Raw genomic sequence first — 121,896 nt, forward strand, 5'->3', positions numbered from 1 at the left:
ATAAGCAGGGTGACAATATGCAGCCTTGTCGTACTCCTTTCCCAATTTGGAACCACTCGGTTGTTCCATGTCTGGTTCTTACTGTTGCTTCTTGACCCTCGTACAGGTTTCTCAGGAGACAGGTAAGGTGGTCTGGTACTCCCATCACTTTAAGAATTTGCCACAGTTTGTTGTGATCCACACAATCAAAGGCTTTAGCGTAGTCAATGAAGCAGAAATAGACGTTTTTCTGGAATTCTCTTGCTTTCTCCATGATGCAGCGAATGTTGGCGATTTGATCTCTAGTTCCTCTGCCTCTTTTAAACCCAGCTTGTACTTCCGGTAGTTCTCGGTTCACATACTGCTGAAGCCTAGCTTGTAGGATTTTGAGCATCACCTTGCTGGCATGTGAAATGAGCGCAATTGTGCGGTAGTTTGAACACTCTTTGGCGTTGCCCTTCTTTGGAATTGGAATGTAAACTGACCTTTTCCAGTCTTGCGGCCACTGTTGAGTGTTCCAGATTTGTTGGCATATTGAATGCAGCACTTCAACAGCATCATCTTTTAGGATTTTAAATAGCTCAGCTGGAATACTGTCATCTCCACTAGCTTTGTTGTTACTAATGCTTCCTAAGGCCCACTTGACTTCACTCTCCAGGATGTCCGGCTCAAGTTCAGTGACCGCACTATCATGGCTATCAGGGACATTCAGATCTTTCCTGTATAGTTCTTCTGTGTATTCTTGCCACCTCTTCTTAATCTCATCGGCTTCTGTTAGGTCCCTGCCTTCTTTGTCCTTTATCATGCCCGTCTTTGCACAAAACGTTCCCTTGAGATCTCCAATTTTCTTGAAGAGATCTCTAGTCTTTCCCATTCTGTTGTTTTCCTCGATTTCTTTGCACTGTTCATTTAAGAAGGCCTTCTTGTCTCTCCTTGCTATTCTCTGGAACTCTGCATTCAGTTGGGTATATCTTCCCCTTTCTCCCTTGCTTTTCGCTTCCCTTCTTTCGTGAGCTACTTGTAAAGCCTCATCAGACAGCCACTTTGCTTTCTTGCATTCAACTCAATCCATCCCAAAGAAAAAGAAATGCAAGAAAGCCAAGTGGCTGTCTGATGAGGCTTTACAAGTAGCTGAGGAAAGAAGGGAAGCGAAAAGCAAGGGAGAAAGGGGAAGATATACCCAACTGAATGCAGAGAATAGCAAGGAGAGACAAGAAGGCCTTCTTAAATGAACTATGCAAAGAAATCGAGGAAAACAACAGAATGGGCGAGACTAGAGATCTCTTCAAGAAAACTGGAGATATCAAGGGAACGTTTTGTGCAAAGACAGGCATGATAAAGGACAAAGAAGGCAGGGACCTAACAGAAGCAGATGAGATTAAGAAGAGGTGGCAAGAATACACAGAAGAACTATACAGGAAAGATTTTAATGTCCCTGATAGCCATGATAGTGTGGTCACTGAACTTGAGCCGGACATCCTTGAGAGTGAAGTTGAGTGGGCCTTAGGAAGCATTAGTAACAACAAAGCTAGCGGAGATGACAGTATTCCAGCTGAGCTATTTAAAATCCTAAAAGATGATGCTGTTAAAGTGCTGCACTCAATATGCCAACACATTTGGAACACTCAACAGTGGCCACAAGACTGGAAAAGGTCAGTTTACATTCCAATTCCAAAGAAGGGCAATGCCAAAGAGTGTTCAAACTACCACACAATTGCACTCATTTCACATGCCAGCAAGGTTATGCTCAAAATCCTACAAGCAAGGCTTCAGCAGTATGCGAACCGAGAACTACTGGAAGTACAAGCTGGGTTTCGAAGAGGCAGAGGAACTAGAGATCAAATCGCCAACTTTCGCTGGATCATGGAGAAAGCAAGAGAATTCCAGAAAAACGTCTATTTCTGCTTCATTGACTACGCTAAAGCCTTTGATTGTGTGGATCACAACAAACTGTGGCAAATTCTGAAAGAGATGGGGGTGCCAGACCACCTTACCTGTCTCCTGAGAAACCTGTACGAGGGTCAAGAAGCAACAGTAAGAATCAGACATGGAACAACCGAGTAGTTCCAAACTGGGAAAGGAGTACGACAAGGCTGCATATTGTCACCCTGCTTATTTAACTTATATGCAGAGTACATCATGAGAAACGCCGGGTTGGATGAATCACAGGTCAGAATTAAGATTGCTGGGAGAATTATCAACAACCTCAGATACGCAGAGGATACCACCCTAATGGCAAACAGCGAAGAGGATCTAAAGAGCCTCTTGTTGAGGGTGAAAGAGGAGAGTGCAAAAGCTGGTTTGAAACTCAACATTAAAAAAACGAAGATCATGGCATCTGGCCCCATCACTTCCTGGCATATGGAAGGGGAAGAAATGGAAGCAGTGACAGATTTTATTTTCTTGGGCTCCAAGATCACCGCAGACAGTGACTGTAGCCATGAAATTAAAAGACGCTTGCTCCTTGGGAGGAAAGCTATGGCCAACCTAGACAGCATAGTAAGAAGCAGAGACATCACCTTGCCGACAAAGGTCCGTCTAATCAAAGTGATGGTTTCCCAGTAGTAACATATGGCTGTGAGAGTTGGACTAGAAGGAAGGCTGAGCGCCAAAGAATTGATGCCTTCAAACTGTGGTGCTGGAGAAGACTCTTACGAGTCCCCTGGACTGCAAGGAGGTCAAATCAGTCCATCCTAAAGGAAATCAACCCTGAGTGCTCATTGGAAGGACAGATACTGAAGCTGAAGCTTAATATTTTGGCCACCTAATGTGAAGAGAAAACTCTCTGGAAAAGACCCTGATGCTGGGAAAGACTGAAGGCAAAAGGAGAAGGGAACGACAGAGGATGAGATGGCTAGATAGCATCACTGATGCAATGAATATGGACTTGAGCACGTTCCGGGAGAGAGCACAGGACAGGAAGGCCTGTCATGCTATGGTCCATGGGGTCACAAAGAGTCGGACACGACTGAACGACTGAACAACAACCAGCAAAGTGACTTAGAACAATAAATGAGTAAATAGCAGCAAAAAAATAAATAAACAGCAGCAGCAGCAGCAAATGATAAACTGCCATAACACCAAAGCTCCCCTGAAACAACAGGGTTCTTCTTACTCTCTACTAGAAGGCCAATAGGGAGGAAGACAGCATTTCCTGAAGGAGAGAGTTCCAGAGCCTTGGAGCAACTACTGAAAAGGGTCTTTCACATGTAAAGGGTGAGGGAACATGGAGAACGGCACTCTAAGTGTGCAAATTGAAAAAGGCAGTTCTTGAAATATCTTGGATCAAGGCCACTTTAAGGTTAATCCAACAACACAGGCTAATCCCAACCATCCATGTTTTGTATTCCTGCAGCTGCTGCTTTTAAAAAGGAAGACTGAACTTTCAGGGACCCCTTCAAAGGTTGGCTTCATTAGGTATCTGCTGAGGCCCACACCCCTGCAGGGTGTCCAGAGATGAACCATAGCCTCTTGGTTGTGCTCCTTCCTGGGTTTACTGCCTGTTCACCACCACTCTCCCAAGCCTGCAAGCAGTGAAGAGATGGAGCAGATTCCTTCACATAGCTTGGGCAGTTGTGTGGAGTAAGCTCAGGGAAAGAGGGCAACGAAATTGACAGCAGTGACAGTGGTGGTGACGAGACGGACCCGCCCAATGAGTGCATCTTGGCAAGAGCCCCCCAAAACATGGAGCCAGCACTGCCTACTTTGTTCCACAGTTCCATCAAAGTGAGGGGTAATACAATAGCCAATGAGCCCCTTTGTACCATGTCCAGTATACCGTGGTGTAATGGAGCCAGGGCTCACAGGGCAGTGCTGGCACTTTATTTTTATTAGAAGGGACACTGATATCACCTGCCACCCGCCTCAGACTTCCTCTGAGTTTAACTGCAGGCCTCTCAGTAGCTAGAAGAAATTAATTTTCCCAGCAACAATATGTCATACCCTGTTGTAATGCAAAGTACTTTGGGCTGGCTTGGTCTTGAATGGGCAGTTAAGACCCATTAGCTCTATAAAAGACCTGTTCCTGTTGGAGATGAAAAGTGCTAGAACTGGTTTGTTGATATGGATCAACTGAGCTGCCTGCATTTCTGGACTGTCCTTGGGGATGTGGCTATGGGGACAATCATGATGAGTGCCTGCACTTCAACATCTACCACTACACCACTGCCAGTACATTTAAAATTCTAGCATCACTGGCATTAATGTTACTTTCCTACTTTGATTCTTCATCTTGTACACAACCACCTGTCCGCTACATTTAAACTTTACATTTTAATGAAACAAAAATCTTAGTCATGGCCTCCTGCGAGGATAAGCTGTCAGCATTCCTTCAGAGGCAGGTTAGCATAAAGGTCAGATCCAGGCCCAGCTACAGCCTGTTCACTGCCTAGGGTAAACATTTAACTTGCAAACCTAAGCATAGGTACTTGGAGGTAAGTCCCGTTGAAACAGGTAGGAATTACTTCTGAAGAAAGATGCTTAGATCAAGGCAGTTAGTCACAGTTGTCTGGGTTACTCTTGCATCACTGTATGGTTGTTGTGAATTGTGCATGCCCAATGTTGCTTTTCTGAGGTAATTGCCAAGGAATTTTAATGTCAAGGGATACAAAGCAAAGGACCAGATCCTAGATTGTCCCAGAGGCCTTTTGTTCTCAGTTCACTTCAGCCATATATTTAAAACAAGGCCAAGGCTTAATTTAAGGACCTAACTATATGTTACTTTAATTGCATTGCTAGAAGGGACATCAAGATTACACACACACACACACACACACACACCAATTGTGTGTGTGTGACCCAGATTGGGACCACAGTTCATGGGGAGGGGAGGTTTAACACTTCCCTCCCCTGCCATGATCCTGAAAATATCGCCTCCAGATGTGTTGACCTACAACTCCAATCATACCCAGCCCAAAGCAGATCCTGCAAGCCTGAAGTCTGCCCACTCCTCTGGTACATCACCAGGGACCTCACAGGCAGCAGCCCATACCAGCCATATTTCTCACATTTTTTGCATGAAAAGGACATAAGCAGCTAAGTGAAGAACTGCATTCATATATGATTTGTATTAGTATGGATTAAGAGTGTCTTGTTATGACATTTGTGCATTTATAAACCTGAAGGTGCAATCCTATGCATGTTAGAAAGAAAAAGGATCTACAACTCCCAGTATGCCCCAGACAGCAGGACTGTCTGGGGCAAACTAGGAATTGTAGGACTTCTTTCTGTCTAAACATGTATAGGATTGTACCTTAAGAAACTCCACTGGCAGAGGCAAGAATGTCATGTTAGCTGACTCCTAACACTGTGTCCTTCACAGAAAAAGTTAATTCATTTTCTTCCTGGTTATCTCTCACCTTCCCGTAGGGAATGCATTCAAAGCATTTGCTTCTGCTGGAGATGGATGAACAAACTGTTCTCATATTCCATAAAGTTAATCTGGGGGACTAACTTTCCGTTCTGCTTCACAATAAGGGTTGTTCTATGTATCATCCTTGTCTCTACTGTTACACCCAAGGCTTTCCCAGAAAAACAGTACTTTTGTATCCTTTGATATACTAATTCTTGGAGACAGTCTCTCAGTTTTCATAGGGTAGCGGGCAGATATCCAGCTACCCATGTTGGCAAACTGAATCTCCATGAGTTTTCATTTCCTGAGGTGACCCTAATCCTGCCAGCATACTCTAAATGAGGATTTAATATACATGACAGTGGCACACCCATGTCTTATATGCAGGTTGTAGCTCAGTTCCTGAAAAGGGCATGAGAGGATAATTTAAACTAAGTATAGAAGCCACATGGGGGTATTGAACCCTTCCCCTGCTTCTCCCTAGACTTTTTCCACAGTGGGTCCCAAGACTGGAATTAACCCTTTTTGGGAGAGAATAATGTGTGAGAGGAAGACTTCATTTTACCATTTTTCTCCCACAATTGGCATCCTAGGCTGTTAACAACATATAAAGGCTCAGCACCCCTCCTGTCTGCAGCTTTTACACTTAACTTGCCTACTCTGTTCACTTTTTAGGAATTCAGCACAACCCATATTCTGAATGTGCCGGTCATGCCAAAGTCATGTATAGTTAGAAACTCAACCAGCCTCTCTTGCTTTCTGTGACTGTAATAATGTTACTGTTAGTCAAAACATTCCGAAAATGACTTGTCCTGTGTAAATTGTACCTTCTTCGCTTTTATATCAGCTTAGAACAATTAATTGCGATTATTATTATATCACTTTGTGCTTTTAGAGAGAAGAGTTCATTTTCTGCTCCATATTTTAAATAAAGGAACACAGGAAGCTGCCTTGTACTGAGCCATTGGTCCATCTAGTTCAGTGTTCTCTCTACAGTGGCTCCCTGTGGTTTCATACAACAGTCTTTCCCATCCATCCCTGGAGATACGATGGGTGAAACCTGGGACCTTTTGCATGCAAAGCATGTATTCTATCACCCAGGCCTGGTCTCTTTGGCTCTGGCATGATTTTTGCTTGGGGGTGAATTAATAATGCAACAAATGGTAGCCTCTAAAGCAAGGGTGGGAAACCTCAGACCTGGGGTCCCAATCCAGCCCACGGGGGTTCTCCAGATGGCCTCATTCCCTTTTCCCCAACCACCAATCATTTGATGTTTCCCAGTTTTTGTGCAGCCCCCCCCCCCAATTCTAAAAGGTTGAACTCCCTCTCCTAAGGCTTAGTGACTGGCAGTAAAAGCTTTTAAGTTAAAACATGTGGGTTGTGTGTGTATTGTTCCCACTGTCCCCTTTGCCTTCAGCCCCACCCACCACTGGAATGTAGCCCTCAAGACCTTCTCCAAAGCTGAATTTGGCCCTCAGGCTGAAAGGGGTTCCCCACCGCAAATCTAAGGTTTATAATATATAGTATCTCAAAATGCATAGCATGGTTCTGGTGCTATCTCCCCAAAATAACTAGACAAAAGCAATCATTGTTTCAGTCATTAACCCCATTAACCTTACCTGTTTAACATCATGTTGTGTAACAGATTACAAACCTCTGTTTGGAAACTCTGTAGGTACTTCGCAAAGGTGATGCAGGTGGTGAAACTAGCTAAGCTAGCCTTCCCCAACCAGGTGTTCTCCAGATGTTTTGGACTTCACCTCTCATCAGTCCCACGTAACATGGACTATGGTCAGGAATGCTGGGAACTGTAGTCCAAAACATTGGCGGGCACCAGGTTGGGGAAGGCTGAATTAAGCACTCTTGCAGAATTCGCATAAAGTACATGCATTTTGCATCTGAATAGGCCCTGAAAGACTGGAGCCTGATATTTTATTTAGACAGTCTGAACTGCTGCTTTGATGATATGGTTTCAACAGCAAATCATAGTCTTTAGGCTCCCACCAAACAAGCAATGCAACACTGATGAAATAAAGGTGTTGCACATTTCAAACACACATGGTCTGGTGACTGTTGTCCTTTTTGTTTTTTCTGTGATACTATTAAATAGGGAAACATGTGTGCTTGTGCATTTTCTGTTCATTTCAATGAGCAGGGGAAGCACCCTGTGTATTGTACCACAGTTAGATGTCAAAAGAATCCAAGGTCAGAAGGGCATCTACTATGACACCATGCATCTCACACATGGCAATTCTCACTCATTATTTGCAAATGATATTTCAACACTGAAGTTATAAGAATAAGAAACCCAGATAATAGGGCTGAGTAAAAAAGAAGTGGTGAGCCAAAATTAGAAAATCACATGATAGTAAGGTGCTAAGCTTGTAAGGAATTCCAACCATTAATTTTATTTATTCATTTATTTGTAACACAGTGTTTTAAACTGAAGGTAAAAGCCATAAGGAAATCCTGGGGATTTCCCCTTTCATCCCCTTACATTATTGTTTCCTGAATCTCTTACCTAGCACTTCAGAACATTTCATGCTGTTCTGTGACTCGCAGCCTGAGGATCTTAATTTAAAAGGAACAGTTCTCATACACAAACTACCTTCAAAAAATGACAGTAGCATTCAGTGTCCATGCTCAATTAAATTGTCAGGCCCTTTGCAATGTCTTGTCGCTCACTTGAGGGATGCATGTGTTTAATGTTCAGCGGGATTTACTTTAGAGCTATTTAAAAGGCTGCTCCTCTCTCTTTTTTAAAAAGTTACAATATCACTCAGATGTGACTTGCTTCTTAGCTTAACTCTTCCTTCTCATTTTCCTACACAAAGACAAAACGGATTTTAAAACCATTTTCTTTTATCATATAGTTAACCTCCCACCCCCCACATTTTGCCTGAATTCATAATTTTTTAAAATGAAGCTTTATAGACATATAGACAAAAATCTTTCCATTTTTCTCTTCTGTGCTCTAACAAAAGGGTAGACAGGATGAAAATGAAGAAGGGAGCAGGCTGTTTAGCTGCTGCAGCTTCTCTCTTCCCTTGCCCCTGAAAGTGAGCGCAGTAGGGGCTTGCACTTGGAGTCAGCACATTGATCCACACTAAACTGCCTTGCCAGAGTCACATTAAATCAGTTGGGAATAGGAGTGAAATAGATTCTTCCACTGTTGTCAGCTTTGTATGAAGCAAGAAGCATTGAGTATACTTCTTAGGAAATTATTAGACCGGGATAGATAGGGAAATAATATCCACAGCAAATCTGAAATAAAAGGCAGGAGATATATGAATCCTGGGTACAGCTAGACCCTAGCTTGCTGTTCTCATTGCAGCAATTCCCACTGCCAAAAGGACAAGTTGCTATTCAGCTTTTCAAGCAACTTGCCTCTGTGGCAGTGAGAACACCTATGGCAAAAGATCAGGCAAAGCTCCAGTGTTCTTTCCTGTGAATGCATGTCCCATCTTTGGAGCCCATTCATGTCTTACAATTCTCAAGTGATTTTAGAGAGATCTCTGTGACTTCCATAGAGTTTCCCAGGAGAGCATGGATTTGAGGATTACAATCAATGCTGTGAATCACTATGCTATCAGAATGGTCAGGAATGGGGATAGGATGCAATCATTCCTGTTCCAGCTGTAACTTGTAGCACTGTGAACCAGCCCAGGACTAAGGGCTGATTCATGTAACAATAAAATAATAAATCACCCCCGCCCCCACCACCACCCACACACACCTCACCCATGCATGTGAATATACACACACACTTGGAACTCAGGAAAACATTTCAAGCATCTGATGAAGTGGGTAGTAGTCCGTGAAAGCTGATGCCATAATAAATTTGCTAGCCTTGAAGGTGCCATAAGGCTCTCTGTTGTTTTTGCTGCAACATACAAACACAGCTACCCCTCTGCAGATGCATATGTAGACAGAAAGGCCTCCCTTCCAAAAAGGTCATCAGGCTGTTTTACATGGAAATAATTCAACTACATTTAATCTATAGGGAAGAGACCATAGCTCTGTGATACAGAATATGCTCTGCATGCAGATGTTCTCAGGTTCCTTTCCTGGCATCTTCAGTTAGAAGGATCAGGTAACAGGTGATGGGGAAGATGCTCTGCCCAAGAGCCTGAAGAATGCGGCCTGTCAGAGTAGACAATACTGGGCTAGGTGGAGAAATAATTTGACATCGTATAACGAATCTTTCTATACCCTTTCCTCAGTCTTTTTGGGGAATGGCCATAGCCCAGTGGTAGAGCCCTGTGCTTTGAATGCAAAAGGTCCCAGGTTCAATCCCTGACATGTACAGGCAGAACTAGGAAACACTCGTTTCCAAAACACTGGAGAACCACTGACAGTCAGAGTAGACAATACTCTGGTTGGATAAATAGTCTGAATTAGTCTCAGGCAGCTTCCTATGTTCATATTAAAAGGGGGGGGAAGGAAAGGAAAAAGTATTACTGAGCAGCTCAAGTGGGAAAGGAAAAAGTATTACTGAGCAGCACAAGCCTGTGCATGCTTACTTGGATAAATGGGATATGTTAAATGGGATAAGTGTGAATAGTGTATCTGGGAGAACTAGATGGTGTTTCTACTATGTGCTTGGTGACAACCTGTGACAACAATCCACAATAAATGTGGATTGCAAATGACAGGAGAGCAGAGCAGAACTGACACACTTCCCTTGTAAAGAATGCTGATTTAGCTAGGCAGGCCACTCTGCATGACCCATACCAATCGTAATCACAAATTGATTAAGTTGTAATTTTCTTCTATGTATTCCCTAACAACATCAGTTTTCTGTAGAATATATTGCCTAATCAAAAGTCCTTCTTGGATGTTAAGGCTGCAGTTAGGCTACTTAAGCCCTATTGATGTCTTTAACAGGATTTGAGCAGCTGAAGCGATCTTAATAACTTCAGGTTTTAAATTCTCCTTAACTTTAAATTAAGAAACAGTCTTCAAGGGGAAACAAATCTGCATAAGCAAAGAAAGTACATTTGTAGAATTACACTAAAAACTCTTAATGTTTAAATTATCCACGTGAATGAAAAGCACAGTGGCCAATCTGTTGACAAGTGGCTGAAATAAATGAAAAAGCGGGCAGCTTGTGACTATTTGACCTCAGTACACAGCCCTTCGTGTGCAGCAGTGTGCTTTGACTTTTGAATCAGCCCTAATAAAAGCACTTCACTGGAGGAAAATGTTACACTGAAATAATTCTTCCTATGTCTTGATCCATAAGGATCCAGGACTCCTGGAAACATTCCACTATTTCCACGTGTGACTGAACTCTTAGATCTGCTTTCCCAAACCTGGTGCCCTCCAGATGTTTTGGACCACAAGTCCCTACATTCCTGATCATTGGCTGTGCTGGCTGGGGTTGATGGGAGTTGAAGTCTGAAACATCTGGAGGGCACCTGGTTGGGGAAGGCTGTCTTAGATCATAACCACTGAAAAGATCTACCCATCTAGTACTCAAAATAGCAAGGGTTCACATTTGGAAGGACAACTTTACACATGAAAGGAAATAAAAATAATAAATACTACATCAGGTATTAGCTGATGACTGAAATAAACAGATGTTGTAGTATCATGATACTCGCATGAGTATCATGAATGTTCTGCCTTGCTCTATTACAGAAGTTTCTAACTGTGGTTTGTGGTATATTTGCAGGTAGTCCATGAAGCTCAGTTTATCCCAGCTGCAAAGCTAGAACTTTGGGGTTGGCATATTTCCTTCTTTCCACCATCAGCATAGTTACAGTAGATGTAACTAACAGCACATAGGCTATTTTATACATGTATTTCTTGTACGTGCATAATTACCACAGTGACTTTGGATTTTAGAAGGTGGCCCCACAAAACCTGTTCCGTTATTTAGTGGAATAATCAGAAGAACTGCATATTGTATGCAATCATCTTTAATAGTTTCTTAATTATTTCAAATGCATTGGAGTGCAATCCAGTGGAAGGTAGGTGCAGTCAAAGCCCTTTGAAATGGATGGAACCAAGTGCTCAGTTGGCTGCAATCCTGAGCACACTTACAGTATGAGCACAGGCTTGTTTACGCAGCAATGAGTCCCATCATGTTCATAAGAACAGAAGAAAAGCTATGCTGGATCAGACCAAGGCTTTCAACATCTTGTTTCCTACAGTGGTTAACTGGATGCTTCTGTGAACCTCACAAACAAGGCATGAAGGCAATTGCACTCTCCTGCTGTTGCTCCCCAACAACTGGTATTCAGCAGCATGCTGCCTTTGAACCACATACTTGGAAGTAAGTCCCACTGAACTCACAAGTAAACATGCATAGGACTGGGCTGTTAGAAGTCCCACTGATTTCACTGGGATGTTGGCACAACTACCTTTTTCTGATATTTGCACATACCCTTTTGTGCATTACCTGGCCAGTAATGTTGACTTGTTGTAAGTACATAGGAAGGAACATAGAAAGCTTCATTATATATCATCAAACCATTGGTCCATCTAGCTTGGTATTATCTGCACCAGCCTTCCCAACCTGTTGTGGGGCCCTCCAGATGTTGTGGATGACGACTCTCAGCATTCATGACCATTGGCCATCTTGGCTGGAGCTGATGGGACTTGAAGCCCAAGACATCTGGAAGGCACCAGGTTGGGGAAGACTGGTCTACACTAACTGGCAACAGGGTTTCAAACAAGGATCTTTCCCTTCCCTACTGGGACTAGATGCCAGGGATTGAACTTTGGACCTTTTGCATGCAAAGCAAGTGCTCTAGCACTGAACTATAGTGATATGTACCTAAAGGTAACCATCAGGATTCTGACCATGCTAATGCATTGCTATTTTATACAATGACACCATCAGTACTTTCACACAGATCAGCTTTAATGGAAAACCCAGATTTTAAAACTGCAACCGATTAACAAGGATGAATGTGGGGAAAGACCTGTATGGGGCATATTAAACATGTATATGATTTTATAAATTTCACAAGATTTCTGAAATTCTGCATAGCAGGGACTGAGTGATCCTGTAAAAGATTTGGCACAAGCTGGGATTTGCAAATCTTTACAGAGGAAAGGAGTTTTAGAGGCCTGGGTTATTAGGCAATGTTGGTTTATTTCCTTATTCCTGGATTTAATTCAGGTATCACAACAGTCATATACTGACTAATCTCTTAGTCATAATAAGCAAAACATCTCCCATGACCAGACAGTGGAAACTCTCAGGAGCATGAACATTGCACTTCTGAGGAATAGCCACAAAGTGTTAGGATTTTTCACCTGGCCTGGGTTTTAAAAAATGTCTTGTCACACAGCTCGCCATCCAGGTAATAAAAAGTGGGCAAAAGGAACTTTGCTTCCTTGAATTGTCAGTAGTCGTTGTACCTCTATTTATCCACAGTTCGCTCGCTAGAAACTTTCCAGAGCACTCCTCCCAAGATTCTAGTATTTGCGAAATAAGGATAATAGTAATAACTCAGTGCTACTTTTTCCAGCATGGACGTTTCGCTCCGGCGCTTCGCAGGCCTTCTGCACCCACCCAGCCCCATCAGCTATTTGAGAACTACAGGTCCCAGGATCCCTTCTGTAGGTTTCATTCCCTCCCTGTTCTTGTGGGAGAGGGAGAGAGAAAGAAACCCCTGGCCGACTTTGAGAGAGAACGTTTCGCTTCCTCCGCGTTGGACGGAGAGTGCACAAAACGCTGAGGAGGCCAACGCTGGGGCGGGCGAGGAAAAGGGAAAAGCAGGGTTCGGGGTGGGGGGAAGAGCGAAAACGGACCGTCGCAGAGACCGATGGGGTTTGCGGGAGAGCGGGCTGGAAGGAGCAGGACGCCTAACACACCGGATCGGGTCTCTCTTCCCCTTGCGAGAGCGAGCGCCTCGACAGCGCCTCTCTCGCCTGCGGCCGACGCTGGAGACTCTGTCCCCGCCTCCCCGGGCGCAATTCGACGGTCTCCGCCGCCCCCCAGCTTCCACGGGGGCGTCCCCCCCCCACTCGCTCGGCGTTCCAGCTGCGAGGTCTCGCCGCTCGTCAAGGCGGCACCAAAGGGAGCGAGCGAGAGCGCGCGCTAATTGCCCGGGTCCTCCCACTGTACCAGGAAGGGGGAAAGCCCAGGCAGGCAGAAAGTAGCTGCTATGGCATGGAGATTTGCAGCTCAGCTACAGCAGGCGACGGAGTAGAGCTGTGCGCTCCCGCCCGCATAAGGGGGAGGCTCTTGCTCTGAGGAAAACCGAGCGGGGGGGGGGGGCTTTCCCCGCTACTGTTGGCAACTGGGTCGGAGTAGCTGAAAGTTGTGGCGGTCCGGGCGGGGAACAGAATATTAGGGTGACGAGAGGGAGAAGAACCTCCGTTTTGGCCAGTCCAAGTCAGTCAGCCTGCCTCCGCTTTTAGCGCGCGCGCGCATATATATAGGCGCGCTCACTCACTCACTCTCTCTGTCTCTTGCACACGCACACACCCTCTTCGTCCCTCCCTTTCTCTCCCTTTCCCGGTCGTCTCCTCCCTCTCCTTCTCTTCCCCCTCCTCTTTCCCTTCCCCCAGAGTAGCCGCCGGAGCAGGCGGGCGGGCGCTGCGCTCCTGTTGTGTTTCTGGGTTGTCTCCTCGGCCCAGCCGCGCCGCAGCTGCCGAAGGAAGAATCCCCCCTCCTCTTTAGCAGCCATGAGCGGCGGGGAGGTGGTCTGTTCGGGCTGGCTCCGAAAGTCGCCGCCGGAGAAGAAGTTGAAACGCTACGTAAGTGTCTCTCCCCCCACCACCACCCCCGGCTCCGCTTGCAGCCGCTCTCCGTCCCGCCTTCCTGTGTTTTTCTTTATCATTCCTTCATCCCTCTTTTTTCCGTCTTGCCTCCGCTCTCTCTCTCCCCCACCCCCTGCTCTCACCCTTTCGATCCCAAGTTTAGCCTCCCCCCCACTCCACCCAGCCTGGGTTGCTGGAGTTCCTCACAGCTACCCTCTTCTCCCGAAGGTGTCTGTCTGGAAGTCACGGAGCCCCAGAGCGTCCCAAGTACTTTTCAAAAATGCCAAGTGCGCAGTTCTGGATTGTTTTTATAGCGTTTTGCAAAAGGCCCCGAGCGGACGCAACTTTTTATCTCCTGGTTTATTGCCGTTTGCGGAGGGAGGGGTGGGGGAACGGGCGAAGATTTCCATTAGTTTCTCCTAGGACACGTATATATTTTTTTTAAAAAAAGAAAACCTGTCTCAAAGTCACTGAAGACGAAACTGGGTGGTTCATTCTAGAGGACGGGAAAACCGCCTCCCCGCCCCTTTGCAAAGATTTAATAATAATAATAATAATAATAATAGAAGATCCTATGGAATCCGACGATATTTTTGTTCTTAGAACTCCTAATGGCTAACTGTACGTGATAGCTGTCTAATCTGATTTGCACCATGAAGAAGAGAAATCTGGCATGTATTTATTATTATTATTCCTCCGTGAAAAAAACTATTGTGTCAAAATTAATATGCAATCTATGTATAGATTGTCACGTGAGGATCACGCATACTTGCGTTTTGTTGAATCTATGTACAGTGTATGTGGAAGTAACCACCAATCACAACTTCTCAGTGTATTGTGCCCAAAGCATAACACACATTTATCTCTGATTTAAATGTGCAGTAGACTTTACCACTCCAATAACATCGATATGTTTATTATGGGGAATGCAGTGATTTGGGTTGCTGGGTGGGTGGGTGAAGAATCAATAATATATAGGTACTTTAGAGATAAGGTGAATCAAATCCAGATTCTTTCCCTAATACCCTTTTCTTAAGTGTACCAGTCCACTTGAATCACACACAAATCTGGCATATCTGAACTGTGCGGTCACACAAAAATAAAAGCTGTCTGTGACATTGATTCCTGTGTTTACTGGCAACGGCTTTGTAGACATCTGTAATATGTATGGCTTCTATAGAGATTATATATCTGTTCTAATTGCAATGGGGTGTAACTAATTTGGCCCACGGTGTTACTCCTAGTGCCATTCAAAGCTTTGAATATGAAGTACTTCTGGACACATTTGATCTATATACAAAAAAACCTCCGCAATACATGCTATTTCAGTCAACAACTATCATTTTACAGTCCCAGTGATTGGACTGGGTCCATCTCCATACTGGACTGGGTCCATTCTCTCAGCTAACTTCAGCCAAAACATCTCTCAAACTACACTGTCAGATTCAGGTCTCTTAAAAAAAGGGTGCTTGGACCTTTTGGTTCAAGTGCAAAAAAGAAAAGACCATCCACAACAACTTTTCACTTGCCTCTGTTTCCTTCTAAGTTTTGTCCAAAGGGTCTAGTTATGTAGTCCTGACTAATGGCTTGGTAGAGTTTGGTTTCTTGAATTAGGCAGGTCAGTCATGTTATGTCATAGAGGAATTGTGATATAGAGGAGTTCCTGTCAGAATATCTGTGCCATTGAAGTAGTTTATATGAGTATATATCCCAAAGTTAGCAATCTCTGAACTTCTTGATTAATCAATGACTCTTTCCTTGCCTGCGACCCCTGATTAAACAAAAAAATTGTCTTGTACTTGTTTGCTTGTCTTACAGTGTTTATACCTCTGTTAATTAGTTTTTCTAATTTTATGTACACCTCCCTGGAATAGCCCTTGGTGATGGAGTGGCATAGAAATTTTTAAACATATATAAATAAATAATTGTGCTATTTCTTACATTCTTATTTCTCCTTTGAAATTGGAATGAGGCACTCCCCACGAGCTCCTTGCTACAATCTTTGTTTAAGACCATGATCTTTTCTAACACTGAAATGGTAAAGGGGTTACTATGTAAACAAGTCACATTTTTTAACAGTACCAGAGGTGGTTTCTTGGGATGGGCGGAAATTGGACTCAAACAGTTCATAGCAAGCTTTGACAGTGACCTGAAATATTGACAAATAGGATTATGGGCATGTGTAGACAAATTCAAGGATGTGAAGTTGTCTGCAGTTCCAAATAATAAATCTTAGGAAGAACATATGAAGCACAGGCTAAAAATGGAGGAAATGCCATTCAGTGCATTCAACCCGTCAGTTTGGGGAAACATTTGGTTGGACCTAAAGGTTCCATTCCTCCAATAGAGGAAGCCCCGTACATTGCAGGAAGGGAACCTTTGGATCTAGCACATTGAGTCCTGCTGCTGAAGTATGTTAAGGATTTGCCTATTAGGAGCATCCCCCCCCCCCCAAACTAGCAAGTCTCTTATGGTGTTTCAACAGAAATATGTATAAAAATATCAATCACAGAATTCTTATAATTTGGGATCTGTCATTTTTGCATGTGTTCACCTATAAGTCTATCCTGTCCTATTTCCAGTTTTTAAAAACTGCACAGATTTGCATTTAAATATGTATTTAAATATGCATTTCTGGACATACTTTCTGTCTCTACATCTCTAAAGGTATGATCTCTCAAAATACGCATTTTAAATATTTATTTTCATGTTTTTTGGGTTGAGGATTGCTTTGGAGCATTTGGGAAGTGCAAAACCTTGTGGATAGCTCTGTTCCAATCCGCATATTAGTTTGGGAGCTGACAGTCAGATCAGTTCAACTGTTGCAATTCCCATATGAATTCCTCGAGTGTCCTTAATTATAATTAGTAAAGATTTTATTCCCTAGTTGTTAATCCTTCTATCAGGAAGTAATAGCTCACCAGTGGATTATATGGGGATGAGGCAGAAGGAAAGTAGTAAAACTTGTGTAATTGGGCAGAGAAAGATTCCTTCCATTGGATGAAATGGATGGTTGGATGCTTTGCTTTTAGTAGAAGAGAGTTTTGCTGGGGCCAGCACCTAGAAGCCATTGGTATAATGACAATTTATTTTATAGTTCTTTCATGCGTATATTTGTTCAACATACAGTACTTCCCTCCCCTGTTCTGTTATCACTCTACTGAAGCAATATATGAAGGGATAATCTGGATGACTACCTTCAACTTCATAGTTATTGTTATATTTCTTCCAGACTGGACAAAATAGGACAGGGTGGTCTGATGAATATGAATTTCACATGAGGTGTTGCTAGCACCTGTCTCAGACAGATTCATGCTTCGGTATTGCTGCTAGAAATGCTGGGTGGCTCCATACTTGTTTTCCTTACTGGTGCAATACTGTATTGTCTCATAGGCCTTTTGTGGTCCACTAAAAATCCCACTAAGTTAACCACTGCGTGCAAACTTTTGTCATCTTCTCTTCAAACCAGTCCTTTAAATGATTATATGGACGTCTATTTTGCTTGGCTTATAAGTAGCCATGGGTTGCTTGCCTCCTGTGACCTAGTTTAAGGTTCAAAGTTGGAGAGGGGGAAGTGAACTGAATTTGGGATAAGTATTATTGTTTTTGTATTTAACCTGAAGCTGCTGCTCTGCCCAATCTACTTTAAAGGAAGCCACTGCTTAAAGAATGCAGATGGCATGTTGCCACCCCTTCTCTTGAGTAAATTTGCTCAGGAAAAATAGATGCAAAACACCATTTGAATGTCGAAGGACTTCATTCACTATGCTGTTTGGGATTCAAGTGTTGTGCCGCCACTCTTCCCTTTGAGTAAATTTAGGGGAATGGTGGAAATGAATGACACCCTCTTGGTAGATTCAAAACATGTGTTTACTTTATCCTAGCAAAAGAGGCATAGCATTTTCAGATGACAGGCACAATGAGCATTCCTGGTTCCCCATCATCCATTGGTAAGTAAGACTACGGCACACTTCATGGTTTCCAACTCAGTGGTGTTTTCTCTGCCCCTATCCACTTAGAGTTTATTACAGATTTGTTTGGGATCAGCTGAATAAGGTGATTCTGCAAGGAGCACTCTTCAAACCTAAACGCCCTGCTGAAAATAAACTGCTGGAAATTGCAGTTAGCATCTGCATTCTTTTTCTTTAATGCAGACTGTTCCCTTATTATCACTATCATTAGGAACTTGCATAATAAAGGTTCCAAATATGGATTCCTAACCACAGTACTACCTCGATGAACTAGGGTAATGATACTTACCATGCTATCCAAGTTGCTAGATGTGGTTGGAGGTGGTAGTTGTCCAACATATCGCGGGGGGGAGGGGCGTTGGGGAAGGCTAATTTAGATGGGAAATTCTTGAGGGTCCTGGGCTTAAGCATAAGATGATCCCTGCTGGATCAGGCTAGTCCATCTAGTCCAGGATCCTGCTTCTCCCGGTGGGCAACCAGATGATTTTGGGAAACCCGCAAGCAGCACAAGAGGTAACAGCTCTCCTCTGTCATCCAGCAACTGGCAGCTGGAGGCATGCTGCCTCTGAAATATAGAGGCTGTGTTTCACAGCAGTGGCTGATAGCCATTGATAGGTCTGTCCTCATGTATTTGTCTAATCCTCTTTTAAAACCTTGTAAGCCAGTGGCCATTACTACATCTTGTGGCAGCAGATTCTGTCAGTTAATCCTGTGCTGTGTGTTGTCTACCCTGAATCTACTGCCAACGAATGTATTTGAACAGGTAAACTGAGATCTGAAGGGCCAGAAGCAAGGTTGAAGTCAGGCATGCGGGGTGTAAGCAGCGTCCTCACTCTCAAGGCAAATTTCTCAGATTGAGGAGCAAGCTCTGGTTGGGGCTTTATAGGGCTTGGTCAATACAGACTGGCCTGTGGGCACAGCTGGCAGTACTCAGGCAGGCTGGTACTGCAGCCTGCTTGGCACCACTATGCCACAGGGCTTAGTCTGCTAAGCTTGCTGATGAACTGGGATGCTGATGGTGCAAGAGATAAGCTTCTTAATTGAATCTGGCTGCTAGAAGCACTGGTACAATCCCCACCAGTTTACATAAAGTTTAATGGAGAAGGATTTCCCTTTTGTAGGAGGTCTGCATTAGCTTTCACCCAACTTGGCCCCCTGCAGATGTGTTGGACTGCAACTCCCATCACTATTCTGTGGATGATGGGAGTTATAGACCAACACATCTGAACGGATGCCGAGCTGGGGAAGGCTTTTCTACATGTTGTTTTGCCTTTCTACAAACATAGAAGGAACAACTGTTGGACTAATAGGCCTGTACTTTCCTGGATTTTTTCCCCTGTTCCCTCTTTATACTGGTGCTACACTTGCTACTCTAATCCTCTGGTAAGGAAGCTGGTTTTAGTGATGTTGCATATTTTGTTAGAAGATCATGAAGTTCATGTTGGAGTTCTTGACAGTGCAATCCAGTATGTGTCTACTTAGAATTAAGCCCCATTGTTGAAGGGTAGTGAGTGTAGAATTGCACCTTTAAGGATGGTTCTCCTAACATCTCTCATCACCTCTTACTACTTCAGCTCCCCTGTGGGTGGTGGGGGGAAGGGAAGGAAGAAGGTCTTGCATGAATATTTGTCCGTCTTCCACACTGAAGAGTGGTTTAAAGAATTCATTTTGCTTCTCTGAAATATCTGTAACTTTTATGGCTAGCTGCTTGGATGGCATCCTAAATATGACTTACAGTTCATAGACAAATCATTTCTTGCTTCTAGTATTGTATATGTAATTTTAATGTTTATAGCAATATGCATCTTTTTGTTGTGTTTGTTTGTTTTGTTAGTATATTTTTGTTTTGCTACTGTTAGTGCTCCGTTTAACTTTACACATTTGGGCAAGAGTTTCACTTTTTTACAGGAAATCTTTTTCATTTTGATATTTTCCTCAACTCTCCTCATTAACTTGCGCCTTCTTGGACTTAGTCATACCTTCCTTTATTTGTTGTATACATTCTATCTGGGCTTCTCTTCTCATTTTTTTAATAACCTCAGCGAGTCGTGGGGAGATTTGACCCTCTTGTCTCGCTATCTTTCAACTTCCTTCTAACTAATCCCCTTGTCTTTAGATGTTTCCTCTTTTGAAATTAAATATCACTTCGTTGGCATGTTCTGGGCAACTTTCCATTTACATATGTTGAACTTGATAGCACTGTGGACACTGTTCCCACATCTTGCACCAGATCACAGGCACGGCTTGGGATCAAGTCCACGGTCATCTCTCCTCTAGTCAGCTCCATTCTGAGGCACAGTCATTTTTTGTACCTAGAAATTTTGTCTCTTTGTTGCAACTTGATGTACATTGCTCCATTAACATAAATGTAGTTGAAGTCACTCAGTGACTTCACAGTTACTTCTTTAGGCTGCCTCCCTGATTTTTCTTAATCTTAAGATCATCTTTGAGGTTTCTGGTTAGATGGGTGGTAGTATGTCTCCAGTACATTTTGAGGGCTAGTGTTTCTACCCTCAATGATACTGTGTTTCTACCCTCAATGATAAGTTTTCTAGTGTATTAGACTCTATGACCTTTTTGACCGTTGTCCCTAAAGGAGGAGTCATCCCAAACTGGATGGTTCTCAGCTGTTATCTTCCTCCAAAGATAATTTAAAAGCTGCTCTGCAGCCTTTTTGATAAGCACCAACAGTCTGGAATCCAGTTCTTTTGTACAGGTCCAGCTTGTCCCAAAATGTTCCCCAGTGACTAATACAAGTAAACCATTCCCTCCCAACACCATTGTTACCCATGCATGATACCTTGCAGCTCTGCCCATATAGCTGGTCCGTCCTGTGTCTGAAATAAAGGAACATTTCTGAAAATGCCATCTTGGAGGCTCTAGACCTCAACATCCTGCAGAGCAACCTAAATTTTTCTTTCAGGACTGTATTTTCAATTGTCATTGGTGCCAACATATACCACAACCCTTATTCCTATCCTACACTATCTAAAACAGGAATGGACAGAAAGTAGATCTAGGTCTACTGGTAGATCTCTGGCAAGGATTTCTGACTCCCAATTATTTAACAATAGCAGCAACAAAATGACTCTCTTCCCCAGTTATACTGCTGAAATGAAGAAAGCTTGAGGTAACCAGGAGTGGATTTTATGTGAAAAGATAATGTGAGCTGCATACAGTTCTGAGCCCAGGAATTTGTTTCAAGTACCAGAATTCTTTTTTAATTAAGGGTTTGTTTTATATCTGTATCCTATTGTTAGCTTCCTTGAGCACCATTTTTGGCAGAAAGGTGGGAGACAAATAAAATAAATAAATAAATAAATCTAAGTGTATGTCTTCACCAGACTCTGGTAGGTGAATCTCTTGTGTAAAAAAAAAAAAAAAAAAAGCAAAGCAAAGTAGATTCTGTAAGCTCGAAGCTTGTCCACCGCTGGTCTAAAAAAATGATGAGACAGATTTTTGTCCCTCATAGTAGGTAGACAAATTGCCATGTGGTCAATACTGCCATTGTTTACCCCCCCCTCCTTCCCTAATGATCAAATATCCCACGACCAGCACTAAGCTCAAGCCTCCCCTTCATGTGAGAAGATATCCATTTGTAATTGGAATAAATTACTTCTTTAAGTGTTTGATTTTCTATTTCTCAATATGTCCCAGGACCATGTAGCAGCAGAGGAGCTATTGGCATGGGTGGGGAGTTCTCTATCATGCGTCTGGAGGTCTTGTCTACATACCGCTCTGTTTTTCTCAGCTTCTCCAGGTTGTCTATCTTTAGCCTAAAGGGAAAGAATGTGTCCCTTAAGAGCATGGAGCTTGGTGTATTGTGCATGCTCTACAATTTCCGCCCAACAGAAGTACAAAACATGGGATCCCCCCCCCCCCCCGGCCGCTTTCTAGCTTCATAACTGGGGAAGAGGGCCTAGTTTCAAAACGGTGTGTGTGGCGACGTTGCAGCCCCAAGACTATTCAACAGAATCAGCTGGTTCAGCTGCTATAGAATAAACACCTCAGCATGTGTGAACAAGACCAGAACAAGAAGTGATTAAAGGTCGTGTGAGTTCTCAGGGAGCACAGAAGTATGACCCACTTTAAGCTTTGCTAAATCTACACTTGTTTTTAAACCTTTACTATCCTTTTGGTCTCCTAGGCACTACACTACAGCTAAAACTTGTTCTACCGCTTAGTTAAATCGTCCCCTTTTGTCCTTTTTACTTACATAAATGCAGTACCTACTCCCACTGCAAAGGCAAGGGGGTGAGCAATCCGGTGTGCTCCAGATGTTTGGACTACAATGTTCATCAGCCCCAGCCAACACAGCCAGTGCCTGGGGATTATGGCAGTTATAACCCAAAATATTTGGAGGTCACCAGGACGCTGACAAAGGGAAGAAGGACCTCTGATGACTGTCTAGGCAGCCCTTTCTCTTAAGGGAGTCATTATGGGCTGGTATGATATTAGCTTTGGGTATGTAGTTTTTTGGGGGAGGGCTCTGCATTGCCATGGTGTGCTGTTTGTGTCTGTGTGTTTTTAACAGTCCGGCATGTGTGTAAATGGATGCAATATGCTTTGTGAGTTTTAGGTCTGAGAATTTTGAAAACTCAGGTTTATCTGGATTCATGTGATCGGATTTCTACCCTTTTCTAAACATAAGAGGAATTTTTGATGCCAGGTTGTTGCTTTTTTTTTTTTTATTGCAACAGGATTACTTGTTCCCTACCACTGATATTTGAGAGGGACACTTCTCTCTCTCTCTCTCTCTCTCTCTCTCTCTCTCTCCCCCCTCCCTCCCTCCCTCCCTCCCTGGCTGTATGCAGCTCATTGGAAAGAAGCTTTGCCCTTGGGATAGAAATGTTTAGATTACAAATTACAGTGGGGGCAAAACTAGAGACAAGAAAATGTTTTTCTTTTTATAGCACCCTACGGTTTCTCCTGTGTAAATATTTTAATAGGCTACAGTAGATCTGACATTTTAAGTTGCATGAAACTGTTTCTTGTTTGCTGAAAGGACAGATTTCTTAACATGGGAATAGCAATGGTGTTGTGTTTTAGCCGCTTCTCAGCCCTTTCTGAGGCACTGTCTAGCCATGTTGGGGCAAAGGGATGTTGTAGAAAGTGTTCCATCTGTAAACTCTTTATACCAAGGTGCACTAGGTGATGTCTGTATTGGTTAACAGATGTGTAGGCTTCCATGTGAATTGTTGCTCATGTGGAAATATGGGTCTGGTTCACACATACACTTGGTTACTCTACACTCCATGATTGGCAGCTGAAGATGTGAATTGACTCCACTGAAAAGCATTACGCTGGAGATGAAATTCAGGTTCAATTTGTGTTTTATCTGTGATGTTTTATCTGTGATGAAAAAGTAATTGTGTGATGTTGCATGAACATAGACACTGCTACAACCTCGGAAGGGGGATCCCAAAATCTGATCCCTCCCCTTGCTCCGTCGGAAAGAACTGCAGCATCTGCTTTCTTAGGTCTCAAAAGCAGCCTCAGAGGACCTCATAGAGGTCTGAAAGGGGGTGTTCTGGGGGGGGGCAGGGGAGCGTAGAGTCCAGGTTACAATTAATCTTATGGCCTGTCCAGCCCCAGCCCTTCTCCCACCAGCACACCTCCTCTGGATGGGCTCAGAGGCCTGACTAGAGGAAAAAGAAACAACAGGAGGATGGAGAAGTGAAAATCGCTTCCATTGCTCCTCCTGACATGCTGACAGAGTCCGGCAAGGCATGGATACTTGGAAGCCTCCAAGTTTGGAGGTTTATTTATTTATTTTTTATTTTATTTATTAAATTTATTAATCGCCCATCTGGCTGGTCACCCAGCCACTCTGGGCGATGTACAGCATATAATAAAACAGTTTAAAACAATAAAATTCTACAATAAAAACGTTTTCTAAAATATCCTAACCCACCCCAAATGCCTGCCTGAACAACCACGTTTTTAATGCACAGTGGAAGCTCATTTCCATTCCATAAAAAGGTTTCCATTTAATGGGGGTGCAAGCCCATTAATCATGACTACCATAAGTTCCATTTATTTAAATGGGCTTGCTCTAAGTAGGGCTTAGGTTGGATTTTGCCCATTAGCTTCTATGTATTGCTCTCTGTAGAATAATCTTGCAATAGGGAAAAAGAGTCATTCACACCAGTTATCTGAAGTGATGATGAACACCAGTTTATCTGTGAAGTGATGAGAAATGGTTTAAACAGGACTCACTGTTTTCTGTTATGTTTGCTCCAATCCTGTTCTTCCCAAGTGAAGCATAGATCTTTTGCATGCTTTTGTTGGGCCCTAAGTAATAGACTTCAAGCAAAAAAAATGTTTTATTTGACATTTGGTTTCTGTAGTTTTACTGATTCAGTCTAGATAACCATCTATTTATATGGAAAGATGTATTTACATGTCTACCTCTAAGGTCTCCCTACATTTGTTGGTAAAGGTATTATAAGTGTAGATGAGACACTTATAAATACCAGGTTTAAATTTCTGTTGGAAAAGTAAAAAATCAGGCTTATTATTTCATGATAGTTACAGATCCCAATGCTTGGAAAATCTACTTCTGTATAATAGTATGCATTTTCAGGCTCTATTGCTAAATGGTGATGCTAAAGAGTAGTGTGTGCTACCATGCAGGCTTTGTGGGTAAGGGCAGAAATTACAGCTGCAAAACCTCTTTCCAGCTTCTGTAGTAACTCCCTTCAAAGATAAATCATGAGTCATACTCAGCAACTGATTGGTCCCTACCCCTATAAAATGTCACTTCTTGCTATACTCCTTGATCAGAGGGACTACTTTATTGGCTGGCTTGCCCAGACTTCAAGATGTACTGATGTACCTGTAATTGTAGCTCCTTGGCTGTACTGCTTTTTCTTGCTATTATTTCAGTCTGTCCACAGCAGAGTTTGATAAACTCCCAGCATCCCCAGCCACGGTGCAACACATCTGACAGGCACCACGTTGGGAAGGGCTGACATTAACAATGCCTACATGTCTGTCTTCCCAGAATATAGAATTGTATGTATTATGTGGATTACAAATGTTTAGAAGGGTTTAACCTGATGTGCTGAAGCAGGACTGAAGTGATTGCTATTGAAATTAACAAGCATTTTTTAAAAAGTTTCCAACCACAGTTTCAAACAAACTCTGGGAAATGTAGTCATATCTTGAACTGAACCATGCAAAGATAATTAGAGACTAGTTATTTTCTTGGGAGAAGCTGGTGCTGTGCTCCACTTCAGGTTTGGTTGTGGGAAAGTGACCTTCCTCTTTAAACATTGGATCCCCTGCTGAAAGAGAGAACTGCTGATGACTGAGCACCTTATAGTGCAATCCTATACATGTCTATTCAGAACTAAGCCCCTCTTTAGTTCAGTGGGATTTACGCCCAGGTAAGTGTGCATACGATTGCATCCTGAGGATGCTTACAAATGAATAGATGGGAAAGAAATTGGTTCAGCTGTTGGAATGAAGCCCTTTCTAGTCTGCTGCACTGCACCCATGAAGGACACAGATAATCTTATGGAGAGGAGAGGGTTAGTATCAAACAAGCAGGTTGGAGCCTTCCTTGGCTGTACTGATGAGTAAGCACCCCAGCCTTGGATCCTTGCTCATTTATTTTGTTATTACATTCTTAGTTCATTTTCATTTCATTTATTACATTTCTATACTGCCCAATAGCCAAAAGCTCTCTGGGCAGTCTACAAGATTAAAAGCCTTAAAATACAGTATTATGCATAATATGAGAACAGTTTAGCTATATACAGAGCAGACACACATATTCAAACAATATCCCATGATGTGATTAAAAGCCTATCATATGCTTCCAAATGCCTGGGAGGAGAGGTGGGACTTAACCTGGTGCTGAAAAGACAACACTGTTGGTGCCAGGCGAGCCTCGCTGGGGAGTTCATTCTGTAATTGGGGACCCCCCACCGAGAGGGCCCTCTCCCTTGTTGCCACCTTCTGAGCCTCCCTTGGAGGAGGCACCTTGAGGAGGGCCTTAGATGACGAGTGTAGTGTACGGATAGGTTCATGCTGTGCGGTCCTGAGCCATGTAAGTCTTTATAGGTCAAAGCCAGCACCTTGAATCAGGCCTTATCCTGTCCTTCCTCAAGAAGCAAAGGGAGGTGTATCCCCATCCTCATTTTATTCTCGCAATCAGGTAGCTAAGGCCAAGAGAAAGTGATCTTAATGGCTGAGTAATGACTTCAGTCCAGGTCTCTCCAAATCTGTGAGTAAGACTGTTGCTGATCCTTATATTTACAAATGGTTGTCGTTCAGTCGTGTCCGACTCTTCGTGACCCCATGGACCATAGCACGCCAGGCCTTCCTGTCCCGTGCTCTCTCCCGGAGTGTGCTCAAGTTCATATTCATTGCATCGGTGATGCTATCTAGCCATCTCATCCTCTGTCGTCCCCTTCTCCTTTTGCTTCAGTCTTTCCCAGCATCAGGGTCTTTTCCAGAGAGTTTTCTCTTCACATTAGGTGGCCAGAATATTTGAGCTTCAGCTTCAGTATCTGTCCTTCCAATGAGCACTCAGGGTTGATTTCCTTTAGGATGGACTGATTTGATCTCCTTGCAGTCCAGGGGACTTGTAAGAGTCTTCTCCAGCACCACAGTTCGAAAGCCTCAATTCTTCGGCGCTCAGCCTTCCTTATAGTCCAGCTCTTACAGCCATAAATTACCACTGGGAAAACCATAGCTTTGATTAGATGGACCTTTGTCGGAAAGGTGACGTCTCTGCTTCTTACCATGCTGCCTAGGTTTGCCATAGCTTTCCTCCCAAGGAGCAAGCGTCTTTTAATTTCATGGCTACAGTCACTGTCTGCGGTGATCTTGAAGCCCAAGAAAGTAAAATCTGTCACTTCTTCCATTTCTTCCCCTTCTATATGCCAGGAAGTGATGGGGCCAGATGCCATAATCTTCGTTTTTTTAATGTTGAGTTTCAAACCAGCTTTTGCACTTTCCTCTTTCACCCTCAACAAGAGGCTGTTGAGATCCTCATCGCTTTCTGCCATTAGGGTGGTATCGTCTGCATATCGGAGGTTGTTGATAATTCTCCCGGCAATCTTAATTCCGACCTGTGATTCATCCAAGGGGTCCCTGAAAGTTCAGTCTTCCTTTTTAAAAGCAGCAGCTGCAGGAATACAAAACATGGATGGTTGGGATTAGCCTGTGTTGTTGGATTAACCTTAAAGTGGCCTTGATCCAAGATATTTCAAGAACTGCCTTTTTCAATTTGCACACTTAGAGTGCCGTTCTCCATGTTCCCTCACCCTTTACATATGAAAGACCCTTTTCAGTAGTTGCTCCAAGGCTCTGGAACTCTCTCCTTCAGGAAATGCTGTCTTCCTCCCTATTGGCCTTCTCGTAGAGAGTAAGAAGAACCCTGTTGTTTCAGGGGAGCTTTGGTGTTATGGCAATTTTTCATTTGCTGCTGCTGCTGCTGTTTATTTATTTTTTTGCTGCTATTTACTCATTTATTGTTCTAAGTCACTTTGCTGGTTGTTGTTCAGTCGTGTCTGACTCTTTGTGACCCCATGGACCATAGCATGACAGGCCTTCCTGTCCTGTGCTCTCTCCCGGAGCGTGCTCAAGTCCATATTCATTGCATCAGTGATGCTATCTAGCCATCTCATCCTCTGCCGTCCCCTTCTCCTTTTGCCTTCAGTCTTTCCCAGCATCAGGGTCTTTTCCAGAGAGTTTTCTCTTCGCATTAGGTGGCCAAAATATTTGAGCTTCAGCTTCAGTATCTGTCCTTCCAATGAGCACTCAGGGTTGATTTCCTTTAGGATGGACTGATTTGACCTCCTTGCAGTCCAGGGGACTCGTAAGAGTCTTCTCCAGCACCACAGTTTGAAGGCATCAATTCTTTGGCGCTCAGCCTTCCTTCTAGTCCAACTCTCACAGCCATATGTTACTACTGGGAAACCATCACTTTGATTAGACGGACCTTTGTCGGCAAGGTGATGTCTCTGCTTCTTACTATGCTGTCTAGGTTTGCCATAGCTTTCCTCCCAAGGAGCAAGCATCTTTTAATTTCATGGCTACAGTCACCGTCTGCGGTGATCTTGGAGCCCAAGAAAATAAAATCTGTCACTTCTTCCATTTCTTCCCCTTCCATATGCCAGGAAGTGATGGGGCCAGATGCCATGATCTTAGTTTTTTTAATGTTGAGTTTCAAACCAGCTTTTGCACTCTCCTCTTTCACCCTCAACAAGAGGCTCTTTAGATCCTCTTCGCTTTTTGCCATTAGGGTGGTATCCTCTGCATATCTGAGGTTGTTGATAATTCTCCCAGCAATCTTAATTCTGACCTGTGATTCATCCAACCCGGCGTTTCTCATGATGTACTCTGCATATAAGTTAAATAAGCAGGGTGACAATATGCAGCCTTGTCGTACTCCTTTCCCAATTTGGAACCACTCGGTTGTTCCATGTCTGGTTCTTACTGTTGCTTCTTGACCCTCGTACAGGTTTCTCAGGAGACAGGTAAGGTGGTCTGGGACCCCCATCTCTTTCAGAATTTGCCACAGTTTGTTGTGATCCACACAATCAAAAGCTTTAGCGTAGTCAATGAAGCAGAAATAGACGTTTTTCTGGAATTCTCTTGCTTTCTCCATGATCCAGTGAAAGTTGGCGATTTGATCTCTAGTTCCTCTGCCTCTTCGAAACCCAGCTTGTACTTCCAGTAGTTCTCGGTTCGCATACTGCTGAAGCCTTGCTTGTAGGATTTTGAGCATCACCTTGCTGGCATGTGAAATGTGCGCAATTGTACAGTAGTTTGAACACTCTTTGGCGTTGCCCTTCTTTGGAATTGGAATGTAAACTGACCTTTTCCAGTCTTGTGGCCACTGTTGAGTGTTCCAAATGTGTTGGCATATTGAGTGCAGCACTTTAACAGCATCATCTTTTAGGATTTTAAATAGCTCAGTTGGAATAATGTCATCTCCGCTAGCTTTGTTGTTACTAATGCTTCCTAAGGCCCACTTGACTTCACTCTCGAGGATGTCTGGCTCAAGTTCAGTGACCGCACTATCATGGCTATCAGGGACATTCAGATCTTTCCTGTATAGTTCTTCTGTGTATTCTTGCCACCTCTTCTTAATCTCATCTGCTTCTGTTAGGTCCCTGCCTTCTTTGTCCTTTATCATGCCTGTCTTTGCACAAAACGTTCCCTTGATATCTCCAATTTTCTTGAAGAGATCTCTAGTCTTTCCCATTCTGTTGTTGCCCTTGATTTCTTTGCATTGTTCATTTAAGAAGGCCTTCTTGTCTCTCCTTGCTATTCTCTGGAACTCTGCATTCAGTTGGCTATATCTTCCCCTTTCTCCCTTGCTTTTCGCTTCCCTTCTTTCCTCAGCTACTTGTAAAGCCTCCTCAGACAGCCACTTGGCTTTCTTGCATTTCTTTTACTTTGGGATGGATTGAGTTGCTGCCTCCTGAACAATGTTACGGACCTCTGTCCATAGTTCCTCAGGCACTCTGTCTATCAGGTCTAATCCCTGAAATCTATTCCTCACCTCCACTGTATATTCATAAGGGATACGATTTTGGTCATACCTGAATGGTTTAGTGGTTTTCCCTACGTTCTTCAATTTAAGCCGAAATTTTGCAACAAGAAGCTCATGATCTGAGCCACAGTCAGCTCCAGGTCTTGTTTTTACTGACTGTATAGAGCTTCTCCATCTTTGACTGCAAAGGACATAATCAATCTGATTTCGATGTTGACCATCTGGTGATGTCCATGTGTAGAGTCTCCTCTTGTGCTGTTGGAAATGCGTGTTTGCTATGATCAGTGTGTTCTCTTGGCAAAATTCTATTAGCTTTTGTCCTTCTTCATTTTGTACACCAAGGCCATCCTTGCCTGTTATCCTGGTGATTTCTTGACTTCCTACTTTAGCATTCCAATCCCCTATGATGAAGAGGACATCTTTTTTTGGTGTTAGTTCTAGAAGGTGTTGTAGGTCTTCATAGAACCGATCAACCTCAGCTTCTTCGGCCTCAGTGGTTGGGGCATAGACTTGAATTACTGTGATGTTGAATGGTTTGCCTTGGATTCGTACTGAGATCATTCTATCATTTTTAAGATGGTACCCCAGTACTGCTTTTGGTCACCTGAATTAAATTCGCCCATGCCTGTCCATTTTAGTTCGCTGATTCCCAAGATGTCGATGTTCAATCTTGCCATCTCATGTTTGACCACCTCCAGCTTACCTTGATTCATTGATCTGACATTCCAGGTTCCTAAACAATATTGTTCTTTACAGCATCAGATTTTCTTTTCACCACCAGGCACATCCACAGCTGAGTGTCCTTTTGGCTTTGGCCCAGCTGCTTCACCTTTTCTGGCGCTACTTGGAAATACCCTCTGCTCTTCCCCAGTAGTATATTGGACACCTTCCGACCTGAGGGGCTCATCTTCTGGCGTCATATCTTTTAGCCTTGTGATACGTTCCATGGGGTTTTCTTGGCAAGAATACTGGAGTGGGTTGCCATTTCCTTCTCCAGTGGACCACATTTTGTCAGAACTCTCTGCCATGACCTGTCCGTCTTGGGTGGCCCTGCACGGCATAGTTTATGGCTTCACTGAGTTACGCAAGCCCCTTCTCCACAACAAGGCAGTGATCCATGAAGGGGATATTTACAAATTACATACCCACAAAGAGTAGCAGCACCAGAATGATCTAGGTCACAGAAACCTGTGGCTCCCTACAAGTGATCAGTTCAGACCTCTGATGGGAATGATCTGTCTTTATCCTGGCTGTCTGCTGGGCAGTGATGAAGAGGGGCAGAACACAGTGGGTTGGAAAGACAGAGAAAAAAGGGATGGCAGAAAGAGAGAAAAAGTGGTAGCCCTCTTGTGTTTGGTCCTGTACACTACCTCAGAAAACTGAGAGGGAAGGTACTGTACGCAAAAAACATCAAAAAGGGGAAAAAATCCAAAAGCGCCTTTGAGTATGGCCTGTAATAATAATTTATTTATTGTGCGGATCTCTAAAATACTTGTGGACTATACAAATGTTTTTTATGCAGATTTCTAAAATGCTCAACGCGTTTCGAGACTAGGTCTCTTCTTCATGAGCAGTTGATCTCTTAGATGAGTCTATTTTTGTTGAAATTCGTCTGTTCTGTTGGCTGTCAATACTGCCACTGATAGTACAGATGAATTTCAACAGAAACAGAAGCAGGCTCGTCTAAGAGATCAATTGCTCCTGAGAAAGAGACCTAGTCTTGAAACGCATTGAGCATTTTAGAAATCTGCATAATAAACATTTTTATAGTCCACAGGTATTTTAGAGATTTGTGTAATAAATTATTACAGTCCATATTCAGAGGCGCTTTTGGATTTTTTCCATTTTGATGTTTTTAGCCTGTGCACTGCATGTATCCTCTGACTTCCAAGATAGAAAAAAGGTTGTCCACTCCTCTTCTAGGAGGAAAAACAAGGGGGTGGGGTAAAGTTTATATCTCTGTTTTTGTGTCCACGCACATCCTTAAATCTATAGCTAGGGGTTATGTGCTTCATTGTTCTCAAATGTGGCAGAATAGTAATGGAATGGTGAGGGCTTTTTTCCTGAAAAGTGTGTCTTCATTTACTGCGATAAATGCGCATTCTATTTTTGATATATAATTTGTCTCGCTCCATCTCAAATGTTTTGGCTAGGTAATAATACTTAAAATATCCAAATAATATAAAATAGTGTATATTATGATTTCCCCTTATTGATAAGTGCAGTCATGAAAATTCCACATCCCAACACAATTGCTATTGAAAAAATGCTCAAGAGAAGAGAATCTCATAGTTGTGGGACAGCCCCTGAGAATACCTCTCTGCTTATGTTCTGGCAGACTTGGTGTATTTCCAGATGAGATTTTTATGCTGCCATCACCCTTCCTCATTCATAGAATTTTACTGGGGTGGGGGGGGTCCAGATAATGTCTTCATCTCATAGCCCTCCTGTGTTTTCCTACGGTTTTTTCCATCGTCTCTCTCACCACAGAAAATCTGTCATAGGAAAAAAAAGATGGGACGAGCTGCACAATCCCTTCTGATAGGCAGCACTAGGAATTCTCCTTCTGGAAGCAGGCTTGATAAAACAGTGCTCAAGAGGGTTTGCATGGTGGATCCTTGTTGTAGACTGCAGTGGGATATCGGAGGCAGTATTGAAAGTAGGGAAGTCCCAATCTCTGTAAGACTTTGGGCACAATCCTATGCATGTTTAGAAAGAAAAAAAAGTCATGCAACTCCCAGCATTCCCCAACCAGTCACGCTGGCTGGGGAATGCTGGGAGTTGTAGGACTTTGCTCTCTATAAACATGCATAGGATCGCACTCTTCATGAATCAAAAACCCACATCTTGAAAAGTACTTGGAAAAACTATAGGGAATAAGCTCAGGTATAATCCCTTTGAAAAGATGCCTGATGCCCGGATGACACAAGAGCAAGACCCAGCTTCTGATGGTTTTGTGTGTGGATCGGTGTTTTGTCCTCTTTTTGAACTGTGGACCCCATATTGACATCATTTGTGCAAGACATGCATAGTTAATTTTCTGAAAGCCACTTGGGGAAAAGGTGGCACTCTTCAGAGGAAAAAGTGACGGGAAGTTATGTATCCTAAGCCTCACTTTTGTTCTGGGTTTTTTTTTTAGAAGAGGTGTACCTTTGATGTCTACATTCCTTTTTCAAATACAATCATGTGCACTTTGTACAAAGAACTTAAAAACAAACTGTGGCTGATACATGCGGCTACAGTAACTATAACTGCATCTCTGTGATAAGTGAGGAACTTGTTGAAAACCTAGCCCTATATTGGGGATTATTCAAAGGCCTCTCTTGGGGGAGTGAAAGGGAAGGGCTGCCTGCTACTGGAAATATTTCTTTCTGTGAAGCACATTGCCATGTATATCTGGAAAACTGCAACTTCACACCCTATTAGTTAATGCATAAAAGTGCTAGGAAAAATCCAGGATTCCATTTCAGCTGAAGAGGATAAGTCTGGAGTTGCACTTGTTACATGTGGTTTCAAGGAGTGGGAGAGAGAAACACTTTGAAGTTATTAGGCAGACATCTGGTCTGTTGTGCTTTTCAGGTTCTCCCTCAACCCCACCCCCCAAATCTGACACAGCATTCAAGTCAACTTCTAAGCATTTGAAGCTTTAACACGTCATAACTTCCATACAGTTGGAAAAGTTCGGTTGCCTGGATGTGTGTTAAAGAACTTTGGCATATATTGTGATATCTGTCCACTAAGCAATCAGCAAAAGCATTTTGTGTATAAACGATGATTCTTTAAAAGTCTCTTTTAATGCTGAAAATACTGGGAAGAACCACTAGCAACTTCTCTTGCTAGCAACAAGCCAACTGTTGGGCCTAGTATATTTGTCAGCTTGTTTTTTTAAGGTGCCAGTTGGTAAAGTAGTATGAAAACCACCTGGGAAGCAGTGTTGGCCTGGTATTTTTGCAGCTACCCTGACGCAATCTCATGAGATGGACATTTGTTAACCTACATGAAGAGCTAGCTATGTTAATTGGTCATACATAGCCATAAAATGTGGCTTTCTCAGTTGCTGTACTTAGAACTCTGTGCTGCAGGAGACCTACCCAGTCTGTGTCTTTTATGTTTTCCTAGTGAAAACCATTTTAATTAGGTGGTCCTTAGATTTAGAATAATCGTGCTCCCCCCCCTTAACCAGTTTGGGATTATTGTGTTTTTACTCTATTGCTTTTCTGATTTTATTTGATGGTGGGTTTTAAAAATTCTTATATTGTACTTTGATATTTTATTGTACGTTGCTTTGGGGGCTTTGCTGGAAAGTGGCTTTTATAAATAACGAAAATAAATAACCTGGTTTGTAGATTGTTGTAGCTTCCTCCCCCTCCCCCCATTGCCAGCTGTGCATTTGGAGTGGGCTGTGATTGTGCAGTAATGTCATTATTGGTGTTGGGAGAGTTTCAAGATAATTTAGGTTGTTCCAGTAAGGTGATGGAGGGGCAGGTCCTGTCCACATTTCGTACGAGAGAGCCCACTTAACCCTGGGGTGCCCCAGCAGCGTGTGGCCACAGGGAAAATTAAATGGGCATTTGATGTGGGAATTCAGGAAAGAGTAGATGACAGTGGAGGCTGGTGGTGCCGATGTCAGTGGGGCAGTGAATTCGTTCTGGGTGTCAGTCCGAACCAGTCAGAACTCTAAAGGAGCTATCCAAGCTGCTTCCCGGAGCAGATGCACCACCCCACTGAGATTGGAGCCACCAGCCAAGGAAATTACCCAAGGCAAACACACTGCAAGCAATCTGAATCAAGCTAAACAAAATGTAGCAGTGGCCCCGCTTTCATTGAGATTCTAAATCGGGGTCTGGGCTGCACCACCTCAAATGGCAAGTGGGAGCTCACTTGATGATTGCTCCTCCATTCTGAAAACAAAACTCCTTCACATAGATAACTAGTCTAGCCTTCTCCCTGATACCTTGTCTTATGGGTAGAGGGATTTGGAGCAGGTGGGTGGGTATAGAAAAGCCACCTCTGTGAGAATTAGGCCTTTAAGGTGTTCTGCTGTGCACACATAGCCTTTACCTTGGCTTTGTAGGAATGCATTGTCAGGAAACTCTTTGAAGCCATGTGAAGCTCTCATGTTGACCTTCTCCTTAAGAATGGAAAATGGTTTCTTCTAAGGAAAGTTTAACTCGGAAAAGCCAGGTGTAGCTCAGCAACCTTGCTTAGGTGCAGTTTCTTAAATGACAAGGTGCTTGCAAGAACCTGTATTCTTGTAAACAAGAAAGGCCTTGTAAGACATTTTCTGTTTTTTTTAAAAAAATGATTGTATGAGGTTTAATAGATTCCCCCCCCCATGAATTTACATATGAATAAATACTTCTGAAGGGGGGAAAAACTACTTTGTTTTTAAGCGATGTCCCCATATTTGGAGTTACTTCATATTTGGAGTTACTTCTTTTTGTGCAAGAGAGAAAAGTGAATGTCTTTTCTAAGATGGCAATCTTTATTTATGTAAGTACTTGTATTAGAATTACAATATTATCCACAGATGTATTGTACTAGGCATTGGCTTTGACAACTTCTAGGTAGAGTTTCTGTATATAATTTCTATTACAAAAATTATTACTTGTTAAAAAAAGCCTGATGTCTGGTTAATTGAAGTCATTTTATTAGTTTAAAATATTTTACATCCTGTAACTGATAACCTGATGAAATGTTGCAGCATTAGCCTTTAGTGTGTCTTGTGGTTTTCAAGCAAATATGGGAAAGGAGAATGAAGGAGAGCAGCTATGTTGCAATTGCCAGGTCCTGGGAGGTATGTGGGAACAGGAGGGAAGAGAGTATGTGGGAGCTGGTGGGGATAGGCCAAAATGGGAGGGGTTAGCTAGCAGTGGTCTAGTCCTCACTGAGGTGTTATGCCTGTGTTTGGACTGTGCCGCTTCAGATTACAGATAGAGGCCCACGTGACTGAATTCACCTCTGTTGGCAAAAAACCCCCATGTACCTAGAAAACTAGACATCAGGGAAAAGATCTAGTCTTTTGGTAGTGGGAGATGGTGGTATGGCAGCTCTGGCATGGTTACCAGCTTTTTTTTTTTTAACAAGAAGCTCCATGTCTCAACAGCTGCATGACAACTATTCTGTAGGTACAACTTTCCCTATCTCTGTATTACTGCGTCATACATAGTTCCTGCTGGTCATTCCAAAACTAATGGAATGTCGTGGGGCCTTCTCTGTAGCCGCACCCACCCTCTGGAAAACTCCCCCACACAGTTTGGGAGGTAGAAAGTGTGACATCTTTTAAACGCCTTCTGAAACTGCACCTTTCCACCCAGGCTTTCCCTGGACTATAACAGCTGCTGTATTTTACTTTGGTTTTATGTGATACTTTTAAAATTTCAAAAGTTTTATATGGTCTTTCGTCATGTAGTATTTTATTTTTTCAATTGTTGTGAACTGCCCAGAGACCCTCGGCTATTGGGTAGTATAGAAATGTAATAATAAAAAAAAATGCAGCACCTATTAAATTTTTGCCTGACACGCAGTATCAAAAGGCACAAGAGGGAGAAAAATCATGGTGGCATCCCTAAATGCTTAGTGTGAAATGTTCCATTAGCCAAAGGACTGAGTACCTGGAATCTAACTTAAGACTTTTGACTGTCAGCAAATAGCTGTGCAAACGGTTTTCAAAGAATTCGTGTCACAGAGAGACCTTGAGGCTTCATTGTCTTGGACAAGAGTCTTGTTCTGCCCATCTCTATTGACAAAATATATGTTTTAGAATGCGAAGAGAAAACTCCCTGGAAAAGACCCTGATGCTGGGAAAGATTGAAGGCAAAAGGAGAAGGGGACGGCAGAGGATGAGATGGCTAGATAGCATCACCGATGCAATGAATATGAATTTGAGCACACTCCGGGAGAGAGCGGAGAACAGGAAGGCCTGGCGTGCTGTGGCCCATGGGGACACGAAGAGTCGGACACGACTTAACGATTGAACAACAACAAAATGTTTTAGAAGCTGGTTTAAAAAGAGGAAATTAAATTGCATTGTGAAAAGAGTATTCAAAGCTGATGTTACTTACAGTTAAGCACTCCAGAATTGGGAAATACCCAGCTTGTCCCTTCGTGCATCTGGGTTATGAAAGTCTTAATTATATGATGACAAAACATATTTTGTAAAGGATAGGACAAAAATTGCTGTGCCAGTTTATTTTTTTTCATAAAGAGGGTTGCTTTTAAAATGGCAGGAGAAGAAATACTATTTCAGTACAGAAATTATTAGCTGAATTGCAATTTACAACAGTTTTCTCCAAGTGCTACAAGTTGGCTCTTGTTGCACTGCACATCATGGGCCGTTTCAAACATGTATTTCTTGTGTAGAAAGCACTTATATCTAGGAAATGTTGTAGTTTGTATGCAGGCTATTGTATGTAGTAGTCACTTAAATTTCTGGATTATCTGATGGACTATCCAGTGCTGAGATTTTGTATATAATGCTAGACTAGATGGTCTTTGATCTGATTTAGCAAGGCCCTACTTACATTCTCAAGTGAGGTTGCGTATTCAGAATCTCTTAATGCAGCGGATTCATACACTGTATGCTTCTTTTGTAGATATAAAACATATTGATTAACCTTGGGAATTCTAGTACATATGAAGCCATAAAACTAGACCACACTTGGTTCTAATGAGAGCCAACTAAGACATTAGACTGTATCTAATGTGCCTCCTTTAACTATATATGTAAACAATTCTCATTATTTGCATAATATTTGTTTGAATGTGGATAGTATGCATGGCACATGCTGGTATTACCTTTCCTGCGTTTTCCCCAGTGTGAATCTTCCATGTTGCTCTGCAGATGTTTGCACATGCTCAGTTAACTGGGATCTCAAGATATACCTGCTAAGAATTGGACACATCCCCTCTCCCCCATTGTACTCAATAAAAGAAGTAAGTTTTAGGTTATAGTTTCAGATCTGTAAGAGTGAAACCTCTGTCCTCTTAGCTACAGTGTCTTTCACAGGTTTCTAAGTGACAAAGAGCCTTTCAGTCATTGCTTAGTTATGGGATGGGAGATGAACTTAAGGTTCTTGTTTTTTTGACCTCATGGCAATGCTGCATTTTCAAAGTCTTAGTTCTTATGATTATGACAGCTGCTCCAGTCACTTTTTGTGTCTGTCTGTTTGTCTGTCTGTCTGTGAAAACTGAGATTCTAAAGGTTTTAAAATGTGGGGAGGGGAATATGGGTTGCATGTAAGCTCTTGGTAGCCACCTACTATTGCTGGGCCTTTTGTTAGCCCTGTTGGATTGATTCTGATGTAGCTCTAGAAAGGAAAGGAAAGGAAAGGAAAGAAAAGGTTCCTCCTGTGCAAGCACTGGGTCATTACTGACCCTTAGACTGACGCTGCTTTCGCTGGTGTTTTCATGGCAGACTATAGCAGGGTGGTTTGCCATTGCTTTCCCCAGTCGTGACTACCTTTCCCGCAGCAACCTGAGTTAAAAGTGCTTTTATTAGGGGTTAGTACTCCACCAATATGGGTTTTATAATTCATTTTTGAAAAATTGGTGTAAGTGGTGTGTTTTTTGTTTTGCTTTGTTCATTGTAAAGGTTCAGCTCAGTGTACTGAACTAGAGGTCTCATAGCTGGGACACACACCAAATTGGGGCCATTCTCTCTCTGCTGGTTCCCCAGAGGGCTTATTGGTCTACGTAGGTGTTGGCTTCTAGGAGAGCTAGCTGAGGGTCAGAATAATTAACAAGCCAGCCTTCCTAGGTCTGATCAAAGAAGCTTGCTAAGCTGAGGCAAATCACATGAGTTTACCTGCTCAGGCAGACTGTCACCCGAGACTCTATATCATGTGCCTTTACCATCTGAAGTGTGGCAGGTGGCCACAGAAGATAGGGGATTTTTGGTGGTGGCACATAACTCTAGAATTCTCTTCCATGGGAAGGCATCCATTTGGCTCCCTCACTGTTTCGCTTTAGGCACTCTGTGAAGACATTGCTTTTTCAGAGGGCATTTACTTGATTATGATGGAATATATCCTTTATTTTATTTTGATGGATGTTTTGATTGTGTCTGATGCATTCCCTTTGCCTTTTTTTCTAGTTTATTGTAATGAGTTTTAATTTTGTAGGGTTTAGAATTGTGTTTGATATTTTTGACTTGGGATTTCTTGAGGAACAAAAAGTTGGGATATGGAGAGAGAGAGAGAGAGAGAGATGGTTGCTCCAAATGGACAGCCTTGAGGCAAGCTTAGGGACAGAACGGGCAAGGAAGCAGGGAAGAGTTCAGGCTGCATGGTGCGGCAGGAAACAAGTGAAGGCTGATGCAAAGCAGTGACTGGATGCAACACATATAGAATATGCTCCACTGTACATGAAGAATCTGATGATAAGAAAAGGAAATAATATAGAGGCAAAAGCAAACTTTCCATAGAACAAGGTAGTCGAGGTAAGGGGGCTGCTGAGGTTGCATGGGCCTAGGAATTACACACGTTAAAGCAGAAATGGTGACTAAGTGAGCAGGGCTTCCCACCTTTTTCTCAGACACACCCAGGCTCCTGTCTCCTCACTTGTAGAGAGCCTAACAATCTGGCTGTGCACACATTGAATTTCTTTTCTGGAATCTAGCCCATGTACAAAAACAGATGTTCATAAAACATTGATGAAACTTAAGTTTTGATGTAGTGCGGTGCTGATTTCCCCCCTTGTGACTAGTAAAAGCCAGTGACCTATGCTAATGTAGGCCTGTGTTGCCTCTTCTGAAGTGTGGCAGCACCTCAGTGGACATGTTAAGAAGGCTGTAATTCAAGTGATGATAAAGCCATTTCTCAAAAGAAATTATTTCATAATTCCGGGTGTGTAAATTCTTATACGAAGAGCCCTTCTTAGATAGTCCAAAAGCCTACATAGTCCAGTCCAGCATTCTGTTTTCCACGTTGGCCAACCAGATGCCTATGGGAACCCCACAAGCAGGACATAGGCACAATTATAGCACTCTCCTGCTCGTGTGCCCTAGCAACTGGTATTCAGAACCATACTGCTTCTGATTCTAGAGGAAAATATTGCCATCATGACTGGTAGCCATTGATAGCATTATCCTTTATGAAGTTGTCTGGTCCCCTTTTAAAGCCTTCCAAGTTGACAGCTATCGGTACATTTCCTAGTAGCTAATTCTCTTATGCGCGATATGCATATTTCCTTTTGTCTATCCTGAATCTGCCACTACTTGGCTTCATTGGATGTCCTCAGCCCCCTATCTTTCCCCCTATTTTCCCTATCAACTTTATGCATACCATCAGTATTTTTAAAACCTCTGTCATGTGTGGCCTCCTCATGTGTGTCCTCCTCCTCCATCTTACTCTCCTCTTTTCTAACCTGAAAAGCCTGAAACGTCGTAACCGTTCATCATAGAGGAGTTGGTCCAGCCCCTTGATTGTGTTGGTTGCCCCTCTTTGGCCCTTTCTCAGCTTTACAATATCCCTTTTGAGATACAGTGACTAGAACTGTAGTCACTGTTCACACAATAGATTTGTAAAGGCATTATGATATTGGCAGTTCTGTTTTAGATTTCCTTTCCTTTGGGTGAGGTCATCTGGGGATTTGGGATGTGGAGTCATCAGTATGCAGATGATACCCAGCTCTATCTCTCATTTTCATATGATTGTAGGGAGGTGGCAGAAGTACAGAAGCCTGGCAGCAACGAGGGACTGGATGGGGCCAAACAAGTTGAAACGTAATCCAAATAAGTTGGAGGTACTGTTGATGGTGAATTACCTAACTCAGGATTAGGTATGCAACCTGTCTTGGATGGGGCTGCACTCCTTCTGGAAGTTCAGGTTCATGGCTTGATCTGGCACACTTGCTATAGATATGCAGGTGGTGTCAGTTGCGAGAAGCACCTTTTTCTGGCTTAGCCTGGCTCACTAGCTGTGACCATTTGGCTGGTTCACTAGCTATGAATAGCTCTGACAGACGTGGAGCTTGGCACAGTTATTCATGCCCTAGTTATCTCCAGGTTAGACTACTGTAATACGCTATATGTGGGGCTGCCCTTGAAAATGTTTCCGGAAACTGCCGGTGGTGCAAAATGCTAGGTTGCTAGTGGGAGCTAGGCATTTTGGCCATATTATATCTGTTTTGAGTTGCACTGACTACTGGTTTGTTTTGGGGCTTAGTTAAAGGTGCTGGTGTTAATCTTTAAAGCTCTAAAAGGCTTGAGATCTGTGTACCTTAAGGACTACCTTTTTCCATGTGTTCCTCCCCCACATGCTCCAGTTGGCATGCCTTCAAGATCCCCTGGCCTCTTGAAACTAGGCGGGCAGCCACAAGGTCTAGAGCCTTCTCAGTGGTTGCTTGCGCCTGCCTTGTGGAATTGTCTGCCAACGGATGTGTCAGGCCCTGATGCTTTACTGTTTTAGTCAGTACATTAAAACATGTCTCTTTAAGAAGGCATTTGTTTTAAAAGTTTTAATAGCCCTTGAGTGTTTTTAGCCCTTATGCTGAACTGGTGTTTTTATACCATTGTTTTTGCCGTTGTGTAATTATTTGTATTTTTAAAGATTATTTAATTTTTTTAATGCAATTTATAAACTGCCCTTCATCTACAAGAGATACAAAACATTTTCAGAAAAACAAATTTCATTTCATCCAATGAAAAACCCAAGGAACTCAGGGTGGCAAACACACCAAGATCAACTATATATTTAAGCCATTCCCATTCTATGTACTGATGTCATCCAGGCTGGCAGTTGAAACTTACTTCAGCACTGGTGACACGACACTGTCTTCCACCACAATTGAGGGAAGCAGGATAGCGTAGGGGGTTCACAACAGGCCATGTGGTGTACACACAGCTCTGTCCTCCAACATCTTGCCCATGCTTCCCATCCACCCCCACCCAGCATTTTGCTGCCTGCTGTAGGACAGGACCATGATAGTGGTTCCAGATGAGAATATCCATTCCCTCCCATATGAAGAAGGGAAAGAAGTAAGGTTTGGGAGAATTATTGATGAAGTTGTGGCTGGGCTTACTCTGTAAAACTTCATTTGGTATGGAGACGGTTGAAACTTCAGGGGTCCCTCCGCCTCCACCCCCTGCTTCTTTAAATGTATTGAATCAGTTGAACAAGGTGTTAGTAAATTGAACAAGGTGTTAGTGGAATTACCTCTAGGGACAGAGAGCAAATGGCTCAGAGGTCTCTTCAGGGAGATGTCTCCCTATAAACTGGAATGTGATTTTCATTTAGCTGATGGAAGGAGTTATATTTTGTACCTGCTGACACAGTGCCTTCAGAATTTTGGGATGGAATAAAATATGTTAAATTTCCAACCATTATAAATGTCTTTCTAAAAGAAGCTAGGAGTGGCTTTTTTTGTTTTGTTTTTAATCCTGTGGCTATCAAATTTAAGAGATTTTTCAGTGTGTGGATGGATGGGCTCTTTCAGAACCTAAATTTGAATAAATACATTAGTGGCTGTATTTTTTTTTGTAGGTCCTTTTTATTTCATTATTAAATGATGTGTGCTGACCATCTAATAAGAAACTGGCTCTGGATTTAGTACAATAAAGTTTGGTAAGGGTCAAACTTCTAATACCTTATCACTGAGTTATAAATTACCATCTGCCCTAATTATAATCTGCTGAAAGAAATTGCATTGTTGAATAATTTACTGTATTAGATGAAAGTCATTAACATTTAATGCATGTATCTCTTTACAACATGCTTTACAACATTTGTGTCTCCACGGAAGATTTTTAAAAGGCAGGGTAAAAGTGTAGAGAAGCAATTTCTCGATACTGGGAATGCTAGCTTCTTGGAACAGCTAGCTCTAGAGTGCAAAGGATGAGGGATGGCTAAGTACTAAATTGCATGCAGTAACTGTGTGTTGCTGTAAATGGAGGATGCATAAAGATCAGGATGGAAAACATATTTGGTGCCATCAAATCGGTGCCTCTATATTAGGGAATCCTGTGTTGGGAGGGTTCGCACGTCATGATAAGCCGAGGTTCCTCCAGCATGAATATGCTGCTTGTACCTGATAAAGCAGGATTCCAGAGGAACCGTGGCTTATTGTGATGTGTGAACCAGATCATTATTATAGAAAAGAAGTATGGTAAAATGCAACATGCATAAAGTGTGAAGCTTGGAAGAATATCAGGAAAAATATAAACCCATTATAAAATAAACCTACAAATGCAGAGGGACAAAATCCCCATTGGTCAGACCATGTCCAGTGGTCAAAAGACCCACAGAAATACACAGAGGTTCAAATGAGACAATATATGCTTCAAATGTGTCATCAGACAGGAATTGTCTTCAAGTCAAGAAGTTCCAGAGAGTGGCTAGCAGCCTAATGTTTTACCACCATATTATTTTGTTATGGTGGTGAAAACCAATGATTCGATGTATGGAAACAGAAGCATCTTGTGTTGAGTGGATGGAGGAGGATGGGAATGTTCCATTTGGCTCTGCTCATTTCAGGCTCTCTTAAATGCTTGCTTTTAGTTGGCTAGAGAGTGCCCTCTTCCCTCTATACCATATTTGTGGGAATTCTGGATCCACGCAGTAGTGTGAAGATCTTACGAGTGAAGGCTGGAAACGAAAGTATTGCATGATTGGGACCAGTACTGCACCCAGTCTTTGATGAACTTAAGTGTGATTTCTGGGCTATCTACTCTGATTCTTGACCAGAGTCTAGATGGCTGTGTGGTCTCTTAAGGTATGGACTTCAAGAAAGAATAAATCCCTGCTCAGTCAAAGCACTGGGACAGATCACTGAAGAATTTGTATTTCCTTGTCTCATGTCTCCTTAGCTATTCCACAACATGCCTTGAGAGCACTGTTGTTACAATAGTAGACAACAGCTTTTAATATTGTCTTGCTCATGATCTGATCTTTGGTTGTTGTTCTGGTTTGCTAACCAACATTAAGCCAGTGTTCCCCAGTTCAGACATAACCGGGGACTCCAGCTTAATCCATGCCAGGATTGAAGCCAGTGTGGGAGGACTGTGTGGCCATGATGCTCATCAGTGGCTGTATAAACTTTATGAAGATGCCAGCAAATGCCCAGACTCAGCCAACGGTTGCAATGTGGAATCTTGAAGGAATTTGAGAAGCAATATAGAGATAATGCTTGAGCTGTTTTTGTAGGATCTTGGTGGTGACTCCAAGAATGCTGTTCATCCTTAATTAAAGGAAACCTTTTAAGAAGACTGCCCTTTCCTTTAGTTGGTAACTTGCTGTAACCAGTAGAATTCAATAGAAGCTTGCTATAATTTAATAACTCTGATTTGAAGCAGAAAATTACATTTACATGCCAGTGGCTAGAATTGATTAAGTATTGCCATGGAATTGCCTAAAGTACATTTAAACATTGTACATTTTAAAATGTTAGAAACCAACCAAGAAAAACAGAACTTTGACAATCCAAATTCAAAGGTGTTCTTGAATCTGAAGGCAAACTTGTGTAAGTAGAAGGTGCTTCCCACTTGTGCAAAGGCAGGCTGGTTTTCATTGATCTCCCCCTTCTCCACATGCCCCCTATGTTTTTTCATCCAATGACTTCCTAGTTGCTATGCATCCCTGAGACAAATATCGCCACTGTGGCCACAATCCAGCACAGAGATAGGCATGCTTAAGTCCACAGAGGTTAGTCGGTATCAGCACACCTGACTCTGTCTTGGATTGTGGCAACTAACATATCTAGGATGTATCTGCTGTTGTTGATAACTCTGCTTCAGCTATGTCACAGCTATGTCAACATGGCTTTTTGCATTAGTACAGAACAATTAAGACTTCTTTGGCTCTTCTTGTATAAGCGATGATATTTGCTGATTGAAGAATAATACTTCGGTTTTAGACACTGCAGGTTAGTCATTGCTGACTAGTGGCAGTGCTTTGATAGCAAAGGTTCCTGCAATTCACTCATAGAAACGTATGCATTAATTGTTTCCAGTGGCATTAACATGACGTGCTTTTAAGGGGTTTATGTCATGCTGAGTAAGTAAATAATAATAGGTTGATGATCAGGTTGGACTTCATACTGTGATGCATGAATTGTTTTGATGGTGTTATAAATATCAAAATCCTGCAACATAATGAAACAAGGGCCAAGAACAGGGGTAGGGCCAGAATTCACATATTGGTTTGAACTAACCAGACAGTTATTAATCAGTATGTGAATTTTGGTCCACCTGTGTTCTTGAGCCTTCCTTGTCATATTACTTCAGAAACTGTAGAATTGACAATGGGCAGGATTCTCCCATCAGGACCTGATGCTGTTTCCTGCCTACCAGCTGAGCAGAGCAGAGGAAGCTGCTCCAGCTGGTCTAGGGACTACGAATAATGGGCTCAAGTTACAGGAAGCCAGATTCCGGCTGAACATCAGGAAAAACTTCCTGACTGTTAGAGCAATACGACAATGGAACCAATTACCTAGGGAGGTGGTGGGCTCTCCCACACTGGAGGCATTCAAGACGAGGCCGGACAGCCATCTGTCAGGGATGCTCTGACTTGGATTCCTGCACTGAGCAGGGGGTTGGACTCGATGGCCTTGTAGGCCCCTTCCAACCCTACTATTCTATGATTCTATGATTTGAACTCATTCAAAGTAATTAGGTGTTCCTTGATCCAGATCAAGATGGGGGATACGTGGCTCAACAATACTACAACTGAGAAAGATCTTGGAATTGTGGTAGATCACAAGCTGAATATGAACCAACAATATGATGTGGCTGCAAAAAAGGCCAATGCTATTTTGGGCTGCATTAATAGAAGCATAGCTTCCAAATCCCGGGAAGTACTAGTTCCCCTCTGCTCAGCACTGGTTAGGCCTCATCTGGAGTACTGTGTCCAGTTCTGGGCACCGCACGTTAAGAAGGATGCAGACAAGATGGAGGGGGTTCAGTTGAGGACAACAAAGACGATCAGGGGACTGGAAAGCCTTATGAGGAGAGACTGAAAGAACTGGGCATGTTTAGCCTTGAGAAGAGAAGACTGAGGGGAGATATGATAGCGCTGTTCAAGTACTTGAAAGGTTGTCACAGAGAGGAAGGCCAGGATCTCTTCTCGATCATCCCAGAATGCAGGACACGGAATAATGGGCTCAAGTTACAGAAAGCCAGATTCTGTCTGAACATCAGGAGAAACTTCCTGACTGTTGGAGCAATACGACAATGGAACCCATTACCTAGGGAGGTAGTGGGCTCTCCCACACTGGAGGCATTCAAGATGAGGCTGGACAGCCATCTGTCGGGGATGCTGTGACTTGGATTCCTGTACTGAGTAGGAGGTTGGACTCGATGGTCTTGTAGGCCCCTTCCAACCCTAGTATTCTATGATTCTATGACGTAGATTCGAGACTTAGCAGACCTATGTCCAGGGGCCCACAAATTTTGGCTGACCATAGTTGCCTGCCAAAACTTGTGGCCACTGTTCTTGTTTCTGACATCATGTTGGTCTTTAGAGGTGGTCATCAGGGATTCCTTCTCTCTCTTTTCTCACCCCGCCCCCCTTACCTCATGATCTCCAAGCTTGTGGGTGGGGCTGAAGCTTGTTCATGTCACACTGTGCATGCAAGGTATAGGGACGAAGGAAGCTGTCTTATCTGGCTGAGTCTTATCAACACCAGGGGTGGGCCATTTCTTCTTCACATCTATGGGCCTCTAGACTCAGTATTTGCATTCAAGGTAAGTCCTGGTTCACACAAACAAGAAGCTACCATTAGTGAATTTCCTGCCCGGGCCTCTCATTGTGGCAGTGCTGCCACTTTGAATGGGCTGTTTTAGAACCTTTGGGCTGTTTTAAGGTTCTGGGTGACTTGTCAACCACTCCAACGACCCATCCTTGCCAGGTTTTCACATAACAGAAAGCTATTGTGTGCTCCCTGCGTGACTTGAACATTCAAAATGGTGGCCGCCACCACAATGAGAAGCCCAGCAGGGAAATTCACCCACAGTGGCTTCTCGTTACATTTGAACTGCGTCAAAGTGTCTCATCCTGGAGAAACATATTGTCTGAACTAGCCCAACACAGATGTAGTTGGTCAAAGCTTCCACCACCACCGGCATGGGATTTTTCTAGCCACTTCATACCTGGAAACAGCTAATGCCCATATCCATTATAGCAGGGGTGGGCAACTTGTGGTCCTCCAGATGTTTTGGCCTACAGCTCTCCTAAGCCTTAGCCAGCATAGCCAAGGGTGAGAGATGATAGTTGCCAGCCAAAACATCTGGAGGGCCACAAGTTGCTCATCTCTGGTCTACACAGAGACTGGCAAGGCTTCCCTGTGTTTGTCCCAGCCCTAATTAGTATTTCTGAGAGGCCTCCCTACCATTTCTGAGTATCTCCAACCTAGCACTTTAGCTCCTAGCATCTCCATTTTGTCTGAGAAAGATATACAAAGCAAAAGCTTGTTGCATAGGGCAACAAACCAGGTGTACGTTGTGTGTCTTCCTTTAGCATGTACAACAGGAAGAGTTCCTGGCCTGTCTGCAATAGGCGTGGGACCTCTGGAAATATGCAAATGGTACCTCTGGAAACATGCAAATGCCTTGCCAGATTCATCATGCAATTAAGTCATCGAAGGCACACCCCATTTGAATGGGCCATTTTAGAGCCCTAGCCAGGAAAACTACATGCCAAGACACTGCTACACATATTAACACTCATTAATGTCCCTTAGGGTGAGAGACCTATACCCCAAATCCGCACACAGTACCCCCCCCACACACGCACCTTACCTCATCACTCATGGCACAAAAGGTTAGGTCCAGCTAACAACCTATATACTCTTCTACTCTTCTGTTCTTAGGAAAAATCCCCTCTCCAAAGCCAAGATCTTAAAGGATTATTTTGTTCTCAGCATTCTTCCTCTACCTAGCTTTGCTTCCCATCCTACCCTTCCTCCACTTCTCCTTCCCCACTTATGTCTTTATTATTTTGTATTCAATTTTATTTAGGATCTAAGAGGATTTTTCCCCAGGGTTCCCCAAGATTTCCAGTTTTTGCATTAGATTTTAAAGATTTTGGCATGGGATTCGGAATTAAAAAAAAATCCTCAAAAAAATCTCTAGTTTTTTTCCAGGCCAATGTCTATACTAGGAAGTAAGCCTCATTGAACACAGTGGGATTTACTTCTGAGTAAATAGGATTGGGTTGCACAGCCAGAATGGAAAAAAAATCCACAAACTCAAGGGTGTGCGTGTTACGTTTGTTTTTGTTTTTCACACAGTAGTCTCGCCATCTCATATGGCTCTATTGCATTTGACACTGAGGGGAAATTTAAAGCCGTTTATATCAGAAGGATCAACGGTGCAAAGTGGAGGGGGTGGGAAGCTAAAAATCCAACTGAGCCCAAGCACCGTTCATGAGTCTAAGTATGCAATCCTATACATGTTTAGACAGGAAACAGTCTTACAACTCCCACAATGCCTCAGCCAGCATTATGTTCTTTCTAAACATGCATGTACCTTAAGGCTCCTTTTCCCATTTTCTTGTGGCTATGACTTATTGAACTCAGTGGGGCTTACTTCTGAGTAGACATGTATGGGATTGTGGTGCAAGAATCTCTTTGGATTCTGGCTTAAGGTCTCCAGGATTTCCAGAGCAAAGCTGATAGCTTCTGAACAGTGTTTCCCTATGACTTAGAAAGTAAATGGTGTGAGTTTGGAAAAGTCATAACTACTCATAATTTGTTGCATTAATAAATATGAAACACAACCTGTTGTGCCACAGTTATAATGCTTGACTTCAGGACTTGCTCAAGTGGTTTTCTATATAACGCATTTATTGTGTGCTCATCATTGACTGCTCACAGTTGTTTACAGGTTCTTTACACGATGTCATGACCCTCCAGTTTGACTTCTCTTTTTAAACAGCACTTCTGGCAAGTTTTTTTTTTTTTAGAGCAGGGAAAATGCAGTATTATTTCTGAAAGTAAAAGATAAAACTTTTTTCACTTGTGTACTTGCGCTATTCTGCTATACCACAGCCCCACCTAGAAGTTATGTAGCAGAAAAGGAAACACTCTTTGGGTAGTGCTCAGATTTCAGTTCTGCAATGAAACTGAAAGTAGATGCAGCGGATTAACAGCTTCATGTAGAAAAGCCCCAAGTTCTGCATTTTCCCCATACTTTTTACATAAAAACAGGCTTTGAGCATCATGGACTAAGTTTTAACAGATTACACTTTGTATGAAATTCATTCCTCATTTTAAAACAGGTTGTTTTTATAAGTCAGTATACTTGAAATCTAAACAAATTTGTAAGTTTTCAGTTTTTAATTTTTTAAAAGTCATTTTTATCCACTCTCTTTTTGCTTTTCTGTTCCATGTCTTTTGCGCTAGTAGAGTTTATCCTCACTTATTCCACATTGCCACCCCTTTAATTTTTTTCACACTTGTTTTTTTCACATGATCAGTAGATAAGAAGTGAAAAGTGGGGAAAATAGATCTGGATGATCAGTATCTTTTCCACACCTCTGTACTCCTCGCTGAGTAATGGACTGTGGAGATAATAGTACTGCATTGAGGATAGGCAAAAGGAAGCAGAAGTGGCTTGTCTGTTTTCCCTATTGAGTTTACATGTGTAGTGAATTTCCTAAAAGTCATGGACAGTCACAGTGGGAATAGCATGTCAGTCACTGAATGGGTCAAGATGTTCTTGGCAGGCCATGGATTGGTTAACTTGAGGCGAAGGAAGAATAAGTTCAAGAACTCTGGGTCAGAGCACATATGATGGCTGCATGTGGTGATCCATATGTGTGCAGTATTTAACAAAAAATGCCCAATCCGTGTGGTGAACCATTTTACAAGAGCAGCTTACTATGCCATGACAGGAGCTACATCCATTAATTTAAAGCAGCCTCTGTGTAGTATCCATAAGATGTGCACCCAACCCTGTCCTTCGTTAAGAGCTTTCTATTCCTCTTTATATTTTACAGATGAAAGACTTAGAGTGCAATCCTCTGCATATTTAGACAGAAAAAAGCCAGGCTGGGGAATGCTGGGAGTTATAGGAATTTTTTCTGTCTTCACATGCATATGATTGCGCCCTTAGTTGCTATAGTCTTTGCTGTCTTCACTGCAACTGTTTTAGCGATGTCTTCTGAAATGTTTTGAGTATCCATGCTGTTGGCCAGTACTCATTTGCCATCTCTGTTGTTCTTGAAAGGCAGGTTTCTTTCAACGTGACATGGGCCTGGTTTGCACATAATGCTAACTCATGATTTTATTTAAGCCAGAGGTAGGCAGTTTGTGGCCTTCCAGATGTTTCAGCCCACAGCTCCCATGATCCCTCATGATTCTCTGTTCTGGCTAGGGCTGATGAGAGTTGTAGGCCACAAGTCGCTCACCCCTCATTTAACCCATAGTTTGTTGCCCTTCCCAGGGTTTGTATGACAGGCAATCGAACAAACTGTAGTTTGTATTCGGAATCCTTGGGTTGTTTGTTTCCCTCCTCCTTTGCCCACTCTCTTCCTGTAACTGAAATCCCTTTGTGGTGCTGTAGTACTGGCATGGAGAGCAGCTGGGGATTTTTATTTTTTTTTTACCTCTCTTCCCTATCACCTCTATAGCCTGGTGAAGCAACCTATGAACAACCCACAGTACTGGGTTCACATCTAACAACAACCCATGGTTTAAACAACTCAGACTTTACAACACAACAACAAACTATGGGTTCTTTTTCTGGATTGTTTATGGTTAATAAATCATGGTTTTGTTAGTGTATTCATACATCATGACAACCCAGAATTCAAGAACCCATACCATGGGTTAGTGTTATGTGTGAACCAGGCCAATGCGTGATGTGATCATCTTTCTGTTGCCACAACTCTCCAAGGTATTCCAGCAGTTCACGCACTCTTTCTGAGGCCCATACATTGTATGAATATGAAGTGCCAAGGCATAAGGCTAAAATAATGAATGGATGATAAAACAACAGCATAGGCAACAGGTCCATAGAAGGAATGGATTACATATCAAAACAGGTATCTAAAGTCATGCTTCAACAGCTCCATAAATTAGGTCTTAATATTTAATTATGTCTTCTATATTTTTCTCCTTGGTAGACCTTCAGGGAGGGGAAAGCTTTAATGGAAGAGGGGCATATAAGTTGAGATCTTAATAGGTTCTATCAAGCAGTGGCAATGCATTCAAATTGTGAAAGTACATTACTGAGGTCTAACTTAAGTGTTTCAACTTGTCCTGCTACATGTTTTCGCTGAGGCTTGTTTACCTATTGTACTATTCAGACTTGCCTATCTTGTTAGATAGGTACTGCTGTAGGTTCTACAACTACTAAGAGAATGATAGTAGCATTAGCACAATGTCTTCTCACAGTGTGCCACCTGTAGCTACTGTCATTTTTGTGCATGTGTGTGTACACATGCACAAAAATGCATGTGTACACTTCTGAGACAGTGTCACAATACCATTTGTCTTTCTCTGGCAAAGAGTAAGCAACTTGGTAAGAATGCTGACATGTAATGGTTAAGTGTTCTTTTAGTTTAGGAAATAGAAACTAATCACTATGCAGTGCGTTTTGGCAAAAAAAGTTGTGAATAAGAGTGGTATCTCTAGCAACACATATATGAACCCTATTGACTGTAGCATAAAAAGTATGAAGTTTAATAAATCAGTCTCATTAGTGTTAAGCTTTTTGTTTAAAGTGGCAATGATCAGTGCTACTGCAAGTGTTCAGAGTTATTACTGTATGACTCTCCTGTAGGCCTCATTAAAATTCTAGTGATATAGAAAGCACAGGTGTGTTTGGGTTGCTGGGTCTAGCAACCTCGGTGAATAAGGAACATATCTAGGGTGGAGTTTGCTAGACCCATTATCCAAACTGTCTTGTGACTGAGAGGTACATACATGAAGACAGTTGGGTTATTTTTTTGGAGGGTACTTACTGGCTGTACCATGATTATGACAGAAACCTTCTGAGAAGTGTGTGATGATATTTCCAGAGAAATGACATTGTGAATAGTGCCTGCATATATTTTATTATCATATCCATCTCATCTTTTAAAATGATCGAATATTGTGCACCCCCATGGAATGTCAAACATTTCAAACATCTGAAGTATTTGTGGGATTCTAAAGAATTTGTATTCACATACATATGACGCCATAGGGTGGAGTGCTTAACTTGTGGAGGGCTCCAAGATTGCAAGCAATTGCCCACAACCTTCTGTTGGCCCACTGTGTGGCCTTCTCTCCTTTTGCCCTCCACATGCTTCTTGAGGCCCAAGGTGGATAGAAGCATTACTATCAGTGTAGAGGCAGTATCCAAGATAGGCTAGACTCATCCTTACGCTTAGAACCAGACTGTATAAACAGGAATGTAAAGGAGTAAGCTAAATCAACTCTGAAATCAGTAGTAAATCTCTTCATTTTTGCTGCCATAGTTTTAAAATTAGTCACAGATCTGATGTTGTGCAGCTTGGAAGGACTCTCAGTTATCAGACCTCTTGTTGATCTTTTCCAATGTGTGTGTGTACATTTGTGATTGTGTGATTTCTCCCCAGGTTGTTTTGATAAAGCTAAAATTAGAAAGCATAATCTAATTATAATCATCTTCATGTATTTGTTGATTACACTTTATGTATGCTGTTTCATTTCAAAGAGCATTAAGCTTAACAAACTGGAATAACTTGTTTGAAATTTCAACTATGCTCTTTAATCTTCCCAACTCTCAGGCTCTTGCAATTTTCAGTGCTTAATCCAAAAGCTTGTGTAATATTATTAATCAGTCAGCTACTTTTGCACCAGATCTTTGGAAGTCTTTTTAAAGCAAATTCATATAAGTGTTTATAAATCAGCTCTGCTTCATCTCTGAGAAGGAATTGGCAAGGCTCCTTTGCAGCTGAATAGATAAACACCTCTTTATAATTATTAGAAAGCTCTCTTAAGTATGGTAGCTGGATGATCTTTTTTTTTTCTGTCCTGTAGCTGATACGTAATAGCTGTGAAGGTTGGTGATTGTGAATGGATTGGGTAATTTTCTATAAATTTAGGTCTTCATAACTTGTGACCCAAAAGCTGAACCCAGCCCATCAGCCAATTATGGGCGGGGGGACAAGTGGGAACTGTTCAGCCTGTGGCAAAATGCACGCACATCGTCTTGCATGCATTTACTAGCTGTTCTTTATAATTGTTTTTTAAAATCTCTGACTAAACCGAAGCTCTCGCTTATAAATTCTCTCATTTATAAGATCTTGCAGTTAAGTTATAAAAAATGTTGCATTGATTGCTGTTGCAGTCTTCAAAATAACATGTGTTGTAGCTGCATAAGCAAGAATGTAGCACTTTTATAAACTACAGCAGCCGGAATTTATAGTATCTGAAGAAGAAAAGCTAGGATTTTTAAATTTAAGAATTGTTTTTTCAATTCCATATCAGTAAAAGCATAAACAGTATTAAGAGGAAAAAACACCTATTTAATTCTGTTGTGGGTGAGGTTGGATGTTTCCTTCAATATTGTTTGGGCTCTATGCGTAAAAATTACACGGCTAATGAATTATGCAAAGAGATCATCTAAAAAGCTGATCTTTTATCATTTAAAAGTTCATCTAAAAGCTGGCAATGATTTTTCCCATTTTTGCTTTTATAATAAAAACTTCTTTTCTGTGATGTTCTTGTCTTGTGGCTATCTGACCTTTGCATGATTAGGGTTAAATATTTTCATCAAAAGAAAAAAAATGTAAACAGAAATTTTATAGAAATTATTTTTGTCTTTTACAGCCTGGGTGTGCATAAGCTGTTTTTGCTTGACATGAATAATTTCTATAGCATTTTAAATGTATTTTTAAACATAGATTTTGTTTGCAGTCCAGTGTTACTACTGTTCCCATTGTAAGGTTGGGGACTGAGGTGCGCATGTGCGCGCGCACACACACACACACAGAGAGAGAGAGAGAGAGAGAGATTTGGCTGGACTGTGTGCATGCTCTAAAAAGCACTGAAAGTAGTGTGAATTGTGTTTCCTTTTCTCTTGCATCTTGTATAACTTTTGAATTAGTAGCTCCCCCTCCATGGGGAAATGCATAAGCTCCCTTTGTCAAGCATTAGAGAAATATGAAAACAGGAAGCAGGGCTCACTTATTCTTCATGTTTGAGTATGAGTTAAAATGTGTGAAAGCATCTAGAGTCTTCTGCCACATAGATTAGTGCGGGTCCAAATTGAATGCTGCATGTGCCCCTACCACTGGTGGTACTTTGGTTTTAAATTACTCCTGGGATATCCAGCAATAACTTATGGCTGGGATGGCTGGAAAGAGTGAAGGTGACTGCAGATGAGCATTTACCAAGTGGCAATTTACCAAGTTACATGCAAACCACAATACTGGTGACTGGCTTACTACGGGCAGTGTCCAGTGCTGCTGCTGTGGTAGTGGGAATGTCCACTAGTGCAACAGGAGGCTAGCACTATCTAGTGCAACCAGAAACTAGCCAAAACTGCCACTTCTGGAATGGGACTTGTTAGTGGAGCTTACAGAACAGAGCTCCACTGACTAGTCCTGTTTCAGAAGTGGTAGTTTTGGCTTGTTTGCTGGGTTGCGTTAGCTAGTTTCCTCTAAACAGTGTGTTTAGAGCTAGCACATGGCCAGTATTGGATATCGCCGTGGTGGACAACTTGCCATAGTAAGTTATCCTTTGTTAAATCATTGCCCATATTAACCCATCATGTTAATTTTTGCGGAATGGTTGAGTGTAATGGTTGCTACCTTCTTGGACAGAAATAGTTGTGTAAAATGTTCTTTTCAAGGTCTGCATCCTCCATGCTCACTTAAAGTAGTAAAGGAACATGGGATAGCTACAATTTCTAATTGTAAGCATGGATGCAAAGCAGAGAGGAATAATAGCAGTTTGATCCTGACTGACTGAAACAGCTATGTAAACTATGAATGTTTTGAAAAAGTCAGGTGCAAACGTCCTTTTTAATACCTAATAGAAACCCACAAACTGGATTAATTATCTTGATCGAGATTAATTGCTCTGATGTAGAACATTTTCAGATGGTTTGGTGTTTGGTAAAGTTCTCACTGATGTCTGCATAGACAGATAGCAGCAGAGGTACATGGAAAGATCTAAAATCCTTGGCAGATGTGCAAAGTTCATAATGGCACTCTCCTCCACTTCTACCTCCAGGCATCAGTTTTGAATGAGTGGTGAGTGAGTGCAGTTGTACTGAGGATTGAGATGAGGTGCATTTCGTATAGTTACTCTTGCTGGAGCTAGTCTTGAGCCTTGTTCTGACATACAGTTTTGATGACTGGATGGAAATGATGTAGCAAAACTGTACACATGATGACTTTTGTAATGAAGGGAAAGATGAGGCCTGTGAAGGAGTATTTTTGCAATGCTTGAACAGCAAAGCCATTCTGAAGAACAATAACAAAATGTTAAGAGTCAGTACGTCTCTCCCACACCCTGTGCTGAATTTGTTGCTTGAATTATTCTGCTGGAAAGAGGCAAAGCTACTTTTAAAAACTGACTGAGAAGCCTTTTCTGTTGGAATTTGTTCTTAACTAGTTTTGTTTTATCTTGGTAGAGTCTCTGACTTTGGCGAAGAACAGACAACTTGATCATTCTCTGTTTTCTTTCATCTTGGGGAGAGTCTTCTGCAAAGGACATGCTGTTCTTCATGAAATTAATTTTATTCTTTCCCCCAAGTTCTTTTCTGTTCTGTCATTCTAGTATTCTAGTTCTGGTATCCACTGTCAACAAATTCCTGTGCTAATAAAATTTTGCTGGTAATAAGTGCTCTGCATAATCAGAATCAAGATATCCAAATCCTTATGAAATAATTTTGTCCACTTGTTTCTCCAGCACAAGTTATCTTCACACTTGGGACCTCCTCCCCAAAAAGCCCCCATCAGAAATTACTACTGTGATGGGTTCCTTTGCCTTGGAATGAAGTTCATTGCTATACAAAGAACAAATCATTTTTGTTGGATGATTGTGCAAATATTTTGTGTGCCAATATCTCCCGAGATTGATGTCTCTCTCTTCACTGGTATGATAGATGACAGACGCACATTCAAGCCATTACCTCTTTCTCTGTGTGTGAGAGAGGGAGAGAGAATGAAAATGAATATATAGCTTGAAAGTTAAGTGAATTAACAAATTAAGTGGTGTCTGCATATATTTTTATACCTTCATCCTTCCAGTGGTTCTTCAGACTGAGGTGGGAGTAGGATCCTGATAGATTCAGAAGAGAAGAGCACTGAGAAGGAGGTTTCTATGCGAACTCCGAGAATAGGCCTAGGTAATGTTTAGAAACCCATAGGTGTAGCTTAGTTTAAAGCTAACCAAACTTGTTTCTCTACGGAACCTGGATAGGAGATTGCCTAGGAGCCCCAAATATGTCATTCTGACTGCCTTTAGCAGAAGAGTGGGATACAATTGTAGTATAATAAATAAAATGTAGCCCCAGCTTCACGGGGTCAGAGTTTTATAATGCAAAGCACACTCAGGATGTATAGTTTGGCTCAGATAGGCTTACCCCCACAGCCTGTCCCAAATGCAAAAATGAGAGAACATATGATGTAACCACAACTAATTCTGTTTCTCCAGCAATAAATGTCCTGGTGAGAGGGCAAATCTTCTAGGCAGGCTTAATCCGCCGAACCTCTTATTATACATTGATCGCTACCAGCATAGTTGCTTATTTATTTCATTTTTATTTAAGAATTTAATCTCCCACCTCATTCCTAAGATTCCTGGAAGCTTACAAACGAATGAAAATCAATATTCATAAAGCATAATGGACAATAAAGTGCACCAATAGAAGCAAGTAAATCCTTTTGAACTAGCACCTTATTCATTAAAAGCCCATCTGAGTAAGGAACCTTCACCGTGCTTTCCGAAAGCCTGTAAATCGCAAACAGGTGGGAGCTCTATAGGCAGCTGATTTCAGAGAAGGGGGGGCTTTTATTGAGAAGTGCCTGCTTGGGTTATGGTGAGCAGAATTTGGAAAGTGTTCAGTTTTTTCCATAGTTGGCCTGCAATCCTTTCAATGGACTTTATCTTTCATTGCTGCTGAGTGTTCTGAATGAATCCTAAGAATGAAAAAAACAAAAAAAACCCACCCATCCCAAAAACCTTGCTTGGACAAGGGTCCATCTTGTCCAACATCCTGTGTCTGACAGGGATTCCCACAAACAGGCATGACAGCAATAGGACTGCAGTAATGCTTTCTGTGTAGGGCTGCCTTTGAAGATAGCCAGGGAAGTTCAGCTGGTACAAAATTCAGCCACCAGAATGCTTGTGGGGGCTAAGCTGGTTGATGACATCACACCAATATTGTAGCAGCAGCATTGGTTAGCCATTTGTTTAAATTAAAGTGCTGGTGTTAATCTTTAAAGCCCTGAGTGGCTTGGGCCCAGCTTATTTGACCAGCACCTATACGACCCTGCCCAGAAGAGAATTTAAAAATGTGGCCACGCCCTTGCACTCTAGAGTGGGGTAGTCCCATTTTATCACACCAGTGTTCTACTACTGTCTTCTTCTGCATGTGTAGACTAGGCATTGGAAGCTCCATGCCACATGGAAGAAAGCAAAGTGTGCACCTAAGGGAAGGGTCATGGCTCAGTGTGATAGAGGCCCTGCTTTGCATGCAGAAGGTCCCTGGTCCATCCCCTGCATCTCTAGATAGGGCTGGAAAAACTCGTGGCTGAAATTCTGGAGACCTGCTGCCAATCAGCGTCAACAGTACTGAGCTAGACAGACCAGTGGTCTTGACTCAATGTAAGGCAGTTTCCTGTGTTCCTGTTCCTGCTGCATTTGGGCAAAATAACCCCAGAGAACACCACAGAATACAGCATTTTTGTGTTGAAGGAGTATACATGCTACCTCAAGCAAACACGGCGGTGCAAATTTTGGGTTCTATCCAATGGTGTCATTCTTCCAGTGGAAAAGGAACCATTGTAGGAATGGATGTCCTCTCCCCCTGCAGCCCTCTGTGTACACCCAAATTTTATCTGGAGAGTTAGGGGACCTTTTGCAGCAAATTTGGATCTCACATGGGGGGAGGAGAGGATTTGGAACTCACATTGCATGAGGGTTGGATCCCACCCAGTAGGTTCTGTGGTCTTCCAGCCTGTTATTTTCTGGCCAACACTAGTGTGACTGAAATAAGTACAATATATGCAGCACTTGTGGAAAAATAATAATAGCGAATAGCCAAAGTTCAAAATTCTTTTCAAGTAAATGACAAAAATTACCTCTCTTTTAAAAAAAAAAAAAATCTCTTTTCCTTAATTCTTGTGCTGCAGCAGCAGCTTCTCTCTCTCTCTCTCTCTCTCTCTCTCTCTCTCTCTCTCTCTCTCTGTAAAAATGCAGACAGAGGCTTGACCAAACTGTCTAATCTACTCCATTTTCTGTCTCTGTCCCCTGTGTATTGCTTCTGTTACTTTATGAATATGGAGCAGTTGAAATCACTGACTTGGCTGTAGGCCACTTTGTGCTCTATACATAGCTTCTGTGAAGACCACTTTAATGAACAGTGTGGTGATGATGTGATTCAGAGATAAGCAGAGATTCAGCTTGGACGAAGGGTATGTTTTTTTTCTCCTTCTGTCTAGCTTTCTTGAGTCAAAACCCTGCCTAAATACTTGATATCTTCTATTTTTCCACTCTTTCTCCACCCCTTTGCATCGTGCCAGAATAATTTTGCTTTCTCTGTAGTTAGACAAACTGACGCTGTTTTGATAGCTAAAGGTCTGCATCCATTTAGTAACGTCCATTGTATGGAGAAAAGTCTTGCTCAACAGCCTTGTCAGTTAAGGTCAATAGAATATCATAAGTATAATATACATACAAGTAACTTGCTTTAAGGCTTAAACCATTTTGTGAGGCAAGATAATGGCAGCCAAAGAGGCCTTGCTGTAACTAATTATAGGTATAAAATATTGCACTGTAACTCAGCTGATGAGATTCATATAATATATTGCTTTTGTAGCACTAGATCTGAAAACAAATGATTATATGTGGATGTGTGTGTGTGTGATACTAACAAGACAAAAATTAAATGGCAAGGTCAGATTTTATGAATACATTTTATTTTAATACATTACAAAAATTTAAGATTGTCTACAGCATCAGATTTATAAATCCTTGAATTTTATGTGGCATGTGACAAACTTGCAGTGCAATGCTATGCTGGCTGATTCACAGCTGAGTCCCAATTATATCCAATGGTGTTTTCTCTGTAGTGAGTTGCTTAGGATTGCAGTCCCTGAACATTTGGTGTGTCATTATTAAATTGGATAACTCAGTATTCCCTAAGGAGTAAGAAACAAAAGTATTAACGGTGTTGAGAAGTTTTGGAATATTTAATTTTTTTTCATGTCATTGAAAAGTATTAGGAAAGTATCACATATCATAATCGTGTCACCATTCACCATGTCCTTGTTGGTTGCTTAGGAGTAGTCCTATTATGCTAGACCAGTGTGTCTGAAATCCCTGTGCTAAAGCATTAGAATTACATTGCAGTGGATTACCTCATTTGAACACAGGGCACAACATTTACACAATACTTTGTTTATTACGACAGCTGTTTAAGCTTCAGATAAAAACTGGTAACCATCTGCGTTGGATGATTATGATTAAAGCTAATGATTTGGCAGTGATTAAGGCAGTGACTCAAAGCACAGTTAACTTTGGAAGAAGGTCCTTGAATATCAGTGGAACTTTACGGGACATGTGCTTGTGATGAAAGTGTAAGACCACCCATTGTACTACAGCAATTATTTTTTCTATCTGTGGTTGATATTGGCTATATTCTTATTCAAATTCTTTAGCTTTTTTTTTTTAGTCCCCTCTTTTGGGACTGTAGCCTTCCTTCCTTTTTATGTTCCAGGAATAATCTGCAATGTCATTTTTGTCAGGTACTCTTTACAGATTTGTGAGAGTATATATCTGATTGGAAAATGGAGGGAAGTCCCTGCTTTATTTCTTTTTGACTTTTAGAAAAGGTGATGTTGGAAGTTATTCCATCCTCTGCAAGTGATGTGCAATCTTAGAACTGGGCTTTTGTAACCTCTGTTGCCGTCCCACTTGCAAATTCTGCGGCAGGAAAAGCTAAATTTGACGAGCTTTCTGATATATGAGATTTATGTGACTGTAACAGGCATATCAAGAGGCATGTGCATATTTCATTAAATGCTCAACATGACTTTCCCCTACTATGGAATTCAAATCAGTTTCTTCCTATCTCTTGGGTAATTGAGCTGCTGGTCTGATATGTTGGTAAAGTGAGAGGGAACAGAGAATTCTGATGCATAGACCTGTTGCCACATTCTGGCATTGGATCATCTGTCAATGTAGGCAGATGTTGCAAGGGTTCTATGAAAACTGCCATGGTGTGAAATTTTAGAATCTAACAGTTCCTACGTGCTGTGGTGAACATAGAAATGAACTGTATGGATGGATCCCTGACCTCTTTGCCCTACATCAGTTTGCCTGCATGACAATGTCTTCCTTTGTGCTGTACTTGGAGTTATGTAGTTAGCTGTCTGTGTCTGGACAATCTTTCTGTGGGGACTGTGAGTAGAACCCATTGCCAGAAGTAGCTACTTCAGCATTAGTGTTCTGGCTAGTCCAGTTACATATTAATAAAAATTGCTGGAGTAGGGGTTGAATCTGGGCCCGCCTGTCCTAAATTTGCTTATGCACATTTGCTTGGCAATATGTCTGTTTGATTTCCCTCCAACCATCTAATAAATGGGGTTTTGCTCAGAGGCTGACAGCCTCTGTTACTAAGCCTTGAGTGGGTTATGTTTTCTATACAATCGTTAAATGAACAAAGCACCTCGTAGATATGATTGCAGAACTAAATTGGTTTGTTTGTAGACCATATTGAGCAATGTGTGGAGGATGCTTGACAGCAGGAAGTCTAAAAATACTTTGCTTTGCACAGTGCCTTGGAATAGCTGGAAAATAAAACACATGTTTACAGTATTCAGGTACTCGAAATTTTGTCTGGCAAAAATGGACTTTGCATCTGCTTATGGAGAAAAATGATTTCCTGAAGTTGTCGATGTTAAGGTGTTTTGGAACTATGTCAAAAATGGCTTCATCTCCAGTGATGGTTTACTTGGCTTGAAGGCACTCTGGAATATGTATTGGAATGCAAAGCAAATAATGATTAGGACTTGAAATAATGGGTATCCTGCAAAGTGGAGCATGCTCTTATCAGATGGCTGCTTATTTGGAAACCACTGCAGAAACTTAACTTGTGTAAAACATACGTTTCTCTTCATTAGTTATCTGCTATAAAACACGATGGAATAATCCGTCAGCATTTGCTATGCTGGTTGCAATGGTAAATAAGCTGTAAATGCTATAATGTATTGCTTATGGCCTCAAATTAGTATAGTGATTGTTTATTTATTTCTATACCACCCAATAGTCGAAGCTCTCTGTGATAGTATGACTTAAGTAGAATATCTGTGTTTTTTGTGCTAAAATGACTGAAATCCATGAACTTCCCTTGTTTAGAAATGGCATGTAATCAATTGCCTCCATTTTCTTTGCTTCTAGATGTTGCAGGGCAGTGCTTCCATGCTCTGTTTAGAGGATAAGCTGATTAGCACTGTGCCAGGGGACTGGTATAATGGGTTGCCATTCAGACAGCATTGTGAAACCACACACACAAATGACCTCATCTCATTAGATGATCGAAATCTTGATTTGAACATTTCAAGATCATTTCATGTGCTCTGAAGTAGGGAAGTAGTACTAAAATCATGATGGTTTCACTTGCCTGGGATGAGCTCATGTTGTGTTTGGTTACAATGGATAGGACAGCTGAAGAAATGTAGTAACATGTAGAGAATGTTTCACGTTGGTGGTTCTTCGAAAAGTGAGAACTTGATCCTGAAAGGCCAAATTCCTGAAAGCGGTAAATGCTCTGTAAATCTAAGTTGTGCATCTATTCCATGTACTTAAAAATCCCCCCGCCATCAAGGAATATACAGTATATCACATCTACACACAATCCAGATTCAGTTGTGTTACAAGTATAACCAAGAATTAAAAGTGCCTAATTCAAGCAAGGGTTCCCAGCCACAGATTACACATCAAGACACATGTGTATAACATACCCAAACAGATGCAGCAGGAATCAAGTATTTGAAAGATATTATAGAAAACAATATACTTATTTTACATATTTTACATTTCAGGAAACACTGAACCTGAGACTTTCTAGTTTGAATCCATGTCAGTCTCTGGCAGATACTTCAAAGCCTATGCAAAGAAGGTCATTCAAGGAAGTGAATAAACTCAGCCACTATCTACAGGTCATTGTGATATGCATCCTTTCAAGGAATGAAACATGTAGAACAACCTTCCCAACCTAGTGTCCTTCAGGTTTTTGAATTTCAACTCCTTTCAGTCCCAGCGAGCCTGATCAATGGTCAGGAATGCTGGGAGTTGTAGTCCAAACCATATGGAGGGCACCAGGTTGGGAAGGCTGATCTAGAAAATACATTGACCCTTTGGTAAATGTAAAGGGCATGCAGACACCCTTTCGTGCAGGCACATAGAAACAAACACACTCTCACACCCTTCTGTACAGATACACAGACACACCCTTGTACCCAGTGCTATACAGACATCCAAATATGTGTTCCCTACACAGATATATGCTTGTCCTCTCTCCCAAATTCCACCTGGTGGTGGCGGCTGCCTCTCTTCTCTCTTGGTGGTTGCTGGCCTGGGATCACCAGCCTATATGGTTGGTGGAGTGAGCTTAGCAGACAAATATCAGGCTCCAAGCAAGCAGGCTGGGGCTGGAGCAATGCAGGACTGACTTCTCTTGAAGCCAGTGGGCTGTTGCTGGGCTTCTACTGCTGAGAAACCTTTCCTGCCATCTGCCTGGGCTGAGCTGAACCCAGGCCAAAATGAAACACATTCTGCCTGGTGCTACTGCTGCTTCTCCATTTTAGGTTGGGCTTATGTCAAAATCAAACATGGGGCTCCCTCCTGCTCTGCTATCCAGTATGGATGTGTGCATGGGGCAAATAAACATGGGAGAAAGTAGAGGGAAGGGAGAAATCCATTCCCTCCCTCTTTTAAATGCCTTTGTCCTGCAGGTATTTCTAAGCTTCAACATTTCTTTTCATCTTATTTTAAAGGAGAACTGGCATGTGTGTCCGTGCCCCTCCACCACCTCCCAGCCACACAGCCAAACGATGGCAGTAGCTTTGGTGGTGGGATAGTGGAGACCACAAAATTGGCCCAGAGAAACTATAGGCTGCATGTTTATTTTATTTATTTATTTATTTATTTCATTTCTATACCGCCCAATAGCCGAAGCTCTCTGGGCGGTTCACAAAAATTAAATCCAAACAACACACAATAAAACAATTTAAAATATACAGAACATTAAAACCACAATATAACAATACAACCACAATAAAACCTAGCAGCAGTGCAAGAGTTTAAAATACAGATTTAAAACAGCAAAGATAAAAATTTAAAAAGCTAAAATGCTAAAATGCCTGGGAAAATAAAAAGGTCTTCACCTGGTGCCGAAAGGAATACAATGTAGGCGCCAGGCGAACCTCACTAGGGAGCTCATTCCAGAGCCGGGGTGCCACAGCAGAAAAAGCCCTCCTCCTAGTAGCCACCCGCCTCACTTCCTTTGGCAGGGGCTCATGGAGAAGGGCCGCTGATGATGATCTTAAGGTCCGGGCAGGCACACATGGGAGGAGGCGATCCTTCAGGTAACCTGGCCCCAAGCTGTTAAGGGCTTTGAATGTTAACACCAGCACTTTGAATTGGGCCCGGAAATGGACTGGCAGCCAGTGCAGCTGGAAAAGTACTGGCGTAATATCAGCTCGCAGGCCAGTCCCTGTTAACAATCTTGCTGCCCTATTTTGGACCAGATGAAGTTTCCGGACCGTTTTCAAAGGCAGCCCCACGTATAACGCATTGCAGTAATCCAGACGAGAAGTTATCAGAGCATGGATAACTGTAGCAAGGCTATCTCTGTCCAGATAAGGGCGTAGTGGGTATACCAGCCTAAGCTGATAAAAAGTGCTCCGTGCCGCTGAGTTCACCTGTGCCTCAAGTGACAGTTCTGGATCCAAGAGCACCCCCAAACTACGAACCTGATCCTTTAGGGGGAGTGCAACCCCCTCCAGAACAGGTTGAATATCACCTAGCCGGGTAGACGAACCACCCACTAACAGTACCTCCGTCTTGTCTGGATTGAGTTTCAGTTTATTAGCCCTCATCCAGTCCATTACTGTGCCCAGGCACTGATTCAGAACAGTCACTGCCTCACCTGGTTTTGATGAGAAAGAGAGGTAGAGCTGGGTGCCATCTGCATATTGATGGCACCTCAGCCCACACCTCCGGATAACCTCCCCCAGCGGTTTCATGTAGATGTTAAACAGCATGGGGGATAAAATAGAGCCCTGTGGAACCCCATGGCACAATTGCCATGGCACAGAGCAGTAATCCCCCAGCACCACCTTCTTGAATCGGCCATCCAAGTAGGAGCGGAACCACTGCAGTGCAGCGCCTCCAACTCCCAACCCAGACAACCTATCCAGAAGGATACCATGGTCGATGGTATCGAAAGCCGCTGAGAGGTCCAGGAGAATCAACAGGGTCGCACTCCCCCTGTCCCTCTCCCGGCAGAGGTCATCCCACAGGGCGACCAAGGCAGTTTCCGTTCCAAAACCAGGCCTGAAGCCCGATTGAAATGGATCTAGATAATCCATTTCATTCAAGAGTGCCTGGAGCTGTCCTACAACCACCCGCTCAAGCACCTTGCCCAGGAAGGGGATGTTGGCCACTGGCCTATAATTGTTAACATCCTCTGGGTCCAGGTTAGGCTTTTTCAGGAGTGGTCTAATTACTGCCTCTTTTAAAGCAGCAGGCACCACTCCCTCTCTCAAGGAGGAATTTACAACCTCCTGGACCCAGCCGGACAACCCCTCCTTGTTTGATTTAATAAGCCATGAAGGGCAAGGGTCAAGCACACAAGTGGTCGATCGGACTTGGCCAAGCACCTTGTCCGCATCCTCAGGCCTCAGTAACTGAAACTCATCCAATAAAACTGGACCAGACGGTGCTCTGAACGCCTCTACCAGTGGAACTGCATTAATGGTGGTGTCCAATTCATGACGAATCTGAGCGACTTTATCCTCAAAGTGCCGTGCAAACTCATCACAGCGTGCTACTGAGGGTTCCACCGTCTCTCTCCCTGGCCCAGAATGTAACAGGCTGCGAACCACTCGGAAAAGCTCCGCTAGACGACACTGAGAAATGCAATGCTGGTGGAAAAGAACTGTCTCTTTGCCACCTTCACCGCCACAGAGTAGGCTCGATAGTGGACTCTTACCTGTGTTCGGTCAGACTCAGCACGAGTTTTCCTCCACCTGCGTTCTAGCCGTCTCCCCTCTTGCTTCATTGCCCTCAGCTCAGGTGTATACCAAGGAGCTGGCCAGGCTCTGCTCAGAGGGAGAGGGCGCTTGGGCGCGATCGTGTCAACCGCCCGAGTCATCTCTGCATTCCACAGAGCGACCTGGGCTTCAACAGGAGCACCAGCCATACCAGCAGGAAAATCCCCCAGAGCCCTCTGGAATCCATCGGAATCCATTAATCTCCGGGGGTGGACCATTTTAATAGGTCCCCCACCCTTGCAGAGGGGAAAGGCCGCCAGGCGTCTAAACCTCAGCAGTTTAATGTTGTTTTAAGGTACCACAAGAAACTTGGTGGTTTCCTTGTTTGCTTTTGCCAAATTGAACGTATGATTGGTGCATGTCTTGTGTTCTGTGGAAACATTCTGGAATTTGTGTTGGTGCAGTAAGAACCTGCATTGGAGCGCTTCAGATAGTACTGCTTTGAAGAGAAGCACACTTCCCAGTTACTACTTGCCTTAAGATGCAACATACGTAGGCAGGGATTCCACATGAACTCCAAGACCCAGCCATCGTGATGGTTGTTGGAGGGGTAAAGAGGGTTTTTGTGTTCTTGTGCTGCCTTGTCTTCCCTCCCCACTCCCCATTGCTTTTATCCATTTTCCTGGGCTCAAAAAAAGAGAAAAGAAGGGGTGGAAAGAGACACACATATTTAGGCAGGCCATTCTGCTTAGTTCATGCTGTAGGCATGTATTCCTTGTGCAACTGTGTATACTTGCAACCAGTTCATTGCAATTAACCTTTTTCTTTTAGCGTGACAGGAAGACATCATTGTATGTGTCTTCCTCTCCTCCTCATTTTTTCTTTTTTAAATAAAGAGATAATCTCAAAAAGGCAGATAGGCAAACAGACCTCAACCGTGCATACCTAGGCATGGGCCAGTTGCTTCAGCAATACGTAGTCATAGGAACATAGTCACCACAAAAAAATGAAATGTTGAGTTGGGTTCAGGAGCAGGGAAGAGACAACCAGAGGCCAAACATGTTATAAGAAACACAAGCCAAAAACTGCAACGCTATAATGGAGCAAGTGGCCCACGTTGCAGACAACAGATTAGTCGGCGCTTAGCGTGAAAGCTGTTGGAATGTTGGGGCACTGTCTTTTCACAGTTCTGTGGTTCGCACGTTGAAGGAAGCAGACCTTGTTAGTGGATTATTTGCATTTCTGCTCTTTAAGGCAAAAGGCGTCGGTGGCAGACTCGGCTTTAACAGCTCAAGGTAGGTTTCGTCAGAATAATAATGGATAAGTCACAACTGGCAAATTCATGCAAGCTAGCCGTACTATTGAGAGGTAGTGCAGCTGGCAGCAAGCAAGGACTTGTCTCACCAGGGTGGACTGCAAAGAATCTATTTTAACCTCTAAGCGGTTTTCTGTGGCTAAAGGGAGCTCAGGAATGCGGCTTGGAATCCAGCATTGAAATTTAAAAATGTGAGCTTGTTGCTATCTGGAATATCTCTGATCTTCTGAGGCCAGCCAAACCTGAAACTTCACTCTGGTATGAGAAGATGCAGCATCTCGGTGATTAGCTGGGAAAGGCAAGCTTGCAGAGCGGGGCAGCATCTGTTTCTTCTTTCAGAAAAGCAAAAGTATGCAGTTAAAGAAGTGTGAAGGAAAGGTGGGGTGGGGGTGTTCTTGCCAAAATTCACGAGAAGCAGAACTGAAACTGTCTGCCAAATGTTGTGAGCAGCACTATTTTGGGCAGCAGAATAAGGGATATGCAGTATTAGTAAATCTTTGGATTTGGTAAAAGTGTTGAGGCGAAACATATGTCTGTTTTGTTTGGGGTTGAAATCTGTGCTGTATAATGCTCACTCTGGCAAAAACTTCAGATATTTAGGGTCTCTCTCTCTCTCTCTCCCCCCTATATTTGTTTATATATCCATATACTAATAGCAAACGTGTTCTCCAAGTGCCAATCCTTAAGTAGCCAAATTTGCACCATTCACACATGCACAAGAGCAAACGTATTGGCAGGATTTGGGGAACCACATGGTTTGCAGACAACAAATCTTTAGGGGGGGGGAAACATAAAGTGCGGGGGGGGGACCCAGCATAAAGTCAGTGAGGACCCAGCATAAAGTTAGTGAGGACTGAACATTTGCAGTGCCAGAATGCTAACTGAGTGTTGGGAGGGGGGAAAGGGGCGGGGGGAAATGTAGTGGAGTATCCTTAAAAAGGGCATCGTTGGCTGGAACTCAGAACCAAGAACATGCTATCCCTGAAATGTGTTGTTGCAGTCCCCTCCCTCATATTTATTTAGCATATTTTTTATTGGCTTGAGGGCTCATTGAGCAGAGAGGCAATGTGCCAATAAAAAAATAAGGGTGCAATCCTACACATGTTTAGACATAAAGTCCTACAACTCCCAGCATGCCCCAGCCAATAAGTTTTTCTGTCAATACATCCATAGGACTGCGCCCTAAAATGCACAAACTATAGAAAGTTCAAAAAGACAACCTTGGAAAACTTGGAATACAATAAAATCAGAGTGGCATTAACTATTAAAAGCTCGACGGAACAATATTATTTTCACCAACCATCTAAAGGACAATAAAGAGGAGGGTAGCTTAACCGACCTAGGGAGAAAGTGCCACAATTGGGATGCTGCTACACAAAAGGCCCTGTTCTGAATACCCATCAACCCTGCCTTCCCAGCAGGTGGTATGCGCAACAAGGCTTTAGATGATGAATGCAAATTTTGGGCAGGCCCATACAGGAGGAGGTGGTGGTCTTTCAGATACCCTGGTCCCAACCCATTTAGGGAAATCTTTCCCAACCTGGACTACAATCTGCAGCCATCACAGCCATTAACCATGCTGGCTGGGGATAATGGGAGTTGTAGTCCAAAACGTACTGAGAGCATCAGACTGGGGAAATGTACAACGTTAAGGGCCTTTTAGACTGGAATGAATAACATGTGAATGTTGATAGGAGACTGAAAGTGACGAGAGTCCTTCCTTTCCACCACATTTATAGAAGCAGGAAATACAAAAATCATTTTAAAAGTCACTTATGGAAATGGCCTGACAGCAGAATTAGGGCTGCAGCTCCTTGTTCTTTGTTTTATGTAACACACACTTTTAAGATCACCTGAAGGCTGTGCAGGTGCGTCTTCCTCTGCCAAGATGCATGTGTAAGTAACTGAAATCTGTATGCGTCTAGATAGTGAAAGAGATGAGGATCAGGATCCACAGAACCATGCAACTAGTTCTGCGAGACCCACATTCATGAGATAAGCCCTAAGATGATTTGAAGGAAAGGAAAGGTTCCTCTTGTGCAAGCACTGAGTTATTACTGACCCCTAGAGGGACGCCGTTTTTCCTCAGCATTTTCCTGGCAGACCGTATAGTGGGGTGGTTTGCCATTGCCTTCCCCAGTCCTAACTACCTTTCCCCCAGCAAGCTGGGTACTCATTTTACCGACCTCGGAAGGATGGAGGGCTGAGTCGCCCTTAGCTGGCTACCTGAAAACCAGCTTCTGCTGGGGTCGAACTCAGGTCGTGGGGAAGAGTTTTGGTTGCATTACAGCCGCCTTACCACTCTGCGACACACGGGGTTCTAAGATGATTTGAAACAGCTCATTAATTTTTTGTTTGTCTACAGTGCACTCCTCAGCCAAAATAAGTTCTCAGAGTAGTTTACAAAAGGTTAGTATTGACACAGGCTTACAATCTAAAAGACATGACACAAAAGAAAAGGGATTGGGAGGGAGGAGGAAAAAAAGCAAAACTTAGGCTCTAGTTCTTAAGTTTCGAAGTTCTTATAGGTGTTCTTTCTGGCAGGGGAGGGTGAAACAAGTTTCCTGTAGCTGTTCTTTCTCTGGCTGATACATAGCACCAGGTTGGTCTCCCCCTTGCCATGATGTTCTTCCTAGGATGCAGGTGGTACAGCCTCCCAGTAGCCCTTGGTTCTTAATATTCAGGACAGCAAAGAATCTAAACCTAAACGTGATTGCTCTCTTTTGTTTCCACATTGCATCTGTCCTAAGAAGCCCAATCAACAAGCTCTGTGTATAACTGACAGTGTGTGAAAACATTTATCCTCAAGAAACCCCAAAGCAATCAAAGTTAGATTAAAAAATGGCCATGGGAGTTGTTTATAAGGAAAACATAGAGCAAATGAGCATAAACTGAAAGCAGCCAAACTGCCATCCCTCAAGTGGCAGAGCACTAATAATAGCAGAATAGGAAGGCACAACTCTTAGGCGGTTCATAAACAAATGGCAAGTGAATCTGTGATGCAGAGCTGCAGGAAGGGGATGGAAGAGAAATTTCTTTTTATATATGCACCACCAATGAACATCAAATGTGTTACATATACAGAAATAACATTACATCCAAGTATTAACAGGAGAACTACATAGCAACCTAATACATAGATATGTATTAGAAGGAGCAGTGTTTCAGTCACACTTGTTTTCAGTTATGAGTGGACATTCTGGTCACTCTCTTGTGTTGGAAATACCTGTTTTCATAGTAACTACTCGACTTACTTAGGAACTTGCCTTATGCAAGGTCAGGCTATATGTTAATCTCACCCAGTATTTTCTGTTCTGGGTGGCAACAGCTCCCCTGGGACCCAGGCACTGGCTTGTTATCTGCTACGTGCACCTTTGTTTAACCCTGAGCTGCAGAATCTCAGGCTTGGAGGCCAAATCTGGCCCTCTGGGCTTCTCCAGATGGCCACGTCCCCTTTCCTAGTCACGCCTTCTTCCCCATCCCCTTTCCTCTGCTACACCCTCTTTCACCCAACCATCAATCATTGGGTGTTTTCCAGGCTTTTGTGTAGTTTTTCCCCATTCTAAAAGGTTGAAATGCCTCTCTGAAGGCTTTGCTACTGGCAGTAAGAACTTTAAACTAAAATATGCTTGTATTTTTGTATTTTTGCTCCCATCTCTTTTGCCTTTGGGCCCACCACTTTTATCATTGGTCCCGTGCACCACCAGAATGAGGCCCCTGAGAGCTGAGACCAGTTTACTATGGCAGTTTACAGCAATTTCTGTTCACTGTACAAAATTATGTAGTGCCTAGCTGGCATTTCTATTACAGTTACATTTTTTTTAAGTTGGACCTACCAGAAGGTTGAGGAGAATTAGTGTGTCTTGGTTCTGGAGCTAACATAAATTTATGTAGGCATAGAGTGATGCCTACTCCTACGTGGTCACAAAATGCATGGTATGTGAAGAGAGGAACATAGAATGTTTGGAGAGAGGAATGGGACATTCCTAACATGGAATCCGGCCTTCAGGCCAAAAAAGGTTCTGCACCCCTGGTTTAACCAAAGCAGTGTTTCCCTTAGGAATTTAAATGCAAGGGGTGTGGGTTGAATTATCAGAGAATATTTAACATCATAGTGTTAAAAATAAAAAGGGTTTAACTGAAATTGGCTGCCTTTACCTTGCTTTCTTGTTGTAATTTTGCACAACTCTCTTAGTGAATTTATCGAATGCAGTGTGTCCATTTTCTGGTGCAGCTTGCGCTTCTAGTAGTATTTTGGTTGATGTATGTTTATGTTTATGATTGGGCAGAAGACGAGATCTCTCAGAACTTAAGATTCTGTTCAGAGAACACTGATCTGTAGTTGTTGTGTTTAGATGTAGCTGGGGTGGAATTCCTACTTTGTTCATTCCTGCAAACATAGCACCAAGATTGGGTTGAAATGAGGCTCCCCCCTTAGAAAATAACACTCTATCTGGTGTGTGTTTGTGTAGAGCAGCCTTCCCCAACTTGGTGCCCTCCATATATGTTGGACTACAACTCCCAGCTGGTGTAGGGAATTCCATTCTGTAGATGCCAGGATTGGACCCAGGGACCTTCTGCATGCAAAGCATGTGCTCTACCACTATGCAATTCTTCTCATTCTTGGCTTGTTCAAAGGTTGTATTTGGGTGGGAGGTGAAGCCTTACAGTTTGCGAACTGCAGGAAAAACTACAAGGTATAATACCCTACATTGACCTGTGCGTAGACTGGTGGCGTGGGACTCTTTAGCTGCATTAACATATATACAGGCATCCTCGTGTTATGCTTTTAGCATTGGAAATTATAGTACACTATTTCCTCTCCATTGGATTGACTGTTGCCTAATAAAAGAAATCACAGAATGTTGAAAGGCAGTTGAACAGAAGCCAAAGAATTGAGTTGGAGCCTTGGTCAGGAGGTCGGTATTTTTATCAAAGATAATTTTTATGTAATGCAACAAGTAGCTCTGGAGGAGCTAATTTCCATCTAATCAAAGCTATGGTTTTCCCAGTAGTAATGCATGGCTGTGAGAGCTGGACTATAAGGAAGGCTGAGCGCCGAAGAATTGTGGTGCTGGAGAAGACTCTTACGAGTCCCCTGGACTGCAAGGAGGCCAAATCAGTCAATCCTAAAGGAAATCAACCCTGAATGCTCATTGGAAGGACAGATACTGAAACTGAAGCTCAAATATTTTGGCCACCTAATGCGAAGAGAAAACTCTCTGGAAAAGACCCTGATGCTGGGAAAGACTGAAGGCAAAAGGAGAAGAGGACGGCAGAGGATAAGATGGCTAGATAGCATCACTGATGCAATGAATATGGACTTGAGCATGCTCCGGGAGAGAGTGCAGGACAGGAAGGCCTGGCGTGCTATGGTCCATGGGGTCACAAAGAGTCGGACACGACTGAACAACAACAGGATGTATAACCAGATTGTGGATTGCAGCTGTACAACTGTAGCCTCCTTCGTGTGTTGTTCATGTGAAGAGGGCTCCAAGACAGAAGAGGCTTGCTACCGGCCTCACTCCAACATCTTGCCTGATGAAGAGTTCTGGAGAACTCCAAAGCTTGCACAGGATTTTGTGACCTCTGAGTTGGCCTAATAAAGGTGTTATGGTAATACGGATTTTGGAAATGTTCTTTTGGAATTTTCTTTGGGCCAGCACAGCTACCTTCCCTTTTGGTGTAGCCTGGGGAATTCCAAATTTAGCCATTCAGCAGCAGGATCCTACACTGGAGCAAGATGACCTTATATCACCTGAAGCTGGGACTTTATTCTCTGAGGGTACATCTGCCCCAGCTACTAGCTAAAGTGACCCAATTTGGCTTTCATAGATTTATTTTTTTTACCTAGTACACCATCTTTGGGAAGGTCCCAGATGCAACTTGAAACTATCTCAGTACCTGATAAAGCCTAAGCTGAATGTGTGCAGCCCACCTCCACTTTCCATCTTAAGATTTTAACTAAATGCAGACTCTCTGGCTTTAACATCAGCCATCTTTTTCCTTCCCACCCCCTTTTTTTCTTCATCTTGCCTGATGAAGAGTTCTGGAGAACCCAAAAGCTTGCACAGTATTTTGTGACTTTTGAGTTGGTCTAATAAATATATCATAGTGATAATGGTTTTTGGAAATGTTCTTTTAGAATTCCTAGGGGAAGCTTTGAGAAGATACTCTTGTCTCTTTTTCTTTCAGGATGATTATTTCTTGGCCTGCCTTCCTAACCTTCAAAACACACTGTTCATTTTAACTCTATTTTGCTGGGTGCTAATCTAACACGGAAACCTTGTTTCCTTGCTAACGTTTATCAGTTAAAAGAACTACCTGATGTCTGTTTAAAAGAAGAAGGAAGAATCCTTTGGACTACTGGTTTTGTTGGTCTGTGTAAAGGCATGCATGATTATGGGGAAAGACTCAAGCAGGATATCCTTTTTCTGTTATTCCTTTGTGTTATGGCAGTAGGCCCCAGGATGAGGGGAAGTGAAAAGTGTGCTCTGAACTTCTCCAAATGCACTGCATGTCATAGAATTGAAGAGGCTCTTAGAACTGCTCTTTTGTCAATGTCAATTGAATTTGATACTGGGGCGGAAAAGGGGGAAAGATTCTGTGCAAAGAGGAGATAGACAAAATAAATGCATTGCATGATTCCACAGGCCTTCTCTCATGAGACTACATTAGTTGGGTAAGACCATGGAGGCCATCTAGTCCAACCCTCTGATCAATGTAAGATCTACAGTGCAGGAGACAACTACAACAGCCCCAAGAGATACCCATTTGGCCTCTGCTTACATCAGGAATGTGTTTTCCGGAAAATTTTGAACTGGAAAATTTTCTGGAAAACATTCCAATGCAAATTAGATTAATTTGCATAGGGTCATTAGCATAGGAAAAATCAGTTTGTATCAGAAAACATTGCCGATGCAAATTAGGTTAATTTGTGCAGGGTCATTTGCATTGGAAAATGTTCGGTTTGCATTCTGATGCCCTAGGGCAGGGGTGGGCAACTTGTGGCCCACCAGATGTTTTGGCCTACAACTCTCATTATTCATCATTATTGGCTATGCTGGCTAGAGCTGATGGAAGCTGTAGGCCAAAGCATCTGGTGGGCCACAAGTTGCCCACCTCTGCTCTAGAGGATCTAAATTATTTTATTTGTTATTTAGTAAACAACAAAGCTAAAAAAAAAAAAGTACCCCATATTAATTTTTTGCCCCAATACACTACAAGTATTTGACCTGAAATACTTGAAGAAAAATAATAAAGCACACAGTGTGATTTAAATGTTATATGACGCAGAAATCTTTATTGGAATACTTGCAAAAAAAATTAAAGACAATGGCATGTACTTCTCTTATATTGTTTAAATTTAAGACAGAAACAAAGATACTGAAAACTGTTGACACAATTATTAATTTTAGCAATCAAAGAACTGTACATGATATGCTGATAACCACTCATCTGTTTCAACAGAGTTCAGCTCTTTTCCACTAAGATTGAGGCACCTTCAGTTTTGTTGTCACTATTTATTAGTTCCATTTCACTCTGAGACATATGTATTTCATTGACATATATATATGCTAGGGGTACTAACCTGAAAAACGTTAATGAGAACTTTGAAACTGCCAGACATGCCTAATATTGTATTTGCAATTGACATACATTCATTTTTACTGATTAACTTATGAAATGGAAAAATTTCTTTGGAAAATAAAGCATTGGAAAAATTTCTAGAAAATGGTCTGTTTTGGAAAATTTCCCGCCCCACATCACTGACTTAAATACCACCAGTAGAGCAGAACCCACTACCTCCTGTTTAAACAGCTCTTACCATTAGGAAGTTTCGCCTAATATTTTGCTAACATCTGCTTCCCTACAATTTCCATCTGTGGGTTCTGGTCCTGCCTTCTGGAGGAACAGAGAACAACTCTGCTTCATCTTCTGCCTGACAGCCTCTCAGATATTTGAAGACCAGTATCATGCCTCCCCTTAATCTTCTCTTCTCCAGGCCAAACTTACACAGCTTTTGGTTCCAGACCCCTCACCATCCTGTTTGCATTCTCTGGATGCATTCTAGTAACATGCTTCTTAAGATATGGCACCGAGAACTGGACAGTATTCCCAAGTGCAGCCTGACTAATACAGAATAGAGCAAAATATTAATCCACATGATTGGGACAGTATTGCTTCTGTTATTGCAGCCTAAGGTTGCATTAGCTTTTTTAGCAGCTGCATTATACTGCTGGCTTATGTTCAGCTTGTGATCCGCTAAGATGCCTAGATCCTTTTCACTCTGCATGGAAAATAAGGAACAACAAATTTGCTTATTACACCACCACCACCCCTTTTTCTGGCAATTCAAAGTGGCTCACATATGGTTCCTTGGCGGTCTCTTTTCCAGTCAGGAGAGACCTGCTTCAGTAGTTGAATTGGTGTACAGTTGTTCATACTATTCTCTTCTTTCAGAAAGTAATTGTCAATATCTGTAAACACTTAAAACTTTTCTGCAAGGTTGTATAATTAAATACAGTGTACAAAGAATTGTGGAATTTTAAAAAGCAATACTGCTATTAGAAAATTCATAGAAAGACAGGAATTCACTGAATAAAAGCTTTGGCATTAAGTTTAATAGGTGAAATCTACATCAACATAACTTCATGTGTTATTGCTTTGTAACACCATGAACATACTGTTTGTAAAGATAAAAACAGTTTTAAGAAGTTTGCTCACCAATGAAATTAGTACCTCTTTCCTTTACATTAAATCATTTTGAATTCATACAATTGCTGTTATTTTCAGTCTATTGTGTCTACTTCCTGTTGGTCAAAGGTTATTAGAATAGGGTGGTGTATAGGGAGATGGAAAGCCGACAGGAAGACTAAATGCTGCACTTATTTTGGGGTAGACGCAACTGCTGAAATGGTCTGGAATTTGTGGCAATGCTGAAAACAAAAAGAGGTACTTTTTATTATCCATTTCAAAAAAATGTAAAATATGCATGGTCTTCGGTCTTTAGTCTGTTTCAATGCAAATAAAGGCACTTTTGAAGTTACTTAACTTAATAATGTCTTTTCTTTAAAAAGTTTAACTTTTCTTTTCCTCACAAACCATTCTGTTTGTTCTAGTGATATGTGTTAAATCTTTTTTTTTTTTAAGTTGCTACTCATATTCTAAGCAATCATTTTTTGATCATTTGTAGCACTGAGTAATCTTGGAACACTAAACATATTTTGAAAAACTGAAGCAGTCTTCAACTTAAAGTTAATTGTTGAAAGCGGTATTCAACTCTGTAGTCTTGATGGCATTTTTTAAAATAGTTGTTTGCATATGATGTTTTAAATATGGAAAACAGAGGAGGGAATTTTTGTAATTTTCCAAAAGGAAATCTTTATGTAGTAGTATTCATTGATCCAAAGAAGGTGGTTAACATCTCAGGGCTTGAGGTGATGAATTGTCTATTCTTAAGGTCTCTAATGACATGGTCATGAACTCGTACATAAGAGTTATGGCTATGTAACAAATGACTGTACTTTTAGAATAAAGTTTGATTCATTGTACTGAAAGAAGACATGAAGGAAAGAAAAAACAGCAGCAGAATAAGCTTAGAGAGTCTAACCTGTTCAGCTTTTAAGCTCCAGTACATTGTTCATTTGTTTGTTTGTGACATTTGTATACCGCTGAATATAATAAAATCAGTGGTTCACAATAAATATTAAAATACATTAAAAACACCACATTAAAAACACTTCCAACTGCAATAAAAATTCGAGGAGCAGTAAAATGGGGTGCCATAATAAATTTATTTAAAGCACAGGGAAAGCCCTAGAACGTAGAAGAAGAATGCTATGAAAGAGTTGTGAGGCCGATAAAAAATTGGCTTTGCTGGTGAAGCTAATTTACAGAGCAGTTCTACTCAAGGGTACTAAGAAAGAGTTGTGTAGTGAACAAAAGCATTTGAAAGAAGAAGCAGAAAGCATGGGCTTGATTTTTTGTAAAGAGAAGACCAAAATGAACAATGGGTGGTGGTGAGGGTAATGGTGGAAGGTTCATGAAATCAAAGCAGCTTTATAAATGATGGGCAAAGGAATTCCTTGAAAAACCCATTTTGCTAAAATTATCGTTAGGTGAACAGATACAGAAGAAGCGGGAAAAGTTGCTTGAATATATATTCTGTTTATCATGCAGCAGTGTAAAAAAGAAATTAAAAACATCACATGTAAGAGAGTGAAGCCCAATTTAGGTATTATCTAAAATGACTTATTTGAACATGTGAGTGGGAATGGGCTGCACTGAGTAGCCCCACCCCTGACATTGTGCACATCACGTAGCCCCCCCCCCACACACCCATGCGTACAGCATGAATATGTGTGGGGAGATGGCCTTTGCATGGACAGCTGCACAGGTGGAGGCGCCCACAAGAGCTGGAACCGTGCTAGTGCACAGTTCCAAATTGTGTGGAAACCTCTGCATGTGCAAAGCCCCCCCCCCCCCCGACACTATGTATAGATGTTGGGAAGGAACTACATGAACATAAGAGGAGCCATGCTGGATCAGACCAAGGGTCCATCCAGTCCAGCACTCTGTTTACACAGTGGCCAACCAGCTGTCAACCAGGAACCCACAAGCAGGACACAAGTGCAACAGCAGCACCCCCCCCCCCCCCCGCTCACGTTCCCCAGCAACTGGTGTACATGGGCATATTGCCTCTGGTACTGGAGGTACACATAGCCATCAGGACTAGTAGTCATTGATAGACTTCTCCAGGTATTTGTATAACCCCTTGGAAAGCCATGTAAATTGGTGGCCATCACTACATCTTGTAGCGAATTCCATAGTTTAACTACATGCTGTGTGAAGAAGGGCTTATCTTATCTTATTTATTTATTTCATTTCATTTCTATACCACCCAATAACTGAAGCTCCTTGGGCAGTTTGCAAAAATTAAAACCAAGGAGCACACAATAAAACAATATAAAATATATAAAACATTAAAACCACAGTATAACAATACAACCAGAATAAAACCTAGCAGCAGTGCAGTAATTTAAAATACAGATTTAAAACAGTAAAGCTAAAAGTCTAGAAAGCTAAAATGCTAAAAAGCCTGGGGAAATAAAAAAAGTCTTCCCCTGGTGCTAGAAAGAATACAATGTAGGTGCCAGGTGAACCTCACTAGGGTTCTTCCTTCTATCTGTCCAGAATCTCCCACCAATCAGCCTCATGGGATGACCCTAGGTTCTAGTATTATGAGAGAGGGAAAAAATATCTCCCTATCCACATTCTCCACACCATGCATAATTTTGTACACCTCTGTCATGTCTCCTTTCACTCGCCTTTTTTCCAAGATGAACAATCCTAGCTGTTGTAACTTTCCCTCATAGGGGAGATACTCCAGCCCCTTGATCATTGTAGTTGCTTGTTTCTACATGATGCATGTGATGTCAGGGAGCAGGGTTACTTGGTGCAGCGTGGCCCTGTTCACGTGAGGACTTTTACATAATGTCTGAATAGGGCTAGAGAGAGGACTGGTTTAGAAATAATGGGAAACCATGGCTTCCTGTTACATCTGAACTGGGCCAGAGGCTGAGTTGCCTATCCTTGGTTTTAGGATAATGGGATGGGATAACACAGGGCTGCTATCCATATTGAACTTTCAAAGTCCTATTCAGATGTTCTAATCTAGGGGTAGACAGAAAATAGATCTCAAGATGTTTTGGACTTCAACTCTCAGCTTTCCTGACCATTGGCCATGCTGGCAGGGGCTTCTGGGAGTTGAAGTCCAAAACATCTGGAGATCTACCTTCTGCCCACCCCTGCTCTAATCCCGCACACAATTAGGATCATGTAAGGGACAGCATGCTAGTTCTGCCTCCTCCGTTGCCATTCTTGTTACCCTCCAGCTCATGGAGAGTTCTGCAGTGGGGAGCTTTAGTCGTGTCCACTGCATCCGTTTGCTCTGAAAACTCTCAAAAAGGATGTATTTTGTGTGACTGTGTTGTTACAGGATGATGTACCTAGAGGATGGGACAACTTTTGTTTCATGGCTTCCAGAGGTTGAGATGGTCATTAGAATCATCCTTCGTTATGTGAACTAGAGCAGGAGTAGACAGCTTGGTGTCCTCCAAATATTTTGGACTATGCTCCAGACAGTATGGCCAATGGACAGGGACTATGGGAGTTGTAGTCCAAAACATCTGGGGAGTACCAGGATGCCTACTCCTGAACTAGAGTGTACACTGTAGTTCAGGAGTAGGCATACCTATACTGTAGGTAAATAAATAGCAGCATCCCAGGAATATTCTAATGTAGAAAGCCAGCATAAAGCAAAATACCCAACGGTTGGTATACCCTTAAGAATATGCATTCACAGCAGGATTTCTGATCCTTTTGCTTGCAACTAGAAGTAAACATAAAATAGTAATTAGTGTGAAACAACTAAGGAGCAGACCTTACAAAGCAAACGTTTCTGATTTGTTATGTTTTTGTTTTAACTTTTTGCCTTCCTGCCTATTTTTTCCCTCAGTGTAGGTGAACAAATTCCATTTCAAATGGCTAAGCGGTGCACAAAGCACTCCAGCCCTACTGTTCTGTTTTCAGTGTTTTCTTTGTTTGTATAAGCAAGCTAAAGTTAGAACTGACCAACACAAGACTAGCAAATGGTGACAGACTGAAAACAGGAAATTTTGGCCGTGTGTGTATTCTGAACAGATTATCAGGATGATAGCTGAAGTGGAAACTTCCACTGAAACTGTTTTTTCCTTATTTTTCTCTGAGAGAAAAGATGATGCTTCCTGCAAAACAAGTCTTAAGAGGTGTGAGCGCACTGGGGGGGGGTGTAACAGTACGTAAAGGTGCGCCTCATGTTTTCCAGACTTCATGCTTATTTCAGAAAGTTTTGTAAAGGGATTTTGCAATACCTTTTAATGAACAAATACCTCTTGGTGAAATATGCTTTGAGTTTTCCATTCTCTTGGGCAACCTTCCTCAACCTGGTGCCCTCCAGATGTGTTGGACTACAGCTCCCAGCATATACTAGACAACATGGCTGGGGATGCTGGGAGTTGTACTCCGACACATCTGGCGGGCACCAGGTTGGGGAAGGTTGCTCTAGGGCCATCCAGGCAACACCTTTCTCAAGCCCTAATTGCCAGAGAATGCCCAAATAACACTTGCATGGAGTAGGGTAGGGACCCCACCCTCATCCTTGCTGTCCATACATTGGTCAGAAGTGCTCTCCTGATGATGTGGAGCCCTGCATGATCAGGGTTCAGTGTCACAGGGGGGGACTACGTTCCAGCTCCCTCCCACAGTTGTGTATCCCAACATGTGAATGGGGGAAGATGGGGATGGGGGGGTGGGAGGACGCCGGTACACATTGCCCCTACTCTTCTGCACCACATGATTGAGTGTCCAACAATTAACAAATATATAATATATTTATATTATAAATATAATATATATTTGTTATATATATTTATGTAATATATTTATGGAGACATTTGGCACTGCTATCAGGTAGTGATATGACAAATGTAAAATATCATGGATAGTTAAAGAAAAATATGGAAATATTTTAATTCTATGATATCAAATAACTGTTCGAATTATGGGGAAAATAGGAAAAACATCACCAATTTGCTTGCGAAAAGACAACTTTGGTTAAATGAGAGATTGAAGCTGTAATCTTATATACCCACACACTCTTTGGGAGTAGGCCTCATTGAACTCATTGGGACTTATTTCTGAGTAAACATATATTAGATTGTACTGTAAGGTTGGAATCCTGTGCACACTTACCCGAGAGTAAGCCCTGTTTAATGTAGTTGGGCTTACTTCCAAGGAAGCATGCATAGGATTGTACTATGAATCTTTTAGGGCACACTAAATCTTTTAAGGCACACTTTGAAATAAAGATATAGGCTTGGATCCTAAGATAAGATAACCTAGGGTGCAATCCTATCCATGTTTAGACAGAAAACAGTTCCACAACTTTTTTTGTTGATTTTGTTGTTTTTTGTTGAATGCATATAATTGTATCCTTACAGTTGGAATTACAGCCCATTCCTTCTTAGACTTGAGCTAACTTGTTTTGGGTCTGATAGCGCAACATCCCCATAATACCAACATGAACCGTGGGTAGGATTAAACTGTTTACATGACTGTTTTGGCAAAAATTACTGAAAAGGCAACACTTGCTTACTGAGTAAAATTTCTATAGCAAAGTCAGCTTAACCTTTTAAGTAAGCTCTTGTAGGTTTCGACATCTGCTGTCCCAGCTGCAGTATATAATAAAAGTACCTCAGCATGGGTGAAGGAGAGAATAAATTTTGTATGAATTCTGTTCATATGCAAACCAAATGTTTTGGATACTGGAGCTGCACTCTTTATTTTGCCATGCAGTAAGTACAGTCTTCTGAAGCACTTCTTAGTAAGGCAATGTACAGTTTCCACCAGGCAGCCAATACTAAAACGTTAAAAATAGAACAAGCTTCAAGAATCTCAGATATTTTCAGATAACAAAGAGTGATTTATGTGGGCTCCCTTTTCAGTTTGACAAAACATAGAGGGGCCTTTGTACTATGATTAGTACGCGTGCTGATGTCAGTTCTCTTGTCTAGCTTCAAGCTTTTATTCTACTGCTAAATTGTGCTTTTGTACTAAGATCCAGAGAACCTTTGTGTCTGCCTTATTAGTGTGTAGTTTATGGAATTGCTTTTGTTTTTGAGGATAGTCTGTGCCAGTTTTAGTGAGAGTGACTCATTATGCAACTGAAATAAACATTCCCATTTTCACTTTGTGGGGGAAAAACTCTTCTGGGAAGATAAGGGGGGGTACAGCAGCAGGTGTTAGTAGTCTCAAGTCACTGTTTTTCAAATACTTGGTATTTTGTAACAAGCAAGGCTATAAACAACTTCTGTTTATATTATCAGTTTATGAAACTGGCTGCATTGAGAGCAGTATTTCACTTGGAGTGTTGAATAGGGTCTCTGTCAACTTTGAAATACAGAGATGATTTCCAGTCATGAATGCACAAGATTAGGATTAGCAAATTTCCAAGTCTGCATTTGGTGTGTCGCAACCACTTTGTTGCACAAAATCGTAGCACAATTTTGTTCTGAGTTCTCGTTTGCAGTGGTTCGTTTTTCCTGTCTTGTTCCCTGTCTGGGGTTTAATGTATTTGGAAACCTCTAATGTAGGGGTGAAGAAACTTTGGCCCTCCAAGTGTTGTTGGAGTACAACTCCGATCATCCCTGACCATTCGTCAAGCTGGCTGAGGCTAATAGGTGGTGTAGTCCAAAACATCTGGATGACATCTGGATAATACTGAGGCTGGCATAGATAATACTGAGCTAGATGGACCAGTGGTCTGACGCTGTATAAGGCAGCTTCCAATGTTCCTAGGAGACATATTAGTAAAGCTTTTGAGTACAGGAAACTAGAATGGGAATGATTCCCGCCTCACCCTGTTTCCTCCTCCATTTTGTACATTCTCATATCTAGCAAAAGACAATCTGATGTTGAAGAAAACAAATAGATACTTTTCATCAAGAGAAAATGTTGCGTATGATCCATTGTGGGGTTTTAAAAATCTGTTTTGGTTTAATTATTTTATTTGCTTTGGCAAATAAGGCTGTTGAAGGAAAAAAACAAACATATTTGCTAAAAACAAGCAAAATGCATAATATTAGAACAAGCTTCAGTTCAGTTTTTTAAAAATTATATTAAATGGGAAGCATAGCATAGGCAATGAGTATTGAAATACCCCTCTGCGCAGTTACTATCAAAAATGGTGTGATGAACTTGACTCCTATTTTCTGTGCAGGTGTCAAAAAGAGGGCCAAGTCTGCTAGTCACAAACTGATTTTTACCCTGCAATAAATAATTGGTTTTATGCTTAGTTTGTTTAGAACAGCCTTCCCAAATCTAGCACACTCCAGATGTGTTAGACTACAACTCCCATCATCTCCAGTCAGCCTGGTGAAGGCTGGCTTAGAAATAATGGTGAAGACAGATGTAGCAATCTTTTATTTATTTATTTATTTATTTATTTATTACATTTATATCCCACCTTTTTTCCTCCAAGAAACTCAAGGTGGCGTACATAATCCTCCTCCTCCTCCTCCATTTTATCCTCACAACAACAACCCTGTGAGGTGGGTTGGGCTGAGAGTATGTGACTGGCCCAAAGTCACCCAGTGAGCTTCCATGGCCAAATGGGGACTAGAACCCGGATCTCCCGACTCCCAGTCCAGCACTCTAGCCACTACACCATGCTTATATGTGGTAGATAGTGATGGAAAGAAGCCTAACCCTGCTTAATTATGAATTAGTTTTGGCAAACAGAACTATCTCTGCCAGCTTGGTTAATCAAAGTCCAATTCATGTCATGGGTTACACTTCTGATTACATGAGAAGTGCAGGAGGGCCAGAATCCAAGCTGCCAAACCCCCTTACCTGGCTGCGGAAACAGCAGGAGCAAGGGGGACACCCCTCTCCCTGATGCTTCAAACACTGTACAGCAGCATTCCTGGTACCAGGGACACTGCAGTTACATAATCTGTGATTATGTAAATTGTATTTTAGAAAGTGAATGAGATGCAATCCCTAACTTGCATTTCCAGTTCCAAACTAGATGCTAGTATGCCAGTTAGGACTGCACTTACCCGAGTTCCCACTGAACTCAGTAGGACTTACTTCAGAGTAGACATATATAGGATTGCACTGCAGGTCAACTATGTGTATGCTTTGCCTTCTTAACCATTGCACTCTATATAGGTTTAATGAACTGGATGATATATCATGATATTTACAATGTGAAGAACTTAAATCTAGAATATAATTTTACACCTTTGAATATTGACCATAACTATCTATTGTGGTCAGTGCTGATTCAGTAATGGACGAGTATAAAATATGTACTCCCTGAACCTTTTTTGCTTTCCCTTTTTTAGGCATGGAAGAGGAGATGGTTTGTGCTCCGCAGCGGTCGACTGACAGGGGATCCAGATGTTCTGGAGTACTACAAAAATGACCATGCCAAGAAACCAATTCGTATCATTGACTTGAACTTGTGTCAACAAGTGGATGCTGGATTGACATTTAACAAAAAAGAATTTGAAAACAGCTATATTTTTGACATCAACACGATAGATAGAGTCTTCTACTTAGTCGCCGACAGTGAAGAGGAGATGAATAAGTGGGTTCGATGTATTTGTGACATCTGTGGGTTCAATCCTACTGAAGATGGTAAGGTTCCTCCCTTCTTTAGTGTTTCATTTTTATTCTGATTCCCCAGGAACCCCAGACAGTTTTATGGAAATCAGAAGGCAGAACAGATTTCTCTGTTGCTTATATCTGATGTGCAGTTCCTAAAAAAGTACAGGTGTTAAACAACTGAAAAGTTCCATCTTGAATTGCCTAGGCTTTTTGTAAAGCCTTAGTTTTGGTATATTTCTGTAGAAAGGATGTATTTTGGAGGCAAAAGTGAAACAAACATTCTTTATTTTAATTGAACGGTTCTAAGATGGTATTTGCCTAGTTAAGATTTTTTTTTGTTTGATTTGTCTGGCTATGGACTTAAACATTTATTGCATATTTGACTAAAAGGTTAAAGCTTGATCACAGCTTGAGCAATGGGATTGACATGCCAGCCTGTGATTAATACAACCTCAGCCGGTGGTTAATAGAACTTCTGTCACAGAAGAGTAGAACTTTAAGTATCTAGCAATAAAAACTTAGTTAATAGGATCTGGCTTAATACTTGCTAGCTCACCTTGCTAAATTCCCCTAGGATCTGAACATCTCTCCTCTGCCAAGATTTCATCAAGATGAGATCGAATTTGTTTATTGACTATTCTGACTTTTGGTCAAGACTCTCTGGAATATTCCCAGCATCTCCTGACACATCCAATGTGAAGAATGCTTGGCAGTTTAACTTGTATTAATTTACCACAACCTTGTGCAAGATGTTAATATTGCCTCTATTTTACCAGTAAGACATGGAAGCTGAGATAGTAAATTTCCCAAGGCTTTGCAATGATACTGTGGCTAAGGTGAGATTTGAGCCCTACTCTCTTCATCTCAAAGTGCACTGATTTATTACACAGTGATAGGCACCAACTTGGGCAGTTTCAAAAGGCGATTAGACTGATTCATGGAGGAGAAGGCTATCAGTGGCTACTGGTCCGGAAGGCTATATGCTACCTCCAGTATCATAGGCACTACGCCTATGTACACCCAGTTGCTGGAGAACATGGGCAGGAGGGTGCTGTTGTACTTGTGTCCTGCTTGTAGGTTTCTTGGCATCTGGTTGGCCACTGTCGGAACAGCATGCGGGACTAGATGGACCTTTGGCCTGAACCAGCAGAGCTCTTCTGAGAAATGTCTCTTGATGCTAAAAACTCATTGCAAATAAAACACTAGAACATCTGTCAAAGGGCTGGGCAAGAACGTATTAGCAGGGACTAGAGATGTGAAGCCTCAGAAAGAAACATTCTTTCCCTGAGGGCAAAAATAGAAATTTTGGGGAAGACTGGGGAAAAAATGGCTTTGAGATATTAACTTTTAGAGTGAATAAAATGCTTTTTAAGACAAGATTCTATTCACTCAGAATATGTAGGATGAAGATTGTTTTATTTGAAAATCTCTACAGCATTAGAGAATGATAAGTCCCTTGTATACTGTAGAGTTCAATGTTTTCAATGTTGTTATAAAATTGAACTTAATATCCAAATGTGCTGCTAGTCCTTAGTACTGTGACTGTATGAGTGTTTTTCTGTCTAAATAATACACTTTCTTTTGTTTACAACAAGATGTGTGGGTTTTATTTTCAACCTTCGTGTTTTCCTACTTCTCAGATGGCAATTGAGTTAAGATTAAGAAAAAAAGTTAAGATTGGGAAAGGAGTACGGCAGGGTTGTATACTCTCACCCTACGTATTCAACCTGTACGCAGAACACATCATGCGACATGCTGGGCTTGATGAAGCCAAGGCTGGAGTTAAAATCGTTGGAAGAAACATTAACAATCTCCGATATGCAGATGATACCACTTTGATGGCTGAAAGCGAGGAGGAGCTGAGGAACCTCATGACGAAGGTGAAAGAAGAAAGTGCAAAAGCTGGGTTGCAGTTAAACCTCAAAAAAACCAAGATTATGGCAACCAGCTTGATTGATAACTGGCAAATAGAGGGAGAAAATGTGGAGGCAGTGACAGACTTGGTCTTTCTAGGCGCAAAGATTACTGCAGACGCTGACTTTAGCCAGGAAATCAGAAGACGTTTACTTCTTGGGAAGAGAGAAATGACATATCTTGATAAAATAGTGAAGAGCAGAGACATCACACTGACAATAAAGGTCCGCATAGTTCAAGCAATGCTATTCCCCGTAGTAACCTATGGCTGTGAGAGCTGGACCATAAGGAAGGCTGAGCGAAGGAAGATAGATGCTTTTGAACTGTTGTGCTGGAGGAAAATTCTGAGAGTGCCTTGGACTGCAAGAAGATCAAACCAGTCCATCCTCCAGGAAAGAAAGCCAGACTGCTCACTTGAGGGAATGATATGAAAGGCAAAACGGAAGTACTTTGGCCACATCATGAGAAGACAGGATACCCTGGAGAAGATGCTGATGCTAGGGAAAGTGGAAGGCAAAAGGAAGAGGGGCCGACCAAGGGCAAGATGGATGGATGATATTCTGGAGGTGACGGACTCGACCTTGGAGGAGCTGGGGGTGGCGACGGCCGACAGGAACTCTGGCGTGGGCTGGTCCATGAAGTCACAAAGAGTCAGAAGCGACTGACCGAATAAACAACAACAACGGATGGCAATAACTAAGGCTGCAATCTTGTACCCACTTACCTGGGAGTAAGCCGCATTGAACTCACTGGGACTTACTTCTAGGACTTACTTCTGAGTGGATATGTCTAGGATTGCACTGCAAGGCACTTATACTTTTGAGGCTGCATCCCTATGTGCATATACCTGGAACTAGGCTCCATTAAACATAGTGGGTCTTCTGAATATATGCCTAAGGTTATTTTATGTGAGCTACCTTGGGAGGGTTTTTACCCTAAAAAGTGGCCTAGGAAAATATTTTGATTAATTAATTAAAATTGCTCTGTAAATTTCATAAATATTCCAAATAGTACAATTATATATGCCAAGTTATACATTATATATTCTGTTTTATTAAAGCAGTAAAATAAGTTTAAATTTGATTAGAAAGTATATATTGCATTAAAAAAAAAACCACCGCCAAATTTCCATTTTTTTCCTGGGGGGTGGGGATGGGACAAACTTTTTTCCCATGGCTTCAAAATTTCCAGAAATAGCAGAGTGGGGTTACGAGTTTTTAATATGGAGGAACATTCAAAAGTGGCATTGCCCACATCTGTGCTGAGGTGGCACAGTCCATTCTCCTACCTCAGTCCCACCTCATTTTGCTGTGTGTGTACCCAGTTTATCTTTATTCTCTTGTGTCATTCCCCAACATTCTGGAAGATCATAATGGTGTTTTTTGTTTTAGTTTTAAATCATGGAGTCTTTGCTTTTCATGTCTACACTTCTGTTTCTGTAAGAACACTTCTTTGGGACTAAGGAGGTTCAGAGACTGAGCGCACACGTCAGTTGCAAGGCTACAACTGTGCCACTAAAAATTGGTGTGGAAGCAAGTCCAGTGATGACTATAAAAGTTTACTGATGCATGGGGAGAAAGGGGATATCCCAGGCCTGGACAAAGGGAGCCCCATTTACAAGGATCCAGGATGGAGTAAGAGATCTCAGAGGTGGGACTTGCCACCTTGTCTGCCCTTTTATAAACATGAGAGAGAGAGAGAGAGAGATTGGTCTGATCTCTTGGCCCCACCTTTGGCTTCAGGGGCTAGTTCCCCCTCTCCTTGATCTTAGTTGGTCTTTCTAACTTTGGTTCTTTTAATCATGCTACCCTTGGGATACAGCAGAGAGGACTCCACCTATACCTGAATGGCCTGTGTGCTGTTTCCTATGCTTCTCAGTAAATAAAGTGTTCTGTAAATAAAGTGCTGTGTGGGCAACTGTCATATAAACAAGTATCAACTAGTAAGTTTGATGGAAACAACTAGTACAGTATTTTGAGAACGTGTCCTAGTAAGTCTTGAATATTTGTTTTGCATTTTTATACTTGGGAAAGATACGTGAATCTAAAAAACAAGGCCTCTGTAATATGGTAGCTTGTATGTATAATATGGTTTGTGCAAGAAGTGGTGAAGAAGCTGAAGGGCAAGTAGGTGATATTGCTTGTTAATCTTACACTTGTTAATTTGGTCTTGTTTAACTTCAGAACCTATACCAATTGGGTTCTAGACACCCTGGTTGGTAACCAAGCCAAGTCCAAACAGGCAAAAATCACCTCAGACTAAAGAGTACATTGAAATCCATTAAATGGTTTATTTAAGAAAATTACAACAATTAAGAAAAGTAGCATGGTAGTTCTATGAGTGTTAGAAACTTTCCCTCTGATTACATTATCGGCAGTGAAAGAGTATGCAACATAAAAATAAGATTAACTAAAAGAGTGGCATGTGGCAAAGCTTACACTACAAATGTAGCAAGCAAGATAACAAATTGAGTTTCTAACATTGTTCGAATAATATGACTTCTTCTCAGCACCCTCTTGCATTCTACTTGCAGTTTAAAGCTAAACTAAAACATGCTGAGAAGGCTAACTCTCCCTTTTACTTCCTCCTGCATATTACTTGAATGCAAAAAGCTTAGCATTATTAATTTTCTCTAGGCATGTGAAGAATTGAACAATACAACCACCTTCCAATCAAAAATGGGGATAGACCACCCGTTCACCAATTACAAATGAGGTGTCTGTCCATCCCCCAACAATCTCATGTTTTATGCCCACATGTTTTTAGAACATCTCCGACATCACTACTGGGTTAATCTGAAACTTCCTAAAAAGTATCTAAAGGCCTACCTTCTTGGCATCTTATTGTGATTGACATGTTTGTCCCTGGTATGTCTTCCTTGAACTTACAGTCATCTTCAGTCATCTTTGGTCACATCTGCCTTAACACTCCCCCCCACCCCACCGCCCCACTGCCGCATCATGGCTCATGCTTATTGTTACAGTTCCCCTGCCCAACAAGCGTGGAGAAAGGACATTCTCTTATCTCTGCAGGTGCACAACACAAGATTAACAGTGATTCTTTCCTCCTAGTTGCATCTGAGCATGCTCAGTTCTTCTGTTCTTTCCATTCCTATCAGCATCTATCTTTGCCAGCACAGTTAGTCATGACCTTGCGATTGCTCTGCAAAAAATGTTTGCAAAAGGCAGGTGCATTTTTCTTATTTCAAAGCCCGCCCTGCAAAGTCTCAGTTAGAGATATTATAATGCTATAACATTAATTAGCATAGAATCACAATTTTAGTGTCTTCTTGCCCATGGGATCAGAAATATGGTATGTAAGTATGAGGTCTTCTTAAATATGAGTCTGTGTTCATTTGGGGGGACTCCTTGTAGGTCCTCCCAAAAACCCATTGGGACCATTCAACCATTCTAGATCAAATTAGCCATCTTCAGTTTGAAGTAGCCTCTTCAGTCTGTTGTTAGCAAAAGAGTTAACCCTTTCAGTGCCAGATTAACATTCCCCTACTTGATACTCTGATTATACAGATATTTTAATATCTGATAAGCATCAATATCACATCCAGTTTAAACCAGATTAGCCACTGAAGTTCCACCATTGACCAGAACAAGAAACAAAAGCTATTCTACACTGTTCATATTACTGTTGATGCTTCTGTAATTCTGTTTGAGCCTGAATACCTGCAAGAATTCTGGTAATTTTTTCAGTTACCAGCTGACAAAGTTGATTCACCCTTTCGATTACCCAGTACAAGTCACTTATGGCAATAAATATAAACAAGATTTGCAAGAAAAGTGTAATCGTGTTTGCTTAAAGTTTGAAATTGTCCATTGTTATGCCAAATCTTGATTTGTCCTGATTGAAGTCTGGATTCCAGCTCTTGGATTGCATTAGTGATCATTCTCGCCATTTTAATTAAAATGGACTAAATTAACAACACTGTCCTTGCTTTCATGCAATTAATACAAACAATGGAATATAAAGTGACATTGAACATGGGATAGAAGAGAAATAGGACTTTGGCTATAGGAGTGTTCGCAACACTGTTTACTACTACATGATGTGTGGGTTTTTAATTAAAATCAGTGTATATGATTCATATGTATACTCTATGTTTGATTATTTGCTCACCGTTTGTACCGCTTGCAGACAAAATGCCTTCTGGGAATTGCTTCCCATATTCCTTTGTAGGCTAAGTACTCAATGTCCATTGTGATCATATCTGTAAGTTTTCTTCCTGGTATCAACCTGAAGTGTAGCCAGCCTGTGTGCTTCTGTACAGCTGTCTTAAGTGACTCATCCCTAAAAATAAGTTGCAGAACCACACAATCACTTTTGTTTGTGGCTGATTCATCCCTTTTCATGATCTCTTCCCACATTCTGTAAAGTATGCATCCTTATGTCTGAATCTGACTGTCAGGATTCCTGATCCCTCAAGCACACATGCTCAGGCAATCTGACACCAGACATCCAAATCAGTGAGACTTCTTTATTGTAGGAAATCCCACGGCCAAAGCTTAATGGTTACATTCTTCTGAAATCATATAGCTGATGGTCAGTAGCTATAAGCTCTAAGTAATTGCAGAACAGTCAAAAGCTAAACACTACCACCGTGACTGAGATCTTCATTAACGTGGTTTCCCTGTTGCCATCTCCACAGCTCTGAACAAAAGGGAAGGGACTTGGGATTCCTGGTGTATCCAACCCAGGCAATCTATACATGGGGTTCCAGTCCCCAGACAAGGAATGGGAATGATTCCTGGAACAATCTCTCCCAGGCAATCAAAGGGGTGGATTCTAAACAAAACCACACCCACAAAGAGTTACTCCAACGTTGAACCTTCGTTGGAAACTCCAGGCTACTGGTCAAGGCCTATCAAATCCAAGGGTAAACCCACACAAGCAAAGAGTTCCACACCTTTGTAACTCTACGCTGCATGAATCCAGACAGAGAAAAGTCTAAGAGTCAAGATCAAATGCAACCTGACACCACTTTACACAAGGAAGACAGACAATCCACAGCAAACAAGAGTTCAAAGTTTGTGAAAAGCATCACGGTACTTCTCATGCCAAGTCCTTAGCAATTCAAAGTTCCAATTCAAAAGAGAGTCCATGTGCAGAGTACCTCCAGAGGCTCAGATGACACTGAATCCAACCAGAGAGGGTTTCAAGCAATGAAGATGGGATGTTCCTAGCAAAGGCTCCTTGCCTTTGCATCAGCTTAAAAGAGGAAAGCGTGACTGCAGGACAAGACATCTCTGGACCCCTTGACAGACAAGGGCTTTTGGCCTTTCAGCAAGGCCCCTGTCTAAACAGGGTGTCACTGCTCAGCCCTCCAGCACTGACTCTTCAACCTGTGTGACCCTTCTGCAAACCCCACCCCACCTTTGCTTTGTCAGGTTCTCATGTACAGCTTCCAGCCTCCCTGCCTGCCAAGGCCGGACTAGCAGGTGGACATGGAGTCGGGTGACTCCTCCTGGCTGTGCTCTGAGATCACTGACAGAGATAAGCTCACACAGATTCTGACAAAGGCTAAATAGGCCCAAGCCCTTCCAAGCTACTTCTAATCAAATCTTAGCTATAAACTACAAGGCTCACTGCAGTGCTGAAGCTGGCTAAGGTCTTCTTGCTGGGGTAGGTGTGGGGGGGAATAGAAGGTTCCCACCTATTTTCATTTTATATAAAATGGATTTATGAAAACATGATTTATCGAAAAGGCTGGATGTGAGGAAAAGGTGTGGTTTGTGTGTATACTACATCCACATAGGGGTTGTCTTGGTAGCATACATGTTGTTGTTGTTGTTGTTGTTGACTAAATTCAGGGAAATAAATGAATATTTGCTATCGCAAAATGTCTTTTTTGGAGCGACTCTGCTTGTAAAACTTTGCAGGCAGATTAACGAAGTGACACATTTGAAGCAGAAAGAAATCTCTAGGCCCTGATTCAGAGATGGTCATGCGCAGCATAGTGTCATACACAACTGTTGACCCAAGATGGTGTTGAGTCTGAGCATTCCTATCAGTGCTGCAAGACGGATAAGAATGTGCATTACCATCCATATAGCACAAGGTAGATGAGGATTGCTTGGGATTACTCTCCTCTGGTTGATTATTGAGTAATAGAGTTCCCAGTCCTGCACTGACTGCATTTGGACCTTCCTTGCTGGAGCAGGGCACTGTTGTCCAGGGGTCAACAAATTTTGCCTGGCCTTGCTGACCAGCATAAAATGGACAGTCACCAAGATACTCCTTCCTTCCCGCAGGGTCAGAGCTGGAGGGTGGGGAGAGGCTTGCTTTGACTTTGTGCCTGCCAGGTGCTTGGAGTGCCCATTGGGCACAGAGACAAATCCTCTAACCTTTGTGTCCCAGCTTGGGCAAAGACCAAAGTAGGCCGAGACTTCTTATGGCCCTGCACTTGCACCTGGCTTGGAGCCCTCCATCTGGAGGCACCATTAGTCATACTTAGAGTAGACCCATTGAAATCAATGGCACTTAAATTTAAACTAACTGAAGTCTCATTGATTTCAAAGGATCTTCTAAGGATGACTACATCCAGCTCCATCCCAATATCTATTAATTGGAGGAATGTGATTGAGTTCCCTGAGTGTTAAGTTTGATACATTAGTCCCAACTGTTTCATAACTACTTAGGTTTCACCCAGTTATTGCTCCTTTCTTCTAACCTATTGCCAGGACAACTGCAAGCTAGAGAGACCTCTATAAGATTCACTGAGGGTCCTTTTATTTAGAATGGCCTGTCTTAGCAACCTTTTCTTACAGTCTCAGGGCTGGTTTGCATGTTCAGAAAAAGGCCCTGGGGCTGCACCCCAGGTAGGGATATTGCATATAGGTAGGGATTCTGCAGGAATGAATTACTCCCCCAGGGTTCAAAGCCTACTGGTGGAAAGTTAGCACATCAGGATCAAAAGCTCCAGCCAGGCTTTGTTCTTGATGCACTTGTTGACTGTTCAGGAAGAGAACAAGCACCCAGCTGTGGTGCTTGTGTGGGAACCTTCCATTAGGTCTCGGCAGTCCCACCTGATTATTGGATTTAGACATAATTTTATGTATGCATGCATGTATATATGTATATATGTATGTATTTATTATAATTGCTGCAGCATGGGATATAACCACAGGGAATCAACTACCGGAACACTTTTTCAAATTGGGGTAGAACAGGATGTACATGTAAAAACAAACATCCTTATAATAGAACAATAAATACAATCTTACATGCAGCTTTTTCATGTTCTGTAACATCCACAGATTTTAAAGAAAGGCTGCAAAATTAATTGATTAACTGATCTGACTGGTTGATGAAAAATTGGGGGATGTGATTAAAATTAGTGCCCCGATTCATTGGCCACTCTCCCTGCCCCATGAACCTGTCCAGGTCCCTATCCAGTTGTTGCTAACCTCTGGAGGCCCTTGGGTCCTGCCCTCTTCCAGAGTACCAAGAAATTGGGGAAATTTCCCCAACTTAATGTTAGTAATTGCTGTGACAAATGCCTCGGACCTAGCAGGAGGAGTGGATGATGCAGTTGCCTGGTGAAGCTGGCAAGACGAGGAGTGGGGCCAGCACACCTTTCCCAAGTGACCTGGGTTTTTGTAAGGAGGTGAGCACTTAGGAGTGGGGCACTTACCTTGCTTTCTTCAAAGGCTGAGAAGCAGTAGCTCAGCTCTTCTGGTAGAATGGGTGGGGTATCTCTTTCAGCTTGACAGCCGAAATCAATTTTGAAGAAGCTTGAGGGGTTGCATTCCAGTGGGTGGGGCCAAGGGCAAAAAGTGGTGGGGCAAAAAATGCAAAACATCAGCATATGTTAACTTAAAGCACTTACTGCCAGTAACTAAGCTTTAGGAGAAGCATTTCAACCTTTCAGAATCGGGGAAACTGCACAAGAGGTGGGAAACTTGGTGGTTGAGGGGAACCCCGATCAGGACTCCCAGAGTGCCGCATTTGTCCCCCGGACCTGAGGTTTCCCACCCCTGCAATAGAAGCTGAGCCAAGGCAGGAGGAGCAGAGCAACAGATGAATTCAACTCCCTCTTCTCCAGTGCTCATGCAACCTTGACGTGCAAGTGACAAGGGGCTGTCAGAGTGTGGTGGAGGAATCTTCCATTCGCCCATTGTCAGGACCGTGGTGGAAGTTTCTGCTTCCACTGTGGTTCCTGCTCTGCCCTGTTGCCCCTCAGTGCCTCTCTTGCAGGTGCAAAGCCACATTGGCAAATGCTCACAATCCTCAAAGAGGGATGGGGACTAGGGAGGGAGAGAGGCAGCCTTGTTCCCTCCTACTTTATATCTGAGGGCAGAAGCCATTTGGCAAATTGCCTCTGACCTGTAGCTAGCAGGGTTGGCAAGCTGTTTCAAGGAACAGGCAACAATCCTCCAACAATTGAGGATGGTTGTGACCACCACCCCCAGTTTTCAATACAGGGTATTAACAGTGGACTAAATTACAGGGTTGTGTTGTCATTTGTTTCCCTCATTAGAAATGCCACACTTATTCATATTCAAACTTCACCAACAGATTAATTGACTAAAATCTCATTATTCCATTGATTTAAAATTTATTTTATCAGGTTTGGGCCTTAATTTTAAGAGATTAAAGATGTTACATGTAGACTGACTCTGCTGCACACTTCTGCATTTGTAGATACTGTGAAGCCACCTGGCAGTTCTCTACAGGCACCTGCTGAATTACCCTTAGCTGTCAACACTTCTCTACCATCTGTACAAGCTGAACCATCCCTACCTCCTCCATATCAGCTAATTAACATCCCACCATTAGAGCCTCCCTCTAGTCAAGAAGATCCACAAGACTACCTGTTACTAGTCAACTGTCAGAGCAAGAAGCCTGAACCAGCAAGGTAAAAGTTAACTTATTTTATGGAAGTGCTTTTAGTAACAAGTCTGACAAGGATTGATGATGCAAGGGGGTTTCAGTTTGAACAGTGTTTAAACCGTTCTCCCTCACACCCCTGTAATGGTATTTGACACTCATCGGTGCTGGACAGCCATAATGTTGTGTTGTGTTACTATGTTAATTTTTCCTTATTCATATATATATATATATATATATATATATATATATATATATATATTTTAAGAACCATGCCACAGTCAAATAAATAGTTGCATGTATAAACCTATTCATCTCAATGGGCTTAACTGCATGTAACTCTCTATGGATTGTGACCCATACTATGGTCAGGATGTTGGTGTGACATGACAGTTCAAATTATTTACTGATCTTAACACTAGAACACTATTTTAAAAACATTTTTAATCAATGGTTTTGTCAAGAGGGGACTAGGCTTTCTGTGGAAAAACGTTGAGTTCACAGAAAAATAATTTGTATTACTAATTTCTCTCAATTTTTATCATGTACTTTTAAACCAGTTCTTTCATGATCAGAGAAGAAGGGGAGGAGTATTTACTGCTGGAGGATTTTGAAAGTAAAAAAGTTCCATTGCAGTGAGTGTAATGAGAATGGTTTTGGATCTGTGTTTAGATTTTAACCACAAAGCTCTAACTTGCTTGAAACTGTGTGTATGTGTGTTTGTGTGTGTGTGTGTGATGTGTGTGTGTGTGTGTGGCATGTTGTGCTGTGGGTTTTAATAAGCAACACAAATAATTACTACTTGAAGTATCCAAATGTACAAAGAACCAGTGGCTTGAATCATGGAACAATTTTTGGGCAGGAGGTAGGTGTATTTTGTGATTTCAAATGAATCAAAGAAAAGATTGGGTATTTTATACAGCTGAAGGATGCAAGTGCCTGTCCTATATTCTTTCTGTTCTCCACTCTCCCCTGCTCCGCCCCCCGATCAAACAGTTGTGCATCAAACAATAATATCATGCTATTCATACTATGTTAAAAGATTAGGATTTCACTCTTCAAACTCCATTAAATATAGAGGCATCTTAACATTTCATTGGATTTGCATGAGGCAGATAGGGTTGCTGTTTAGAAAATAAACACATTTTCTCCATCTAGGATATAGTAGTTTTACAGATAATCAGTCTCCCTAATTCAAATTAATACGCATGTAGCAAAGTGCTACGTGGAGAGGAATTTGGAGAAAATCCCAGTTCCTGTCTCCTATTAATGGGGGTTTCCCTTTTATAGCATCATGAAATACTGTTTTTAAACTTAATACTTAAACACAAAAAGAATGGATGCAAATCACAATTGAATTGGCTAATGAGTGTATTATTTCAAAATTGATCCATAGCATGGTTGCTTATTTCAGATGTGTTTTGTAAAAAGAAAGAAAGAGAGAGAGAGAGAAAGAAAGAAAGAAAGAAAGAAAGAGTTTTTATAAAAGTTTAGCCATAATCAGCATGTTTCAAATTGTAGCCAGCTGCCTATTATTATTATTATTATTATTATTATTATTATTATTATTATTATTACATTTATAGAAGCAGGAGTTAACTTAGATTTCACATTTTCACTATTTACCAGCAATACAAATACTAATTCAGGAGGTGGTCACCTGGTCCATCTTCCATGTGGCTGATTTCAGACCTCCAACCCCACTGCCCTTGTGGAACCTTCCCTACCTTGAAATCCACAAAAGTGGGAGCTGAAACCTTGGCAGTGCAGTGTGGAAATATAGCACATCATTTATTCCCCATTTCTAGGTTAAGAGTCCATTTCATATGTTACAGCTTCATGACAGTAATTCACATAAAACCAGAACCATTATAGCACACTGTTTTGATTCACCATTTTCAGCTTCTTATTTTGCAAAGTATTTGTTTCTGTAATAACCAGGACATGCCAGTAAATACTTTTTCTTTTTAAATCTTGCATTTAGGTCACAGGCTGATACAGCAAAAACGACCTCTTCTGACACAGACTGCAATGATAACGTGCCTTCCCATAAAACTTCTGTGCAATCGCTGAACAAGCATGCGGTAAATGGATTTTTTCAACAGCAAAGCTTGTATGACTCTCCCCCACCAAGGGCTGTCTCAGTGTCAGTAGATGGCAGCCTTTATAATCTGCCAAGGAGTTATTCACAGGATGTTTTACCGAAGGCGTCTCCTTCTGGGATGGATGCGGATGGAGAGCAACACGTTTTCAGTGCCCCATCTGCAACATCTCTGGATGCACAGATGAGGCATTTATCAATTAGTTACGACATTCCCCCAACACCTGGAAGTACGTACCAGATTCCACGAACTTTTCCAGAAGGACCATTGGCTCAGAGTTCGAAACTAGAGACGATCCCAGATGTTCCTCCACCTCGGCCACCAAAACCTCATCATCCTTCAGACCGCTCCCCTGTGGAGGTGTGTAGTATCTCCCGTACTGCCTCAGACACTGATAATAGCTACTGCATCCCTACGGGGGGCATGCCCCCATCACGCAGCAACACGATTTCCACCATGGATTTGAATCTATTTCGTAAAGGTTGGTGGTTTTTTTGTCTTGACACAGGCTTTGTTTGGGCTTCATTACGGTAGGGGTGGGTAATCTGGTGCCCTGCAGATGTTTTGGAAGACAGTCGTAATCGCTGACCACTGGCCATGCTGGGTGTGGCTGGTGGGAGTTGTAGTCCAAAACATCTGGAGGGTGCCAGGTTGTCCACCCCTGCATTAAGGTATTCTGAAGATTTGCATCAGAGAAGGGGCAGGAAGTGTGTAACCCTTCCCCCTCCTCGTTGCTTTCTCTGTGAAACTCCTCTCCCTTCTGCTGTTTCTACTCCGTGTGTCTACTTGAAAACATGGGGTTTGAACTCTGTAGGAATAAAAGCAGCTGTAAGCAGGAAAGTTCTAGGGGAAAAACAACTAACACCGCTTGGCACTCCCTTCCTCTTTCCACTGCAAATTGCCCTCTCCCAAGGTAGCTTTGCAATAGGAAAGGGCTGTTGAATCAGGGCTGCTTTTTCTGGTGGCTGATGGTCAAGACGGCTCATGAGGTTCCTATTTTGGCTTCCAGTCACTGAATTAGAATCGTAAGAAACTCACTCAGTTGTTTCTTAAAAGGAGATGTCAAGACTTCATAGTTCAAGGGAAAGGTTCTTTCAAATGGGCCATGAATTTTCCTTCATTGTCAACTAGAGAAGACCATTCATACAGGAGACAGGTTGAGGATGATTAAGCAGGAAGCTGTGCATGGAAATGTCATTGCACAAGGAACTCTGCATTTTTATTACAAATCAGTTAATGGACAATGTGGTAACTGCTAAGATACGTTCAGAGAAATTCAAGATTTAGACTTTCCTATAGCTCCCTCTGCTTGATTTTTAAAAAATTGTTTAAAGTTCTTTAGTGGTACATGATACCATCTTTGAAAACTCTGAGCTGCATTTGTTTTGCCCAAATAGGTTTTTTTAAAAAATCCCTATTGAATTTGCCAAAATCATTGGTCATTTGCCTTGATTTGGTAGGTTATCTTGTGCACTTAGTGTGCGGAAGCCTTCTCCCTTGAAGCATATTATTTGTTAGAGGTTTTTTAAGCAGAGGTCACATGGCCACCTATCAGATGCTTTAGTAGTGCATGTGTGGCGGGGAGGCTGTTCTTTGCTGCACACCTACAGAGCTGCGCAACTGTGAATCCAAGAAAAACAACCTGAAATGGCAGCATGGCCTCCCCACCTTCTTCCCCATTTCCACGTGTGTCTTCTCCTTTGTTGCATGGATTTTGAGGAGATTTGCATGCAGGAAATCTGTGTTTTTTAAAGACTGCGCACATACAGAGTTGGGCAGCTGTGAATAACAAGCATTTTTAAAAAACCCAGCTGCCTTCCTTCAAAGATGCACATTAGTGGACTTAAAAAGCAGCCTGAAATGGCAGCATGAGCTCCTGATTCTCCCACAGTTGGAGCACTGTTCTGTGGCTTGTGGCATGTGCTGTTGCTATAAACACAAATGATAAAACACACATGATCTTTCATACCCCTTTCGTACACAATTGCAGCACTATGCATTTGTGTGTGGTGCTTGATCGTGTTTAAACACAGCAGATGCTGTGCTGTGTTCATTAACATGTGCCCTCAGAGCAGCAATTGCATTTTAAAAAAATACAAGCACAGCGGTGCCCCACAAACAATAGGCGCTCCAGTGTAGATCCTACCTCCGTGCAACTTCGTAAAGTTTGAACTCTGGATGAATATTGAGACAGCACTTGGACCCAAACTGTGAGAGTAGTATGAGACTATAGATGCCAGGGGAAAGAACAGGAGCCTAAAGGTCAAAGATAATTAGCGAGTGGAAGCCAGAAGGCAGCACAGAGAACAATGGTTAGGGATGGAAAGGTGAGGGTGGCAGGGAGGATAAGCATAGTGGCCTGTGAAAAGGGACAGGAAGAAAGAGGGGGAAAGGAGAAGAAGGAGAGATTTGCATTTGTTGTACAATAAGACAGGTCTTAACTAGTCACTAGATGGCATGATATGTCACACTGAGGATGTTACATTTTTGTATCACTTAACATTTGTGTTTCACATTGGGAAGAGTTATGTATTCCAGAATATTGGTGGCTGAAATGTTTCTATTCCTGATTTTTGTTAGTCATTTTACATTTAGACTGCTTTAGGTTTTTGAAATACTATTGTGAGATCTCTATTTCTCCTCATTCTTTCCTCGTAATCTGGTTTCTGTATTTAATGCTTTACTTATTCATTTATTATTAACATTTATATATTGCCTTACCTGCAAAGAAGTTATCAAGGTAATGTACAACAATTTAAAACAATCAATCCTTGCAACAGTAAAAACAAGAGAATTAAAAAAATTAAAAACTACACATTTCAAAAGGCTAAATTGAAAACCTGTATCTTCACCCCTTTTCTTACGGCCAAGGGAGTGGGAGCCAATTGTACTTCTTGAGGGAGTACATTCCATAGTTTGTGGGCAACACAGGAGAAAGCCCTCTCACATGTGCCTGACAAACAGGTCTCTGTGGGTAATGGTGCCCTCAAAAGGGCCTTCTTAGTGCTCAGGCACTAAGATTCTTGCCAATCTTAGTGCTTGAGCAGGTTCATAGGGAGGCAGGCAGTCCCTTCAATAACTTTATAACTTTAAGGCTCAGGAGTGGCTGCTGATGTACATTCAGACAGCAAAGCAAACATAGACAGTAGAAGGTTAGCATGGAGGAAATTTTCCCCCTTTAGCTAGTTGCACATAATTGTGTATTCTTATGCCATTGGCATAGATGGAAGTTGGGAAAACAATGCTTTCTTTCTTCCCCCTTTCTTTAGATATTGGTTCTCAAGACTGCTATTTTGTTCCACGAACATTTCTGAATGACAGATCAAGCTCACTGGAAGGCTTTCATAACCACTTTGTAAGTATGATTTCGGTTTTCAACATTAGCATCATAATGACGCAAAACATTTGTTCTTTCGTTATCTATCTATCTATCTATCTATCTGATATGGAACAAAGACAAAGACTATGAAATAGATTTGCACAGAATGCTTTGCTCTAATGTAGCCTTCTCCAACCTGGCGCCCACCAGATATATTGGACTACAACTCCCATCATCTCCAGGCAACATGTCTATGGCTATGCTGGCTGGGGATTATGGGAATTGTAGTCCAACATATCCAGTGGGCGCCAGGTTGGGGAAGGCTGCTGCACTATAACCAGTGGGCTAGTTCGTTGTTTCTCATAATGGGATGTCAAACTGGGGGTGAGTATAGTGATCGGGATAGGTTTGAGGACATAGGAGGTTGCCAAGTTCCCATCCCATCACAACCTGGCTAAAATATGTATATGTGGGGCAGTAAGTTTCAAAATAGAGGGGGGAAAGGAGGGGGCCCAAGGCTATTCTGGCTGTTTGGGCATAGTGCCCAATGGGATAGGGGAATTCCATCCCACAGAGATAGGATAGCCCTGGATCTCTAAAAAAGGGGAAAGACGCAGAAATATGTTGGAGCTGATCAGATGCCTTGTTAAAAGAAATACATGCTAAGTGTTTGGGTTGGATCCAGTGCTGCCCTTGCACAGGCGGCCAGGGCCCATTGGCAGCTGCGTATGTGAGGCCACTACTGCTGGTGGCTGTGATGTGGTGCTTCTGGGGCCAGCGCTGAAATGAGCGGAAATGCACATTTCTGGAAGGGGCGCGACCTGCCCCTTTCAGAAATGAGCATTTCCGCTTGCTTCTTGCTTGCTCCTGGAAGCTACACTGCAGCCACTGCGGGTGCGCCTGGGCCAGCTGCACAAGAGCTGCACTGGGCCTAATCCTATTTGGGGAGGGGGGCAGTGGTGGTCTTCCATTTGGAATGTCATTTCATTTCTTCCTGCTAAAACTTTTTTGTTGTTTCTAGAAAAACAAAAGCCTACTGACTGTGGGAAGTGTTTCAAGTGAGGAATTAGATGAAAATTATGTCCCCATGAACCCAAACTCTCCCCCACGGCAGCATTCTAGCAGTTTTACTGAACCTATCCAAGAAATGAACTATGTGCCAATGACTCCTGGTACCTTTGACTTTTCGCTGTTTGGAATGCAAGTCCCTCCACCAGCACACATGGGCTTTAGGTCTAGTCCAAAGACTCCTCCCAGACGGCCAGTCCCTGTCGCAGAATGTGAACCACCGCCTGTGGATAGGAACCTCAAACCAGACAGGAAAGGTAAGGCGGGAGCATACGCTGCCAGTTGGTGAGTGCTTGGTGATATCTATCAAGCTTGTTTTCCTGCTTCACAGAATAAAATCCTCTTAGAAATTATCTACAGTTAGCAAGTATAAACAACCTTTTGGCAGTTGACTGTCGGGTCCTCCAGGTGTTGTTCTCCAACTCTCACCTTCCCCAGCCAGTAGTATGACCATGTTGGCTGGGGCCATGGAAGTTCTCATCCAACACACTTGGGGGAACCAGGCTGGGGAAAGCTTGTCTAGGTGTCTGCACCGTGTATTTAAATGTAGACATTTGTATGCACATGTTTCTTTTGGGGGCCAAATAGTTTACTGTTACAATGTGTTTGCTATCATGCACCTTCCTCTCCCAGCTATTAGTTACATCAATGTGGGAGAGCATCTGTAATTTTTAAAAAAGTTTTGGAAGGAAGACTGTTTGCACACACCAACAGCATGGGCCAGCATAATGCATTGTTGAATTATTGGGTTGGATCCAGGCTTGCACTCAGTGGAGTTCTGCTGGGCTGGAGAAAGGAGGCAGGACAGCAGTTTTCTCTGATTCCCCCTGCAGTCCCTGAAAAGAAGCTCTAGAGGGTTGGGGAGGACTCCCCAGAACAGTGTGGGAGGAGGCACTGGGGGTTGCTTGGGAAAGGGACAATTAGAGGAGATTGCTGACCTACCCCCTTCCTCCAGCAGTAAGTCTCTGCTGGATTTTGGCTTCCTTTGTGAATGGAAGGAGCCCTTCTGTTCATGGAGAGACAACTCTGGATCCAACCCATTGTTTATAAATACAGGGACAGGTAAGCTTTTTTCATTCAGAAAAGACACCAAATCATTGAGCATGTTCTGTATACATATCAGAAATAAATGTAATTTCAGTCATGTTTTTGACAGCCCTGTGCAATGAATTATGTGTTGGTAGCAATTATGCTTTTTGCTGCTCTACTCTTTTCAAAGCTTGCATGTGTTGGTGATGGTACATTGGAAGCAGCATTGCTAGCAAACTGGGGTTCAACTTGGGAAAATGCCTGTCTTCTTTTAGTGCCACTGGGTCATGTTCGTATAAATCAAAAGAGCTTTGATCCATTGAAACTGTCATATAAATCCTGCTAGTTAAGTGACCCTAAAAATTCTTCCTATTGGCTTGTGATTTGGTAATAAAGAACAAGTGCTCACAGGTAGAGTGTAGTCTCAGAAAGATAATGTTTGAAGTGAAGATTTCCTATATTGCTGAGCACCATTGCAATCTATCAGCCTTCTCCAACCTGGTGCTCTCCAGATGTGTTGGACTACAACTCCCATCAAATCATGGTCTTTGGGCATGCTGACTAGGGATGATTGGAGTTGTAGTTTAATGGATCTGGAGGGCACCAGTTTGGGGAAGGCTCTTCCATGTTGTTGTTGTTGCCCTTTTTCTTCGGTAGAGCTTTGTTGAGAGGATGCGTAACCAACATTAAGGTTTAGGCCAGCAGTACAGAAAACGTAACGCATGGCAAAAATACAATTTCAAAGCCATGTGTAGAAATGGGAATATATTCCAAATTGGAATTGAAATTCCTGCGCGTCCTGAGTTTTCTAGCACACAGGAAATGATTATGCATGTGTGTGATAGAGCTCTGCACTTATGAAAGGAAACAGTGAAGAAAAGACAGCTAGTTGTGTGCCATATAAATTTACCCTACTTTACCTAAAGAGCCAGTGAAAAGAAATACTTTCAAAGTTGTTGGCTGGGCTTGTCTTGTGCTCCTCTCTTTGGGGCTGTGTTAGAACAAGGATGCAACACTGTTTTTTGTTAATATGCCTGTTCTTATCAAGATAATAGCATGGCATTTCATGTGCAGTGATAAATAATAAGTGTCACTGTGAAACTTTTAACTTGCTTAATTCATAATAGCTGTCTGATATTATAACTTAGAAGAGCCTCCCCCGATCTGGTGCTCTCCAGATGTTTTGAATGACAACTCCCACCATCCCAGGCTACATCAGCTGTTGGCTGTGACTGGTGGGGATCGCAGTCCAAAACATCTGGAGGGCCTATGTTGGGAAGGCTGCCCTAGAGTTATAGAACAAATCTTCAAACATCTATGGCTTGAATCCTAAGATAAGTTAACTTAAGAAAATTAATGGAAGGAAAGTTTCCTGTGCTTCCTCCAGCCACCTGTGCCCCCCCCCAAAGCCCCTCACGAAGGTCAGGGAGCCCTCCTTAACCATGTGGGATGGGGTAGAAAGGCTGTTAGGGCAGGCGGAATTGCCCCAAATGGAGAAGAACTTTTCTTCTGTGAACTTCCTTAAAGGTGCAATTCTATGCAGGTTGAGACTGAAAAAAGTCCTACAACTCCTAGCATACCCCATCCAGCTTGAATTTTTCTTAGATCCAAGCCTATATCTTTATTTAAATACACGAAGCTGTAAAATTATATAATTCTATAGATTTGGGAAGGACCTGTTGTAAACAGTACAGTGGCTAAACAGTAGTTTACTATATATATAAATATTTATTTATTTATTTATTTATTCACAGTTAATCATGTGTATCTACTCAGATGTAAGTCCCACTGAGTTCAATGGGATTACTCCCAGGTGTGTGTAGGATTGCAGCCTTATAGGAACCAAGGTTTCCATGAGGCTGGTAAAGAATGCTGTTTCTTGTAAAAGTAGCCAACAGTCCGTAATCAATAAGATGTTATTTAATTTATTTAACATTTATATTCTGCTCTCTAGCCCACACTGGGCCCTCAGGTGGCTCACAAATTTTAGACTATTGTAATGAATAGATTAGCAGTTCTAATCTGGTTAAACCCTCAGATAGCAGTTCTACAAACTGGTTAAACCCTCAGAGTTTGGATATTAGCAAGGAAATGCCAGTTCAGTAAGACTAACTGAGCTTAAATTTGTCTGCTTCCCACTTGAATGACTAGAGCCCTCAGGACAGAAGTAATGGTAGTGATACAAAGAAAATCTTATAGTTAACTTTAAGAAGAAAAAGAAAGTCATCAGTTCCCCTATGTTTATTTTGTTTTATTTATTTGTTTGTTTATTTAAATACCATGCTACATAATTAATCAGCAATAAAATAAGACAATACATAAAAAGTTACATCACTATAAATTAAGACTGACAAAGAGAAATGTGTCATTGAACTTTCTGGCTTAGGATTAAAACCAATTTTGATGTAATAAAACTAACAAATGGTTTGTTCCTGAAAATATCTTCAAGACATTGTGTTTAAAGGTACACAATGGCATGTCTATAATAAAGTCTAGGGCAGGATGTCCTCTGTAAACCAATGCTGAATCTTCTAGATTAGAAGTTAGATCTGTTTTGGAGTTTTTTTGGTCAGTGTTCCATAGCTATTTAAAGAAAGTTGAATGGCACAGTTGATTTTGCATTCCAAAATAACTTGCAGGTAAATGAAATTGAATGTACATACTAAAAGGCACCATACTTCTTGCAATCCTGAACGCATTAGCTTGGGAATAAGTCCCATTGAATTCAATAGGGCCTGCTTCTGAGTAGGCATGTGCAGGGTAGGACTGTAAAACAAGTCATTGGTCCCCAGATTTTAAACATTTGTACCCTAATATCTTCTTGCAGTGCTGTTGCCATTACACCAGCATTGAATGATATTTTGTGATATGTTAGTACCCAAGCCTTTTGGGAGGATGCCTTTTTTTTTTTTACTATTGTTAAATAGTTGTGAGTCAGAAATTAGTATTGATCTTTTGCCAGTGATCCAGAGATCTAACAGTAGATCCCAGTCTACCTTCTGCCTGCCCCTACAATAGACCATTAACAGTAATAAACAGCTATTACTGATTAAATTCAGTTAAGGCACTGCAAATTAAAAATGTTTCCAACCATTCATTATGTATCTGAAAACAGTTTTGTTTTGAGCATATTAATGTCAGATGTTTCTGGGGTCAGCAGAGATAGGGGGCAGGTTTACCCACACCAGGGGTCTCCCAGAATTCACCTATTTACTTTTTCACCTATCATTCAATTTTGGTGTAATGGCAACAGCACTGCAAGAAGATATTAGGATACAAATGTTTAAAATCTGGGGACCAATGACATGTTTTACAGTCCTACCCTGCACATGCCTACTCAGTTAGTGGCAGCCATCCATTGCTTTGGGGCAAAATCAACTGATGCCCACTGTTGCTCCTAACACTGGACAGGGGACACTCTGTTAGGGATCCCACAGAGGGACAATACGTGTCTGTGCTCAAAGCATGCAGATTTGCATTACATCAACGGGGGACTTCCACCACCATCCATTCAGCATGTGTCTTTCGCTGCATGTACGTGCAGCGAAAGACACATGCTGAATGGATGGTGGTGGAAGCCCCCCGTTGATGTAATCTAGTAGTAATGCATGCTTGATCATCACACACAAGGACCTATATATTATATTTGTGCTGTTTTCGCCAAGGAGGTGTTTTTCATAATGTGGTCCTAAGCTTAGCATGCTAAGGAATGCTTAGCCTGCATTCTAGAAGACCAGAAACATGTTGGCTGATAGGAGGGAACAGCTTCTGTTGCACTTGGGGATTGACTTTGCTGGAAAGTGACCATAGCCTTTTTGAATATATTCATGTAACCATCTTTCTTGTATAGAACAGTGGATAGGTCTACATGGTACTACAACCAGTATACTTTATTTATTAAAAGTATTTATAGGCCATCCTGTAATGGAGTTCTCAGGGCAGCTCACAAGAAATAAAATAAAACAATTTAAAATGCAATAGCAATGAATACAGCAATAAAAGTATGAAACAGTGTTAAAGGTATAGAGTAAAAACTGCTTAAAGCTAAAACAGATTAAAAGGCCTGGGTAAAGAAGAGGTCTTCACCTGGCACTGAAATCACGTCAAAGTAGGTGCTGGGTGAGCTTCTTTGGGGAGGGCATTCCATAGGTACCACTACAGAAAAGGCCCTCTCCTGTAGCCACCCACTGCTCCTCCCTTGGGGGGACACTTGGAGAAGGGCTGCCAAAGAGATCTCAAGGTCCATTTAGGTACATATGGAGAGAAGCAGTCCTAAGCCGTGAAGGACATTAAAGGTAAAAACCAGCATCTTGAATATAGGTTTAGCTCCCCAAATGCAAATGATAGCTACAAAGATATGAGGCTTACTATTCTGACAGAACTCTTCACAATTCCACATGGATCTCAATCTCCAGAATGTAATGATATAAATTCAGTCTCTACCTCTGAATGTGGGAGGGAAAGACGCTTTACCTCAAATAGATGAAAGAAGAGGATTTCCAAAGGAAGAAAAATAAGCATAATCCATAGATGTTTTTAAAAGTGACAGTATTTAAATAGATTTTTATGTAAGTGTTATGTAAACAAGCTTTTACATAGCCTAAATGTGAAGATCTTATGTCCATTCTTTTCATTCAGTAGTCTATTATTCCCCCCCACACACACACACTTTTAATACCTGGAGCACATATTTTTCTGGATTAAAATTGCAAGCATTCACAGAAAGAATTTTCACAATCAGCTCCTGGAACAGTGGGCAAGCATTCATCTTGCAGCCAGAGGATAAATGTAATATTGCCAGTTTGTATTGCCTCTTTGTGTCCCACCCTCCCCTTTGCCCAATCAGTGAGGGGTGGGACCAAGTTTTTGAGTAATGGTGATGCTTCTGGGGTCCCTCTACAGTTGTCAGTTATAATGCAGGCTCCATTGGGGAATCCTGGTGCATCCATTCTCTCTTTCAGCATGATGTTGCTGCCCTCATATTAGCAGAGAAAGGAAACGGTGCTGCATGAAGACTCCTCTGTTCTGGTGGACATAAGGGTGGTGGATGCATCCAAAACTGTGGCTTAATTTTTCAGGGCACACTTCAACTCCTCTCACGGCACACTAGTTTAACCACTATGGAAATCACTGTAGTATTCCTCTTGTCAATATTGTAATGAATGAGTCTGTATTAAGAAATAACGGGTAGCAGCCAACAGTGTCCCAGCACTAGCACTAATAAAGTTGTGCTAGTGTAAACCATCGCTTGTACGGTGCAACTTTTGCAACGGGAAAAAGTGGTGATTTGCCACTTTCCCCGTTGTGCTAGTTACATTGCACAAGTGTTGCTTTACGCTAGTGCAACGTCATTAGTGCTGGCACTGGGATGCTGTTGAATACTACCCCACATGTAATTTGTTGATGGCAATCTCTCCGTTATACGTGTGTTGCTTCCTTCAAGCCAGGTTCCTGCATGCCTTCTGAGTACTGTGCTTACGTCTGAGCATGAGCTTTAACTACACTGCAGAACTCTTTTCGCTGGTCGCTTGCTTTTGCTTCTAAAAATGCCATCTTTCTGCAAGGGGCTCAGCAACTGGCTTAAAAGGTTCCATTTTTTCCAGTTATAATTTTTTAAAACCCTATATTAAGCAAGACTCTTCTTTTTACCAATCAGGTCAGAGCCCTAAAATTTTAAGACCTAAGCCACATGGTTTAGAGCGAACAGATTCACAAACCATAGGTGACTTTACTACAAGAAGAAAGGGTATGTACTAAGCACTGCATGTTCTGTGAGGGTCTATGTGAAAACGTTTCTAAAAGTGAAATTCTTGTAAAACATCGTCATTGCTACTGTTATCATTTCGGTTCATGTTACTTGCTAGCCGCAATATTTCCTGCTCAAGGAACTGCACCCTTAGTATAGAAAAAACTTGCTGAAACATCATGTACCCAGCCAGCGATGAGCTCCTCTTATTACATAATTACATGTATAATTGTTTGTTTTCAAATGTATTTTACCTGCCTGTAGATTATTTTAACTAATATCCTCATGTAAAATGCTTGAAAATTTAGGTAATTGGTCCTGTGATACTGGGATGTAGCAAGAGAGACTGACCTTTATAGGAAAATTTAAATTTTAGGTCTTGGAAAAAAACAAGTCTATACAATAAGCATTGTAGAGTTGACCCAAGCTGGTGAATCCTCCATTGTCACATGAGATAGGGGTTTTAATAATGTCAGAAGCAGTAACACATTACCATTAAAAAATTGCCACATCACAATATAGCATATAACTTATCTGTTGATTTCAATGGCATTTGGATGAAACACTTTTTTGCATTCCTAGTAAACATCTGCTAAACTTCTTCAGTTGTCAAATGTGGCTATCAGCAACCAGTGAATTGCTGTTTTGTTTTGTTTTAAAGCACAGGTGCCCTTTGGGGCATTACACGTATGTGGAGCGTAACTGGAGATAGGCCGATATTATAGTTCTGCCTGCTCCAAAATATGGAATATGTGGGATGGCAATGAAGAATAGTGTCCTTAAACACATGCCGAATATATATAATCAGCCCCCAGGCATTGAGGGGCAGAGGAAAGAGCTTCCAGTGCAGAGGTGGTGACTTCTTCGAATTGCACCTATGCCTAACGATAAGCAAAAGTAGAATATTGTGAATTATAACAGGCATTCCATGATCTTACAGTAAAGATGCATGTAGAGCAAAACTTGGGAAAGTTCTCCAGAGGCTGTTGGCTTTTTTAACGAAAGACAGAACCATGGCTCATTACACCCAGGTGCAAGTCCCAAGAGTGCACCTGTATCTTTAAACAGTATGTTGAGAAGAACCCTCCCTTTGTGCTTGCAAAGCAGGGAAACTATACATCTTCTAGGGTCTTAGCTTATATTTCTACCCTGCCTCCCATTGTATAGCAATAATGGTAAAGTCTTGTAATAACCTAAGTGGTTAAACCTGGTTAAACTTGACTGTTTTTATGATTCCACTGAAGAATTTTGGAACTCTGCGACCAGCAGCCCGAACATGTGTCAGAGTTCAGTCCGTATAAAATCATTACTGGTGTACCTTAAGTTAGAAATAACTTACTTCTACAAACTTAAATTAAGTTTTAAAAAATTTAAGACCAGGAAAAGGCAGCCTTTAAGGATTTTTTTCTCTTTGAGATGTCCCACTACCATCTTAGGGTTCCATCTTAATAGAGATGTATGTTCTATTAACTTTCATTTAAAATAAATGATTGTTTAGAATTTCTGTGAAGTTCATCTACATTTAAAACAAATTCCGCACATAAAGAATACATTTACACATTTATACTCACAAGTGATTCACTGGCCTTCTTAGCCATTTTTAACGTGCTTCAAATTAATTTTTAAATATTTTTATTCTATATCATCAACTGATCTAGAATTACTGTGAATGATTTAAAATGCTTTTAAATAGGCATCCTTGGAAGACATGCCTCTCCAGACTGCTTTGAACGCAAAGTGCCTTGAGACAATGAAAGCATAGTGCAGTCCCTGAGACAGCTATTATTTGGACATTTGCAGAAGAGGCTCCTGTATTCCACATGACTAATCTCTTCAGTCTTGAAAGCAGTTTTTAAAAAAGTACTTAAGGCTGCCATCCTATCCAGCTTTCTGCATTCTGGTGGCCTCCAAATGTTATAGCTTCCATTAGCCAGCATGGCTAGTGATCAGGGATGATGGGAGTTGTAGTCCAAAATGTCTGGAAGGGCCCGAGTTAGGGAAGGCTGCTATGTACATGGGGAAGGATTGCGCCCATACAGAAATACTGGGTTGTATCCAGTGTTAGTTCTAATTAGAGTAAAGCCATTGAAATGAAGGCAGACTAACTTTGGATACAACCCAGTACATGTGACCAACTTAGTTCTTAAATTGCTCCAATTTGATCTTTATATGGAAGTCAGCTGCCTGCAGATTCACTGCCACAAGTCCTGGTTTGGTGGGTGTCAACGTTTTGGTGGATTTATTTACTTTTTAATTAATGTTAGGATATAGCATTTGCTCAGTTCTTTTTTAAACACACACACACAGCAGATATGCCATTAATTTTAATGTGGACTGTTACAAGGCTTTCCTAAATCTAATCAAATAGTACTGAGACCTAGTTAGCATTATAATGATGTTATGTTACTGTTAGGTTTATTAATTATACATCAGATTCCCATTTGCTTAATAACCTAACTCTGAAATTAAGGTATTGTAACTGGAAACCACTTTCGATGTAGAGACATTTCCTAAGCAACAGATTTAGCTCAAGAATCAGAGATTTGGCAGAAAGTTGCTTCATAGAAACAGAATAGTAGGGTTGGAAGGGGCTTAAAAGACCATCGAGTCCAACCCCCTGCTCAGTGCAGGAATCCAAATCAGAGCATCCCTGACAAGTGGCTGTCCAGATTCGTCTTGAAAGCCTCCAGTGTCTTCCAAAGTATTAGCTATCCTGCCCAATTTTGTGTCATCTGCAAATTTGATCAGCATTCCCTGCACCTCCTCACCCAAGTCATTAATAAAAATGTTGAAGAGCACTGGGCCCAGAACTGAGCCCTGCGGTACTCCGCTCATTACCTCTCCCCAGTTTGAGAAGATCCCATTGATAAGCACTCTTTGAGTCCGATTCTGTAGCCAACTGTGGATCCACCTGATAGTTGTTTCCTCTAGCCCACTTCTAGCTAGTTTGCCGATCAGGATATAATGGGGCACTTGGTTGGAAGCTTTGCTGAAGTTGAGGTATATTATGTCCACAGCATTCCCACAGTCCACAAGGGAGGTGACCTGATCAAAAAATGATATCAAATTAGTCTGGCAGGATTTGTTCTTGACAAATCCATGTTGGCTTCAAGTAATCACTACATTGTTTTCAAGGTGCTTACAGATGGATTGCTTTATAATCTGCTCCAGAATTTTCCCAGGGAAATACCTTTTCCTCAGGAGAGGTGCCCCTAAAACCAGCACAACTTCTTAGGGCAGAAAAGACTTGTTACGCATGCTTCATGAAGACATTTGACAAAATTTCACCTGCAACATAACACTCTGCTCTGACTTTAACAAATGTGGAAAGACACTGAAAACTTTTGGACTCTGCATTTGTAACAGAAGACAAAGAGCTAGTATGGATCTGAAGAGCTAGTATTGATGTAAATCCCACCCTTTTTCTTCCTCTTAAGTCAGTCTTCACTATCCCAGCATCCTCAATATATGTTGGACCACAAATCCCATCATCTCCCACTGGCAGTGCTGTGTGGGGATTATGAGAGTTGTAGTCCAGCACATCTGGAGGGTGTCAGGTTGGATGTCAGACAGCTGTCCTATGTCCTAGACAGAAAGCAGTTTGATTTTATGTGTAAACCTGAATCGGTTGAGCTTGATACTGGTACGTTAGGGTGACAAGAACCTAAAAAGTGACATTTAGAGACCGTTTCTAGAACAAACATGTATTTAACCATCTTTTAGAAACAATTGGTTGTTAGGACTTTCAAATAGCTATAGCTATCCATAACTAAGGGCGCAGTCCTATGGCCGCTAGATCTGGCTAGACGGCTATAGGATAGGTCGGTTCCCTGAGAACCGATCTCCACCCCCTCCTGCACTGCCTTGTAGGCAGCGCAGAATGGCCTCATTCTCTGTGCTCAGAAGAGGAGTGTGGAGCAGGAAAAACAGGGCATTCCTGGGGGCACGCCGGGGCGGGAAAGTTGGCAATGCTGGCACGACACATCCTATGTGTTGTCCAGCTGCTACTTCCCACACTCCGAGGTCCCACAGTTAGGCAGCCGAAATCAGCTGTCTAGCCACAAACGTCAGGTGGGGGGAGCGAGGAGGAGATCCCCTCCTCACCACTCCTCCTGCCCTGCACTGGATAGGCGGTCGCCCCTGGGCTCAGAGGCGACTGTCGACCCAGATAGGTTTGCTCCCTAAGTGCTGTTTAATTTTAAATGAGACGTCGATATAATAGCTCAAGTACTTTGACAGAGAAAAACGTGGGGTAGATTCCATACTTAGGAGTGGATCCACTGAAGTCAATGGGACTTCAATTATGACTAACTGCTCCAAGTCTAGCTAATAGCACAATCCTATACATGACTACTCGGGTAAGCTCTATGGTGTTGAGGAGACTTATTCCTTGTTAAGCATGTATAGGATTGCAGCCTAAATCTGGAACCAACCCATGGTCTTAATTGAGTTATCTAATTTTAAAAAATATTTTTCCTTTGTGAAATTATTTCTTCACTTGGCAACCTAAAATAAACAGAATGATGGTACTGTTATAAGAGTTTCTGTTGAATAACAACAGTCCCCCATGCCTCTAAGACATCACTTTTCAATCTTGTTTCCTTCTTTATATAGTAAAACCAGCACCACTAGAAATAAAACCTTTACCTGAATGGGAAGAACTTCCAGCTCCAGTTAGATCTCCCATCACCAGAAGTTTTACACGAGAGTAAGTCTTTACTTCTTCTGTACTCTTCTGTACTGAATTTCCATTTCAATATTGGCTATTGTGAATAGGTAAGAGTGCAATCGTATACATGTCTGCTTGGAAGTAAGTCCCACTGAATTCAATGGGGCTCCTCCCAGGTAACTGTGTATAAGATTGCAGCCTAAGGCTGCAATCCTATATTCACTTACCTGGGAGTAAGCCCCACTGAACTCAGTTAGGCTTACTTCTGAGTAGACATTGGTAGGAGTACAATGTTAGTTGCTTTATTTATACCAGTCTTTAAACGCGAACAGTGGCATTTCATCCCAATCCGATCTGTACCCCAATCATTACTCAGAAGTAAGTTCCACCATGTTGAGATCAGTGAGGGTTACTCTCAAGAAGCTGTGCTTAAGGGTTGTTGTTTGTGCAGCATAATCCTATACAGTTTACTCAAAAGTTGGTTCAACTATGTTTATTGGGGCTTATTCCCTCGTAAGTGTATTTAGGATTGAAGCCCTACCGTGTAATCCTATACCTGTTTTCTCAGGAGTAAGACTTGAGTAAGTAGGTATAGGATTGGAGCCTTAATGTATTATCCTACAGTTTTAGCTATAGCAAAAATTGGTTCGTTATACTAAATATTTGAGAGAGCCTTTTCTATTGCTGCACCACAGGGAGATCCGCAATGGCCCCTTCTTATTGTCCTTCTACTTTGGTGTTAAAATCTTTCTACAAGCATCCCTCCCCCCTCCAAGTTTCAAAGACCTGCATTTACCATCAGGCCTACATTGCTCTCTCAGGGCATTTTATGCTATTTTATTGCTGCTGTCTTTACTGTTCTTTATCCCTTGGTCTTCTGGTCTGTTTGGTTATTGTGTGTTTTTTTATTTTATTGTATTTTATGGTTCCAGTTTGTGAGTCGCTTTGAACTTTTATAAGGAAAGGTGGGGTAGAAATATTTTAACTAAACTTATTCAGCATTGCTCCAGCTTCACGTTTTAAAAAGAATTTCTCTTAATTTAGTTCCTCCAGGTTTCCTTTGTCTCCCCGGCCAGATTCAGTTCATAGCACAACTTCAAGCAGTGACTCACATGACAGTGAAGAGAATTATGTACCCATGAATCCAAATCAGTCCAGTGATGATGCAGTATGTTGTTTTGCATCTTAAATACTCTTTCCTGTGCAATTCTTCTTAAAATCATGTCACTGAGTTTTCTAGGTGTAAGACAATTACCTGATTTGCACATAACACTAACGATGTTGAATTCTAGGTTGTCATGATGTGTGAACCCAGCCTTGTTAACAAACCATGGGTTGTTTAAACCATGGAGTGTCATTATGCATGAACTGTGGATTATGTATAGGTTGTTCTGCCATGCTACAGAGGCAGAGGACAAGAATGGTAAAGAAACAACAACACCCTAGCTGCTCTGCATGCCAGTACTACAGCATCACAAACGCATTTGGGATCCAGGGAGGGAGCGGGTGAAGAAAGAAGGAAACAAACAACCCAGGGACTAAGGAAAACAACATAAGTTATTTGATTGTCTGCCAGACAAACCCTGAGTAGGGCAACAAACCATGGGTTAAATAAGCCATGTGTGTTAGTGTTACGTGTGAACCAGGTCAATGATGGCCATAATGATTTGTTATCACATTTTAAATCCTGTTTCTACAATCGTGAAGCGTCGTCAAGTAAAATGCACCACTACTACAGTGGGAAACTAGAAGATCCTTAAGCAAATGTAAATGAGCTAATATGCTGATTTCTGGAAACTGGGCAGGTCAGCAGAGCTTTCAGAAGGGAGCTTCACTGCCCTGTCCTGTTCCAGAAACAAGTGTTTCCACTCATTTCCAGGGTTGCTTTCAGAGGCGCTAGATTCCTATTGTGCTAGCAGTGAGTCCCACTGGAACAACAGAAATAGTGGGACCACAGTGACAGTCTGCCCTTGGAAATAATGTTTGTTGCATGCTACTGGTGTATCTATGTTGCTCTCTTTATATTTTCTTTATTTAAACATAAAGCCAGCTGTGGTTTATCAGACCAAAGGCCTATGTACTCCAGCATTGTGTTCACCATAGCTAGCTACCCAGATGTGTATGGCAGGGGTGGAAAACCTGTGGCCCTCCAGATATTGTTGGACTACAGCTCTCATCACCTGTGATCATTGGTCATGCTGGCTGGAGCTGATGGAATTGGTAGTCCAACATTTGGAGAACCACAGTTTCCTTGCCCATGGCCTATGGGAAGCCCTCAGGCAGGACATGAGGGTAATAGCCTTCTACCACTGTTGTTCCCCAACAACTGTTGTACATAAGCATAGTGCCTCTGATTCTGGACATAGCATATTGCTATCATGACTAGTAACCATTGATAGCCTTATCCTCCATTAATTTATCTGCTCCCCTTTTAAAGCTTTCCCCACTGGTAGCCATCACCACATCTTGAGGCAGTGAATCCCTTGGTTTAACTCTGTAGTGTACGAAGAAGTACTTATTTTTGTGTGTCCTGAATTTCCCACCAATCAGCTTCATTGAATGATCCTGGGTTAATCTCATAGTATTATGAGAGAGGGAGAAAAACTTCTCCCAATTCACTTTCTCCACACCATGCATATTTTTATAAACATCTATCACATCCCCACCATATGCACCTTTTTTTGTTGTTTGTTTATCCAGGGAAATCCTCATGAAAACAGATACCAAATTTGATGCTGATCTTCGTGTCCTCTCCTGCAATGTTATTGTTAATTACCTTGTTAATTAAAGGCAATGTTGGTTTTAAAATATTGTTGGCTCTTTAAAGGCATGTTACAAAATTAGATCTCTGTCTAAATCAATTTCTAATGCAATGTTGAGAACTTCATTACATTTAAAGCTGTTATTGCTGACTTTTAACTATTCCTATTATAATTTTAGGTTATGTTTGGCAGCAGCAGTCTTGATGGAGGAAACAGCCCGATGGTAAAACCGAAAGGCGATAAACAAGTGGAGTATTTAGATCTGGATTTAGATTCTGGGAAATCTACTCCACCTCGCAAGGTAAACAAAACCGAGTAGCTTGAACCCGTAGTGCAGCTTTGGATACCCACGGTGGCAAAATGCTGGAGGAGATAATCCTAAATAGCTAGCAGCTGAGAGGCCTTTGCCTTTGGGAATCTGGATTGCAGCCAGTTTTGTTTATGTGTTCAGGAAACTGACACTTAATAAAACACACGTAACTTAGGTGAATATTTGTGTGTGTGTTTGTAAAAATAAATAAATATTGGGTGGCTGGTTTGGCCTCTTTTCACAGTTGTTAATTGGAATGAGAATTCCACGACTATATTCACATGTGTTGTAAAATATGAGGGTTCAATCCAGACTCACGTGTGTAGATAGCCCACCCATGGAGGAATCCCCATATGGGTGGGGAACCTGTGGCCCTCTGACTCTCATCATCACTAACCATTGGCCCTGCTGGCTTGGGGCTGTTGGGAGTTGGAGTCCAACAATGTCTGGAGGGCCACAGGTTGCAAACCTTTCCATCTGGCATAACAGGGCCCTGTTCTCCTGCCTCTTTCCAGCACATGCTCATGGGCACTCCGCATACCAGGGTGTTTTGGGGAATAGGAAGCCTGTGCACATCTCCCATATATCCCTTTCACCTCACCTCGGTCAAGGAACATGTTCCTGACCCAGCACAGGGGAAGAGGACTAAACAGGGATATAGGAGGTGCACACAGACCTCCCATTTCTTGTAATGACCTGGTATAGTGATTGTGCTGTGTTATGCCCTCTGAGGATCCATCCGTACATAGGCTGTTGCACTCATGTCCTCCGTGTGGGCTTCCCACGGGCATCTGGTTGGCTACTGTGCAAACAGAATGCTGGACTAGATAGGCCTTTGGTCTGGTACAACATGGCCCTTCTTAAATTACTCTCCTTGCAATGGAATGGACCAGGCCCTGACTGTTGTTATTATTAGCCTCAACATATGAGCCTTTTTGACATTGCAATTTGCCTTAATAAACTTACAGTGTAATACAGAAAGGTTACCACTCCTTAGGGAAATGTCTACCTTTAATATTTTCTTTTTCATTCCTCACTATTACAACACATCATAACTAAAATAGCCTTAAGAGTGAAATGTCTTTCCATTACACACAAACTTCAAATTCCATTCTACTTAAAAATTATACCTATAACATTGGCAATATTACAATTCAATACAGCAGAAGTAATCAACCTTACATTTCAATATCATATCATCAGTCTTATAGCAAGGAAGCAGGCCTACAATACATTTCCAGTAACCATATATTGCCCTTCAGTTAACATGTAATAGTAAAGCTTAACAATTTAACCAGCCAAAATCTTACTAACAGTCTCATAGTGATGATGATGATGATAATAATAAGGAAGGAGATTAAAAAGGATAGATAATAATAATAACAGATCACTAATAAATTTTATAATGTTATATAATAATAAAGCTTAAAAGCAACCTTACAACAATCACTAATGTATTTTGTACTAGATATATAAATGAGTGTGCACATTTCTATACACCCTCAAACAGTAGATTTAAATACAGTATATCATATCCATTTTAAAAAGAAAGGATTTAAAGAAAAGAGAGACAGAAAAAAAATGAGAAAAGAAAAGAAAGGAAAAAAAAGGATGGATATCTATATAAGCAATTATCTCTGGCCTAGCCTGAATCTTACAGACTAAACATAGCCAGTTAACAAAACATGTTTGTAGATTCCAGTTCATGGGGCTGGAACAGAAATCTCACGCGATTTTCCATTTAGCCACGCCTCTGCCATTTCGTGATTTAGAAACTTCTTCATCTGACCTTCAGAAAAAATGCAAAATGTAGCAGGATATTTTAAGTGATATTGTAAGTTCATTTGTTTTGCCATATTTTTCGCCTTGCCGAATTGCCTTCTTTTATCAGCAACTTCTTTGGTGTAATCCAGAAATAACATAACTTTATCTTGTTTCCAAAAAAGATTTCCGCCCTCTCTTGCCAAACGCAGGATATAATTTTTTGTGGAGATTCTTGCAAATTGGACTATAATCGTATAACTGGTCACTTTGGCATTTGACACACGGAATGCCTACTCAATATCAAGTGAATAATCAGATGGCACAGGGAGTATCTCATGCAAAAGCTTATCTACAAAAGTAGACAAATTTACATCAGTAGGTAAATCTTTAATACCAATGATACTTACATTTGCCCTGCACGCAAAAGCCTCCAGTCGAGAGATTCTGACAGAAAAATCGTTGAAAAAAGCTTGTGACGCAGTCTCATTCAGTGCCACCCGATCCTACAGCTCGTTAACCTTCGCCTCCATTTTTTGCCAAGAAGTGTTGATTAAATCCACAGCCCCTTGCAGGGCGGTGATGGAATTTTGAATTGTATCCAACCTCTTAGCCTGTTCAGCAAATTGTGAAGACAAGGTTTTTATCAGAGCAAGTAACTCCCCTGTATCTTCGGTTCTCGGAGCCTTTGCCAAGGGAGGTATTTGGGGGGGTGGGGTAGGCAGAGATCCTTTTTTTCTCCTTGATGTAGCCATCCTTCTCTTCAAACAGATCTTGCAGGTCCTCAAATATTGTTGATATTTCTTAATCCATTCCTCAGATATTGTTGGTATTTCTTAACCCATAAACTACAATGGAGCACGTCATCCCTGATTTCTCCTAATTAGATAGGAGGTTCAAAACAAATTTGAGCGATGATTAAGCTCTGGCAGGCTAGTCTCGGAGCCCAGCCCCCCTGCTAATTTGCACAGCGGACTAATCTTCCAAAATTTCATCCAGATGCTGCTCTTGCCTCTGCGCTTTTAATTCCAGGGGAGAAATGAAAAGGTTTTTCAACCTTTTAAAAAGCTGCTTGAGATAGCGTCCCACGGAGACTCCGCGGAACGCTGCCAGGGCGACATTGGCTACAAACAGAATTTAATCCTTTTAAATAACTTCTTTATATTTTTTTTCTTCATGCTTTCTTCTTCCTTCCCCTTCTTCTGTTTTCTTCTTTCTTTCCCCCCCTCGTTATTGCTGTGTCCTCCTAAGAATACTGTATTGCTGGGAAACTGTAGTTATTGATTAGGTTGTTGGTACTGTTTATTTCATTTATAAAGATAAAAATAGAATAAAAAGTATTTTCAAAGAGCGAAATGTCTTTCACTCTCAGCCTCACTGATTAGATTTGGCTCCTGCCAATGAATCAGTTAAAGCATTATCTCAATAATCTACCATTTAAATCTTGCAGCCGATATTCTATGGTATCAACAAAATAGAGAACCATGGAATCTTAAATGTCACCTGCCTTCTTCCAGTGTACTTTCCATCTTGTATGTATGGATTATCCCATCTTTCTACTGCAGATAGTGCTCAAGGCAGCCAACAACAATAAAATACAAGATAAATAAAAATTATAATTAAAACAAAAGCAAAACAATTACAAGCACACCACTAAAAACAGAAATGAATAGCACCCAGTGGTTAAAGCAGGACTCAGCAAATAAAACAGTTTAAAAGCCATAAAAAAGTCACATCGCTTGATTATGCATAGTTTAGGCCATAATCCTATACTCACATATCTGGAAATACATCCCATTGAACCCATAAGCTTGTACTCGCCTACCTTATTTTTACTCTTTTCTTCATTTCTTTTACAGAAAAAGAGCAGTGGTTCTGGCAGCAGTGTGGCTGATGAAAGAGTTGATTATGTTGTGGTTGACCAACAAAAAACACTAGCACTGAAGAGTACACGAGAAGCTTGGACTGATGGGAGACAATCTACAGAATCTGAAACGCCAACAAAAAGTGTAAAATGAAAAAAAGAATCCACTCGTCATCCTGTTTAAATGTTTATAAAAAGAGCTGCAGTTACGTCATTAGTTGACCGAAGAGTACTGGACAATTCTTCAGTGATCCCCCACCCACCCTCAAATATATAAAAATCAAAATGATGACAACATGAGATAAAACAGTAATCTGTGGCATCTGGGTGATTCATACCATGTAAAATAATGTGTACATAACATTGCTTAGGTTCCAGAAAACATTTTGGCCTGAAGTTAATACATCTGTAGTATTACAATCTTTTATGCACTTTTTTCCTGTTAAGATGTTGGTTCAGCTCTCCTCAGCTAATGTACCCTTTAACACCTTCCTCTCTCCCCCCCCCCCCCGACACTGCTATATAACATTCTAGGAAGTAAGCTACGTGTATGATATTAAAATTAAGGTTTGAAGTGCATTTTACTAGCTCAAAAATGAATTAGTAAGAAATGTTAATCTACTTGAAATGGCAAGAGATGATTTGTTAAATACTTATGTTTTATATTTAATACATGCAAAAGAATATTTGGAAATCTACAGGTTACTTTCCTAACATAAATGGCTGTGAGTTAGTAATAATAGACATTATTGGTTTTAGGATCTACCCTTCTGTCTTATGCAATAGCACACTAATAGAGGAGGCTCCTATTGTATTTTCATTGATGATTGTGTTTGTTGTTCAGTGAGCGAAGATTCTGCAGGGAGGGATCTTTGCACTGAAGAATGAAACACCATGTAATTCTGCACACCACTGTTGGTATGCAGTAATGAGTGATCTTACACTTTATTTGCAAACCGTAAATTTTACATTATTTACAGAAGGTAGAATCTTTAACATCAGGTACGTACCCTAGCACTGTGGTGCTAACACACTTATCAGGTTTAAACAATGAGTTTTTAGTTTTCTACTGCTACCAAACTTTAGTATTGGTTTTTAGTATGAAAATTAATGAGACGGTTTGACAGTCACTGTTTGTAGTACTAGAAGATACTGTGATGTTTTTTTTAATTAGATTGCAATTCAGATGGAAATACTATGTCTTGATGCCATAGTGCTCTTTTAATGACTCTTATTATGCCTAGTTTCCTGCTTGGCCTTATATTTAAATTCCTATGCAACTGATACCTTTTAACATCTTGGGTTTTTTTAAAAAAGAAAAAGAAAAAAAGAAAGATGCTTTATCGAAGAGATCCTGTTTTGTTTTTTTTAAGTCCTTCCCCCAGGTACAGAATTCATATCGAGTACTTTGATTTATTGATTCAGTATCCCTATTCCAAATAATAGCTTCTCCTAAATTAAAAAATAAATTTAGTAGGAAGGAAAAAATGTAGTTTTCTTTAAAGTACAGCTTAATAAATGCATTAATCATGTAATGATGGGAAAATCTACTAATTCATTCTTACATGGTTACATTAAAGTAAACTTGCTATTCTCCATACCTCCTAAATATTGAATGAATTTAGAAATGCTGGCCTTAATATTGCGCCTTATTTACCATTTTCCCATTCCCTCCCAACTCAACAGTATGTAAATTGTCTTTATTCCTAACATGGTTTCTTTTTAAATTAGAAATATTTTGATGTTTTGAATGTGTGTTTTTTTAAAAAAACACTAAACACATTGCATTTTGAGAAGAATTTTAAATAAATTCAAGTTCTGTTTTTGATGTGTGCAAGTTGTTGTCGATTGAAACCAACAAAACAGCAATGAATTTGCAAAGCTCTTAGATTGCCAGTCTCAGGTGTAATTTGTATGTAGGTTATTATGTCAAGCTATCTCAAAAATATGATTCTAGCCACTAAAATCAAGGGGTTGGATCCAGATGTAGGTGTGTGCAACTGGGCTGGTGCTCATAAAAGGTGTCTCTGCCCGATTTGCTCCCTTCCTTCACACTACAGCACATCCTACACTAGAGCATGGGTTCTGGATGGTTTATTAACCACCCCAGCCACTCACCCTCACTAGGTTCACACATGACAACCCGTGCCCAGGGACGATAATTAGGGAAATGAGCCGGGATGCACGGGCGTGGTTAATTTATTATTTGTTTGTTTCATTTCATTTCTATACCGCCCAATAGCCAAAGCTTTCTGGGCGGTTCACATGATCATAGAGGGAAAATAAACTACAGTAGCACAGTGATCATGCGAACCCAGTCTCTGTGTAGCATTTTGGAGGGGATGCAGTGGGGAGGACTTGGAGAAGTCTGCTTCTCCTAGCCCAGCTGCATGTGCCTAAGGGTGCTTCCAGACAGAGGGGTCTTAGCACTAGCAATCAGAAGACATTGTGCAGCTGTTGAGTCTTTTCTTAATTAACAGATCTTCCAGAGTAAGAAAAAAGAAAGAATCAGTGGAAGAACTCAGAAGACAGTGGCATCTGGACTCCCTATCACATTCCTTGAATGAGGCAGGGAAATTATGGATAAAAGCCTCAACTGGAAGCACCCTAAATCTCAATCCATTGTATCCAGTTTTGTTACCCTGCTGCCATTAATCCCTGCTTGAACACTATTGACTCTCTCTTTGATTCCCACCAACATAATACTTAACATGACCTTGGGAGCCGGGAGATCTGCGTTCTAGTCCCCACTCGGCCATGGAAGCTCACTGGGTGACTTTGGGCCAGTCACATACTCTCAGCCCAACCCACCTCACAGGGTTGTTGTTGTGAGGATAAAATGGAGGAGGAGGATTATGTACGCCACCTTGAGTTCCTTGGAGGAAAAAAGGCGGGATATAAATGTAATAAATAAATAAAATAAATATTATAGTCCAGTTATGTGATACTGACAAAAATGTATGCATGCAGTCTGGTTTCCCACCCCTGCTCCCCTTTTTCTGAAAAGCAGATCCCTTCTCCAACATGGCCCTTTTCCTTGTATTATTATAACCAACTTCAGAAAGTCAAAAAGAGTTTCAAAGGCAGCCTTC

At 41.8% G+C, this 121,896-nt stretch overlaps 1 protein-coding gene across 2 annotated transcripts; it reads left to right on the forward strand.

Annotated features, from left to right (window-relative positions):
- The first annotated feature begins 13,846 nt into the window (after nucleotides 1-13,846).
- Nucleotides 13,847-120,628, forward strand: GAB1 (GRB2 associated binding protein 1). 2 transcript variants are annotated; one of them, XM_084856165.1, is made up of 11 exons: nucleotides 13,847-14,047; nucleotides 83,155-83,449; nucleotides 93,989-94,202; nucleotides 96,159-96,757; nucleotides 99,546-99,631; nucleotides 100,617-100,920; nucleotides 107,349-107,438; nucleotides 112,053-112,146; nucleotides 113,152-113,275; nucleotides 115,048-115,170; nucleotides 118,800-120,628. In XM_084856165.1, the coding sequence occupies exons 1-11, from the start codon at nucleotides 13,976-13,978 to the stop codon at nucleotides 118,956-118,958; spliced, it is 2,160 nt and encodes a 719-aa protein (XP_084712291.1). In that variant the 5' UTR covers nucleotides 13,847-13,975; the 3' UTR covers nucleotides 118,959-120,628. The 2 variants fall into 2 exon arrangements, with proteins under 2 accessions (XP_084712291.1, XP_084712292.1); XM_084856166.1 differs by lacking the exon at nucleotides 107,349-107,438.
- Nucleotides 120,629-121,896: the final 1,268 nt, after the last annotated feature.

The sequence above is a fragment of the Heloderma suspectum genome, chromosome 5, assembly GCF_057233095.1.
Source record: "Heloderma suspectum isolate Gila_16-S chromosome 5, 16-S_ref, whole genome shotgun sequence".
In the NCBI taxonomy this organism is placed as follows: domain Eukaryota; kingdom Metazoa; phylum Chordata; class Lepidosauria; order Squamata; family Helodermatidae; genus Heloderma; species Heloderma suspectum.

Excerpts from the sequence above, each read along its gene's own strand:
- GAB1 (XM_084856165.1), top strand. The coding sequence starts at position 13,976 with ATGAGCGGCGGGGAGGTGGTCTGTTCGGGCTGGCTCCGAAAGTCGCCG. Across the intron at positions 96,758-99,545 it reads TTTGAATCTATTTCGTAAAG|ATATTGGTTCTCAAGACTGC; the intron begins GTTGGTGGTTTT and ends CCCTTTCTTTAG. Across the intron at positions 112,147-113,151 it reads ACCAGAAGTTTTACACGAGA|TTCCTCCAGGTTTCCTTTGT; the intron begins GTAAGTCTTTAC and ends CTCTTAATTTAG.